The following is a 144,179-nucleotide window of genomic DNA, read 5'->3' on the forward strand; positions in this document are numbered from 1 at the left end:
CCCAAATAATATCTATAGCATCCCCCCCCCAGTATAAAATAATTATATCTCCAAATAATATCTATAGCATCCCCCCCAGTATAAAATAATTATAGCTCCAAATAATATCTATAGCACCCCCCCCAGTATAAAATAATTATAGCCCCAAATAATATCTATAGCATCCCCCCCCAGTATAAAATAATTATAGCCCCAAATAATATCTATAGCATCCCCCCCCCAGTATAAAATAATTATAGCTCCAAATAATATCTATAGCATCCCCCCCCAGTATAAAATAATTATAGCTCCAAATAATATCTATAGCATCCCCCCAGTATAAAATAATTATAGCCCCAAATAATATCTATAGCATCCCCCCCAGTATAAAATAATTATAGCCCCAAATAATATCTATAGCATCCCCCCCCAGTATAAAATAATTATAGCCCCAAATAATATCTATAGCATCCCCCCCAGTATAAAATAATTATAGCCCCAAATAATATCTATATAGCATCCCCCCCAGTATAAAATAATTATAGCCCCAAATAATATCTATAGCATCCCCCCCAGTATAAAATAATGATAGCCCCAAATAATATCTATAGCATCCCCCCCAGTATAAAATAATTATAGCCCCAAATAATATCTATAGCATCCCCCCCAGTATAAAATAATTATAGCCCCAAATAATATCTATATAGCATCCCCCCAGTATAAAATAATTATAGCCCCAAATAATATCTATAGCATCCCCCCCAGTATAAAATAATTATAGTCCCAAATAATATCTATAGCATCCCCCCCAGTATAAAATAATTATAGTCCCAAATAATATCTATAGCATCCCCCCCCCAGTATAAAATAATTATATCTCCAAATAATATCTATAGCATCCCCCCCAGTATAAAATAATTATAGCTCCAAATAATATCTATAGCATCCCCCCCCAGTATAAAATAATTATAGCCCCAAATAATATCTATAGCATCCCCCCCCCCAGTATAAAATAATTATATCTCCAAATAATATCTATAGCATCCCCCCCAGTATAAAATAATTATAGCTCCAAATAATATCTATAGCATCCCCCCCCCAGTATAAAATAATTATAGCCCCAAATAATATCTATAGCATCCCCCCCAGTATAAAATAATTATAGCCCCAAATAATATCTATAGCGCCCCCCCCAGTATAAAATAATTATAGCCCCAAATAATATCTATAGCATCCCCCCCCAGTATAAAATAATTATAGCCCCAAATAATATCTATAGCATCCCCCCCCAGTATAAAATAATTATAGCTCCAAATAATATCTATAGCATCCCCCCCCAGTATAAAATAATTATAGCTCCAAATAATATCTATAGCATCCCCCCCCCAGTATAAAATAATTATAGCCCCAAATAATATCTATATAGCATCCCCCCAGTATAAAATAATTATAGCCCCAAATAATATCTATAGCATCCCCCCCCAGTATAAAATAATTATAGCCCCAAATAATATCTATAGCATCCCCCCCAGTATAAAATAATTATAGCCCCAAATAATATCTATAGCATTCCCCCCCCAGTATAAAATAATTATAGCCCCAAATAATATCTATAGCATCCCCCCCAGTATAAAATAATTATAGCCCCAAATAATATCTATATAGCATCCCCCCCAGTATAAAATAATTATAGCCCCAAATAATATCTATAGCATCCCCCCCAGTATAAAATAATTATAGCCCCAAATAATATCTATATAGCATCCCCCCAGTATAAAATAATTATAGCCCCAAATAATATCTATAGCATCCCCCCCCAGTATAAAATAATTATAGCCCCAAATAATATCTATAGCATCCCCCCAGTATAAAATAATTATAGCCCCAAATAATATCTATAGCATCCCCCCCAGTATAAAATAATTATAGCCCCAAATAATATCTATAGCGCCCCCCCCAGTATAAAATAATTATAGCCCCAAATAATATCTATAGCATCCCCCCCCAGTATAAAATAATTATAGCCCCAAATAATATATATATAGCATCCCCCCCAGTATATAATAATTATAGCCCCAAATAATATATATAGCATCCCCCCCCAGTATAAAATAATTATAGCCCCAAATAATATATATTGCATCCCCCCCCCCAGTATAAAATAATTATATCTCCAAATAATATCTATAGCATCCCCCCCCAGTATAAAATAATTATATCTCCAAATAATATCTATAGCATCCCCCCCAGTATAAAATAATTATAGCTCCAAATAATATCTATAGCACCCCCCCCCCAGTATAAAATAATTATAGCCCCAAATAATATCTATAGCGCCCCCCCCAGTATAAAATAATTATAGCCCCAAATAATATCTATAGCATCCCCCCAGTATAAAATAATTATAGCCCCTAATAAAATCTATAGCACCCCCCCCAGTATAAAATAATTATAGCCCCAAATAATATCTATAGCACCCCCCCAGTATAAAATAATTATAGCCCCAAATAATATCTATAGCACCCCCCCCCCAGTATAAAATAATTATAGCCCCAAATAATATATATATAGCACCCCCCCCCAGTATAAAATAATTATAGCCCCAAATAATATCTATAGCATCCCCCCCAGTATAAAATAATTATAGCCCCAAATAATATCTATAGCATCCCCCCCCAGTATAAAATAATTATAGCCCCAAATAATATCTATAGCATCCCCCCCAGTATAAAATAATTATAGCCCCAAATAATATATATATAGCATCCCCCCCAGTATATAATAATTATAGCCCCAAATAATATATATAGCATCCCCCCCCAGTATAAAATAATTATAGCCCCAAATAATATATATTGCATCCCCCCCCAGTATAAAATAATTATATCTCCAAATAATATCTATAGCATCCCCCCCAGTATAAAATAATTATATCTCCAAATAATATCTATAGCATCCCCCCCAGTATAAAATAATTATAGCTCCAAATAATATCTATAGCACCCCCCCCCAGTATAAAATAATTATAGCCCCAAATAATATCTATAGCGCCCCCCCCAGTATAAAATAATTATAGCCCCAAATAATATCTATAGCATCCCCCCCAGTATAAAATAATTATAGCCCCTAATAAAATCTATAGCACCCCCCCCAGTATAAAATAATTATAGCCCCAAATAATATCTATAGCACCCCCCCAGTATAAAATAATTATAGCCCCAAATAATATCTATAGCACCCCCCCAGTATAAAATAATTATAGCTCCAAATAATATCTATAGCATCCCCCCCAGTATAAAATAATTATAGCCCCAAATAATATATATATAGCACCCCCCCCCAGTATAAAATAATTATAGCCCCAAATAATATCTATAGCATCCCCCCCAGTATAAAATAATTATAGCCCCAAATAATATCTATAGCATCCCCCCCCAGTATAAAATAATTATAGCCCCAAATAATATCTATAGCATCCCCCCCAGTATAAAATAATTATAGCCCCAAATAATATCTATAGCATCCCCCCCCAGTATAAAATAATTATAGCCCCAAATAATATCTATAGCATCCCCCCCCCAGTATAAAATAATTATAGCCCCAAATAATATCTATAGCACCCCCCCCAGTATAAAATAATTATAGCCCCAAATAATATCTATAGCATCCCCCCCAGTATAAAATAATTATAGCTCCAAATAATATCTATAGCATCCCCCCCAGTATAAAATAATTATAGCCCCAAATAATATCTATAGCATCCCCCCCAGTATAAAATAATTATAGCCCCAAATAATATCTATAGCATCCCCCCCAGTATAAAATAATTATAGCCCCAAATAATATCTATAGCACCCCCCCCAGTATAAAATAATTATAGCCCCAAATAATATCTATATAGCATCCCCCCAGTATAAAATAATTATAGCTCCAAATAATATCTATAGCACCCCCCCCCAGTATAAAATAATTATATCTCCAAATAATATCTATAGCACCCCCCCCCCCAGTATAAAATAATTATAGCCCCAAATAATATCTATAGCATCCCCCCCAGTATAAAATAATTATAGCCCCAAATAATATCTATAGCACCCCCCCCCAGTATAAAATAATTATAGCCCCAAATAATATATATAGCATCCCCCCCAGTATAAAATAATTATAGCCCCAAATAATATCTATAGCATCCCCCCCCAGTATAAAATAATTATAGCCCCAAATAATATGTATAGCATCCCCCCCCAGTATAAAATAATTATAGCCCCAAATAATATATATATAGCATCCCCCCCAGTATAAAATAATTATAGCCCCAAATAATATCTATAGCATCCCCCCCAGTATAAAATAATTATAGCCCCAAATAATATATATAGCACCCCCCCCCCCAGTATAAAATAATTATAGCCCCAAATAATATCTATAGCATCCCCCCCCAGTATAAAATAATTATAGCCCCAAATAATATCTATAGCCCCCCCCCCCCAGTATAAAATAATTATAGCCCCAAATAATATCTATAGCGCCCCCCCCAGTATAAAATAATTATAGCCCCAAATAATATCTATAGCACCCCCCCCCTAGTATAAAATAATTATAGCCCCAAATAATATCTATAGCATCCCCCCCAGTATAAAATAATTATACCCCCAAATAATATCTATAGCATCCCCCCCCAGTATAAAATAATTATAGCCCCAAATAATATCTATAGCATCCCCCCCCAGTATAAAATAATTATAGCCCCAAATAATATCTATAGCGCCCCCCCCAGTATAAAATAATTATAGCTCCAAATAATATCTATAGCATCCCCCCCAGTATAAAATAATTATAGCCCCAAATAATATCTATAGCATCCCCCCCCCAGTATAAAATAATTATAGCCCCAAATAATATCTATAGCCCCCCCCCCCCAGTATAAAATAATTATAGCCCCAAATAATATCTATAGCGCCCCCCCCAGTATAAAATAATTATAGCTCCAAATAATATCTATAGCATCCCCCCCAGTATAAAATAATTATAGCCCCAAATAATATCTATAGCATCCCCCCCCCAGTATAAAATAATTATAGCCCCAAATAATATCTATAGCATCCCCCCCCAGTATAAAATAATTATAGCCCCAAATAATATCTATAGCATCCCCCCCCAGTATAAAATAATTATAGCTCCAAATAATATCTATAGCATCCCCCCCAGTATAAAATAATTTTAGCCCCAAATAATATCTATAGCATCCCCCCCAGTATAAAATAATTATAGTCCCAAATAATATCTATAGCATCCCCCCCAGTATAAAATAATTATAGTCCCAAATAATATCTATAGCTTCCCCCCCCCCAGTATAAAATAATTATAGCCCCAAATAATATCTATAGCGCCCCCCCCCAGTATAAAATAATTATATCTCCAAATAATATCTATAGCATCCCCCCCAGTATAAAATAATTATAGCTCCAAATAATATCTATAGCATCCCCCCCCAGTATAAAATAATTATAGCCCCAAATAATATCTATAGCATCCCCCCCCCCAGTATAAAATAATTATATCTCCAAATAATATCTATAGCATCCCCCCCAGTATAAAATAATTATAGCCCCAAATAATATCTATAGCATCCCCCCCCCAGTATAAAATAATTATATCTCCAAATAATATCTATAGCACCCCCCCCAGTATAAAATAATTATAGCCCCAAATAATATCTATAGCATCCCCCCCAGTATAAAATAATTATAGCTCCAAATAATATCTATAGCATCCCCCCCCAGTATAAAATAATTATAGCCCCAAATAATATCTATAGCATCCCCCCCCAGTATAAAATAATTATATCTCCAAATAATATCTATAGCATCCCCCCCAGTATAAAATAATTATAGCCCCAAATAATATCTATAGCATCCCCCCCCAGTATAAAATAATTATATCTCCAAATAATATCTATAGCACCCCCCCCAGTATAAAATAATTATAGCCCCAAATAATATCTATAGCATCCCCCCCAGTATAAAATAATTATAGCTCCAAATAATATCTATAGCATCCCCCCCCAGTATAAAATAATTATAGCCCCAAATAATATCTATAGCATCCCCCCCCCAGTATAAAATAATTATATCTCCAAATAATATCTATAGCATCCCCCCCAGTATAAAATAATTATAGCCCCAAATAATATCTATAGCATCCCCCCCCAGTATAAAATAATTATAGCTCCAAATAATATCTATAGCACCCCCCCCAGTATAAAATAATTATAGCCCCAAATAATATCTATAGCATCCCCCCCCAGTATAAAATAATTATAGCCCCAAATAATATATATAGCATCCCCCCCAGTATAAAATAATTATAGCCCCAAATAATATCTATAGCGCCCCCCCCAGTATAAAATAATTATAGCTCCAAATAATATCTATAGCATCCCCCCCAGTATAAAATAATTATAGCCCCAAATAATATCTATAGCATCCCCCCCCCAGTATAAAATAATTATAGCCCCAAATAATATCTATAGCCCCCCCCCCAGTATAAAATAATTATAGCCCCAAATAATATCTATAGCATCCCCCCCAGTATAAAATAATTATAGCCCCAAATAATATATATATATAGCATCCCCCCAGTATAAAATAATTATAGCCCCAAATAATATCTATAGCATCCCCCCCAGTATAAAATAATTATAGCCCAAAATAATATCTATAGCATCCCCCCCAGTATAAAATAATTATAGCCCCAAATAATATCTATAGCATCCCCCCAGTATAAAATAATTATAGCCCCAAATAATATCTATAGCATCCCCCCCCTAGTATAAAATAATTATAGCCCCAAATAATATCTATAGCATCCCCCCCCCCCAGAATAAAATAATTATAGCTCCAAATAATATCTATAGCACCCCCCCCAGTATAAAATAATTATAGCCCCAAATAATATCTATAGCATCCCCCCCAGTATAAAATAATTATAGCCCCAAATAATATCTATAGCATCCCCCCCCGGTATAAAATAATTATAGCCCCAAATAATATCTATAGCATCCCCCCCCCAGTATAAAATAATTATAGCTCCAAATAATATCTGTAGCACCCCCCCCTAGTATAAAATAATTATAGCCCCAAATAATATCTATAGCATCCCCCCAGTATAAAATAATTATAGCTCCAAATAATATCTATAGAATCCCCCCCAGTATAAAATAATTATAGCCCCAAATAATATCTATAGCATCCCCCCAGTATAAAATAATTATAGCTCCAAATAATATCTGTAGCACCCCCCCCTAGTATAAAATAATTATAGCCCCAAATAATATCTATAGCACCCCCCCAGTATAAAATAATTATAGCTCCAAATAATATCTATAGCATCCCCCCCCAGTATAAAATAATTATAGCCCCAAATAATATATATATAGCATCACCCCCCCAGTATAAAATAATTATAGCCCCAAATAATATCTATAGCATCACCCCCCCAGTATAAAATAATTATAGCCCCAAATAATATATATAGCATCCCCCCCCAGTATAAAATAATTATAGCCCCAAATAATATCTATAGCATCCCCCCCCAGTATAAAATAATTATAGCCCCAAATAATATCTATAGCATCCCCCCCCAGTATAAAATAATTATAGCCCCAAATAATATATATATAGCATCACCCCCCCAGTATAAAATAATTATAGCCCAAAATAATATCTATAGCATCCCCCCCCAGTATAAAATAATTATAGCCCCAAATAATATATATATAGCATCCCCCCCAGTATAAAATAATTATAGCCCCAAATAATATCTATAGCCCCCCCCAGTATAAAATAATTATAGCCCCAAATAATATCTATAGCATCCCCCCCAGTATAAAATAATTATAGCCCCAAATAATATCTATAGCCCCCCCCAGTATAAAATAATTATAGCCCCAAATAATATCTATAGCATCCCCCCCAGTATAAAATAATTATAGCCCCAAATAATATCTATAGCCCCCCCCAGTATAAAATAATTATAGCCCCAAATAATATCTATAGCATCCCCCCCCAGTATAAAATAATTATAGCCCCAAATAATATCTATAGCATCCCCCCAGTATAAAATAATTATAGCCCCAAATAATATCTATAGCACCCCCCAGTATAAAATAATTATAGCCCCAAATAATATCTATAGCATCCCCCCCAGTATAAAATAATTATAGCCCCAAATAATATATATATAGCATCCCCCCCCAGTATAAAATAATTATAGCCCCAAATAATATATATATAGCATCCCCCCAGTATAAAATAATTATAGCCCCAAATAATATATATAGCACCCCCCCCCAGTATAAAATAATTATAGCCCCAAATAATATCTATAGCATCCCCCCCAGTATAAAATAATTATAGCCCCAAATAATATCTATAGCACCCCCCCCCCAGTATAAAATAATTATAGCCCCAAATAATATCTATAGCATCCCCCCCAGTATAAAATAATTATAGCCCCAAATAATATCTATAGCATCCCCCCCAGTATAAAATAATTATAGCCCCAAATAATATCTATAGCATCCCCCCCCAGTATAAAATAATTATAGCCCCAAATAATATCTATAGCATCCCCCCCAGTATAAAATAATTATAGCCCCAAATAATATCTATAGCACCCCCCAGTATAAAATAATTATAGCCCCAAATAATATCTATAGCATCCCCCCCAGTATAAAATAATTATAGCCCCAAATAATATCTATAGCATCCCCCCCCAGTATAAAATAATTATAGCCCCAAATAATATCTATAGCATCCCCCCCCAGTATAAAATAATTATAGCCCCAAATAATATCTATAGCACCCCCCAGTATAAAATAATTATAGCCCCAAATAATATCTATAGCATCCCCCCCAGTATAAAATAATTATAGCCCCAAATAATATCTATAGCATCCCCCCCCAGTATAAAATAATTATAGCCCCAAATAATATCTATAGCATCCCCCCCCAGTATAAAATAATTATAGCCCCAAATAATATCTATAGCACCCCCCCCCCAGTATAAAATAATTATAGCCCCAAATAATATATATAGCATCCCCCCAGTATAAAATAATTATAGCCCCAAATAATATCTATAGCATCCCCCCCCCAGTATAAAATAATTATAGCCCCAAATAATATCTATAGCACCCCCCCCCCAGTATAAAATAATTATAGCCCCAAATAATATATATATAGCACCCCCCCCCAGTATAAAATAATTATAGCCCCAAATAATATCTATAGCATCCCCCCCAGTATAAAATAATTATAGCCCCAAATAATATCTATAGCACCCCCCCCAGTATAAAATAATTATAGCTCCAAATAATATCTATAGCATCCCCCCCCAGTATAAAATAATTATAGCCCCAAATAATATCTATAGCATCCCCCCCCAGTATAAAATAATTATAGCCCCAAATAATATCTATAGCATCCCCCCCAGTATAAAATAATTATAGCCCCAAATAATATCTATAGCATCCCCCCCAGTATAAAATAATTATAGCCCCAAATAATATCTATAGCATCACCCCCCAGTATAAAATAATTATAGCCCCAAATAATATCTATAGCATCCCCCCCAGTATAAAATAATTATAGCTCCAAATAATATCTATAGCATCCCCCCCCAGTATAAAATAATTATAGCCCCAAATAATATCTATAGCACCCCCCCAGTATAAAATAATTATAGCCCCAAATAATATCTATAGCATCCCCCCCAGTATAAAATAATTATAGCCCCAAATAATATCTATAGCATCCCCCCCCAGTATAAAATAATTATAGCCCCAAATAATATCTATAGCATCCCCCCCCAGTATAAAATAATTATAGCTCCAAATAATATCTATAGCATCCCCCCCAGTATAAAATAATTATAGCCCCAAATAATATCTATAGCGTCCCCCCCAGTATAAAATAATTATAGCTCCAAATAATATCTATAGCACCCCCCCAGTATAAAATAATTATAGCCCCAAATAATATATATATAGCATCCCCCCCCCCAGTATAAAATAATTATAGCCCCAAATAATATCTATAGCATCCCCCCCAGTATAAAATAATTATAGCTCCAAATAATATCTATAGCATCCCCCCCAGTATAAAATAATTATAGTCCCAAATAATATCTATAGCATCCCCCCCCCCAGTATAAAATAATTATATCTCCAAATAATATCTATAGCATCCCCCCCAGTATAAAATAATTATAGCTCCAAATAATATCTATAGCACCCCCCCAGTATAAAATAATTATAGCCCCAAATAATATCTATAGCATCCCCCCCCAGTATAAAATAATTATAGCCCCAAATAATATCTATAGCATCCCCCCCCCAGTATAAAATAATTATAGCTCCAAATAATATCTATAGCATCCCCCCCCAGTATAAAATAATTATAGCTCCAAATAATATCTATAGCATCCCCCCCAGTATAAAATAATTATAGCTCCAAATAATATCTATAGCATCCCCCCCCAGTATAAAATAATTATAGCCCCAAATAATATCTATAGCATCCCCCCCAGTATAAAATAATTATAGCCCCAAATAATATCTATAGCATCCCCCCCCAGTATAAAATAATTATAGCCCCAAATAATATCTATAGCATCCCCCCCAGTATAAAATAATTATAGCCCCAAATAATATCTATAGCATCCCCCCCAGTATAAAATAATTATAGCCCCAAATAATATCTATAGCATCCCCCCCAGTATAAAATAATTATAGCCCCAAATAATATCTATAGCATCCCCCCCAGTATAAAATAATTATAGCCCCAAATAATATATATAGCATCCCCCCCAGTATAAAATAATTATAGCCCCAAATAATATCTATAGCGCCCCCCCCAGTATAAAATAATTATAGCCCCAAATAATATCTATAGCATCCCCCCCCCAGTATAAAATAATTATAGCCCCAAATAATATCTATAGCATCCCCCCCAGTATAAAATAATTATAGCCCCAAATAATATCTATAGCATCCCCCCAGTATAAAATAATTATAGCTCCAAATAATATATATAGCATCCCCCCCCCCAGTATAAAATAATTATATCTCCAAATAATATCTATAGCCCCCCCCCCCAGTATAAAATAATTATAGCCCCAAATAATATCTATAGCATCCCCCCCAGTATAAAATAATTATAGCCCCAAATAATATCTATAGCATCCCCCCAGTATAAAATAATTATAGCCCCAAATAATATCTATAGCATCCCCCCCAGTATAAAATAATTATAGCCCCAAATAATATATATATAGCATCCCCCCCCCCCAGTATAAAATAATTATAGCCCCAAATAATATCTATATAGCATCCCCCCAGTATAAAATAATTATAGCCCCAAATAATATCTATATAGCATCCCCCCCAGTATAAAATAATTATAGCCCCAAATAATATATATATAGCACCCCCCCCCCAGTATAAAATAATTATAGCCCCAAATAATATCTATAGCATCCCCCCAGTATAAAATAATTATAGCCCCAAATAATATCTATATAGCATCCCCCCAGTATAAAATAATTATAGCCCCAAATAATATCTATAGCATCCCCCCCAGTATAAAATAATTATAGTCCCAAATAATATCTATAGCATCCCCCCCAGTATAAAATAATTATAGTCCCAAATAATATCTATAGCATCGCCCCCCAGTATAAAATAATTATAGCCCCAAATAATATCTATAGCATCCCCCCCAGTATAAAATAATTATAGCCCCAAATAATATCTATAGCATCCCCCCCAGTATAAAATAATTATAGCCCCAAATAATATCTATAGCATCCCCCCCCCAGTATAAAATAATTATATCTCCAAATAATATCTATAGCATCCCCCCCAGTATAAAATAATTATAGCTCCAAATAATATCTATAGCATCCCCCCCCAGTATAAAATAATTATAGCCCCAAATAATATCTATAGCATCCCCCCCCAGTATAAAATAATTATATCTCCAAATAATATCTATAGCATCCCCCCCAGTATAAAATAATTATAGCTCCAAATAATATCTATAGCATCCCCCCCAGTATAAAATAATTATAGCTCCAAATAATATCTATAGCACCCCCCCCCCCCAGTATAAAATAATTATAGCCCCAAATAATATCTATAGCATCCCCCCAGTATAAAATAATTATAGCCCCAAATAATATCTATAGCATCCCCCCCCAGTATAAAATAATTATAGCCCCAAATAATATCTATAGCATCCCCCCCAGTATAAAATAATTATAGCCCCAAATAATATCTATAGCATCCCCCCCCAGTATAAAATAATTATAGCCCCAAATAATATCTATAGCATCCCCCCCCAGTATAAAATAATTATAGCTCCAAATAATATCTATAGCATCCCCCCCAGTATAAAATAATTATAGCCCCAAATAATATCTATAGCATCCCCCCCAGTATAAAATAATTATAGCCCCAAATAATATCTATAGCATTCCCCCCCAGTATAAAATAATTATAGCCCCAAATAATATCTATAGCATCCCCCCCAGTATAAAATAATTATAGCCCCAAATAATATCTATATAGCATCCCCCCCAGTATAAAATAATTATAGCCCCAAATAATATCTATAGCATCCCCCCCAGTATAAAATAATTATAGCCCCAAATAATATCTATATAGCATCCCCCCAGTATAAAATAATTATAGCCCCAAATAATATCTATAGCATCCCCCCCCAGTATAAAATAATTATAGCCCCAAATAATATCTATAGCATCCCCCCCCAGTATAAAATAATTATAGCCCCAAATAATATATATATAGCATCCCCCCCAGTATATAATAATTATAGCCCCAAATAATATATATAGCATCCCCCCCCAGTATAAAATAATTATAGCCCCAAATAATATATATTGCATCCCCCCCCCCAGTATAAAATAATTATATCTCCAAATAATATCTATAGCATCCCCCCCCAGTATAAAATAATTATATCTCCAAATAATATCTATAGCATCCCCCCCAGTATAAAATAATTATAGCCCCAAATAATATCTATAGCATCCCCCCCCAGTATAAAATAATTATATCCCCAAATAATATCTATAGCACCCCCCCAGTATAAAATAATTATAGCCCCAAATAATATCTATAGCATCCCCCCCCCCAGTATAAAATAATTATAGCCCCAAATAATATCTATAGCCCCCCCCAGTATAAAATAATTATAGCTCCAAATAATATCTATAGCATCCCCCCCCCAGTATAAAATAATTATAGCCCCAAATAATATCTATAGCATCCCCCCCAGTATAAAATAATTATATCTCCAAATAATATCTATAGCATCCCCCCCCAGTATAAAATAATTATAGCCCCAAATAATATCTATAGCATCCCCCCCAGTATAAAATAATTATATCTCCAAATAATATCTATAGCATCCCCCCCAGTATAAAATAATTATATCTCCAAATAATATCTATAGCATCCCCCCCAGTATAAAATAATTATAGCCCCAAATAATATCTATAGCGCCCCCCCCAGTATAAAATAATTATAGCTCCAAATAATATCTATAGCACCCCCCCCCAGTATAAAATAATTATAGCCCCAAATAATATCTATAGCGCCCCCCCCAGTATAAAATAATTATAGCCCCAAATAATATATATATAGCATCCCCCCCAGTATAAAATAATTATAGCTCCAAATAATATCTATAGCATCCCCCCCAGTATAAAATAATTATAGCCCCTAATAAAATCTATAGCACCCCCCCCAGTATAAAATAATTATAGCCCCAAATAATATCTATAGCACCCCCCCAGTATAAAATAATTATAGCCCCAAATAATATCTATAGCACCCCCCCCCCCAGTATAAAATAATTATAGCCCCAAATAATATATATATAGCACCCCCCCCCAGTATAAAATAATTATAGCCCCAAATAATATCTATAGCATCCCCCCCAGTATAAAATAATTATAGCCCCAAATAATATCTATAGCATCCCCCCCCAGTATAAAATAATTATAGCCCCAAATAATATCTATAGCATCCCCCCCAGTATAAAATAATTATAGCCCCAAATAATATCTATAGCATCCCCCCCCAGTATAAAATAATTATAGCCCCAAATAATATCTATAGCATCCCCCCCCAGTATAAAATAATTATAGCCCCAAATAATATCTATAGCATCCCCCCCAGTATAAAATAATTATAGCCCCAAATAATATCTATAGCATCCCCCCCCAGTATAAAATAATTATAGCCCCAAATAATATCTATATAGCATCCCCCCAGTATAAAATAATTATAGTCCCAAATAATATCTATAGCATCCCCCCCCCAGTATAAAATAATTATAGCTCCAAATAATATCTATAGCACCCCCCCCCAGTATAAAATAATTATATCTCCAAATAATATCTATAGCACCCCCCCCCAGTATAAAATAATTATAGCCCCAAATAATATCTATAGCATCCCCCCCAGTATAAAATAATTATAGCCCCAAATAATATCTATAGCACCCCCCCCAGTATAAAATAATTATAGCCCCAAATAATATCTATAGCATCCCCCCCCCAGTATAAAATAATTATAGCCCCAAATAATATATAAAGCATCCCCCCCAGTATAAAATAATTATAGCCCCAAATAATATCTATAGCATCCCCCCCCAGTATAAAATAATTATAGCCCCAAATAATATCTATAGCACCCCCCCCCCAGTATAAAATAATTATAGCCCCAAATAATATCTATAGCACCCCCCCAGTATAAAATAATTATAGCCCCAAATAATATCTATAGCATCTCCCCCAGTATAAAATAATTATAGCCCCAAATAATATCTATAGCATCCCCCCCCAGTATAAAATAATTATAGCCCCAAATAATATATATAGCATCCCCCCCAGTATAAAATAATTATAGCCCAAAATAATATATATAGCACCCCCCAGTATAAAATAATTATAGCCCAAAATAATATCTATAGCATCCCCCCCAGTATAAAATAATTATAGCTCCAAATAATATCTATAGCATCCCCCCCAGTATAAAATAATTATAGCCCCAAATAATATCTATAGCATCCCCCCCAGTATAAAATAATTATAGCCCCAAATAATATCTATAGCACCCCCCCCAGTATAAAATAATTATATCTCCAAATAATATCTATAGCATCCCCCCCAGTATAAAATAATTATAGCCCCAAATAATATCTATAGCACCCCCCCCAGTATAAAATAATTATAGCCCCAAATAATATCTATAGCATCCCCCCCCAGTATAAAATAATTATAGCCCCAAATAATATATATAGCATCCCCCCCAGTATAAAATAATTATAGCCCAAAATAATATATATAGCACCCCCCAGTATAAAATAATTATAGCCCAAAATAATATCTATAGCATCCCCCCCAGTATAAAATAATTATAGCCCCAAATAATATATATATAGCATCCCCCCCCCAGTATAAAATAATTATAGCCCCAAATAATATCTATAGCACCCCCCCAGTATAAAATAATTATAGCCCCAAATAATATATATAGCATCCCCCCCCAGTATAAAATAATTATAGCCCCAAATAATATATATATAGCATCCCCCCCAGTATATAATAATTATAGCCCCAAATAATATATATAGCATCCCCCCCCAGTATAAAATAATTATAGCCCCAAATAATATATATTGCATCCCCCCCCAGTATAAAATAATTATATCTCCAAATAATATCTATAGCATCCCCCCCCAGTATAAAATAATTATATCTCCAAATAATATCTATAGCATCCCCCCCAGTATAAAATAATTATAGCTCCAAATAATATCTATAGCACCCCCCCCCAGTATAAAATAATTATAGCCCCAAATAATATCTATAGCGCCCCCCCCAGTATAAAATAATTATAGCCCCAAATAATATCTATAGCATCCCCCCCAGTATAAAATAATTATAGCCCCTAATAAAATCTATAGCACCCCCCCCAGTATAAAATAATTATAGCCCCAAATAATATCTATAGCACCCCCCCAGTATAAAATAATTATAGCCCCAAATAATATCTATAGCACCCCCCCCCCAGTATAAAATAATTATAGCCCCAAATAATATATATATAGCACCCCCCCCCCAGTATAAAATAATTATAGCCCCAAATAATATCTATAGCATCCCCCCCAGTATAAAATAATTATAGCCCCAAATAATATCTATAGCATCCCCCCCCAGTATAAAATAATTATAGCCCCAAATAATATCTATAGCATCCCCCCCAGTATAAAATAATTATAGCCCCAAATAATATCTATAGCATCCCCCCCCAGTATAAAATAATTATAGCCCCAAATAATATCTATAGCATCCCCCCCCCAGTATAAAATAATTATAGCCCCAAATAATATCTATATAGCATCCCCCCAGTATAAAATAATTATAGTCCCAAATAATATCTATAGCATCCCCCCCCAGTATAAAATAATTATAGCTCCAAATAATATCTATAGCACCCCCCCCCCAGTATAAAATAATTATATCTCCAAATAATATCTATAGCACCCCCCCCCCAGTATAAAATAATTATAGCCCCAAATAATATCTATAGCACCCCCCCCCCAGTATAAAATAATTATAGCCCCAAATAATATCTATAGCATCCCCCCCAGTATAAAATAATTATAGCCCCAAATAATATCTATAGCACCCCCCCCAGTATAAAATAATTATAGCCCCAAATAATATCTATAGCATCCCCCCCAGTATAAAATAATTATAGCCCCAAATAATATCTATAGCGCCCCCCCCAGTATAAAATAATTATAGCCCCAAATAATATCTATAGCATCCCCCCCAGTATAAAATAATTATATCCCCAAATAATATCTATAGCATCCCCCCCAGTATAAAATAATTATAGCCCCAAATAATATCTATAGCATCCCCCCCAGTATAAAATAATTATAGCCCCAAATAATATCTATAGCATCCCCCCCCAGTATAAAATAATTATAGCCCCAAATAATATCTATAGCATCCCCCCCAGTATAAAATAATTATAGCCCAAAATAATATATATAGCACCCCCCCCAGTATAAAATAATTATAGCCCCAAATAATATCTATAGCATCCCCCCCCAGTATAAAATAATTATAGCTCCAAATAATATCTATAGCATCCCCCCCAGTATAAAATAATTATAGCCCCAAATAATATCTATAGCATCCCCCCCAGTATAAAATAATTATAGTCCCAAATAATATCTATAGCACCCCCCCCAGTATAAAATAATTATAGTCCCAAATAATATCTATAGCATCCCCCCCCCAGTATAAAATAATTATATCTCCAAATAATATCTATATAGCATCCCCCCCAGTATAAAATAATTATATCCCCAAATAATATCTATAGCATCCCCCCCCCCAGTATAAAATAATTATAGCTCCAAATAATATCTATAGCATCCCCCCCAGTATAAAATAATTATAGTCCCAAATAATATCTATAGCATCCCCCCCAGTATAAAATAATTATAGTCCCAAATAATATCTATAGCATCCCCCCCAGTATAAAATAATTATAGTCCCAAATAATATCTATAGCATCCCCCCCCCAGTATAAAATAATTATATCTCCAAATAATATCTATAGCATCCCCCCCAGTATAAAATAATTATAGCTCCAAATAATATCTATAGCATCCCCCCCCAGTATAAAATAATTATAGCCCCAAATAATATATATAGCATCCCCCCCAGTATAAAATAATTATAGCCCCAAATAATATCTATAGCATCCCCCCCAGTATAAAATAATTATAGCCCCAAATAATATCTATAGCATCCCCCCCAGTATAAAATAATTATAGCCCCAAATAATATCTATAGCATCCCCCCCCAGTATAAAATAATTATAGCCCCAAATAATATCTATAGCATCCCCCCCAGTATAAAATAATTATAGCCCCAAATAATATCTATAGCATCCCCCCCAGTATAAAATAATTATATCCCCAAATAATATCTATAGCATCCCCCCCCCCAGTATAAAATAATTATAGCTCCAAATAATATCTATAGCATCCCCCCCAGTATAAAATAATTATAGCTCCAAATAATATCTATAGCATCCCCCCCAGTATAAAATAATTATAGCCCAAAATAATATATATAGCATCCCCCCCAGTATAAAATAATTATATCTCCAAATAATATCTATAGCATCCCCCCCAGTATAAAATAATTATAGCTCCAAATAATATCTATAGCATCCCCCCAGTATAAAATAATTATAGCCCCAAATAATATCTATAGCATCCCCCCCAGTATAAAATAATTATAGCCCCAAATAATATCTATAGCATCCCCCCTAGTATAAAATAATTATAGCTCCAAATAATATCTATAGCATCCCCCCCCCAGTATAAAATAATTATATCTCCAAATAATATCTATAGCATCCCCCCCAGTATAAAATAATTATAGCTCCAAATAATATCTATAGCACCCCCCCAGTATAAAATAATTATAGCTCCAAATAATATCTATAGCACCCCCCCAGTATAAAATAATTATAGCCCCAAATAATATCTATATAGCATCCCCCCCAGTATAAAATAATTATAGCCCCAAATAATATCTATAGCATCCCCCCCCAGTATAAAATAATTATAGCCCCAAATAATATCTATAGCATCCCCCCCAGTATAAAATAATTATAGCCCCAAATAATATCTATAGCATCCCCCCCAGTATAAAATAATTATAGCTCCAAATAATATATATAGCATCCCCCCCAGTATAAAATAATTATAGCCCCAAATAATATCTATAGCATCCCCCCCCAGTATAAAATAATTATGGCTCCAAATAATATCTATAGCATCCCCCCCAGTATAAAATAATTATAGCCCCAAATAATATCTATAGCATCCCCCCCCAGTATAAAATAATTATAGCCCCAAATAATATCTATAGCATCCCCCCCCAGTATAAAATAATTATAGCTCCAAATAATATCTATAGCATCCCCCCCCAGTATAAAATAATTATAGCCCCAAATAATATATATATAGCATCCCCCCCCCCCAGTATAAAATAATTATAGCCCCAAATAATATCTATATAGCATCCCCCCAGTATAAAATAATTATAGCCCCAAATAATATCTATAGCATCCCCCCCAGTATAAAATAATTATAGCCCCAAATAATATCTATAGCATCCCCCCAGTATAAAATAATTATAGCCCCAAATAATATCTATAGCACCCCCCCAGTATAAAATAATTATAGCCCCAATAATATCTATAGCATCCCCCCCAGTATAAAATAATTATAGCTCCAAATAATATCTATAGCATCCCCCCCCAGTATAAAATAATTATAGCTCCAAATAATATCTATAGCATCCCCCCCCCCAGTATAAAATAATTATAGCTCCAAATAATATCTATAGCATCCCCCCCCAGTATAAAATAATTATAGCTCCAAATAATATCTATAGCATCCCCCCCCCAGTATAAAATAATTATATCTCCAAATAATATCTATAGCATCCCCCCCAGTATAAAATAATTATAGCTCCAAATAATATCTATAGCACCCCCCCCAGTATAAAATAATTATAGCCCCAAATAATATCTATAGCATCCCCCCCCAGTATAAAATAATTATAGCCCCAAATAATATCTATAGCATCCCCCCCCCCCAGTATAAAATAATTATAGCCCCAAATAATATCTATAGCATCCCCCCCAGTATAAAATAATTATAGCTCCAAATAATATATATAGCATCCCCCCCAGTATAAAATAATTATAGCCCCAAATAATATCTATAGCATCCCCCCCCAGTATAAAATAATTATAGCCCCAAATAATATCTATAGCATCCCCCCCCAGTATAAAATAATTATAGCTCCAAATAATATCTATAGCATCCCCCCCCAGTATAAAATAATTATAGCCCCAAATAATATCTATAGCATCCCCCCCCAGTATAAAATAATTATAGCCCCAAATAATATCTATAGCATCCCCCCCAGTATAAAATAATTATAGCTCCAAATAATATCTATAGCATCCCCCCAGTATAAAATAATTATAGCTCCAAATAATATCTATATAGCATCCCCCCCAGTATAAAATAATTATAGCCCCAAATAATATCTATAGCATCCCCCCCAGTATAAAATAATTATAGCCCCAAATAATATCTATAGCATCCCCCCAGTATAAAATAATTATAGCCCCAAATAATATCTATAGCACCCCCCCAGTATAAAATAATTATAGCCCCAAATAATATATATATAGCATCCCCCCCCCCCAGTATAAAATAATTATAGCCCCAAATAATATCTATATAGCATCCCCCCAGTATAAAATAATTATAGCCCCAAATAATATCTATAGCATCCCCCCCAGTATAAAATAATTATAGCCCCAAATAATATCTATAGCATCCCCCCAGTATAAAATAATTATAGCCCCAAATAATATCTATAGCACCCCCCCAGTATAAAATAATTATAGCCCCAAATAATATCTATAGCATCCCCCCCAGTATAAAATAATTATAGCCCCAAATAATATCTATAGCATCCCCCCCAGTATAAAATAATTATAGCTCCAAATAATATCTATAGCATCCCCCCCAGTATAAAATAATTATAGCTCCAAATAATATCTATAGCATCCCCCCCAGTATAAAATAATTATAGCCCCAAATAATATATATATAGCACCCCCCCCCCAGTATAAAATAATTATAGCCCCAAATAATATCTATAGCATCCCCCCCCAGTATAAAATAATTATAGCTCCAAATAATATCTATAGCATCCCCCCCAGTATAAAATAATTATAGCCCCAAATAATATCTATAGCATCCCCCCCCAGTATAAAATAATTATAGCCCCAAATAATATCTATAGCATCCCCCCCCAGTATAAAATAATTATAGCCCCAAATAATATCTATAGCATCCCCCCCCAGTATAAAATAATTATAGCCCCAAATAATATCTATATAGCATCCCCCCCAGTATAAAATAATTATAGCCCCAAATAATATCTATAGCATCCCCCCCCAGTATAAAATAATTATAGCCCCAAATAATATCTATAGCATCCCCCCCAGTATAAAATAATTATAGCCCCAAATAATATCTATAGCATCCCCCCCAGTATAAAATAATTATAGCCCCAAATAATATATATAGCACCCCCCCCCAGTATAAAATAATTATAGCCCCAAATAATATCTATAGCATCCCCCCAGTATAAAATAATTATAGCCCCAAATAATATCTATAGCATCCCCCCCCAGTATAAAATAATTATAGCCCCAAATAATATCTATAGCATCCCCCCCAGTATAAAATAATTATAGCCCCAAATAATATCTATAGCACCCCCCCCAGTATAAAATAATTATATCTCCAAATAATATCTATAGCATCCCCCCCAGTATAAAATAATTATAGCCCCAAATAATATCTATAGCATCCCCCCCCCAGTATAAAATAATTATAGCTCCAAATAATATATATATAGCATCCCCCCCCCCAGTATAAAATAATTATATCTCCAAATAATATCTATAGCCCCCCCCCCCAGTATAAAATAATTATAGCCCCAAATAATATCTATATAGCATCCCCCCCAGTATAAAATAATTATAGCCCCAAATAATATCTATAGCATCCCCCCAGTATAAAATAATTATAGCCCCAAATAATATCTATAGCATCCCCCCCAGTATAAAATAATTATAGCCCCAAATAATATCTATAGCATCCCCCCCAGTATAAAATAATTATACCCCCAAATAATATATATAGCATCCCCCCCCCAGTATAAAATAATTATAGCCCCAAATAATATCTATAGCATCCCCCCCAGTATAAAATAATTATAGCCCCAAATAATATCTATAGCATCCCCCCCAGTATAAAATAATTATAGCCCCAAATAATATATATAGCATCCCCCCAGTATAAAATAATTATAGCCCCAAATAATATCTATAGCATCCCCCCCCAGTATAAAATAATTATAGCCCCAAATAATATCTATAGCATCCCCCCCCCCAGTATAAAATAATTATAGCCCCAAATAATATCTATAGCATCCCCCCCAGTATAAAATAATTATAGCCCCAAATAATATCTATAGCATCCCCCCAGTATAAAATAATTATAGCCCCAAATAATATCTATAGCATCCCCCCCCAGTATAAAATAATTATAGCCCCAAATAATATCTATAGCATCCCCCCCCAGTATAAAATAATTATAGCCCCAAATAATATATATATAGCATCCCCCCCCCCCAGTATAAAATAATTATAGCCCCAAATAATATCTATATAGCATCCCCCCAGTATAAAATAATTATAGCCCCAAATAATATCTATAGCATCCCCCCCAGTATAAAATAATTATAGCCCCAAATAATATCTATAGCACCCCCCCCAGTATAAAATAATTATAGCCCCAAATAATATCTATAGCATCCCCCCCCAGTATAAAATAATTATAGCCCCAAATAATATCTATAGCATCCCCCCCCCAGTATAAAATAATTATAGCCCCAAATAATATCTATAGCATCCCCCCCCCCCAGTATAAAATAATTATAGCCCCAAATAATATATATAGCATCCCCCCCCAGTATAAAATAATTATAGCCCCATATAATATATATATAGCATCCCCCCCAGTATATAATAATTATAGCCCCAAATAATATATATAGCATCCCCCCCCAGTATAAAATAATTATAGCCCCAAATAATATATATTGCATCCCCCCCCCCAGTATAAAATAATTATATCTCCAAATAATATCTATAGCATCCCCCCCCAGTATAAAATAATTATATCTCCAAATAATATCTATAGCACCCCCCCCCAGTATAAAATAATTATAGCCCCAAATAATATCTATAGCATCCCCCCCAGTATAAAATAATTATAGCCCCTAATAAAATCTATAGCACCCCCCCCAGTATAAAATAATTATAGCCCCAAATAATATCTATAGCACCCCCCCAGTATAAAATAATTATAGCCCCAAATAATATCTATAGCACCCCCCCCAGTATAAAATAATTATAGCCCCAAATAATATATATATAGCACCCCCCCCCAGTATAAAATAATTATAGCCCCAAATAATATCTATAGCATCCCCCCCCAGTATAAAATAATTATAGCCCCAAATAATATCTATAGCATCCCCCCCAGTATAAAATAATTATAGCCCCAAATAATATCTATAGCATCCCCCCCAGTATAAAATAATTATAGCCCCAAATAATATCTATAGCATCCCCCCCCAGTATAAAATAATTATAGCCCCAAATAATATCTATAGCATCCCCCCCCCAGTATAAAATAATTATAGCCCCAAATAATATCTATATAGCATCCCCCCCAGTATAAAATAATTATAGCCCCAAATAATATCTATAGCATCCCCCCCAGTATAAAATAATTATAGCCCCAAATAATATCTATAGCACCCCCCCCAGTATAAAATAATTATAGCCCCAAATAATATCTATAGCACCCCCCCCAGTATAAAATAATTACAGCTCCAAATAATATCTATAGCATCCCCCCCAGTATAAAATAATTATAGCCCCAAATAATATCTATAGCACCCCCCCAGTATAAAATAATTATAGCCCCAAATAATATCTATAGCATCCCCCCCAGTATAAAATAATTATAGCCCCAAATAATATCTATAGCATCCCCCCCCAGTATAAAATAATTATAGCCCCAAATAATATCTATAGCATCCCCCCCAGTATAAAATAATTATAGCCCCAAATAATATCTATAGCATCCCCCCCAGTATAAAATAATTATAGCCCCAAATAATATCTATAGCATCCCCCCCAGTATAAAATAATTATAGCCCCAAATAATATCTATAGCATCCCCCCCCAGTATAAAATAATTATAGCCCCAAATAATATCTATAGCATCCCCCCCAGTATAAAATAATTATAGCCCCAAATAATATCTATAGCATCCCCCCCCAGTATAAAATAATTATAGCCCCAAATAATATCTATAGCATCCCCCCCAGTATAAAATAATTATAGCCCCAAATAATATCTATAGCACCCCCCCCAGTATAAAATAATTATAGCCCCAAATAATATCTATAGCATCCCCCCCAGTATAAAATAATTATAGCCCCAAATAATATCTATAGCACCCCCCCCAGTATAAAATAATTATAGCCCCAAATAATATCTATAGCATCCCCCCCAGTATAAAATAATTATAGCCCCAAATAATATCTATAGCACCCCCCCAGTATAAAATAATTATAGCCCCAAATAATATCTATAGCACCCCCCCCAGTATAAAATAATTATAGCCCCAAATAATATCTATAGCATCCCCCCCCCCAGTATAAAATAATTATAGCCCCAAATAATATATATAGCATCCCCCCCAGTATAAAATAATTATAGCCCCAAATAATATCTATAGCCCCCCCAGTATAAAATAATTATAGCCCCAAATAATATCTATAGCAGCCCCCCCAGTAATAAAGAAATAATTATAGCCCCAAATAAAATAGCATTCCATGATACCTCCCCCCCCCCCCCAGTTTGAAATAATTCTGGCCCCATATGATATATATCACCCCCCCCCCCGCAGTATTAATTATTAGCCACAATTAATTAAATACATGAAAAATAATAAAAATCCCACTCACCTGCAGGCAGCTGCTCCCTCGGCGCGGCTCCGGTGTTCACGCGGCTCTCCTGTGAGACGCGGCTCCGCACAGTGACACAGGCGGCGTGAGGTCGTGCCGCCTGTGTCACTGCTTAGAACGGAGCGACGCAGCTGCCGGAAAGGCGCTGCGTCGCTCCGCATATAAATCGCGCCTGTGTCTTAAAGAGACAGGTGCGATTTATTTAGCTGGTGGGCGATTCGGGCGTTAATGGACGCCCGAATCGCCCGAATTTCGCCGCCCTTTACAGGGACTCGCATTCTGCCGCCTGAAGCGAGATTTTCATCTCGCCTCATGGCAGATGCGGCCCTGTATGTACAGTAGTATTACTTGCACTGTGTATGTTCTGTGTTCTCCAGGTTATTGTCTTGTATGTCAGACATGTGACACTTCTGGGGAACAACCAAAAGACTGCAAGGGGCTCAGCTTCCGGTGCGCTGACAACCAACGGTGCCTCACGCTACATACCAACGTATTACATGGTGAGTACTGCTTGACGCTGATGTCCCAGAGCGCCCCCTCTGCACCATGTAGCAGTGTTATCTGTGCACCATGTAGCAGTGTTACCTCTGCACCATGTAGCAGTGTTACCTGTGCACCATATAGCGGTGTTATCTGTGCACCATGTAGCAGTGTTACCTGTGCACCATGTAGCAGTGTTACCTGTGCACCATGTAGCAGTGTTATCTGTGCACCATGTAGCAGTGTTATCTGTGCACCATGTAGCAGTGTTACCTGTGCACCATGTAGCGGTGTTATCTGTGCACCATGTAGCAGTGTTATCTGTGCACCATGTAGCAGTGTTACCTGTGCACCATGTAGCGGTGTTATCTGTGCACCATGTAGCAGTGTTACCTGTGCACCATGTAGCAGTGTTACCTGTGCACCATGTAGCAGTGTTATCTGTGCACCATGTAGCAGTGTTATCTGTGCACCATGTAGCGGTGTTACCTGTGCACCATGTAGCGGTGTTACCTGTGCACCATGTAGCGGTGTTATCTGTGCACCATGTAGCAGTGTTACCTGTGCACCATGTAGCAGTGTTATCTGTGCACCATGTAGCAGTGTTACCTGTGCACCATGTAGCAGTGTTACCTGTGCACCATGTAGCAGTGTTACGTGTGCACCATGTAGCAGTGTTATCTGTGCACCATGTAGCAGTGTTATCTGTGCACCATGTAGCAGTGTTACCTGTGCACCATGTAGCGGTGTTATCTGTGCACCATGTAGCAGTGTTACCTGTGCACCATGTAGCAGTGTTACCTGTGCACCATGTAGCAGTGTTATCTGTGCACCATGTAGCAGTGTTACCTGTGCACCATGTAGCAGTGTTACCTGTGCACCATGTAGCAGTGTTACCTGTGCACCATGTAGCAGTGTTACCTGTGCACCATGTAGCAGTGTTACCTGTGCACCATGTAGCAGTGTTACCTGTGCACCATGTAGCAGTGTTACCTGTGCACCATGTAGCAGTGTTATCTGTGCACCATGTAGCAGTGTTACCTGTGCACCATGTAGCGGTGTTACCTGTGCACCATGTAGCGGTGTTACCTGTGCACCATGTAGCAGTGTTATCTGTGCACCATGTAGCAGTGTTACCTGTGCACCATGTAGCGGTGTTACCTGTGCACCATGTAGCAGTGTTATCTGTGCACCATGTAGCGGTGTTACCTGTGCACCATGTAGCAGTGTTACCTGTGCACCATGTAGCGGTGTTATCTGTGCACCATGTAGCAGTGTTACCTGTGCACCATGTAGCAGTGTTATCTGTGCACCATGTAGCAGTGTTATCTGTGCACCATGTAGCAGTGTTATTTGGACTACATATAGAAATCTTTGAGGGCTTCTGTGGTCCAGGACAGAACCTCAGATATGAATGACACCTGATCTTCTGTTTTGCTTTCCCTATAGTACAAAGCGGAGAGAACGTGCACTATGTCCAGAGACAATGCTGGAACTACAAGAGCTGCAAACGCAGCGGTAGAACGTCGTCCCCTTCCTATAAGATCCGATTCAGCAGCGACTGCTGCGCTGAAGACAACTGCCTGACGCCCATCCCCGCCTGTAGGTGTTATGGGGGTCCCATCTCTATCTGTTATACAGGTGGATTAATGACATCTGTGACCCCCTACAATCACTCATACAGGGGTCCTGTTCAGCCCAAGTAATGGCCATCCAGACGCTGCTCAGTGGATCAGATCTCTGCTGCTCTAGGGAATCCCCAGCGCAGTTCACAGAAGATGGAGAGGGGGGGGGGGGAATTCCCTAGAGCAGCAAGTCATCAGGGAGATCCCATCTGCATCTCTATAACAAAATTATTAGACATTGGGCCACATTGATCACTCATTTTTTTCTGTTATTTTTGAGCCTTTTCATTCAGGCGCACCGTTTTTCCACCATTTTTGCGATTAAACGCCAAACTAGCCGCGCAGCAAAAAAAACTGCTTTCCCTCATCTATCCTACAAATCCAGATGTTTTGCTATATAATACAGACACTACATACACTGCAGACACTAGTACAGATAATACAGACATTACATACACTGCAGAGACTAGTACAGATAATACAGACATTACATACACTGCAGACACTAGTACAGATAATATAGACACTGCAGACACCAGTACAGATAATACAGACATTACATACACTGCAGACACTAGTACAGATAATACAGACATTACATACACTACAGACACTAGTACAGATAATACAGACATTACATACACTGCAGACACTAGAACAGATAATACAGACATTACATACACTGCAGACACTAGTACAGATAATACAGACATTACATACACTACAGACACTAGTACAGATAATACAGACATTACATACACTGCAGACACTAGTACAGATAATACAGACATTACATACACTGCAGACACTAGTACAGATAATACAGACATTACATACACTGCAGACACTAGTACAGATAATACAGACATTACATACACTGCAGACACTAGTACAGATAATACAGACATTACATACACTGCAGACACTAGTACAGATAATACAGACATTACATACACTGCAGACACTAGTACAGATAATACAGACATTACATACACTGCAGACACTAGTACAGATAATACAGACATTACATACACTGCAGACACTAGTACAGATAATACAGACATTACATACACTGCAGACACTAGTACAGATAATACAGACATTACATACACTGCAGACACTAGAACAGATAATACAGACATTACATACACTGCAGACACTAGTACAGACAATACAGACACCACAGACACTAGTACAGACATTACAGACACTACATACACTGCAGACACTAGTACAGATAATACACACATTACATACACTGCAGACACTAGTACAGATAATACAGACACTACATACACTGCAGACACTAGTACAGATAATACAGACATTACATACACTGCAGACACTAGTACTGATAATACAGACATTACATACATACAGACACCAGTACAGATAATACAGACATTACATACACTGCAGACACTAGTACAGATAATACAGACATTACATACACTGCAGACACTAGTACTGATAATACAGACACTACATACACTGCAGACACTAGTACTGATAATACAGACATTACATACATACAGACACCAGTACAGATAATACAGACATTACATACACTGCAGACACTAGTACAGATAATACAGACACTACATACACTGCAGACAATAGTACAGATAATACAGACACTACATACACTGCAGACAATAGTACAGATAATACAGACATTACATACACTGCAGACACTAGTACAGATAATACACACACTACATACACTGCAGACCCTAGTACAGATAATACAGACATTACATACACTGCAGACACTAGTACAGATAATACAGGCATTACATACACTGCAGACACTAGTACAGATAATACACGCATTATATACACTGCAGACACTAGTACAGATAATACAGACATTACATACACTGAAGACACTAGTACAGATAATACGCGGACATTACATACACTACAGACACTAGTACAGATAATACAGACATTACATACACTGCAGACACTAGTACAGATAATACAGACATTACATACACTGCAGACACTAGTACAGATAATACAGACATTACATACACTGCAGACACTAATACAGATAATACAGACATTACATACACTGCAGACACTAGTACAGATAATACACACATTATATACACTGCAGACACTAGTACAGATAATACAGACATTACATACACAGAAGACACTAGTACAGATAATACAGACATTACATACACAGAAGACACTAGTACAGATAATACGCGGACATTACATACACTACAGACACTAGTACAGATAATACAGACATTACAGACACTAGTACAGATAATACAGACATTACATACACTGCAGACACTAGTACAGATAATACACACACTACATACACTGCAGACACTAGTACAGATAATACAGACATTACAGACACTAGTACAGATAATACAGACATTACATACACTGCAGACACTAGTACAGATAATACACACACTACATACACTGCAGACACTAGTACAGATAATACAGACATTACAGACACTACAGACACTAGTACAGATAATACAGACATGACATACACTGCAGACACTAGTACAGATGATACACACACTACATACACTGCAGACCCTAGTACAGATAATACAGACATTACATACACTGCAGACACTAGTACAGATAATACAGATATTACATACACTGCAGACACTAGTACAGATAATACAGACATTACATACACTGAAGACACTAGTACAGATAATACGCGGACATTACATACACTACAGACACTAGTACAGATAATACAGACATTACAGACACTCCAGACACTAGTACAGATAATACAGACACTACATACACTGCAGACACTAGTACAGATAATACAGACATTACAGACACTAGTACAGATAATACAGACATTACATACACTGCAGACACTAGTACAGATAATACACACACTACATACACTGCAGACACTAGTACAGATAATACAGACATTACAGACACTGCAGACACTAGTACAGATAATACAGACATTACATACACTGCAGACACTAGTACAGATAATACAGATATTACATACACTGCAGACACTAGTACAGATAATACAGACATTACATACACTACAGACACTAGTACAGATAATACAGACATTACATACACTGCAGACACTAGTACAGATAATACAGACATTACATACACTGCAGACACTAGTACAGATAATACAGACACTACATACACTGCAGACACTAGTACATATAATACAGACATTACATACACTGCAGACACTAGTACAGATAATACAGACATTACATACACTGCAGACACTAGTACAGATAATACAGACATTACATACACTGCAGACACTAGTACAGATAATACAGACACTACATATACTGCAGACACTAGTACAGATAATACAGACATTACATACACTGCAGACACTAGTATAGATAATACAGACACTACATACACTGCAGACACTAGTACAGATAATACAGACATTACATACACTACAGACACTAGTACAGATAATACAGACACTACATACACTGCAGACACTAGTACAGATAATATAGACATTACATACACTGCAGACACTAGTACATATAATACAGACATTACATACATTGCAGACACTAGTACAGATAATACAGACATTACATACACTGCAGACACTAGTACAGATAATACAGACACTACATACACTGCAGACACTAGTACAGATAATACAGACATTACATACACTGCAGACACTAGTACATGTAATACAGACATTACATACATTGCAGACACTAGTACAGATAATACAGACATTACATACACTGCAGACACTAGTACAGATAATACAGACACTACATACACTGCAGGAACTAGTACAGATAATACAGACATTACATACACTGCAGACACTAGTACAGATAATACAGACATTACATACACTGCAGGAACTAGTACAGATAATACAGACATTACATACACTGCAGACACTAGTACAGATAATACAGACATTACATACACTGCAGACACTAGTACATATAATACAGACATTACATACACTGCAGACACTAGTACAGATAATACAGACATTACATACACTGCAGGAACTAGTACAGATAATACAGACATTACATACACTGCAGACACTAGTACAGATAATACAGACATTACATTACACTGCAGACACTAGTACAGATAATACAGACATTACATACACTGCAGACACTAGTACAGATAATACAGACATTACATTACACTGCAGACACTAGTACAGATAATACAGACATTACATTACACTGCAGACACTAGTACAGATAATACAGACATTACAGACACTGCAGACACTAGTACAGATAATACAGACATTACATACACTGCAGACACTAGTACAGATAATACAGATATTACATACACTGCAGACACTAGTACAGATAATACAGACATTACATACACTACAGACACTAGTACAGATAATACAGACATTACATACACTGCAGACACTAGTACAGATAATACAGACATTACATACACTGCAGACACTAGTACAGATAATACAGACACTACATACACTGCAGACACTAGTACATATAATACAGACATTACATACACTACAGACACTAGTACAGATAATACAGACATTACATACACTGCAGACACTAGTACAGATAATACAGACATTACATACACTGCAGACACTAGTACAGATAATACAGACACTACATATACTGCAGACACTAGTACAGATAATACAGACATTACATACACTGCAGACACTAGTATAGATAATACAGACACTACATACACTGCAGACACTAGTACAGATAATACAGACATTACATACACTACAGACACTAGTACAGATAATACAGACACTACATACACTGCAGACACTAGTACAGATAATATAGACATTACATACACTGCAGACACTAGTACATATAATACAGACATTACATACATTGCAGACACTAGTACAGATAATACAGACATTACATACACTGCAGACACTAGTACATGTAATACAGACATTACATACATTGCAGACACTAGTACAGATAATACAGACATTACATACACTGCAGACACTAGTACAGATAATACAGACACTACATACACTGCAGGAACTAGTACAGATAATACAGACATTACATACACTGCAGACACTAGTACAGATAATACAGACATTACATACACTGCAGGAACTAGTACAGATAATACAGACATTACATACACTGCAGACACTAGTACAGATAATACAGACATTACATACACTGCAGACACTAGTACATATAATACAGACATTACATACACTGCAGACACTAGTACAGATAATACAGACATTACATACACTGCAGGAACTAGTACAGATAATACAGACATTACATACACTGCAGACACTAGTACAGATAATACAGACATTACATTACACTGCAGACACTAGTACAGATAATACAGACATTACATACACTGCAGACACTAGTACAGATAATACAGACATTACATACACTGCAGACACTAGTACAGATAATACAGACATTACATACACTGCAGACACTAGTACAGATAATACAGACATTACATACACTGCAGACACTAGTACAGATAATACAGACATTACATACACTGCAGACACTAGTACAGATAATACAGACATTACATACACTGCAGACACTAGAATAGATAATACAGACATTACATACACTGCAGATACTAGTACAGATAATACAGACATTACATACACTGCAGACACCAGTACAGATAATACAGACATTAGATACATTACAGACAGGAGCTGCAGACTCTATTTACAGTTCATCACCTTCTATTTACAAAACATTCTGCAAACTCCTGAGCTCAGAGCAAGAGAAGTTTGCAGAATGTTGCAGATACTACAGACAAGTGTCCCCCATGTAATTCTGCACAGAATCCCCCTCAGACACCAGTGTTTCTGAGGGGGATACTGTGCAGAATTACAGGGGTGCAGCAGGAGACCAGCACTGGGGGATCCCCTCCAGGAGAAGCCCCTGCTGAGGAGGTCACAGGGTGCTGGGTGTCACACACCTGGGTGCTGCTGAGGAGGTCACTGGGTGCAGGGTGTCACACACCTGGGTGCTGCGGAGGAGGTCACTGGGTGCAGGGTGTCACACACCTGGGTGCTGCTGAGGAGGTCACTGGGTGCAGGGTGTCACACACCTGGGTGCTGCTGAGGAGGTCACTGGGTGCTGGGTGTCACACACCTGGGTGCTGCTGAGGAGGTCACTGGGTGCAGGGTGTCACACACCTGGGTGCTGCTGAGGAGGTCACTGGGTGCAGGGTGTCACACACCTGGGTGCTGCTGAGGAGGTCACTGGGTGCAGGGTGTCACACACCTGGGTGCTGCTGAGGAGGTCACTGGGTGCTGGGTGTCACACACCTGGGTGCTGCTGTGAGTGTTATCTTCATTCTGGGCTGTGGGAGAAGCAGAGAGGAGCTTGTAGCAGGATCACATGTAAGTGCCCGAATCTAACATTGCGCCGAAACTGTGTTAAAGTAAAGTGATTAATAAGAGGCAGAAAATTACCTTATCACTGATGGTTGTAGCTTGTGATAATTCTGGAAAACAGTGCGACACAATATAGGCGCAACTACTACACTTAGGCGCACAAAAGTGATAAATGTGGCCCAATGTTCAATGTTGTTTTAAACAAAGAATCAAACATTTCCTGGAAAGGAGAAACATTACACAGACTCCTCTGTGTCTATGGGAGGATCCAATACCTATAATGTTATGGCTCATTACAATGTAGCGGAGTATAGAGAGGTAAAGTGCGTAGGTAAGTATTCAGCCCCCGGTGATGAGTATTCTTCCCCCGGTGATAAGTATTCAGTCTCCGGTGATAAGTATTCAGCCCCCGGTGATAAGTATTCAGCCCCGGTGATAAGTATACAGCCCCCGGTGATAGGTATTCAGCCCCTGGTGATAAGTATTCAGCCCCCGGTGATAAGTATTCAGCCCCCGGTGATAAGTATTCAGCCCCCCGTGATAAGTATTCAGTCCCTGGTGATAAGTATTCGGCCCCTGGTGATAAGTATTCAGCCCCTGGTGATAAGTATTCAGCCCCCGGTGATAAGTATTCAGCCCCCGGTGATAAGTATTCAGCCCCCGGTGATAAGTATTCAGCCCCCCGTGATAAGTATTCAGCCCCTGGTGATAAGTATTCAGCCCCCGGTGATGAGTATTCAGCCCCCGGTGATAAGTATTCATCCCCCGGTGATTAGTATTCAGCCCCTGGTGATAAGTATTCAGCCCCCGGTGATAAGTATTCAGCCCCCGGTGATAAGTATTCAGTCCATGGTGGTTAGTATTCAGCCCCTGGTGATAAGTATTCAGTCTCCGGTGATAAGTATTCAGCCCCCGGTGATGAGTATTCAGCCCCCGGTGATAAGTATTCAGTCTCCGGTGATAAGTATTCAGCCCCCGGTGATGAGTATTCAGCCCCCGGTGATGAGTATTCAGCCCGCGGTGATAAGTATTCAGCCCCCGGTGATAAGTATTCAGTCCATGGTGGTTAGTATTCAGCCCCTGGTGATAAGTATTCAGTCTCCGGTGATAAGTATTCAGCCCCCGGTGATGAGTATTCAGCCCCCGGTGATAAGTATTCAGTCTCCGGTGATAAGTATTCAGCCCCCGGTGATGAGTATTCAGCCCCCGGTGATGAGTATTCAGCCCGCGGTGATAAGTATTCAGCCCCCGGTGATAAGTATTCAGTCCCTGGTGATAAGTATTCAGCCCCGATGATAAGTATTCATCCCCCAGTGATAAGTATTCAGCCCCCAGTGATAAGTATTGAGCCCCCGGTGATTAGTATTCAGCCCCTGGTGATAAGTATTCAGCCCCCGGTGATAAGTATTCAGCCCCTGGTGATAAGTATTCAGCCCCTGGTGATAAGTATTCAGCCCCCGGTGATAAGTATTCAGCCCCCGGTGATATGTATTCAACCCCCGGTGATAAGTATTCAGTCCCCGGTGATAAGTATTCAGCCCCCGGTGATAAGTATTCAGCCCCCGGTGATAAGTATTCAGCCCCCGGTGATAAGTATTCAGCCCCCGGTGATGAGTATTCAGCCCCCGGTGATAAGTATTCAGCCCCCGGTGATAAGTATTCAGCCCCCGGTGATAAGTATTCTGCCCCCGGTGATAAGTATTCAGCCCCCGGTGATGAGTATTCAGCCCCCGGTGATGAGTATTCTGTCCCCGGTGATAAGTATTCAGTCCCTGGTGATAAGTATTCAGTCCCTGGTGATAAGTATTCAGTCCCCGATGATAAGTATTCAGCCCCGATGATAAGTATTCAGCCCCCAGTGATAAGTATTCAGCCCCCAGTGATAAGTATTGAGCCCCCGGTGATGAGTATTCAGCCCCCGGTGATTAGTATTCAGCCCCTGGTGATAAGTATTAAGCCCCCGGTGATAAGTATTCAGCCCCTGGTGATAAGTATTCAGCCCCCGGTGATAAGTATTCAGCCCCCGGTGATAAGTATTCAGCCCCCGGTGATATGTATTCAGCCCCCGGTGATAAGTATTCAGCCCCCGGTGATAAGTATTCAGCCCCCGATGATAAGTATTCAGCCCTCGGTGATAAGTATTCAGCCCCCGGTGATAAGTATTCAGCCCCCGGTGATAAGTATTCAGCCCCCGGTGATGAGTATTCAGCCCCCGGTGATAAGTATTAAGCCCCCGGTGATAAGTATTCAGCCCCTGGTGATAAGTATTCAGCCCCTGGTGATAAGTATTCAGCCCCCGGTGATAAGTATTCAGTCCCTGGTGATAAGTATTCAGCCCCCGGTGATAAGTATTCAGCCCCCGGTGATAAGTATTCAGCCCCCGGTGATAAGTATTCAGCCCCCGGTGATAAGTATTAAGCCCCCGGTGATAAGTATTAAGCCCCCGGTGATAAGTATTCAGCCCCTGGTGATAAGTATTCAGCCCCCGGTGATAAGTATTCAGTCCCTGGTGATAAGTATTCAGCCCCCGGTGATAAGTATTCAGCCCCCGGTGATAAGTATTCAGCCCCCGGTGATAAGTATTCAGCCCCCGGTGATATGTATTCAGCCCCCGATGATAAGTATTCAGTCCCCGGTGATAAGTATTCAGCCCCCGGTGATAAGTATTCAGCCCCCGATGATAAGTATTCAGCCCTCGTGATAAGTATTCAGCCCCCGGTGATAAGTATTCAGCCCCCGGTGATAAGTATTCAGCCCCCGGTGATGAGTATTTAGGCCCCGGTGATAAGTATTCATCCCCCGGTGATAAGTATTCAGCTCCCGGTGATAACTATTCAGCCCCCGGTGATAAGTATTCAGCCCCCGGTGATAAGTATTCTGCCCCCGGTGATGAGTATTCAGCCCTTGGTGATAAGTATTCAGCTACAGGTGATAAGTATTCAGTCCCCGGTTATAAGTATTCAGCCCCCAGTGATAAGTATTGAGCCCCCGGTGATGAGAATTCAGCCCCCGGTGATGAGAATTCAGCCCCCGGTGATGAGTATTCAGCCCCCGGTGATGAGTATTCAGCCCCTGGTGATAAGTATTCAGCCCCTGGTGATAAGTATTCAGTCCCCGGTGATAAGTATTCATCCCCCGGTGATAAGTATTCAGCCCCCGGTGATAAGTATTCAGCTCCCGGTGATAAGTATTCAGCCCCCGGTGATGAGTATTCAGCCCCCGGTGATAAGTATTCAGCCCCCGGTGATAAGTATTCAGCCCCCGGTGATAAGTATTCAGCCCCCGGTGATGAGTATTTAGGCCCCGGTGATAAGTATTCCTTCCCCGGTGATAAGTATTCATCCCCCGGTGATAAGTATTCAGCTCCCGGTGATAACTATTCAGCCCCCGGTGATAACTATTCAGCCCCCGGTGATAAGTATTCAGCCCTTGGTGATAAGTATTCAGCCCCTAGTGATAAGTATTCAGCCCCTGGTGATAAGTATTCAGCCCCTGGTGATAAGTATTCAGCCCCTAGTGATAAGTATTCAGCTACAGGTGATAAGTATTCAGTCCCCGGTTATAAGTATTCAGCCCCCAGTGATAAGTATTCAGCCCCCAGTGATAAGTATTCAGCCCCCGGTGATGAGAATTCAGCCCCCGGTGATGAGTATTCAGCCCCCGGTGATGAGTTTTCAGCCCCCGGTGATGAGTATTCAGCCCCCGGTGATAAGTATTCCGCCCTGGTAATAAGAGGGCACATTACTGGGGGGCAGAGTACTCATTACTCAGGGAGCAGGCAGAGTGCATATTGCTGGGGGCGGGGCAGAGGGCACATTACTGGGGGGGGGGGCAGAGGGCATATTACTGAGGGGGGCAGAGTGCATATTACTGGGGGGGGGCAGAGGGCACATTACTGGGTGGGGGGCAGAGGGCACATTACTGGGGGGGAGGGCAGAGGGCACATTACTGGGGGGAGGGCAGACGGCACTTTACTGGGGGGAGGGCAGAGGGCACATTACTGGGGGGAGGGCAGAGGGCACATTACTGGGTGGAGGGCAGAGGGCACATTACTTGGGGGAGGGCAGAGGGCACATTACTGGGGGGAGGGCAGAGGGCACATTACTGGGGGGAGGGCAGAGGGCACATTACTGGGGGGAGGGCAGAGGGCACATTACTAGGGGGGAGCAGAGGGCACATTACTTGGGGGGGAGCAGAGGGAACATTACTGGGGGCAGAGGGAACATTGCTGGGGAGCAGAGGGAACATTACTGGGGGCAGAGGGAACATTGCTGGGGAGCAGAGGGAACATTAATGAACAGAAATAAGAACCATATTGATCTTACCAATTGTAATTAAATATATTTTGACTTTTTGCTTTTAGTGCCACCAGAAACCGCCCCCTGGAATGGTCTGGTCTGCCCGGCCTTCTCCTCCTTCCTGGGGGATGAGCAGGAGCCGCGCTCCGCCATGAGATGCTCCGGAGACGAGGAGCGATGCTTCCACTTTACCATCAGTAATACTCAGACTAATCCTGGATATTTTATTTTTTTAGGCTTTTTATAAAGATTTTTCATTTATATTTTCGCTTTCTATTGCACCTGAATGTTTCACCTTTGTTACATTTTATATTATATTTATTTTATTTGTATATTATATTGACATTCTATGTTTATATCTTATCTGATATTTCATATTTATATTCTACTCTGGGTGTCACTAGAATTGATTAGGCCACATAGCAAACTTTTGGATGGGGGTTGGGGCACTCATCGATCCCCCCCTCCCCCTCCCCCCACTGTGGTGCCCGAACTCAACACCCAGCAAATGTGCCCACAAAATTTACTAGCCCTCACAGTGGCCCACACATATATACACACATGCACAGTATAATGCTCAGATTGCTCTAGGCCTCACTCATAGCGCCCCATTTTTTGGAGTCCTCTAACATCTATAATCCCCGACTCCCCCCCCCCCCCACACCACCATTTAAGCCCTTGTCAGCCACTGTTTTTTCCACTTTTTTCACTCCCCTCCTTTCAAAACTTTATTATTGCATTCTAGGGAAAGAGGATGATTTGAACTTTTTGTTATTTTTGTTAGTTTGTCCCTGAACCCTAGGGGGTCTGATTGCTCATACAATATACTGGAATACTACTGAGGCGTCTCCCTCCCTCATAGGTGCAGACCCCACAGCGAGGGAGAGCCAAGGCCCCTTAGCTTCTTTATATCCCCCCCACATTTTTTTTACATACGCACCCAATACAAACCAAGTACCCCAGATGTGAGGGCCCCCTGACACTGAGGGCCCCATAGCTGCTGCTATGGTTGCAACCCCTTTAGTTATGCCCTTGCCCTCTGGCATATGCGAGGGCTGTAGTTCCGCCTGTGATATTTTATATTTTTATCTTTTTGTTTCACATTTATGTTTATCTGTATATTTTACATTTATACTTCACATTCTTTTGTCATTTATATTTTACATTGTAATTTTACACTTCTTTGAGCTCCTGGTTACCTCAATTCTCTCTTTTTTTTCACCCCAATCAGACAGGAGTTCTAAAAAGAACATAACCGGCTGTGCGTCTCTTTGGTTTTGCAATCTGCCGGATTTAGTCGGTGAATTTTATCGGAATGAGCTCCAGGCGCCATTTACACAAACCTCCTGCAGTAAGGCGGAGAGGACAACGTCTCTGCCAGTAGGTGAGCACGGGTTTTATTACGTTCTAGATAAGAAGAGACTCACATATCTACATCTCTTGTAATACCCTGGCTCTCTATACCGATCATTATGTGATGCCCCCCCGCGCCCCTGGCAGTAGGAGTCTAGTAGGAGGCTCCAGCAAAAAAAGTCAAACTCAGTCATTTGCTTCTGCGCTTCTATCTCTTCCTCAGTTGCGCTGATGTCTATGATTCCCCAATAACAAAACTGATGTGTCAATGTACACATCAACTTTAAATCAGCCCCTTTCCCTAGAACACATAGAAAAATAAAAAGTAAATATTTTACTTTTATTTCCGGCCCCCTAGGCTACTTTAACCCTGGGGGTTTTGATCAGTCAAACAGTATACTGTAATACTACTGCAATATGGACCAGGCTGTGCGATCACCAGGACGAGAATGCTTGTCCTCCAATACCTACTAATTAGGACGAGCATTCTCGTCCTTGATCCTTAACCTGTTAATAGGTTGAAAATCTGTTCCGTAAGGATTGCTGGATACTGCTTATTGTAGCTATAAAATTCCATTATATTTTCACAAACCTCAACTACGCAGGTCATATGTTCATAAAGAAGGAGGGACTCCTCCACAGATCGGGTTTATACTAGACAGTAAACTTATGTTATTACGTGCTAATTGTATTTTCAGTCTATCTTCGCCACCAATAGGTGGGCACCACCAGGGGTGCCAGGCTTGGCCCCAGTTATGTCTATTTATTATATTGGGGCACATTTACTTACCCGGCCCATTCGCGATCCAGCGGCGCGTTCTCTGCACAGGATTCGGGTCCGGCTGGGATTTAAGATGGTAGTTCCTCCGCCGTCCACCAGGTGGCGCTGCAGCGCCGAAAATAATCTTAACCCCCCGGAATGCACCATCCCATAGAAGGTGAAGGTGAGCGCTCCCCAAGCGACACATTTTCGGTTTTTAAATGCGGCGGTTTTTCCGAATACGTCGGGTTTTCGTTCGGCCACGCCCCCCCGATTTCTGTCGCGCGCATGCCGGCCCCGATGCGCCACAATCCGATCGCGTGCGCCAAAAACCCGGGGCAATTCATGTACAAGCGGCGCAAATCGGAAATATTCGGGTAACACGTCGGGAAAACGCGAATCGGGCCCTTAGTAAATGACCCCCATTGTGTTGGGATATCTCACTATTGTGCTACAACTGCTGGTAATTTGTTATCTAATTTACACTTGTTTGAAATAAGACACAAAGAATTGCCGAAAACTTGTAAAAATAGGAAAAATAATATTACAGACCATTTCTAAAGCCAAGATATATTTCTTGTTTTATATTACAGTAAACATATTACTATGCAAGAAGTGCAGAGGATCTGTTAATGAGAATTGTGAAATGTTTGAAAGTTGTGCCCCAGACAATGATGCCTGCGTGACAAAAATTACAAAGACGACTTACGGTATGTACAATCTGTCAGCTCTCCTGTGTGGTGTAGTATATAGAGGATGTGTCAGCTCTCCTGTGTGGTGTAGTATATAGAGGATGTGTCAGCTCTCCTGTGTGGTGTAGTATATAGAGGATGTGTCAGCTCTCCTGTGTGGTGTAGTATATAGAGGATGTGTCAGCTCTCCTGTGTGGTGTAGTATATAGAGGATGTGTCAGCTCTCCTGTGTGGTGTAGTATATAGAGGATGTGTCAGCTCTCCTGTGTGGTGTAGTATACAGAGGATGTGTCAGCTCTCCTGTGTGGTGTAGTATACAGAGGATGTGTCAGCTTTCTTGTGTGGTGTAGTATATGGAGGATGTGTCAGCTCTCCTGTGTGGTGTAGTATATGGAGGATGTGTCAGCTCTCCTGTGTGGTATAGTATATAGAGGATGTGTCAGCTCTCCTGTGTGGTGTAGTATATAGAGGGTGTGTCATCTCTCCTGTGTGGTGTAGTGTATAGAGGATGTGTCTCCTGTGTTTTGTAGTATATAGAGGATGTGTCGGTTCCCCGGTGTGGGGTAGTATATAGAGGATGTGTCAGCTCTCCTGTGTGGTGTAGTATATAGAGGATGTGTCATCTCTCCTGTGTGGTGTAGTATATAGGGGATGTGTCAGCTCTCCTGTGTGGTGTAGTATATAGAGGATGTGTCAGCTCTCCTGTGTGGTGTAGTATATAGAGGATGTGTAAGCTCTCCTGTGTGGTGTAGCATATAGAAGATGTATCGGCTCTCCTGTGTGGTGTAGTATATAGAGGATGTGTCAGCTCTCCTGTGTGGTGTAGTATATAGAGGATGTGCCAGCTCTCCTATGTGGTGTAGTATATAGAGGGTGTGTTAGCTCTCCTGTGTGGTGTAGTATATAGAGGATGTGTAAGCTCTCCTGTGTGGTGTAGTATATAGAGGATGTGTAAGCTCTCCTGTGTGGTGTAGTATATAGAGGATGTGTCAGCTCTCCTGTGTGGTGTAGTATATAGAGGATGTTTCAGCTCTACTGTGTGGTGTAGTATACAGAGGATGTGTCAGCTCTCCTGTGTGGTGTAGTATACAGAGGATGTGTCAGCTTTCTTGTGTGGTGTAGTATATGGAGGATGTGTCAGCTCTCCTGTTTGGTGTAGTATATAGGGGGTGTGTCAGCTCTCCTGTGTGGTGTAGTATATAGAGGATGTGTCAGCTCTCCTGTTTGGTGTAGTATATAGGGGGTGTGTCAGCTCTCCTGTGTGGTGTAGTATATGGAGGATGTGTCAGGTCTCCTGTGTGGTATAGTATATAGAGGATGTGTCAGCTCTCCTGTGTGGTGTAGTATATAGATGATGTGTCAGCTCTCCTGTGTGGTGTAGTATACAGAGGATTTGTCAGCTTTCTTGTGTGGTGTAGTATATGGAGGATGTGTCAGCTCTCCTGTGTGGTGTAGTATATGGAGGATGTGTCAGCTCTCCTGTGTGGTGTAGTAAATAGAGGAGGTGTCAGCTCTCCTGTGTGGTGTAGTAAATAGAGGAGGTGTCAGCTCTCCTGTGTGGTATAGTATATAGAGGATGTGTCAGCTCTCCTGTGTGGTGTAGTATATAGATGATGTGTCAGCTCTCCTGTGTGGTGTAGTATACAGAGGATTTGTCAGCTTTCTTGTGTGGTGTAGTATATGGAGGATGTGTCAGCTCTCCTGTGTGGTGTAGTATATGGAGGATGTGTCAGCTCTCCTGTGTGGTGTAGTAAATAGAGGAGGTGTCAGCTCTCCTGTGTGGTGTAGTAAATAGAGGAGGTGTCAGCTCTCCTGTGTGGTGTAGTATATAGAGGATGTGTCTCCTGTGTGGTGTAGTATATGGAGGATGTGTCATCTCCCCTGTGTGGTGTAGTATATAGAGTATGTGTCAGCTCTTCTGTGTGGTGTAGTATATAGAGGATGTGTCAGCTCTCCTGTGTGGTGTAGTATATAGAGGATATGTCAGCTCTCCTGTGTGGTGTAGCATATAGAGGGTGTATCATCTCTCCTGTGTGGTGTAGTATATAGAGGATGTGTCAGCTCTCCTGTGTGGTGTAGTATATAGAGGATGTGTCAGCTCTCCTGTTTGGTGTAGTATATAGAGGAGGTGTCAGCTCTCCAGTGTAGTGTAGTATATAGAGGATGTGTCTCCTGTGTGGTGTAGTATATAGAGGATGTGTCAGCTCTCCAGTGTAGTGTAGTATATAGAGGATGTGTCTCCTGTGTGGTGTAGTATATAGAGGATGTGTCTCCTGTGTGGTGTAGTATATAGAGGATGTGTCAGCTCTCCTGTGTGGTGTAGTATATAGAGGATGTGTCTCCTGTGTGGTGTAGTATATAGAGGATGTGTCAGCTCTCCTGTGTGGTGTAGTATATAGAGGTTATACATCCCCTTAAAGGAATCCAATGTTACTACATTACCTCCTTTATTTTATAAGGTATAACAATTGTCTAATGACTCAATGTTCTAGGAGACAGGAGGTCTATACAACTAACAAAAAGATGCGGCTTCTCCTCGGAGTGTGAGGCTGCGGGGACCATGACCTCCGCTCAGAAGAGCATTTCCCGAAACACCTCCTGCTGCTACACGGACAACTGTGTCTCCCCAATACCGGAGGGTAACTATGTTCATTTCTTAAAAGCTACGAAGGACTGATAAAAACCCTAATATTAATAAGTAGAAGTATGAAAATGTTTCTGTTATTTCCTTAACTTCGCCCAAATGTCACTGGTTACAGGTCACAGGTCACAGGTGAACACAATGTAGATAAGTCTTTTATATTAGAGGATATAAACATTGATGACTTGTGAGGCTGCAGAATGTCTGCTGTTATATCAAGAAGGAAAGGTTGGGGGGGGGGGTCACTGCTCAATGTACGTAAGGCCCTGCTGTGGTCATTTAATTAAAAGGGGCTCTGCTGTGGCCATTTCTGTGTAGGGGGCACCTGCTGTGTACATTTCTGTATGGGGGACATCTGCTGTGGCCATTTCTGTATACGGGGCACCTGCTGTGTACATTTCTGTATGGGGGACATCTGCTTTGGCCATTTCTGTATACGGGGCATCTGCTGTGGACATTTCTGTATATGGGACATCTGCTGTGGCCATTTCTGTATGGGGGGCATCTGCTGTGGACATTTCTGTATAGGAAGCATCTGCTGTGGACATTTCTGTATGGGGGGCATCTGCTCTGGACATTTCTGTAAAGGGGGCATCTGCTCTGGACATTTCTGTATGGGGGGCATCTGCTGTGGACATTTCTGTATGGGGGGCATCTGCTGTGGACATTTCTGTATGGGGGGCATCTGCTGTGGACATTTCTGTATATGGGACATCTGCTGTGGCCATTTCTGTATGGGGGGCATCTGCTGTGGACATTTCTGTATACGGGGCATCTGCTGTGGACATTTCTGTATGGGGGGCATCTGCTCTGGACATTTCTGTATAGGGGGCATCTGCTGTGGACATTTCTGTATGGGGGGGCATCTGCTGTGGACATTTCTGTATAGGGGGCATCTGCTGTGGACATTTCTGTATAGGAAGCATCTGCTGTGGACATTTCTGTATGGGGGGCATCTGCTGTGGACATTTCTGTATAGGGGGCATCTGCTCTGGACATTTCTGTAAAGGGGGCATCTGCTCTGGACATTTCTGTATGGGGGGCATCTGCTGTGGACATTTCTGTATAGGGGGCATCTGCTGTGGACATTTATGTATAGGGGGAATCTGCTGTGTACATTTCTGTATGGGGGGCATCTGCTGTGGACATTTCTGTATATGGGACATCTGCTGTGGCCATTTCTGTATGGGGGGCATCTGCTGTGGACATTTCTGTAAAGGGGGCATCTGCTCTGGACATTTCTGTATTGGGGGCATCTGCTGTGGACATTTCTGTATAGGGAGCATCTGCTGTGGACATTTCTGTATAGGGGGAATCTGCTGTGGACATTTATGTATAGGGGGAATCTGCTGTGGACATTTCTGTATGGGGGGCATCTGCTGTGGCCATTTCTGTATGGGGGGCATCTGCTGTGGACATTTCTGTATGGGGGGCATCTGCTCTGGACATTTCTGTATAGGGGGCATCTGCTGTGGCCATTTATGTATAGGGGGCATCTGCTCTGGACATTTCTGTATAGGGGACATCTGCTGTGGCCATTTCTGTATGGGGGGCATCTGCTGTGGACATTTCTGTATAGGGGGCATCTGCTCTGGACATTTCTGTAAAGGGGGCATCTGCTCTGGACATTTCTGTATGGGGGGCTCTGCTGTGGACATTTCTGTATAGGGGCATCTGCTCTGGACATTTCTGTATGGGGGGCATCTGCTGTGGACATTTCTGTACAGGGAGCATCTGCTGTGGATATTTCTGTATAGGGGGCATCTGCTGTGGACATTTATGTATAGGGGGAATCTGCTGTGGCCATTTCTGTATGGGGGGCATCTGCTGTGGACATTTATGTATAGGGGGAATCTGCTGTGGCCATTTCTGTATGGGGGGCATCTGCTGTGGACATTTCTGTATGGGGGGCATCTGCTGTGGACATTTCTGTATAGGGGGCATCTGCTCTGGACATTTCTGTAAAGGGGGCATCTGCTCTGGACATTTCTGTATGGGGGGCATCTGCTGTGGACATTTCTGTACAGGGAGCATCTGCTCTGGACATTTCTGTATAGGGGGCATCTGCTGTGGACATTTATGTATAGGGGGAATCTGCTGTGTACATTTCTGTATGGGGGGCATCTGCTGTGGACATTTCTGTATGGGGGTCATCTGCTGTGGAGATTTCTGTATGTGGGGCATCTGCTGTGGACATTTCTGAATGGGAGGCATCCGCTGTGGACATTTCTGTATAGTGGGCATCTGCTGTGGACATTTTTGTATGGGGGGGGCATCTGCTGTGGACATTTCTGTATAGGGGGCTCTGCTGTGGACATTTATGTATGGGAGGCATCTGCTGTGGACATTTCTGTATGGGGGGCATCTGCTGTGGACATTTCTGTATGGGGGGCATCTGCTGTGGACATTTCTGTATGTGGTGCATCTGCTGTGGACATTTCTGTATGTGGTGCATCCAGGGCCGATTCTAGCATATTTGCTGCCTGAGGCGAATATTAAAATGCTGCCCCCCCCCACTCCCTGTTAAGTAAATCCTTAAACTTTACTAACAATTAACAATCCTACAGACAGCTCCCTGACACTGTGTGACTGACTACAGGATCTGAGAGGCATTAGTGGTATCTAGTACCTTATAGATGACAATCTCTTCCATCAGGAGAACTTTATTCCGGGTTCTCCAATCCATGACGTATCACTGCTGAATTCACGTCCGGATATCTTCAGCTCCGTGCAGCATCTCCACCCGGCGCCCCTAAAAATACCACAGTCACTTACAGTATAAAGTCTCCTGGATAACAACACTGCGCTGCTAAATATTATATACCCATCACAACACAACTGACCACATGCTCCCACACATATAACACATCCCTTCATTATATAGGGATAAAATCTATATACATATAATATACTGTACCCCATATACAGCCCCCCCCAGCTTAGTAATATACTGTATCCCATATACATCCCCCCAGCTTAGTAATATACTGTATCCCATATACAGCCCCCCAGCTTAGTAATATACTGTATCCCATATACATCCCCCCAGCTTAGTAATATACTGTATCCCATATACAGCCCCCCAGCTTAGTAATATACTGTATCCCATATACATCCCCCCAGCTTAGTAATATACTGTATCCCATATACAGCCCCCTCCCAGCTTAGTAATATACTGTATCCCATATACAGCCCCCTCCCAGCTTAGTAATATACTGTATCCCATATACAGCCCCCAGCTTAGTAATATACTGTATCCCATATACATCCCCCCAGCTTAGTAATATACTGTATCCCATATACAGCCCCCAGCTTAGTAATATACTGTATCCCATATACATCCCCCCAGCTTAGTAATATACTGTACCCGATATACAGCCCCCCCAGCTTAGTAATATACTGTACCCCATATACATCCCCCCAGCTTAGTAATATACTGTATCCCATATACAGCCCCCCAGCTTAGTAATATACTGTATCCTATATACAGCCCCCAGCTTAGTAATATACTGTATCCCATATACAGCCTCCCAGCTTAGTAATATACTGTACCCCATATACAGCCCCCAGCTTAGTAATATACTGTATCCCATATACCTCCCCCCAGCTTAGTAATATACTGTATCCCATATACAGCCCCCAGCTTAGTAATATACTGTACCCCATATACAGCCCCCTCCCAGCTTAGTAATATACTGTATCCCATATACAGCCCCCTCCCAGCTTAGTAATATACTGTACCCCATATACAGCCCCCTCCCAGCTTAGTAATATACTGTACCCCATATACAGCCCCCTCCCAGCTTAGTAATATACTGTATCCCATATACAGCCCCCTCCCAGCTTAGTAATATACTGTATCCCATATACATCCCCCCAGCTTAGTAATATACTGTACTCCATATACAGCCCCCTCCCAGCTTAGTAATATACTGTACCCCATATACAGCCCCCCCCCCAGCTTAGTAATATACTGTATCCCATATACAGCCCCCCCCAGCTTAGTAATATACTGTATCCCATATACATCCCCCCAGCTTAGTAATATACTGTATCCCATATACAGCCCCCCAGCTTAGTAATATACTGTATCCCATATACAGCCCCCCAGCTTAGTAATATACTGTATCCCATATACAGCCCCCCAGCTTAGTAATATACTGTATCCCATATACAGCCCCCCAGCTTAGTAATATACTGTATCCCATATACAGCCCCCCAGCTTAGTAATATACTGTACCCCATATACAGCCCCCCAGCTTAGTAATATACTGTATCCCATATACAGCCCCCCAGCTTAGTAATATACTGTATCCCATTTACATCCCCAGCTTAGTAATATACTGTATCCCATATACAGCCCCCAGCTTAGTAATATACTGTATCCCATATACAGCCCCCCCAGCTTAGTAATATACTGTATCCCATATACATCCCCCCCCAGCTTAGTAATATACTGTATCCCATATACATCCCCCCAGCTTAGTAATATACTGTATCCCATATACATCCCCCCAGCTTAGTAATATACTGTATCCCATATACAGCCTCCCAGCTTAGTAATATACTGTATCCTATATACAGCCCCCCAGCTTAGTAATATACTGTACCCCATATACATCCCCCCAGCTTAGTAATATACTGTATCCCATATACACCCCCCCCAGCTTAGTAATATACTGTATCCCATATACATCCCCCAGCTTAGTAATATACTGTATCCCATATACATCCCCCTCCCAGCTTAGTAATATACTGTATCCCATATACACCCCCCCCAGCTTAGTAATATACTGTATCCCATATACATCCCCCAGCTTAGTAATATACTATATCCCATATACATCCCCCCAGCTTAGTAATATACTGTATCCCATATACATCCCCCCAGCTTAGTAATATACTGTACCCCATACACAGCCCCCCAGCTTAGTAATATACTGTATCCCATATACATCCCCCCAGCTTAGTAATATACTGTATCCCATATACAGCCTCCCAGCTTAGTAATATACTGTATCCCATATACATCCCCCCAGCTTAGTAATATACTGTATCCCATATACAGCCTCCCAGCTTAGTAATATACTGTACCCCATATACAGCCCCCCAGCTTAGTAATATACCGTATCCCATATACAGCCCCCCCCCAGCTTAGTAATATACTGTACCCCATATACATCCCCCCAGCTTAGTAATATAATGTATCCCATATACAGCCTCCCAGCTTAGTAATATACTGTATCCATATACATCCCCCAGCTTAGTAATATACTGTATCCCATATATAGCCCCCGCAGCTTAGTAATATACTGTATCCATATACATCCCCCAGCTTAATAATATACTGTACCCCATATACAGCCCCCCAGCTTAGTAATATACTGTATCCCATATACAGCCTCCCAGCTTAGTAATATACTGTATCCTATATACATCCCCCCAGCTTAGTAATATACTGTATCCCATATACAGCCCCCCAGCTTAGTAATATACTGTATCCCATATACATCCCCCCAGCTTAGTAATATACTGTATCCCATATACAGCCCACCAGCTTAGTAATATACTGTATCCCATATACAGCCCCCCCCCAGCTTAGTAATATACTGTATCCCATATACAGCCCCCCAGCTTAGTAATATACTGTATCCCATATACAGCCCCCCAGCTTAGTAATATACTGTATCCCATATACAGCCCCCCAGCTTAGTAATATACTGTATCCCATATACAGCCCCCCAGCTTAGTAATATACTGAACCCCATATACAGCCCCCCAGCTTAGTAATATACTGTATCCCATATACATCCCCAGCTTAGTAATATACTGTATCCCATATACATCCCCCAGCTTAGTAATATACTGTATCCTATATACAGCCTCCCAGCTTAGTAATATACTGTATCCCATATACATCCCCAGCTTAGTAATATACTGTATCCCATATACATCCCCCCAGCTTAGTAATATACTGTATCCCATATACAGCCCCCCCAGCTTAGTGATATACTGTATCCCATATACAGCCCCCAGCTTAGTAATATACTGTATCCCATATACAGCCCCCAGCTTAGTAATATACTGTACCCCATATACAGCCCCCCCAGCTTAGTGATATACTGTATCCCATATACATCCCCCCAGCTTAGTAATATACTGTACCCCATATACATCCCCCAGCTTAGTAATATACTGTATCCCATATACAGCCCCCCAGCTTAGTAATATACTGTATCCCATATACATCCCCCCAGCTTAGTAATATACTGTATCCCATATACATCCCCCAGCTTAGTAATATACTGTATCCCATATACAGCCCCCAGCTTAGTAATATACTGTATCCCATATACAGCCCCCAGCTTAGTAATATACTGTATCCCATATACAGCCCCCAGCTTAGTAATATACTGTATCCCATATACAGCCCCCCAGCTTAGTAATATACTGTATCCCATATACAGCCCCCAGCTTAGTAATATACTGTACCCCATATACAGCCCCCCCAGCTTAGTAATATACTGTATCCCATATACAGCCCCCAGCTTAGTAATATACTGTATCCCATATACAGCCCCCAGCTTAGTAATATACTGTACCCCATATACAGCCCCCCAGCTTAGTAATATACTGTACCCCATATACAGCCCCCCAGCTTAGTAATATACTGTACCCCATATACAGCCCCCCCCAGCTTAGTAATATACTGTACCCCATATACAGCCCCCCAGCTTAGTAATATACTGTACCCCATATACAGCCCCCCCCCCAGCTTAGTAATATACTGTATCCCATATACAGCCCCCCCCAGCTTAGTAATATACTGTATCCCATATACATCCCCCCAGCTTAGTAATATACTGTATCCCATATACAGCCTCCCAGCTTAGTAATATACTGTATCCCATATACAGCCTCCCAGCTTAGTAATATACTGTATCCCATATACATCCCCCCAGCTTAGTAATATACTGTATCCCATATACAGCCTCCCAGCTTAGTAATATACTGTATCCCATATACAGCCCCCCCCAGCTTAGTAATATACTGTACCCCATATACATCCCCAAGCTTAGTAATATACTGTACCCCATATACAGCCCCCAGCTTAGTAATATACTGTATCCCATATACAGCCCCCCAGCTTAGTAATATACTGTATCCCATATACAGCCCCCCAGCTTAGTAATATACTGTATCCCATATACAGCCCCCCAGCTTAGTAATATACTGTACCCCATATACAGCCCCCCAGCTTAGTAATATACCGTATCCCATATACAGCCCCCCCCCAGCTTAGTAATATACTGTACCCCATATACATCCCCCCAGCTTAGTAATATACTGTACCCCATATACATCCCCCCAGCTTAGTAATATACTGTATCCCATATACAGCTCCCCAGCTTAGTAATATACTGTATCCCATATACATCCCCCCAGCTTAGTAATATACTGTATCCCATATACAGCCTCCCAGCTTAGTAATATACTGTATCCCATATACAGCCCCCCAGCTTAGTAATATACTGTACCCCATATACAGCCCCCCAGCTTAGTAATATACTGTATCCCATATACAGCCCCCAGCTTAGTAATATACTGTACCCCATATACAGCCCCCCAGCTTAGTAATATACTGTACCCCATATACATCCCCCCCAGCTTAGTAATATACTGTATCCCATATACATCCCCCCAGCTTAGTAATATACTGTATCCCATATACATCCCCCCAGCTTAGTAATATACTGTATCCCATATACAGCCCCCCAGCTTAGTAATATACTGTATCCCATATACATCCCCCCAGCTTAGTAATATACTGTATCCCATATACACCCCCCAGCTTAGTAATATACTGTATCCCATATACATCCCCCAGCTTAGTAATATACTGTATCCCATATACATCCCCCCAGCTTAGTAATATACTGTATCCTATATACAGCCCCCCAGCTTAGTAATATACTGTATCCCATATACATCCCCCCAGCTTAGTAATATACTGTATCCCATATACATCCCCCCAGCTTAGTAATATACTGTATCCCATATACACCCCCCAGCTTAGTAATATACTGTATCCCATATACATCCCCCCAGCTTAGTAATATACTGTATCCCATATACAGCCCCCCAGCTTAGTAATATACTGTATCCCATATACATCCCCCAGCTTAGTAATATACTGTATCCCATATACAGCCCCCCAGCTTAGTAATATACTGTATCCCATATACATCCCCCAGCTTAGTAATATACTGTATCCCATATACATCCTCCCAGCTTAGTAATATACTGTATCCCATATACATCCCTCCAGCTTAGTAATATACTGTATCCCATATACAGCCCCCCAGCTTAGTAATATACTGTATCCCATATACAGCCCCCCAGCTTAGTAATATACTGTATCCCATATACATCCCCCAGCTTAGTAATATACTGTATCCCATATACAGCCCCCCAGCTTAGTAATATACTGTATCCCATATACATCCCCCAGCTTAGTAATATACTGTATCCCATATACATCCTCCCAGCTTAGTAATATACTGTATCCCATATACAGCCCCCCAGCTTAGTAATATACTGTATCCCATATACAGCCCCCCAGCTTAGTAATATACTGTATCCCATATACATCCCCCCAGCTTAGTAATATACTGTATCCCATATACCTCCCCCCAGCTTAGTAATATACTGTATCCCATATACATCCCCCCAGCTTAGTAATATACTGTATCCCATATACATCCCCCCAGCTTAGTAATATACTGTATCCCATATACAGCCCCCCAGCTTAGTAATATACTGTACTCCATATACAGCCCCAGCTTAGTAATATACTGTATCCCATATACAGCTCCCCAGCTTAGTAATATACTGTACCCCATATACAGCCCCAGCTTAGTAATATACTGTATCCCATATACAGCCCCCCAGCTTAGTAATATACTGTACTCCATATACAGCCCCAGCTTAGTAATATACTGTATCCCATATACAGCTCCCCAGCTTAGTAATATACTGTACCCCATATACATCCCCCAGCTTAGTAATATACTGTACCCCATATACATCCCCCAGCTTAGTAATATACTGTACCCCATATACATCCCCCAGCTTAGTAATATACTGTATCCCATATACATCCCCCAGCTTAGTAATATACTGTACCCCATATACAGCCCCCCAGCTTAGTAATATACTGTATCCCATATACATCCTCCCAGCTTAGTAATATACTGTATCCCATATACATCCCCCAGCTTAGTAATATACTGTATCCCATATACATCCCCCCAGCTTAGTAATATACTGTATCCCATATACATCCCCCAGCTTAGTAATATACTGTATCCCATATACATCCCCCAGCTTAGTAATATACTGTATCCCATATACAGCCCCCCAGCTTAGTAATATACTGTATCCCATATACAGCCCCCAGCTTAGTGTTATACTGTACCCGATATACAGCCCCTCCCCAGCTTAGTAATATACTGTACCCCATATACATCCCCCAGCTTAGTAATATACTGTACCCCATATACATCCCCAAGCTTAGTAATATACTGTACCCCATATACAGCCCCCCAGCTTAGTAATATACTGTATCCCATATACAGCCCCCAGCTTAGTAATATATTGTATCCCATATACTGCCCCCCAGCTTAGTAATATACTGTACCCCATATACAGCCCCCCAGCTTAGTAATATACTGTATCCCATATACATCCCCCCAGCTTAGTAATATACTGAACCCCATATACATCCCCCCAGATTAGTAATATACTGTATCCCATATACATCCCCAAGCTTAGTAATATACTGTACCCCATATACATCCCCAAGCTTAGTAATATACTGTATCCCATATACAGCCTCCCAGCTTAGTAATATACTGTATCCCATATACATCCCCCAGCTTAGTAATATACTGTACCCCATATACATCCCCCCAGCTTAGTAATATACTGTATCCCATATACAGCCCCCAGCTTAGTGTTATACTGTACCCGATATACAGCCCCTCCCAGCTTAGTAATATACTGTACCCCATATACATCCCCCAGCTTAGTAATATACTGTACCCCATATACATCCCCAAGCTTAGTAATATACTGTACCCCATATACAGCCCCCCAGCTTAGTAATATACTGTATCCCATATACAGCCCCCAGCTTAGTAATATATTGTATCCCATATACTGCCCCCCAGCTTAGTAATATACTGTACCCCATATACAGCCCCCCAGCTTAGTAATATACTGTATCCCATATACATCCCCCCAGCTTAGTAATATACTGAACCCCATATACATCCCCCCAGATTAGTAATATACTGTACCCCATATACATCCCCAAGCTTAGTAATATACTGTATCCCATATACAGCCTCCCAGCTTAGTAATATACTGTATCCCATATACATCCCCCCAGCTTAGTAATATACTGAACCCCATATACATCCCCCCAGATTAGTAATATACTGTACCCCATATACATCCCCAAGCTTAGTAATATACTGTATCCCATATACAGCCTCCCAGCTTAGTAATATACTGTACCCCATATACATCCCCCCAGCTTAGTAATATACTGTATCCCATATACAGCCCCCCAGCTTAGTAATATACTGTATCCCATATACATCCCCCAGCTTAGTAATATACTGTACCCCATATACATCCCCCCAGCTTAGTAATATACTGTATCCCATATACAGCCCCCCAGCTTAGTAATATACTGTATCCCATATACAGCCTCCCAGCTTAGTAATATACTGTATCCCATATACATCCCCAGCTTAGTAATATACTGTATCCCATATACAGCCCCCCAGCTTAGTAATATACTGTATCCCATATACATCCCCCAGCTTAGTAATATACTGTACCCCATATACATCCCCCCAGCTTAGTAATATACTGTATCCCATATACAGCCCCCCAGCTTAGTAATATACTGTATCCCATATACAGCCTCCCAGCTTAGTAATATACTGTATCCCATATACATCCCCAGCTTAGTAATATACTGTACCCCATATACATCCCCCCAGCTTAGTAATATACTGTATCCCATATACAGCCCCCCAGCTTAGTAATATACTGTATCCCATATACAGCCTCCCAGCTTAGTAATATACTGTATCCCATATACATCCCCAGCTTAGTAATATACTGTATCTCATATACAGCCCCTCTCCCAGCTAAGTAATATACTGTATCCCATATACAGCCTCCCAGCTTAGTAATATACTGTATCCCATATACATCCCCAGCTTAGTAATATACTGTATCTCATATACAGCCCCTCTCCCAGCTTAGTAATATACTGTATCCCATATACAGCCCCCCAGCTTAGTAATATACTGTATCCCATATACAGCCCCCAGCTTAGTAATATACTGTATCCCATATACATCCCCCCAGCTTAGTAATATACTGAACCCCATATACATCCCCCCAGCTTAGTAATATACTGTATCCCATATACATCCCCCAGCTTAGTAATATACTGTATCCCATATACAGCCCCCCAGCTTAGTAATATACTGTATCCCATATACATCCTCCCAGCTTAGTAATATACTGTATCCCATATACAGCCCCAAGCTTAGTAATATACTGTATCCCATATACAGCCTCCCAGCTTAGTAATATACTGTATCCCATATACATCCCCCCAGCTTAGTAATATACTGTATCCCATATACAGCCTCCCAGCTTAGTAATATACTGTACCCCATATACAGCCCCCCAGCTTAGTAATATACTGTATCCCATATACATCCCCAAGCTTAGTAATATACTGTACCCCATATACATCCCCCCAGCTTAGTAATATACTGTATCCCATATACAGCCTCCCAGCTTAGTAATATACTGTACCCTATATACAGCCCCCCAGCTTAGTAATATACTGTATCCCATATACATCCCCCCAGCTTAGTAATATACTGTATCCCATATACATCCCCCCAGCTTAGTAATATACTGTATCCCATATACATCCCCCAGCTTAGTAATATACTGTACCCCATATACAGCCCCCAGCTTAGTAATATACTGTATCCCATATACAGCCCCCCAGCTTAGTAATATACTGTATCCCATATACATCCCCCCAGCTTAGTAATATACTGTATCCCATATACAGCCCCCAGCTTAGTAATATACTGTACCCCATATACATCCTCCCAGCTTAGTAATATACTGTATCCCATATACATCCCCCCAGCTTAGTAATATACTGAACCCCATATACATCCCCCCAGCTTAGTAATATACTGTATCCCATATACAGCCCCCCAGCTTAGTAATATACTGTACCCCATATACAGCCCCCCAGCTTAGTAATATACTGTATCCCATATACAGCCCCCCAGCTTAGTAATATACTGTATCCCATATACATCCCCAAGCTTAGTAATATACTGTACCCCATATACAGCCCCCCAGCTTAGTAATATACTGTACCCCATATACAGCCCCCCAGCTTAGTAATATACTGTATCCCATATACATCCCCAAGCTTAGTAATATACTGTATCCCATATACAGCCTCCCAGCTTAGTAATATACTGTACCCTATATACAGCCCCCCCAGCTTAGTAATATACTGTATCCCATATACATCCCCCCAGCTTAGTAATATACTGTATCCCATATACAGCCCCCCAGCTTAGTAATATACTGTACCCCATATACAGCCCCCCAGCTTAGTAATATACTGTATCCCATATACATCCCCCCAGCTTAGTAATATACTGTATCCCATATACATCCCCCAGCTTAGTAATATACTGTACCCCATATACATCCCCCAGCTTAGTAATATACTGTATCCCATATACATCCCCCCAGCTTAGTAATATACTGTATCCCATATACATCCCCCCAGCTTAGTAATATACTGTATCCCATATACAGCCCCCAGCTTAGTAATATACTGTACCCCATATACAGCCCCCAGCTTAGTAATATACTGTATCCCATATACATCCCCCAGCTTAGTAATATACTGTACCCCATATACATCCCCCAGCTTAGTAATATACTGTATCCCATATACAGCCCCCCAGCTTAGTAATATACTGTACCCCATATACAGCCCCCAGCTTAGTAATATACTGTATCCCATATACATCCCCAGCTTAGTAATATACTATATCCCATATACATCCCCCCAGCTTAGTAATATACTGTATCCCATATACATCCCCCAGCTTAGTAATATACTGTATCCTATATACATCCCCCCAGCTTAGTAATATACTGTATCCCATATACATCCCCCCAGCTTAGTAATATACTGTACCCCATATACAGCCCCCCAGCTTAGTAATATACTGTACCCCATATACAGCCCCCCAGCTTAGTAATATACTGTATCCCATATACATCCCCCCAGCTTAGTAATATACTGTATCCCATATACAGCCCCCAGCTTAGTAATATACTGTATCCCATATACATCCCCCCAGCTTAGTAATATACTGTATCCCATATACAGCCCCCCAGCTTAGTAATATACTGTATCCCATATACCTCCCCCCAGCTTAGTAATATACTGTATCCCATATACAGCCCCCAGCTTAGTAATATACTGTATCCCATATACAGCCCCCCAGCTTAGTAATATACTGTACCCCATATACAGCCCCCAGCTTAGTAATATACTGTACCCCATATACATCCCCAGCTTAGTAATATACTGTATCCTATATACATCCCCCCAGCTTAGTAATATACTGTATCCCATATACAGCCCCCCAGCTTAGTAATATACTGTATCCCATATACATCCCCCCAGCTTAGTAATATACTGTATCCCATATACATCCTCCCAGCTTAGTAATATACTGTATCCCATATACAGCCCCCCAGCTTAGTAATATACTGTACCCCATATACATCCCCAAGCTTAGTAATATACTGTATCCTATATACACCCCCCCCAGCTTAGTAATATACTGTATCCCATATACAGCCCCCCAGCTTAGTAATATACTGTATCCCATATACATCCCCCCAGCTTAGTAATATACTGTATCCCATATACATCCTCCCAGCTTAGTAATATACTGTACCCCATATACATCCTCCCAGCTTAGTAATATAGTGATATATAATATATACAGCCCACCCCAGTATAAAATGATTATAGCCCCAAATCCCCAAATAAAATATACAGAACCCCCCCGCCCCTAGTATAAAATAATTCTGGCCCCATATAATATCTATAGCATCCCCCTAGTATTAAACAATCATAGCCTCAAATAATATATATATAGCATTCCCCCCAGTATAAAATAATTACGGTATAGCCCCAAATAATATAAATATATATTGCATCCCCCCTAGTAATAAAGAAATAATTATAGCCCCAAATAAAATAGCATTCCATGATCCCCCCCCCCCCCAGTTTAAAATAATTCTGGCCCCATATGATATATATAGCCCCCCCCCCCCCCCCCCCCGCAGTATTAATTATTAGCCACAATTAATTAAATACAAGGAAAATAATAAAATCACACTCACCTGCAGGCAGCTGCTCCCTCGGCGCGGCTCCGGTGTTCACGCGGCTCTCCTGTGAGCCGCGGCTCCGCACAGTGACACAGGCGGCGTGAGGTCGTGCCGCCTGTGTCACTGCTTAGAACGGAGCGACGCAGCTGCCGGAAAGGCGCTGCGTGGCTCCGCATATAAATCGCGCCTGTGTCTTAAAGAGACAGGCGCGATTTATTTAGCTGGTGGGCGATTCGGGCGTTAATGGACTCCCGAATCGCCCACTTTAGAGCGGCGAATTTCGCCGCCCTTTACAGGGACCCGCATTCTGCCGCCTGAAGCGAGATTTTCATCTCGCCTCATGGCAGATGCGGCCCTGGGTGCATCTGCTGTGGACATTTCTGTATAGGGGGCATCTGCTGTGGACATTTCTGTATAGGGTGCATCTGCTGTGGACATTTCTGTATAGGGGACATCTGCTGTGGCCATTTCTGTATGGGGGGCATCTGCTGTGGCCATTTCTGTATGGGGGTCAACTGCTGTGGACATTTCTGTATAGGGGACATCTGCTGTGGACATTTCTGTATAGGGGGCATCTGCTGTGGACATTTCTGTATAGGGGGCATCTGCTGTGGACATTTCTGTATAGGGGGCATCTGCTGTGGACATTTCTGTATGGGGGGCATCTGCTCTGGACATTTCTGTATGGGGGGCATCTGCTGTGGACATTTATGTATGGGAGGCATCTGCTGTGGACATTTCTGTAAAGGGGGGCATCTGCTGTGGACATTTCTGTATGGGGGGCATCTGCTGTGGACATTTCTGTATAGGGGGCATCTGCTGTGGACATTTCTGTATGGGGGGCATCTGCTGTGGACATTTCTGTATAGGGGGCATCTGCTGTGGACATTTCTGTATAGGGGGCATCTGCTGTGGACATTTCTGTATAGGGGGCATCTGCTGTGGACATTTCTGTATGGGGGGCATCTGCTGTGGACATTTCTGTATAGGGGACATCTGCTGTGGACATTTCTGTATAGGGGGCATTTGCTGTGGCCATTTCTGTATGGGGGACATCTGCTGTGGACATTTCTGTATAGGGGGCATCTGCTGTGGCCATTTCTGTATGGGGGGCATCTGCTGTGGACATTTCTGTATAGGGGACATCTGCTGTGGACATTTCTGTATAGGGGGCATCTGCTGTGGACATTTCTGTATAGGGGGCATTTGCTGTGGCCATTTCTGTATAGGGGGCTCTGCTGTGGAGATTTTTGTATGTGGGGCATCTGCTGTGGACATTTCAGTATAGGGGGCATCTGCTGTGGACATTTCAGTAAAGGCGGTCCAGTACACATCTATAAGATGTGCAGGCAATCGATTCTAAGGTCGGCGCTGAGGTATAATACATAAGACTTTTTAAGACACAGCAGCATGGTGACGTCACTGCACGGTCACCGCGCTCCTACGGGTCATCTGGAAGCTGCGTGGGAGAGCGCCACGCCATATGGCCCAATAACGGTCTATGGGACAGTGAACTGACCCCTTGTGTAAAAAGTTTGGGCACCCCTGGCTGATGGTCACATTGTCCCACTTTCCCCCGCTACCTCTATTTGGGTAAATGGCTTCAGGCTCATGAGACATATGGCCTTAGACAAGTAGATGGCACTAATGTAAGAAACCAATATGTGTAGTCATGGGACAAGAAGATTGTGCTGGGAATGATACAATGGGGGGGTCCAGATGATGATGGAAGCGTTCAGCCTGGGATCAGTGATGATTGTGTATTTTCCTTTCTAGTGCCCTCAGAAAGCACCAAAACCAATGGACACATCTGTGAGTCTTGTTATATTAAAGACATTGGTAGCTGCACTGGAGACGATCACATTGTTTGTAGCGGGAATGCAACCAAATGTATTTCCTACACACGCAAAGAGATTGAAGGTAACAACAAATTCACTTCTAGAGTGACAGAACACTACTGCTGCTTCTTATATTTGGACCTAGCACAGTACTGCTGCTCCTAATATATGGACCTAGCACAGTACTGCTGCTCCTAATATATGGACCTAGCACAGTACTGCTGCTCTTAATATATGGACCTAGCACAGTACTGCTGCTCCTATCCTTACTATATGACCATAGTACAGCACTGCTGCTCCTTTCCTGACTATATGGACCTAGCACAGTACTGCTACTCCTATCCTGAATATATAGACATAGCACAATACTGCTGCTCCTAATATATGGACATAGCACAGTACTGCTGCTCCTATCCTGAATATATGGACCTAGCACAGTACTGCTGCTCCTATCCTTACTATATGACCATAGTACAGCACTGCTGCTCCTTTCCTGACTATATGGACCTAGCACAGTACTGCTACTCCTATCCTGAATATATAGACATAGCACAATACTGCTGCTCCTAATATATGGACATAGCACAGTACTGCTGCTCCTATCCTGAATATATGGACATAACACAGTACTGCTGCTCCTATCCTGAATATATGGACCTAGCACAGTACTGCTGCTCCTATCCTGACTATATAGGCACAGCACAGTACTGCTGCTCCTATCCTGAATATATGGACATAACACAGTACTGCTGCTCCTTTCCTGCATTTATGGACCTAGCAGAGTACTGCTGCTCTTATCCTGAATATATGGACATAGCACAGTACTACTACTCCTATCCTGTATATATGGACATAACACAGTACTGCTGCTCCTATCCTGAATATATGGACATAACACAGTACTGCTGCTCCTATCCTGAATATATGGACCTAGCAGAGTATTGCTGCTCCTATCCTGAATACATGGACACAGCACAGTACTTCTGCTCCTATCCTGAATATATGGACACAGCACAGTACTTCTGCTCCTATCCTGAATATATGGACCTAGCACAGTACTGTTGTTCCTATCCTGAATATATGGACCTAACACAGTACTGCTACTCCTATCCTGAATATATGGACCTAGCACAGTACTGCTGCTCCTATCCTGAATATATGGACCTAGCACAGTACTGCTGCTCCTATCCTGAATATATGGACACAGCACAGTACTGTTGTTCCTATCCTGAATATATGGACCTAGCACAGTACTGTTGTTCCTATCCTGAATATGTGGACCTAGCACAGTACTGCTGCTCCTATCCTGTATATATGGACCTAGCACAGTACTTCTGCTCCTATCCTGAATATATGGACCTAGCACAGTACTGTTGTTCCTATCCTGAATATATGGGCCTAGCAAAGTACTTCTGCTCCTATCCTGAATATATGGACCTAGCACAGTACTGTTGCAACTATCCTGAATATATGGACATAGCACAGTACTGCTGCTCCTATCCTGAATATATGGACCTAGCACAGTACTGCTGCTCCTATCCTGAATATATGGACATAGCACAGTACTGCTGCTTCTATTCTTAATATATGGACATAGCACAGTACTGCTATTAATATCCTGAATATATGGACATAGCACAGTACTGCTGCTCCTATTCTAAATTTATGGACCTAGCACAGTACTGCTGCTCCTATTCTAAATATTTAGACACAGTACAGCACTACTACTCCTATCTTACATGTGTGGGCCCAGCACAGTACTACTATTCCTCTCATCCGGTAACAGCTGGGTTACATGACAATTATCTGTACAGACTGTGGGGATACAAAGTGTAAATGGGTCTTTTTACTAGTGTCATTTTCTCTCTCCAGGACCTCACACAAGCACCGAAATCTTACGAGGCTGCACTGACCCCGGAATATGTGATGGTGTAAATACAATCATGACCTACGAGCAGAAAACTACACAGGAAACAAAGATCTGTAGTATCCCAGCAACGAGCCGCAACAATAATCCCCAAATATTATGTGTTCTATTCATGTTATACTTGTGTAATAATGTGTGTAACTGACAATAGATGATGTCACAGCTTAACTCCTCCCCCTCCCTGTACAATGACCTCTATATAGATAACACTGACCCATCATTACATCACTCCTGACAATAGATGATGTCACAGCTTATCTCTTCCCCCGTTCCTGTACAATGTCCTCTATATACATAACACTGACCCATCATTACATCACTACTGACAATAGATGATGTCACAGCTTATCTCCTCCCCCTCCCTGTACAATGACCTCTATATAGATAACACTGACCCATCATTACATCACTACTGACAATAGATGATGTCACAGCTTATCTCCTCCCCCTCCCTGTACAATGACCTTTATATAGATAACACTGACTCATCATTACATCACTACTGACAATAGATGATGTCACAGCTTATCTCCTCCTCCCTGTACAATGACCTCTATATAGATAACACTGACTCATCATTACATCACTACTGACAATAGATGATGTCACAGCTTATCTCCTCCTCCTCCCTGTACAATGACCTCTATATAGATAACACTGACCCATCATTACATCACTACTGACAATAGATGATGTCACAGCTTATCTCCTCCCCCTCCCTGTACAATGGCCTCTATATAGATAACACTGACCCATCATTACATCACTACTGACAATAGATGATGTCACAGCTTATCTCCTCCCCCTCCCTGTACAATGACCTCTATATAGATAACACTGACCCATCATTACATCACTACTGACAATAGATGATGTCACAGCTTATCTCCTCCCCCTCCTCCCTGTATAATGACCTCTATATAGATAACACTGACCCATCATTACATCACTACTGACAATAGATGATGTCACAGCTTATCTCCTCCCCCTCCCTGTACAATGACCTTTATATAGATAACACTGACCCATCATTACATCACTACTGATAATAGATGATGTCACAGCTTATCTCCTCCCCCTCCCTGTACAATGTCCTCTATATAGATAACACTGACCCATCATTACATCACTACTGACAATAGATGATGTCACAGCTTATCTCCTCCCCCTCCCTGTACAATGACCTCTATATAGATAACACTGACCCCTCATTACATCACTACTGACAATAGATGATGTCACAGATTATCCCCTCCCCCTCACTGTACAATGATCTATATATAGATACGACTGACCCATCATTACATCACTACTGACAATAGATGATGTCACAGCTTATCTCCTCCCCTCCCTGTACAATGACCTCTATATAGATAACACTGACCCATCATTACATCACTACTGACAATAGATGATGTCACAGCTTATCTCCTCCTCCCTGTACAATGACCTCTATATAGATAACACTGACTCATCATTACATCACTACTGACAATAGATGATGTCACAGCTTATCTCCTCCCCCTCCCTGTACAATGACCTTTATATAGATAACACTGACTCATCATTACATCACTACTGACAATAGATGATGTCACAGCTTATCTCCTCCTCCCTGTACAATGACCTCTATATAGATAACACTGACTCATCATTACATCACTACTGACAATAGATGATGTCACAGCTTATCTCCTCCTCCTCCCTGTACAATGACCTCTATATAGATAACACTGACCCATCATTACATCACTACTGACAATAGATGATGTCACAGCTTATCTCCTCCCCCTCCCTGTACAATGGCCTCTATATAGATAACACTGACCCATCATTACATCACTACTGACAATAGATGATGTCACAGCTTATCTCCTCCCCCTCCCTGTACAATGACCTCTATATAGATAACACTGACCCATCATTACATCACTACTGACAATAGATGATGTCACAGCTTATCTCCTCCCCCTCCCTGTACAATGGCCTCTATATAGATAACACTGACCCATCATTACATCACTACTGACAATAGATGATGTCACAGCTTATCTCCTCCCCCTCCCTGTACAATGACCTCTATATAGATAACACTGACACATCATTACATCACTACTGACAATAGATGATGTCACAGCTTATCTCCTCCCCCTCCCTGTACAATGACCTTTATATAGATAACACTGACCCATCATTACAGCACTACTGACAATAGATGATGTCACAGCTTATCTCCTCCCCCTCCTCCCTGTATAATGACCTCTATATAGATAACACTGACCCATCATTACATCACTACTGACAATAGATGATGTCACAGCTTATCTCCTCCCCCTCCCTGTACAATGACCTTTATATAGATAACACTGACCCATCATTACATCACTACTGACAATAGATGATGTCACAGCTTATCTCCTCCCCCTCCCTGTACAATGACCTCTATATAGATAACACTGACCCATCATTACATCACTACTGACAATAGATGATGTCACAGATTATCTTCTCCCCCTCCCTGTACAATGACCTCTATATAGATAACACTGACCCATCATTACATCACTACTGATAATAGATGATGTCACAGCTTATCTCCTCCCCCTCCCTGTACAATGTCCTCTATATAGATAACACTGACCCATCATTACATCACTACTGACAATAGATGATGTCACAGCTTATCTCCTCCCCCTCCCTGTACAATGACCTCTATATAGATAACACTGACCCCTCATTACATCACTACTGACAATAGATGATGTCACAGATTATCCCCTCCCCCTCACTGTACAATGATCTATATATAGATACCACTGACCCATCATTACATCACTACTGACAATAGATGATGTCACAGCTTATCTCCTCCCCTCCCTGTACAATGACCTCTATATAGATAACACTGACCCATCATTACATCACTACTGACAATAGATGATGTCACAGCTTATCTCCTCCTCCCTGTACAATGACCTCTATATAGATAACACTGACCCATCATTACATCACTACTGACAATAGATGATGTCACAGCTTATCTCCTCCTCCCTGTACAATGACCTGTATATAGATAACACTGACCCATCATTACATCACTACTGACAATAGATGATGTCACAGCTTATCTCCTCCTCCCTGTACAATGACCTGTATATAGATAACACTGACCCCTCTTTACATCACTACTGACAATAGATGATGTCACACCTTATCTCCTCCCCCTCCCTGTACAATGACCTCTATATAGATAACACTGACCCATCATTACATCACTACTGACACTAGATGATGTCACAGCTTATCTCCTCCTCCTCCCTGTACAATGACCTCTATATAGATAACGCTGACCAATCATTACATCACTACTGACACTAGATGATGTCACAGCTTATCTCCTCCCCCTCCCTGTACAATGACCTCTATATAGATAACACTGACCCATCATTACATCACTACTGACAATAGATGATGTCACAGCTTATCTCCTCCCCCTCCTCCCTGTATAATGACCTCTATATAGATAACACTGACCCATCATTACATCACTACTGACAATAGATGATGTCACAGCTTATCTCCTCCCCCTCCCTGTACAATGACCTTTATATAGATAACACTGACCCATCATTACATCACTACTGATAATAGATGATGTCACAGCTTATCTCCTCCCCCTCCCTGTACAATGTCCTCTATATAGATAACACTGACCCATCATTACATCACTACTGACAATAGATGATGTCACAGCTTATCTCCTCCCCCTCCCTGTACAATGACCTCTATATAGATAACACTGACCCCTCATTACATCACTACTGACAATAGATGATGTCACAGATTATCCCCTCCCCCTCACTGTACAATGATCTATATATAGATACGACTGACCCATCATTACATCACTACTGACAATAGATGATGTCACAGCTTATCTCCTCCCCTCCCTGTACAATGACCTCTATATAGATAACACTGACCCATCATTACATCACTACTGACAATAGATGATGTCACAGCTTATCTCCTCCTCCCTGTACAATGACCTCTATATAGATAACACTGACTCATCATTACATCACTACTGACAATAGATGATGTCACAGCTTATCTCCTCCCCCCTCCCTATACAATGACCTCTATATAGATAACACTGACCCATCATTACATCACTACTGACAATAGATGATGTCACAGCTTATCTCCTCCCCCTCCCTGTACAATGGCCTCTATATAGATAACACTGACCCATCATTACATCACTACTGACAATAGATGATGTCACAGCTTATCTCCTCCCCCTCCCTGTACAATGACCTCTATATAGATAACACTGACACATCATTACATCACTACTGACAATAGATGATGTCACAGCTTATCTCCTCCCCCTCCCTGTACAATGACCTTTATATAGATAACACTGACCCATCATTACAGCACTACTGACAATAGATGATGTCACAGCTTATCTCCTCCCCCTCCTCCCTGTATAATGACCTCTATATAGATAACACTGACCCATCATTACATCACTACTGACAATAGATGATGTCACAGCTTATCTCCTCCCCCTCCCTGTACAATGACCTTTATATAGATAACACTGACCCATCATTACATCACTACTGACAATAGATGATGTCACAGCTTATCTCCTCCCCCTCCCTGTACAATGACCTCTATATAGATAACACTGACCCATCATTACATCACTACTGACAATAGATGATGTCACAGATTATCTTCTCCCCCTCCCTGTACAATGACCTCTATATAGATAACACTGACCCATCATTACATCACTACTGATAATAGATGATGTCACAGCTTATCTCCTCCCCCTCCCTGTACAATGTCCTCTATATAGATAACACTGACCCATCATTACATCACTACTGACAATAGATGATGTCACAGCTTATCTCCTCCCCCTCCCTGTACAATGACCTCTATATAGATAACACTGACCCCTCATTACATCACTACTGACAATAGATGATGTCACAGATTATCCCCTCCCCCTCACTGTACAATGATCTATATATAGATACCACTGACCCATCATTACATCACTACTGACAATAGATGATGTCACAGCTTATCTCCTCCCCTCCCTGTACAATGACCTCTATATAGATAACACTGACCCATCATTACATCACTACTGACAATAGATGATGTCACAGCTTATCTCCTCCTCCCTGTACAATGACCTCTATATAGATAACACTGACCCATCATTACATCACTACTGACAATAGATGATGTCACAGCTTATCTCCTCCTCCCTGTACAATGACCTGTATATAGATAACACTGACCCATCATTACATCACTACTGACAATAGATGATGTCACAGCTTATCTCCTCCTCCCTGTACAATGACCTGTATATAGATAACACTGACCCCTCTTTACATCACTACTGACAATAGATGATGTCACACCTTATCTCCTCCCCCTCCCTGTACAATGACCTCTATATAGATAACACTGACCCATCATTACATCACTACTGACACTAGATGATGTCACAGCTTATCTCCTCCTCCTCCCTGTACAATGACCTCTATATAGATAACGCTGACCAATCATTACATCACTACTGACACTAGATGATGTCACAGCTTATCTCCTCCTCCTCCCTGTACAATGACCTCTATATAGATAACGCTGACCCATCATTACATCACTACTGACAATAGATGATGTCACAGCTTATCTCCTCCTCCTCCTTGTACAATGACCTCTATATAGATAACACTGACCCATCATTACATCACTACTGACAATAGATGATGTCACAGCTTATCTTCTCCCCTCCCTGTACAATGACCTCTATATAGATAACACTGACCCATCATTACATCACTACTGACAATAGATGATGTCACAGCTTATCTCCGTATTTTGTATTATTGTTGTTTGGACGCATTTTGTATCAAGATTCTATGTGTACATGTAATGTCCAGGAGTTGCGCCATTACTAAATCTTCTTGTTGTTTATTCAAGTGAACCTAGAGGGGATTAATTACCCAAATGCTCCAAGCAACTGAGGTGTCAAAAATACGACTTTCCTAGATAAGCTACATTGCAATTCTAATTTCCCACTTTATTGTATCCTGGGTGATGTCATGAACTGCTGCACCCCATGTGTGATACAATAATACCACCAAGTGGTAGAAGTCAGTACAGTTCCTTCTAGATACCTGTATATTAGCTAATACTCTGTAAGGGTTAAATTATCTTCTATTGACAAAATGGAGCAGATTTACTTACCCACTCCTGTTGCGATCCCGCAGTGCATTGTCCAACAAGGATTCAGGTCTGCCGTGCATGTAAGTCCGTGTATAATGCGCTGTGCGGGGAGTCACTAAGATCCTGCGCCCGATATCCTGCATGTGTCGCTTCCCCACTCAGGTCCCTGGAGTTCACCTTCTTCTTCCTGGTGCATGTAAGTGCATTGTCCGTGTATAATGCGCTGTGCGGGGAGTCACTAAGATCCTGCACCCGATATCCTGCATGTGTCCCTTCCCTGCTCAGGTCCCTGGAGTTCACCTTCTTCTTCCTGGTGCATGTAAGTGCATTGTCCGTGTATAATGCGCTGTGCGGGGAGTCACTAAGATCCTGCACCCGATATCCTGCATGTGTCGCTTCCCCGCTCAGGTCCCCGGAGTTCTCCTTCTTCCTGGTGCATGTAAGTGCATTGTCCGTGTATAATGCGCTGTGCGGGGAGTCACTAAGATCCTGCGCCCGATATCCTGCATGTGTCGCTTCCCCGCTCAGGTCCCCGGAGTTCACCTTCTTCTTCCTGGCGCATGTAAGTGCATTGTCTGTGTATAATGCGCTGTGCAAGGAGTTACTAAGATCATGCGCCTAATATCCTGCATGTGTCGCGTGTCAGAGGCGTAACGGCATGACGTAGCACGCAGCACGTGCACGTCGCGCTGCACCGCCGTCCTCCCTACCCCCGCTCCCCACGCTGACCTGACTCGAGCCGCGGGTCCCGGTCCTGGTCCGAGGAGGAGAACGGAGGATTCGGGCGCAGGTCCGGGCTCCCTATTCAGCGGCTGTAGCGGAGCCCCCGCTCACTGTGGAAGGAGGCCTGCCGTTTCAGGCGCATTTGTGGCGCAATTGTGGCGCAAGTGTGGCGCACGGGCGCTTAGGCGCTGAAAATTGGACTGTCCTGAGGTGAGCTGGCAACGTGATGAAGACGATCGGGGGAGTAGACGATACGATGATGCCTGGTGCCGGAAACGCGCTGACCTGGAGGGGTGCATTCTGAGATCGCTGCCGAGGCGGCGGGGTTGGAGAGCTTTCCTGGATGACGGCGCGACCGGAGATAAAGGCTGTAAGCAGTTCATCGTGTTTGGTCCCTGGGCGGCAAGTCGGTGACGAATCCGTGTGGATGCAATTGCCGAGGATGGGTGAGAGGTGCCTGTACCTGGCCTGACGCGCCAGCTGCGCGTAGCGGTTCGTCAAGATGGGTGAGATGTACCTGGCCTTAATTTTCCTTACCCATGTACTAATTCATCTGCATATGGCGCTAACTCTGACTTATTGCTAATCGTGCTAACATCGGCTCGACATTTGCTTGCATACGTTACTAACTCTGATTTGTTACTAATTATATTAACATTCGCTTGACAACTGCCTGCTACCTGTATGTGATCTGACTGTTCGATTTTAACTATCTGCATCTATTACGTAACCGTTTGAACTTTGTTAGGGCAATTTGGACTTTTATAATCCGGTGTCCACGGGGACAACATATCCTCAAGATTATAGGAGAGCTACAACGGAATATTTGTGATATATTATCTCTGGACATAAAACTGTCTTACTTCCTTTAGGGTGATCGGTTCCGGTTCTGTCTATGTCACTGTTTTAGTATCAGCCCTTGCGGCTTACAGAATAGTTGGCGGTTATTGTGTCAATCCTCGACCTGTCCTCTTATTGTCTAAGGGATTTGTTTACTGTAATAAGTTAACTTTGCTCACTGTCAATTGGGTAGCATATTTGGTCCGATTGATAGGCTGCTCAATTTGGGCATATGAACGTTTACCTAGCTTTGTAACATTGTGACTTAGGGTATATTCACTGTAGCAGGGATGCCTCCTAAAAATGCTGCAAGGAAGTCCGTGGGGACATCTTCCCCCAAGGAGAAAGAGAAAGGAGGGGCTAAAGGAGAGAACTCCGCAAAGCTGGATAAATTATGGAAATCCCCCCCAGTTAAAACACGGACAGGATTATCGATTCAGAAAAACTTGGAAAATGAAACTGTAGATCCTAAACCGCAGGGATCGAGATCGGGCCCTGTAGAGGGGGAGGATCGGGACGGGGGTGAGGTAAACATGGGAGGAGAAAATGAAATGTTAAAAGAGATCTTAGACTCCATAAAAACCTGTAACTCAGCGATACTGGGGCTGACAGACCAGGTTGGGGCCTTGAGAGGAGATGTCTCCATTATGAGAGAAGAGCTGAACAGGTTAAGAGATAAACAAAAAACGGCAGAAGATAAAATTACTAATATTGAGAAGGAGGTGTGCACCCTCAAAAAAGTCACCTCACGTTTGGAGGTAGAGAATAAGGCCCTGAAAGGGAAAATTGCGGATATGGAGGACCGCTCAAGAAGAGCGAATCTAAGATTAATAGGGGTCCCAGAAAAAGCTGAGGGGGATAACCCCGTAAGCTACATTAAAGAATGGTTTTTGAAGGAAATAGGGAAGGAGCATCTCTCCCCGCACTTTGATATTGAGCGGGCCCACAGAATCCCGGCAGGCCCCTATATTCCGGGGAATACTCCCCGTACCCTTATATGCAAAACATTACTCTCGAGAGATCGGGATATGATACTGAAACGAGCACGTGATTTAAAAGATCTAACAATCCAAGGGGCTAAAGTAGCAATATACCCGGACTTTTCTAAGGACACTCTCCAGAGGAGGAAGAGTTTTCTGGAGGTAAAAAAAAGGTTGAGAGACAAGGGTATTATTTATTCATTAATGTTTCCGGCCAAACTAAAAATTATCTTTCAAGGCCAGTCCCAGTTTTTCAGCACTCCAGAACAAGTTTCAGACTGGTTGGATCGAAAAGGTCTTTGAATATGAATATTTAGGCCATTATACCTATTTCGGGTCAGCAATGGGGGGTAGGTGGGGAGGGGGGGCGGGAAAGTGGCTGAAGTAGGAAGAGTTGTACTATGGTAGAACAGGTGGTGGGATTTGGGGGTGGGATTTGGGGGGGTGGGATGAGCCGATGCTGGGGATGTTGTTTGGTTAGAGCATGTCGTTGTGTCTCTTTTCGTGTCTTTTGTCCAGATATAAATGGGTACTAGGTTTATAGTATGGAATATAAGAGGGCTTAAAGATCGCCTGAAACGCTGCATTATTTTTGATTACATTGTTAAACAACTTCCTGCGATTGTTATCTTATTGGAGACACATCTTGATAGGGAATCTTTGGCTCTTGTAGAAAGGAGGTGGGCCAGCCAGGTATACAACTCTGTTTTTTCATCATTCTCTAGAGGGGTCTCTATCTTGATTCACAGATCTGTTGCCTTTCAAGCCTTAGATGTAAGTTGTGACCCAGATGGAAGATATGTATTCCTGTCAGGTATACTAGACGGCAATAAATGCGTTCTTGCAGGAGTCTATATACCTCCCCCCTTTAGATACGAGGTCCTGATAAAGCTACTGCGGTTTATTGAAGGGGTGGGTGAATGCCCGGTTTTGATCCTGGGCGATTTTAATGCTGTAATGTCTGATGAGAAAGATCGCACAGGTGGGAAAAAAAATCCGGGAAGTATAGAGAAGGGAGATACCCCCTTTTCTAGGTTCTGCCAGGAAGTGGGCTGGAGAGATGTATGGAGAAGCTTAAAGGGGGAACATCAGATCTTCTCATGTTACAACCGTTCCCATAACACCTTTTCCCGGATTGACCTAGTATTGGCTAATGATTTGGCCATCGACTGGGTAGGGAAAATGCGGTATGATAACCGTTCTATCTCCGATCATTCCCCAATGGTTCTCGAGTTGATCGGATCAAGGAATGCGCCCGTTAAGTTTTGGAAGCTCAACGCGCATTGGTTAGTGTTATTGTCAGATGAGGATAAAATCAAGGAAGAGCTTCATAGATTTATTGTGTCAAACAGAGCCGGGGTTAACCCTGGGTTAATGTGGGATGCCCTGAAATCCTGTCTTAGAGGGATATTAAATTCAGAAATCATTTATTTGCGTAAGCAATGGGCTAGTAAGGAGAGGCTCTTAAATAAGGAGCTGAAAGAAAAAGAAAGGGCCTGTTTGGAGTGTGGTTCGAGGGAGCGACGCAATAGCTTTGTTGGGGCACAAGAGGAATATAATAGATTTATGGCAGAGAAGGCGACACAGAAATTATTTTTTTTGGACCAAAGGGCACATTGTGAGAGTGGTGTGCCTTCAAAGGGGCTCTTGCAGAAAGTTAAAAAACAACAAGAGGATAATAGAATAACAGCCATTAAAAACAACTTTGGGGATACAACCACTAAGGCCGAGGAGATTAGAGATACCTTCTTAAAATTTTTCCAGGGCATATATACCTCAGATTTGGAGGTATCAATAGACGATATAAGATCCTTTTTAGGCAAGGTTCAAATACCCGCCATTTCGAGGGAAGGGGTAGAGACGCTATCGCGCCCGATAACGATCGAAGAGCTTGAGGAGGCTCTTGCTTCCTCTAGACGTAAATCCGCTCCGGGTTTGGATGGGCTTCCTTTAGAAATTTATAGTAGATTTGGGGCTATTCTTTTACCCGTTTTGGTGGAGACCTGGGAATCCTCGCAAAGGGAGGGTAGGTTGCCTGACTCATGGTATGAAGCCAGTATAGTCTTGATTCGGAAAAAAAATAAAGACCCTTTGGAGGCGGAATCCTATAGGCCGATTTCGCTTATCAACGCAGATGCCAAGTTGATGGCCAAGTTAATTTCAAATAGACTCAAAGAATGTGCTCCACTACTGATACATGAAGACCAATGTGGCTTTCTGATTGGGCGACAGAGTAAGACTAATATAAGAAGGCTCTTTGCGGGTCTCCAGATGGGCCGGGGGGGGTCTCGCTCCATCCTGTCTTTGGATGCCTCTAAGGCCTTCGACAGGGTGGAGTGGGACTTCCTCTGGGAGGTACTGTCTAGATTTGGGTTGGGCGACCAGTTTCTGAACTGGGTTAAACTATTTTATAAATCCCCGAGGGTCTGCATCAGGGTTAATAGTGATTTCTCCCCTTTCTTTACATTGTCTAGAGGTACAAGGCAGGGTTGCCCCCTGTCCCCGCTTCTATTTGCGTTCTTTATAGAGCCCCTAGCAATAAAACTGAGGGCAGACAGTGTAATAAAGGGGGGAGGAATAGCTGGTGTTGAGGATAAGATAATGTTATATGCTGATGATGTCCTTCTCTTCCTCAAAGATTCTGATATATCGGCTCCAAAGGCCCTGAAGGTTATTCAGGAGTACGGTAGGTTTTCGGGTTTTGAGATAAATACCCACAAGTCGATCATGGTGCCTTTGGATGAGGACCCTCATCCTAATTATTCGCTGCTTGGCCTTAAGGTCTCCTCTTTATGTGAATATCTTGGCCTAAAGATCACGGCCAAGGTTGACGACTACATCACTTTGAATCTAGTGCCCTTATTAATAAAAATTAAAAATAAGGTGAATACTTGGAATACGCTACCATTAAATCGGGCTGAGAGAGTTATACTGATAAAGAGCGTTTTGCTTCCCCAAATTCTATATGTAATATCTAATGCTCCATGTTGGATAGGCAAGAAATGGTTTGGGTTTATTCGTGCTATTATAAATAAGTTACTGTGGGGGAGGAAAAGGGTTCGCATTAAGCAAGAAACTTTAATGCTTAATAAGGAAAGGGGCGGGCTGTCGCTTCCCTCCTTCTATCACTATTTTTTGGCAGCCCAGACCCAGTTTATTTTGGAAAATAGACAGTCTAATATATTTTTTGCGCTCACTTCGCTGGTGGAGCGTAGATTTGATTCAATGCTGGCACTATTAGAGTCAGGCCAACTGAAGCGTTTGAACGCTAAGAGATTCCCTCTGGCTCGGCTATTGTTGTATATCTGGAGAGATCTTAGGAGGATATTTGGTATTACTGGAGGTTTTAAATTTACTCCGCTGTGGAGTAATCTCAACTTTTCGGAACTAGCCAAGATGGATGATGTTGGGTTCTGGGAAAGAAAGGGAATTACGTCCTTGGAACAGTTGGAAGAAGATGGGACCTTGCCCTCCTTTCAAGATTGGTGTCTGAGGGATACGCTTGTGGAAAGGGATTTTTTTAGGTACCGTCAAATCGAGCACGCTTATAGGAAAGAGGCACAGCACGAGAGGTTTAGGATACACATAGGGGGTAAATTTATGGATCTATTAGATTTAGATCCAACACGAATTAATTTATCAATTATTTATAGGCTTCTTAGGTATACAATAGACCAGAAGTTTAGTCACGTATCTCAATTGAAATGGGCAAACCAGGTCGGTTTTATCACTGGGGCACAGTGGCGTGATATTTATAAGAATGTGGTAAGAGCAACAATTAATCTAAATCACAGATGCACACAACTATACATTTTATATAGAATTTATTTTTCACCAGATTTAATGTTTAAAATTGGTTTAAGGGAAAATGCGAATTGTAGGAGGTGTAATTATTCACAAGCAGATATTCTACATGTTCTATGGGATTGTCCTAAGATCAACCCTTATTGGGAGGAGATATTTATGAGATTAGAGGCCCAGCTCCAATGCTCTTTCCCGCGAGTTGCCACCTTTGGGCTCCTGGGCTTGATACCGATCTCGTTAGACGACAGATTAAAAAGTGATTTGGCCCTGAAGACCATTTTTCTTGCAAGATTAGTATTAGTTAGACATTGGCTTGAGGAGAAGCCTCCAGATGTGAATGAATGGAGCAATTTAGTTAAGCGTATAAAAGCATACGAATGTGCGTTCGAGAAACGATATAGGAAGGGCAACAGACTTAAAGAGATATGGAAACAGTGGAGGCTATAGAGGGTTCTCTGTAACCCACTGTGTATAGATTGTTTCCATTCAGCGTCTCCAGCATCGGTAGAGGGTGGGGAGGGAGGGGGGTTTGGGGGGGGATTATCCGTATTAAGATTTGGACATTCTGTGTTTCGCAATAGGATGGATGTTTTTTGTAGATGGAGTTTATGTATAGGATGTTATTAACAACATGACATGTAATGTTTTAATGTTTCATGGATTCTGTTGCAAACGATGTCTTGTATCATTATATGGAATAAAAAAAAAAAAAAAATAAAAAAAAAAAAATAAAAAAAAATAAATATCCTGCATGTGTCGCTTCCCCGCTCGGGTCCCAGGAGTTCACCTTCTTCTTCCTGGTGCATGTAAGTGCATTGTCCGTGTATAATGTGCTGTGCGGGGAGTCACTAAGATCCTGCACCCGATATCCTGCATGTGTCCCTTCCCTGCTCAGGTCCCTGGAGTTCACCTTCTTCTTCCTGGTGCATGTAAGTGCATTGTCTGTGTATAATGCGCTGTGCGGGGAGTCACTAGGATCCTGCACCCGATATCCTGCATGTGTCGCTTCCCCGCTCAGGTCCCCGGAGTTCTCCTTCTTCCTGGTGCATGTAAGTGCATTGTCCGTGTATAATGCGCTGTGCGGGGAGTCACTAAGGTCGTGCCCCGATATCCTGCATGTGTCGCTTCCCCGCTCAGGTCCCCGGAGTTCACCTTCTTCTTCCTGGCGCATGTAAGTGCATTGTCTGTGTATAATGCGCTGTGCAAGGAGTCACTAAGATCATGCGCCTAATATCCTGCATGTGTCGCTTCCCCGCTCGGGTCCCAGGAGTTCACCTTCTTCTTCCTGGTGCATGTAAGTGCATTGTCCGTGTATAATGCGCTGTGCGGGGAGTCACTAAGATCCTGCACCCGATATCCTGCATGTGTCGCTTCCCCGCTCAGGTCCCAGGAGTTCACCTTCTTCTTCCTGGTGCATGTAAGTGCATTGTCCGTGTATAATGCGCTGTGCGGGGAGTCACTAAGATCCTGCACCCGATATCCTGCATGTGTCCCTTCCCTGCTCAGGTCCCTGGAGTTCACCTTCTTCTTCCTGGTGCATGTAAGTGCATTGTCTGTGTATAATGCGCTGTGCGGGGAGTCACTAGGATCCTGCACCCGATATCCTGCATGTGTCGCTTCCCCGCTCAGGTCCCCGGAGTTCTCCTTCTTCCTGGTGCATGTAAGTGCATTGTCCGTGTATAATGCGCTGTGCGGGGAGTCACTAAGGTCGTGCCCCGATATCCTGCATGTGTCGCTTCCCCGCTCAGGTCCCCGGAGTTCACCTTCTTCTTCCTGGCGCATGTAAGTGCATTGTCTGTGTATAATGCGCTGTGCAAGGAGTCACTAAGATCATGCGCCTAATATCCTGCATGTGTAGCTTCCCCGCTCGGGTCCCAGGAGTTCACCTTCTTCTTCCTGGTGCATGTAAGTGCATTGTCCGTGTATAATGCGCTGTGCGGGGAGTCACTAAGGTCGTGCCCCGATATCCTGCATGTGTCGCTTCCCCGCTCAGGTCCCCGGAGTTCACCTTCTTCTTCCTGGCGCATGTAAGTGCATTGTCTGTGTATAATGCGCTGTGCAAGGAGTCACTAAGATCATGCGCCTAATATCCTGCATGTGTCGCTTCCCCTCTCAGGTCCCAGGAGTTCACCTTCTTCCTGGTGCATGTAAGTGCATTGTCCATGTATAATGCGCTGTGCGGGGAGTCCCTAAGATCCTGCGCCCGATATCCTGCATGTGTCACTTCTCCGCTCAGGTCCCCGGAGTTCACCTTCTTCTTCCTGGTGCATGTAAGTGCATTGTCCGTGTATAATGTGCTGTGTGGGGAGTCACTAAGATCCTGCACCCGATATCCTGCATGTGTCGCTTGCCCACTCAGGTCCCTGGAGTTCACCTTCTTCTTCCTGGTGCATGTAAGTGCATTGTCCGTGTATAATGCGCTGTGCGGGGAGTCACTAAGATCGTGCGCCCGATATCCTGCATGTGTCGCTTCCCCACTCAGGTCCCTGGAGTTCACCTTCTTCTTCCTGGTGCATGTAAGTGCATTGTCCGTGTATAATGTGCTGTGTGGGGAGTCACTAAGATCCTGCGCCCGATATCCTGCATGTGTGGCTTCCCCGCTCAGGTCCCCGGAGTTCACCTTCTTCTTCCTGGTGCATGTAAGTGCATTGTCCGTGTATAATGCGCTGTGCGGGGAGTCACTAAGATCGTGCGCCCGATATCCTGTATGTGTCACTTTCCCGCTCAGGTCCCCGGAGTTCACCTTCTTCTTCCTGGTGCATGTAAGTGCATTGTCCGTGTATAATGTGCTGTGCGGGGATCACTAGGATCCTGCGCCCGATATCCTGCATGTGTCACTTCCCCGCTCAGGTCCCAGGAGTTCAACTTCTTCTTCCTGGTGCATGTAAGTGCATTGTCTGTGTAGAATGCGCTGTGCGGGGAGTCACTAAGATCCTGCACCCGATATCCTGCATGTGTCGCTTCCCCTCTCAGGTCTCAGGAGTTCACCTTCTTCCTGGTGCATGTAAGTGCATTGTCCGTGTATAATGCGCTGTGCGGGGAGTCACTAAGATCCTGCGCCTGATATCCTGCATGTGTCGCTTCCCCGCTCAGGTCCCCGGAGTTCTCCTTCTTCTTCCTGCTGCATGTAAGTGCATTGTCCGTGTATAATGTGCTGTGAGGGGAGTCACTAAGATCCTGCGCCCGATATCCTGCATGTGTCACTTCCCCGCTCAGGTCCCCGGAGTTCACCAACTTCTTCCTGGTGCATGTAAGTGCATTGTCCGTGTATAATGCGCTGTGCGGGGAGTCACTAAGATCATGCGCCCGATATCCTGCATGTGTCGCTTCCCCCCTCAGGTCCCCGGAGTTCAACTTCTTCTTCCTGGTGCATGTAAGTGCATTGTCCGTGTATAATGCGCTGTGCGGGGAGTCACTAAGATCGTGCACCTGATATCCTGCACGTGCCGCTTCCCCGCTCAGGTCCCCGGAGTTCACCTTCTTCTTCCTGGTGCATGTAAGTGCATTGTCCGTGTATAATGTGCTGTGCGGGGAGTCACTAAGATCGTGCACCTGATATCCTGCACGTGCCGCTTCCCCGCTCAGGTCCCCGGAGTTCACCTTGTTCATGGTGCATGTAAGTGCATTGTCCGCGTATAATGCGCTGTGTGGGGAGTCACTAAGATCCTGCCCTCGATATCCTGCATGTGTCACTTCCCCGCTCAGGTCCTCGGAGTTCACCTTCTTCTTCCTGGTGCATATAAGTGCATTGTCCGTGTATAATGCGCTGTGCGGGGAGTCACTAAGATCCTGCACCTGATATCCTGCATGTGTCACTTCCCCGCTCAGGTCCTCGGAGTTCACCTTCTTCTTCCTGGTGCATATAAGTGCATTGTCCGTGTATAATGCGCTGTGCGGGGAGTCACTAAGATCCTGCACCTGATATCCTGCATGTGTCGCTTCCCCGCTCAGGTCCTCGGAGTTCACCTTCTTCTGCCTGGTGCATGTAAGTGCATTGTCTGTGTATAATGCGCTGTGCGGGGAGTCACTAAGATCGTGCACCCGATATCCTGCACGTGCCGCTTCCCCGCTCAGGTCCCCGAAGTTCACCTTCTTCATGGTGCATGTAAGTGCATTGTCCGTGTATAATGTGCTGTGTGGGGAGTCACTAAGATCCTGCCCTCGATATCCTGCATGTGTCACTTCCCGGCTCAGGTCCCCGGGGTTCACCTTCTTCTGCCTGGTGCATGTAAGTGCATTGTCCATGTATAATGCGCTGTGCGGGGAGTCACTAAGATCCTGCCCTCGATATCCTGCATGTGTCACTTCCCGGCTCAGGTCCCCGGAGTTCACCTTCTTCTTCCTGGTGCATGTAAGTGCATTGTCCGTGTATAATGCGCTGTGCGGGGAGTCACTAAGATCGTGCCCCAATATCCTGCATGTGTAACTTCCCCGCTCAGGTCCCCGGAGTTCACCTTCTTCTTCCTGGTGCATGTAAGTGCATTGTCCGTGTATAATGCGCTGTGCGGGGATCACTAAGATCCTGCGCCCGATATCCTGCATGTGTCACTTCCCCGCTCAGGTCCCCGGAGTTCACCTTCTTCTGCCTGGTGCATGTAAGTGCATTGTCCGTGTATAATGCGCTGTGCGGGGAGTTACTAAGATCCTGCACCCGATATCCTGCATGTGTCGCTTCCCCGCTCAGGTCCCCGGAGTTCACCTTCTTCTTGGGGCATAAAAGTGCATTGTCCGTGTATAATGCGATGTGCGGGGAGTCACTAAGATCGTGCGCCCGATATCCTGCATGTGTCACTTCCCCGCTCAGGTCCCCGGAGTTCACCTTCTTCTTCCTGGTGCATGTAAGTGCATTGTCCGTGTACAATGCGCTGTGTGGGGAGTCACTAAGATCCTGCACCGGATATCCTGCATGTGTCGCTTCCCCGCTCAGGTCCCTGGAGTTCACCTTCTTCTTCCTGGTGCATGTAAGTGCATTGTCCGTGTATAATGCGCTGTGCAGGGAGTCACTAAGATCCTGCGCCTGATATCCTGCATGTGTCACTTCACCGCTCAGGTCCACGGAGTTCACCTTCTTCTTCCTGGTGCATGTAAGTGCATTGTCCGTGTATTATGCGCTGTGCGGGGATCACTAAGATCCTGCACCCGATATCCTGCATGTGTCACTTCCCGGCTCAGGTCCCCGGAGTTCACCTTCTTCTTCCTGGTGCATGTAAGTGCATTGTCCGTGTATAATGCGCTGTGCGGGGAGTCACTAAGATCCTGCCCCCGATATCCTGCATGTGTCGCTTCCCCCGCTCAGGTCCCCGGAGTTCACCTTCTTCTTCCTGGTGTATGTAAGTGCATTGTCCGTGTATAATGCGCTGTGCGTTGAGTCATTAAGATCCTGCCCCCGATATCCTGCATGTGTCGCTTCCCCGCTCAGGTCCACGGAGTTCACCTTCTTCTTCCTGGTGCATGTAAGTGCATTGTCCGTGTATAATGCGCTGTGCGGGGAGTCACTAAGATCCTGCCCCCGATATCCTGCATGTGTCGCTTCCCCCGCTCAGGTCCCCGGAGTTCACCTTCTTCTGCCTGGTGCATGTAAGTGCATTGTCCGTGTATAATGCGCTGTGCGGGGAGTCACTAAGATCCTACCCCCGATATCCTGCATGTGTCGCTTCCCCCGCACAGGTCCCCGGAGTTCACCTTCTTCTTCCTGGTGTATGTAAGTGCATTGTCCGTGTATAATGCGCTGTGCGGGGAGTCATTAAGATCCTGCCCCCGATATCCTGCATGTGTCGCTTCCCCGCTCAGGTCCCCGGAGTTCACCTTCTTCTTCCTGGTGCATGTAAGTGCATTGTCCGTGTATAATGCGCTGTGCGGGGAGTCATTAAGATCCTGCCCCCGATATCCTGCATGTGTCGCTTCCCCGCTCAGGTCCACGGAGTTCACCTTCTTCTTCCTGGTGCATGTAAGTGCATTGTCCGTGTATAATGCGCTGTGCGGGGAGTTACTAAGATCCTGCACCCGATATCCTGCATGTGTCACTTCCCCGCTCAGGTCCCTGGAGTTCACCTTCTTCTTCCTGGTGCATGTAAGTGCATTGTCCGTGTATAATGCGCTGTGCGGGGAGTCACTAAGATCGTGCGCCCGATATCCTGCATGTGTCGCTTCTCCGCTCAGGTCCCCGGAGTTCACCTACTTCTTCCTGGTGCATGTAAGTGCATTGTCTGTGTATAATGCGCTGTGCGGGGAGTCACTAAGATCCTGCACCCGATATCCTACATGTGTCGCTTCCCCGCTCAGGTCCCCGGAGTTCACCTTCTTCTTCCTGTTGCATGTAATTGCATTGTCCGTGTATAATGCGCTGTGCGGGGAGTCACTAAGATCGTGCATCCGATATCCTGCATGTGTCACTTCCCCGCTCAGGTCCCCGGAGTTCACCTTCTTCTTCCTGGTGCATGTAAGTGCATTGTCCGTGTATAATGCGCTGTGCGGGGAGTCACTAAGATCCTGCCCTCGATATCCTGCATGTGTCACTTCCCTGCTCAGGTCCCGGAGTTCACCTTCTTCTTCCTGGTGCATGTAAGTGCATTGTCCGTGTATAATGCGCTGTGCGGGGAGTCACTAAGATCGTGCATCCGATATCCTGCATGTGTCACTTCCCCGCTCAGGTCCCCGGAGTTCACCTTCTTCTTCCTGGTGCATGTAATTGCATTGTCCGTGTATAATGCGCTGTGCGGGGAGTCACTAAGATCGTGCATCCGATATCCTGCATGTGTCACTTCCCCGCTCAGGTCCCCGGAGTTCACCTTCTTCTTCCTGGTGCATGTAAGTGCATTGTCCGTGTATAATGCGCTGTGCGGGGAGTCACTAAGATCCTGCCCTCGATATCCTGCATGTGTCACTTCCCTGCTCAGGTCCCGGAGTTCACCTTCTTCTTCCTGGTGCATGTAAGTGCATTGTCCGTGTATAATGCGCTGTGCGGGGATCACTAAGATCCTGCGCCCAATATCCTGCATGTGTCGCTTCCCCGCTCAGGTCCCCGGAGTTCACCTTCTTCTTCCTGGTGCATGTAAGTGCATTGTCCGTGTATAATGCGCTGTGCGGGGAGTCACTAAGATCCTGCCCTCGATATCCTGCATGTGTCACTTCCCTGCTCAGGTCCCGGAGTTCACCTTCTTCTTCCTGGTGCATGTAAGTGCATTGTCCGTGTATAATGCGCTGTGCGGGGAGTCACTAAGATCCTGCGCCCGATATCCTGCGTGTGTCGCTTCCCCGCTCAGGTCCCAGGAGTTCACCTTCTTCTTCCTGGTGCATGTAAGTGCATTGTCCGTGTATAATGCGCTGTGCGGGGAGTCACTAAGATCCTGTGTCCGATATCCTGCATGTGTCGCTTCCCCGCTCAGGTCCCCGGAGTTCACCTTCTTCTTCCTGGTGCATGTAAGTGCATTGTCCGTGTATAATGCGCTGTGCGGGGAGTCACTAAGATCCTGCACCCGATATCTTGCATGTGTCGCTTCCCCGCTCAGGTCCGACAGAGTTCACCTTCTTCTTCCTGGTGCATGTAAGTGCATTGTCCGTGTATAATGCGCTGTGCGGGGAGTCACTAAGATCCTGCGCCCGATATCCTGCATGTGTCACTTCCCGGCTCAGGTCCCCGGAGTTCACCTTCTTCTGCCTGGTGCATGTAAGTGCATTGTCCGTGTATAATGCGCTGTGCGGGGAGTCACTAAGATCCTGCCCCCGATATCCTGCATGTGTCGCTTCCCCGCTCAGGTCCCAGGAGTTCACCTTCTTCTTCCTGGTGCATGTAAGTGCATTGTCCGTGTATAATGCGCTGTGCGGGGAGTCACTAAGATCCTGCCCCCGATATCCTGCATGTGTCACTTCCCCGCTCAGGTCCCTGGAGTTCACCTTCTTCTTCCTGGTGCATGTAAGTGCATTGTCCGTGTATAATGCGCTGTGCGGGGAGTCACTAAGATCCTGCCCCCGATATCCTGCATGTGTCGCTTCCCCGCTCAGGTCCCAGGAGTTCACCTTCTTCTTCCTGGTGCATGTAAGTGCATTGTCCGTGTATAATGCGCTGTGCGGGGAGTCACTAAGATCCTGCGCCTGATATCCTGCATGTGTCGCTTCCCCGCTCAGGTCCCAGGAGTTCACCTTCTTCTTCCTGGTGCATGTCAGTGCATTGTCTGTGTATAATGCGCTGTGCGGGGAGTCACTAAGATCCTGCCCCCGATATCCTGCATGTGTCGCTTCCCCGCTCAGGTGCATAGCTGTCATTGACTGGTTCACCCAAAATGTATCCACAGACGATTGGTATAGAAGTAAAGCCCTGTCTCTGGGGAAGTCTGTTAGTCTGATTGGTCGGTCCATTCACTCCCTGTCTGGAGAAAGTTTGGGTTAGAGTGCAAGGATAAGTCCCAAATCTTTAGGATCCGCTCAATAAGAAGAGCCGGCTCTTCTGGCTACTCCACTCTACTTTTATCCTGATTTTCTTGGGTCAAAGGGGTCGTGGCAAGTAGTTTAGTGCCGGAGCTATCAACTCCCGACGTTCGCGTGAAAGAGCCGTCTCTTTGCACCGGCTCGTTCGCAAACAACCCGTTACTAACACAGAGAGGCCTCTGGTCCTGGGCTGAAGATATTAATACCAGAGCCGGACAACTGACCTGCCGCTCTCAAGGATTTATGGATGATGTTACCTGCCCGATACATTGTTGCTGCTGTTGGAGTTACTTTACTAACGCTCTAGTTTTCTGTGCTTCAACCTTCTGGTCCATGACAAGGGTGGCTGAGGCCTTCTGTAGGACATAGTGCTACCAGGACACAAGCTTTGGGCCACAACCAAGCCACTTGGGTCCTATGCTACAAGCTGGGACTCCTCCACCACCATCTACATACCGGACCTGCCTGCCCCGTGGCCGGTGTTGGATGCACAGCATGTGAGAATGTAATTGGTGAGGGTACAGGGGGTCGTAATGTAAATGCAACTCCTGAGAGATTTACACACATGGAGATTTCTTTTAAGTGTTTCTAATGTATAAGTAATAACCATGAACTATTATTAGTAGTATTTTTGGCCACGTGTTACCTCTCCAGTCTTCTCATCATTTACTAAGTTTGTCTTTTTTCCTGGTGTGTGCCCGAATATTTGGGGTCTGTTTAGGTATCTGCCCCCCTGGAGGCCACAGATATCTACAATGTGTAAAACGTAACCTATACAGCAAAATACAAGTCTACGTGTTGTTAAAAAACAAAAATAATAAAGTCTAGTGAAATTTCAGGATGAGAAGTTAGAAATATTGGGGGTCATTTACTAAGGGCCTGATTCGCGTTTCCCTGACGTGTTACCCGAATATTTCCGATTTGCGCCGATTTTCCCTGAATTGCCCTGGGATTTTTGCGCACGCGATCGGATTTTGGCGCATCAGCGCCGGCATGCACGCGACGGAAATCGGGGGGCGTGGCCGAGCGAAAACCCGGCGGATTCAGAAAAACTGCCGCATTTAAAAAAAAAAAAGTGTCGCGGAGCTTGCACTTACCTTCACTTGGTTGGTGAACTTGAGTGCATTTCGGCGGACTTCAGTGCAGCAGCGCCACCTGGTGGATGGCGGAGGAACTGCCTTAGTGAATCCCAGCCGGACCCGAATCCACCGCAGAGAATGCGCCGCTGGATCGCGAACGGACTGGGTAAGTAAATCTGCCCCAATGTATATGATGAGGCTCGAGCCCCAGGAGCCCCTCCTTTAATCCGGCCCTGCTATAGGGTATGATCGGTGTGGGATAGGAGGGGATTTCAGCAGGGAGAACCATCGTACAAATCCAACGACCAACATGGATCATGATGCATATAATATAATAACAGAACAAGGGAAGTTTCTGTGAAGTTGTTAGTTTCTTCTTCCAGACTTTGTCTGACACTGACAATTTACTCAAATTCTTTGAACAAGACTTGGGGGGGGGGGGGGAAGATATCACAATCCAGATTTAGATAAAAGTGTAGATTTTCATTTACAGTGTAAACCTCACACTGTACAGGGAACTTGTGGGACGCTGCACTGGAGTTGCTACATTTAACCTTTGCTTTGCCCCAGCCTTGCGCGTTCCGGGATGCAGCTCTCAGGTCAATGAACAGGATCTCAGGATTGGCCAGTATTTGCTCACACATGAGCATTCCAGTTATTGTGGAAGGTTGTGACATCCCTGATCTGATTGGTAGTAGATGGTCTATTTGTGGTTGAAGTGCCTGATTTCCCAATGTCCTTTTTGCTGTTTTATGCTTTATTAATCCATCGATTGCAGTCTTGGAAACCTTGTTGAAGGTCGGCAGCTTCACCATAAAAGTGATCATCAGTTGAACACATTGGGGCAGATTTACTTAGCTGGTCCATTCGCGATCCAGCGGCGCGTTATCTGCGGAGGATTCGGGTCCGGCAGGGATTTATTAAGGTAGTTCCTCCGCAGCGCTGCGCTGAAGTTCCCTGGAACGCACTGGAATACACCGAGCTGGGTTGAGTGAAGGTAAGTGCAAGCTCCGCGACACTTTTTTTTTTTAAAATGCGGCGGTTTTTCCGAATACATCGGGTTTTCGTTCGGCCACGCCCCCCGATGCATGCCGGCGCCGATGCGCCACAATCCGATCGTGTGCGCCAAAACCCCGGAGCAATTCAGGGAAAATCAGCGCAAATCGGAAATATTCAGGTAACACGTCGAGAAAACCGCGAATCGGGCCCTTAGTAAATGACCCCCATTCTCTTAATATGCTCTGATGGTACCGAGGGTGGTGGGGGTGAGAAGAAGTAGGTAATAGATAGAAGTCTACTGAAGTATCTTTTTGAGGTTTCCCTCCTGATCCTTTTTAATCTCAATATCTGAGAACTCAATTTTGCTGATGTTTGCTTTCCACGTTATCCTGATGTTAAGGAGATTCTTATCTTAAATAGTCCCAAATCATCACATGTACCCTGCCAGATCATAAAGATGTCATCGATGAACCGCGCCCAAAAGAGGACATGGCTCACCCACGACAGCCAATCCAACAGGAACGGGTCCCTCTCCCAAAGCCCCAGCAATAAATTAGCATATGAGGGCGCGCATGTGGCCCCTATTGCGGTCCCCTGGAGCTGTAGGTAGAAGGATTCGTTAAATGTCCGTACTCCCCATGTTCATAAAGCATGATGTTGCCCGCAGACCATCTTCACTTCTAATGCTTGTATGAAGCGATCAACATCTGCGGTGACTAGCTCTAGTCTCAATAAGAGGTCAGCTGATATGATGATACCTCAGATATGATGGTAAGAATTCAACCATCGGTTTCAAACCATGATCAATAAAATTACAAATATTGTCAGTCAGGTTCCCATGAAATTATCGGTCTACCTGGTAGACAGGATTTGTTTTTATGTATCTTCATTAGAAGATATAGGGGTCATTTACTAAGGGCCCAAATCGCGTTTTTCCGAAGGGTTATCCGAAAATTTCCGATTTGCACCGATTTTCCCTGAATTGCCCCGGTATTTTGCTGCACGCGAACGGATAGTGGCGTATCGGCGCCGGCATGCACGCAACGGAACTTCAGTGCAGCAGCGACACCTGGTGGACGTTGGAGGAACTACCTTAGTGAATCCCGGCAGAACCCGAATCCTCCGCAGGAGGGCGGTTTTTCTGGCGGTTTTTCCGAATCCGTCAGGTTTTCTAACGGCCACGCCCCCCGATTTCCGTCGCGTGCATGCCAGCGCCGATGCGCCACAATCCGATCGTGTACGCCAAAAACCCAGGGCAATTCAGGTAAAATTGTCGCAAGGCGGAAATTTCCGGTTAACCTGTCGGAAAAACGCGACTCGGGCCCTTAGTTAAAGTGCCCCTATGCCTCTGCATCTAGCAGATACTTGTTTCCAGAATAAATGTACGACAAGGGCGCATCTTCACAAAGGAGACTCGGAGACGCAGGGGACATCTTTACAAAGGGCAAAACTTGTCCAGGATCAGTAAGTGCAACCCAAATTTAAAAAGCAAAATGGGGGTCATTTATTAAGGGCCCGATTCGCGTTTTCCCGACGTGTTACCCGAATATTTCCGTTTTGCGCCGCTTGTACTTAAATTGCCCCGGGATTTTGGCGCACGCGATCGGATTGTGGCGCATCGGCGCTGGCATGCGCGCGACGGAAATCGGGGGGCGTGGCCGAACGAAAACCCGACGTATTCGGAAAAACCGCCGCATTTAAAAACCGAAAATGTGTCGCATAAGGACCGCTTACCTTCACCTGGTCCAGCTCGGTGCATTCCGGCGCGATGAGTTTACTTTCAGCGCAGCAGCGCCACCTGGTGGACGGCGGAAGAACTACCTTATTAAATCCCGGCCGGACCCGAATCCAGAGCGGAGAAGCCGCCGCTGGAACGCGAATGGACCGGGTAAGTAAATTTGCCCCATTGTGTCCCAAGGCAATGCACTGACATGCACCAGGACGAAGAAGGTGAACTCCGGGGACCTCAGCGGGGAAGCGACACCTGCAGGAAATTAGACGCACGATCTTAGTGAATCGCGGCAGACCCGAATCCTCGTCGGACAACGCACCGCGGGATCACACAGGGACCAGGTAAGTAAATGTGCCCTAATGTGCGTCAGGGATCAAGTAGATCCTCTTTAGATCACCAGAAATTCCTTTGATCCTGTAAAACTGGTCACAAAAGGAAACAATACAAAACACTTCCCCCTCTCTGTATTCTGGCTGCAGAAACCCGTGAAGGATCCATATGATAAACGTAATGCAGAACAAACCGAATATTATGTGATCCAGGAATTACTACACACTAGTCACTGACCGGAACATTTTTCTGATCAATACACTAGTCTCACTGAGCACGCTTCTCTACTCAAGGAAGAAAAACGATATATAAGATTGTTAAGATCTCGCTGGATGATGCAGTAAATACTAATAATCAGGTCTGCTCTTTGCAAGTATTGCTGTATAAAGAATATCCTAGCAATGATGCAATTCTTCACAGTGCCCTTATAAGGGCAATTACTGTCTGTAGCTAATAACAGGAGCCTCTTTGATACACCTAAGTGCCCTGTGATGTGAACAATCATAATAATCTTTTACAGATAAGCAACATAATATAATAACATGACTAATATGTGATCGAATGGGGAGAAGTAGGTCATCAATATAAGCTGCTCAATAGAAGACCTGAAGATGACGAATACACAGCAAGAACATGACCAGAACATGAACCCTATGTGCTCAGGGCATGACCACTATGTGGCCAGGGCATGACCCCTATGTGACCAGAGCATGACCCCTACGTGACCAGAGCGTGACAACTTTGTGACCAGAACATGATCCCCTATGTGACCAGAACATGACCCCTATGTGACCAGAACATGACCACTATGAACAGAGCATAACACCTATGTGACCAGAGCATGACCACTATGTGACCAGAGCATGACCACTATGTGACCAGAGCAGGACCCGTATGTGACCAGAACATGACCCCTATGTGACCAGAACATTACCACTATGTGACCAGAGCATGACCACTATGTGACCAGAACATGAGTAATATGTGACCAGAGCATGCCCTCTTTGTGACCAGAGCATGACCCCTATGTGACCAGAACATGACCGCTATGTGACCAGAGCATGACCACTATGTGACCAGAACATGAGTAATATGTGACCAGAGCATGCCCTCTTTGTGACCAGAGCATGACCCCTATGTGACCAGAGCATGACCACTATGTGACCAGAATATGAGTAATATGTGACCAGAACATGACCCCTATGTGACCAGAGCATGACCACTATGTGACCAGAACATGACCCCTATGTGACCAGAGCATGACAACTATGTGACCAGAGCATGACCCCTATGTGACCAGAGCATGACCACTATGTGACCAGAGCATAACCACTATGTGACCAGAGCATGACTAATATGTGACCAGAGCATGACCACTATGTGACCAGAGCATGACCCGTATGTGACCAGAACAGGACCCCTATGTGACCAGAATATGACCACTATGTGACCAGAGCATAACCCCTACGTGACCAGATCATGACCCCTATGTGACCAGAGCATGACCACTATGTGACCAGAGCATGAGTAATATGTGACCAGAGCATGACCCCTATGTGACCAGAGCATGACCCCTACATCACCAGAACATGACCCCCTATGTGACCAGAACATGACCCCTATGTGACCAGAGCATGACCACTATGTGACCAGAATATGACCACTATGTGACCAGAACATGACCACTATGTGACCAAAGCATAGCCACTATGTGACCAGAGCATGACCACTATGTGATAAGCATGACCACTATGTGACCAGAACATGACCACTATGTGACCAGAGCATGACCAATATGTGACCAGAACATGACCCCTAAGTGACCAGAGCATGACCACTATGTGACGAGAGCATGAAAACTATGTGACCATAATATGACCACTATGTGACGAGAGCATGAAAACTATGTGACCATAATATGACCACTATGTGACGAGAGCATGAAAACTATGTGACCATAATATGACCACTATGTGACCAGAGCATGACCACTATGTGACCAGAGCATTACCACTATGTGACAAGAACATGACCACTATGTGACCAGAACATGACCTCTATGTGACCAGAGAATGACCACTATGTGACAAGAACATGACCACTATGTGACCAGAACATGACCACTATGTGACCAAAGCATGACCCCTACGTGACCAGAACATGACCCCTATGTGCCCAGAACATGCCACTATGTGACCAGAGCATGACCCCTAAGTGACCAGAACATGACCCCTATGTGACCAGAGCATAACCACTATGTGACCATAGCATGACTAATATGTGACCAGAGCATGACCTCTTTGTGACCAGAGCATGACCACTATGTGACCAGAGCATGACCACTATGTGACCAGAGCATGACCACTATGTGACCAGAACATGAGTAATATGTGACCAGAGCATGACCCCTACATCACCAGAACATGACCCCTACGTGACCAGAACATGACCCCTATGTGCCCAGAACATGCCACTATGTGACCAGAGCATGACCCCTAAGTGACCAGAACATGACCCCTATGTTACCAGAGCATAACCACTATGTGACCAGAGCATGACTAATATGTGACCAGAGCATGACCTCTTTGTGACCAGAGCATGACCACTATGTGACCAGAGCATGACCACTATGTGACCAGAGCATGCCCCGTATGTGACCAGAACATGACCCCTATGTGACCAGAATATGACTAATATGTGACCAGAGCATGACCCCTATGTGACCAGAACATGACCCCTATGTGACCAGAGCATAATACCTACGTGATCAGAACATGACCACTATGTGACCAGAGCATGACCTCTATATGACCAGAACATGACCCCTATGTGACCAGAGCATGACCACTATGTGACCAGAACATGAGTAATATGTGACCAGAGCATGCCCTCTTTGTGACCAGAGCATGACCCCTACATCACCAGAACATGACCCCTATGTGACCAGAACATGACCCCTATGTGACCAAAATATGACTACTATGTGACCAGAACATGATCACTATGTGACCAAAGCATAACCACTATGTGACCAGAGCATGACCACTATGTGATGAGCATGACCACTATGTGCCCAAAATATGACTACTATGTGACCAGAACATGACCGCTATGTGACCAGGGCATGACCACTATGTGATGAGCATGACCACTATGTGACCAGAACATGACCCCTATGTGACCAGAGCATGACGCCAATGTGCCCAAAATATGCCACTATGTGACCAGAGAATGACCATTATGTGACCAGAACATGACCCCTAAGTGACCAAAACATGACCCCTATGTGACCAGAGCATGACAACTATGTGACCATAATATGACCACTATGTGACCAGAACATAACCACTATGTGACCGGAGCATGACCACTATGTGACCAGAACATAACCACTATGTGACCGGAGCATGACCACTATGTGACCAGAACATGACCACTATGTGCCCAGGACATTACCACTATGTGACTAGAGCATGACCACTATGTGACCAGAACATAACCACTATGTGACCGGAGCATGACCATTATGTGACCAGAACATGACCACTATGTGCCCAGGACATGACCACTTTGTGACTAGAGCATGACCACTATGTGACCAGAGCATGACCACTATGTGACCAGAACATGACCTGAGCATGACCAGTATGTGACCAGAGAATGACCACTATATGATCAGAATATGACCAATATGTGACCAAAGCATGACCACTATGTGACCAGAGCATGACCACTATGTGACCACTACATGACCACTATGTGACCAGAGCATGACCACTATGTGACCAGAGCATGACCACTATGTGACCAGAGCATGACCACTATGTGACCACTACATGACCACTATGTGACCAGAACATGACCACTATGTGACCAGAGCATGACCACTATGTGACCACTACATGACCACTATGAGACCAGAACATGACCACTATGTGACAAGAACATGACCACTATATGACCAGAATATGACCAATATGTGACCAAAGCATGACCACTATTTGACCAGAGCATGACCACTATGTGACCACTACATGACCACTATGTGACCAGAACATGACCATTATGTGACGAGAACATGACCGCTATGTGACCTGAACATGACCATTATGTGACGAGAACATGACCGCTATGTGACCAGAACATGACCACTATGTGACCAGAACATGACCGCTATGTGACCAGAACATGACCACTATGTGACCAGAACATGACCACTATGTGACCAGAGCATGACCACTATATGACCACAGCATGACAGCTATGTGACCAGAGCACGACCACTATGTGACCAGAACATGACCACTATGTGACCAGAACATGACCACTATGTGCCCAGAACATGACCACTTTGTGACTAGAGCATGACCACTATGTGACCAGAACATGACCACTATGTGACCAGAGCATGACCACTATGTGACCAGAACATGACACTATGTGACCAAAGCATGACCACTATTTGACCAGAGCATGACCACTATGTGACCACTACATGACCATTATGTGACCAGAGCATGACCATTATGTGACGAGAACATGACCGCTATGTGACCAGAACATGACCACTATGTGACCAGAACATGACCGCTATGTGACCAGAACATGACCACTATGTGACCAGAACATGACCACTATGTGACTAGAGCATGACCACTATATGACCACAGCATGACCGCTATGTGACCAGAGCACGACCACTATGTGACCAGAGCATGACCACTATATGCCCAGAACATGACCAATATGTGACCAGAGCATGACCACTATGTGACCAGAGCATGACCACTATGTGACCAGAGCATGACCACTATGTGACCAGAACATGACCCCTATGTGCTCAGAACATGACCTCTATGTGACCAGAACATGACCACTATGTGACCAGAACATGTCCACTATATGCCCAGAGCATGACCTCTATGTGCCCAGAACATGACCACTATGTGACCACAGCATGGCCACTATGTGCCCAGAACTTGACCACTATGTGACTAGAGCATGACCTCTATGTGACCAGAACATGACCACTATGTGACCAGAACATGACCACTATGTGACTAGAGCATGACCACTATGTGACCAGAACATGACCACTATGTGCCCAGAACATGACCACTATGTGACTAGAGCATGACCACTATGTGACTAGAACATGACCACTATGTGCCCAGAGCATGACCACTATGTGATCAGAACATGACCCCTATGTGACCAGAGCATGACCACTGTGTGACCAGAACATGACCACTATGTGACCAGAAGATGACCACTATGTGACCAGAACATGACCACTATGTGCCCAGAACATGACCACTATGTGACCAGAACATGACCACTATGTGCCCAGAACATGACCACTTTGTGACTAGAGTATAACCAATATGTGACCAGAACATGACCACTATGTGACCAGAGCATGACCACTATGTGACCAGAACATGACCACTATGTGACCAGAGCATGACCACTGTGTGACCAGAACATGACCACTATGTGACCAGAGCATGACCCCTATGTGACCAGAACATGGCCCCTATGTGCCCAGAATATGACCACTATGTGACCAGAGCATGACCACTATGTGACCAGAACATGACCACTATGTGACGAGAACATGACCGCTATGTGACCATAACATGACCACTATGTGACCAAAGCATGACCACTATTTGACCAGAGCATGACCACTATGTGACCACTACATGACCACTATGTGACCAGAGCATGACCATTATGTGACGAGAACATGACCACTATGTGACCAGAACATGACCGCTATGTGACCAGAACATGACCACTATGTGACCAGAACATGACCACTATGTGACTAGAGCATGACCACTATATGACCACAGCATGACCGCTATGTGACCAGAGCACGACCACTATGTGACCAGAGCATGACCACTATGTGACCAGAACATGACCGCTATGTGACCAGAACATGACCACTATGTGACCAGAACATGACCACTATGTGACTAGAGCATGACCACTATATGACCACAGCATGACCGCTATGTGACCAGAGCACGACCACTATGTGACCAGAGCATGACCACTATATGCCCAGAACATGACCAATATGTGACCAGAGCATGACCACTATGTGACCAGAGCATGACCACTATGTGACCAGAGCATGACCACTATGTGACCAGAACATGACCCCTATGTGCTCAGAACATGACCTCTATGTGACCAGAACATGACCACTATGTGACCAGAACATGTCCACTATATGCCCAGAGCATGACCTCTATGTGCCCAGAACATGACCACTATGTGACCACAGCATGGCCACTATGTGCCCAGAACTTGACCACTATGTGACTAGAGCATGACCTCTATGTGACCAGAACATGACCACTATGTGACCAGAACATGACCACTATGTGACTAGAGCATGACCACTATGTGACCAGAACATGACCACTATGTGCCCAGAACATGACCACTATGTGACTAGAGCATGACCACTATGTGACTAGAACATGACCACTATGTGCCCAGAGCATGACCACTATGTGATCAGAACATGACCCCTATGTGACCAGAGCATGACCACTGTGTGACCAGAACATGACCACTATGTGACCAGAAGATGACCACTATGTGACCAGAACATGACCACTATGTGCCCAGAACATGACCACTATGTGACCAGAACATGACCACTATGTGCCCAGAACATGACCACTTTGTGACTAGAGTATAACCAATATGTGACCAGAACATGACCACTATGTGACCAGAGCATGACCACTATGTGACCAGAACATGACCACTATGTGACCAGAGCATGACCACTGTGTGACCAGAACATGACCACTATGTGACCAGAGCATGACCCCTATGTGACCAGAACATGGCCCCTATGTGCCCAGAATATGACCACTATGTGACCAGAGCATGACCACTATGTGACCAGAACATGACCACTATGTGACGAGAACATGACCGCTATGTGACCATAACATGACCACTATGTGACCAAAGCATGACCACTATTTGACCAGAGCATGACCACTATGTGACCACTACATGACCACTATGTGACCAGAGCATGACCATTATGTGACGAGAACATGACCACTATGTGACCAGAACATGACCGCTATGTGACCAGAACATGACCACTATGTGACCAGAACATGACCACTATGTGACTAGAGCATGACCACTATATGACCACAGCATGACCGCTATGTGACCAGAGCACGACCACTATGTGACCAGAGCATGACCACTATATGCCCAGAACATGACCAATATGTGACCAGAGCATGACCACTATGTGACCAGAGCATGACCACTATGTGACCAGAGCATGACCACTATGTGACCAGAACATGACCCCTATGTGCTCAGAACATGACCTCTATGTGACCAGAACATGACCACTATGTGACCAGAACATGACCACTATATGCCCAGAGCATGACCTCTATGTGCCCAGAACATGACCACTATGTGACTAGAGCATGACCACTATGTGACCAGAGCATGACCACTATGTGACCAGAGCATGACCACTATGTGACCAGAGCATGACCACTATGTGATCAGAGCATGACCACTATGTGACCAGAACATGACCCCTATGTGCTCAGAACATGACCTCTATGTGGCCAGAAGATGACCACTATGTGACCAGAACATGACCACTATTTGCCCAGAGCATGACCACTATGTGCCCAGAACATGACCACTTTGTGACTAGAGCATGACCCCTATGTGACCAGAACATGACCACTATGTGACCAGAGCATGACCCCTATGTGACCAGAACATGACCACTATGTGCCCAGAACATGACCACAATGAGACGATAGCATGACCCCTATGTGACCAGATCATGACCCCTATGTGCCCAGAACATGACCACTATGTGACCAGAGCATGACCACTATGTGACCAGAACATGGCCACTATGTGATCAGTACATGACCACTATGTGATCAGTACATGACCCCTATGTGCCCAGGACATGACCACTATGTGACCAGAGCATGACCACTATGTGACCAGAGCATGACCACTATGTAATCAGAGCATGACCACTATGTGACCAGAACATGACCCCTATGTGCTCAGAACATGACCTCTATGTGACAAGAAGATGACCACTATGTGACCAGAACATGACCACTATTTGCCCAGAGCATGACCACTATGTTTCCAGAACATGACCACTATGTGACTAGAGCATGACCCCTATGTGACCAGAACATGACCACTATGTGACCAGAGCATGACCCCTATGTGACCAGAACATGACCACTATGTGCCCAGAACATAACCACTATGTGACCAGAGCATGACCACTATGTGACCAGAACATGGCCACTATGTGATCAGTACATGACCACTATGTGATCAGTACATGACCACTATGTGATCAGTACATGACCCCTATGTGCCCAGGACATGACCACTATGTGACCAGAGCATGACCACTATGTGACCAGAACATGACCCCTATGTGACTAGAGCATGACCACTATGTGACCAGAGCAAGACCACTATGTTACCAGAGCATGACCACTATGTGACCAGAACATGACTAATATGTGACCAGAGCATGACCACTGTGTGACCAGAACATGACCACTATGTGACCAGAGCATGACCACTATGTGACCAGAGCATGACCACTATGTGACCAGAGCATGACCACTATGTGATCAGAGCATGACCACTATTTGACCAGAACATGACCCCTATGTGCTCAGAACATGACCTCTATGTGACCAGAACATGACCACTATTTGCCCAGAGCATGACCACTATGTGCCCAGAACATGACCACTATGTGACTAGAGCATGACCCCTATGTGACCAGAACATGACCACTATGTGACCAGAGCATGATCCCTATGTGACCAGAACATGACCACTATGTGCCCAGAACATGACCACTATGTGACCAGAGCATGACCACTATGTGACTAGAACTTGACCACTATGTGACCAGAACATGACCACTATGTGACTAGAACATGACCACTATGTGACCAGAGCATGACCACTATGTGACCAGAACATGACTAATATGTGACCAGAACATGACCGCTATGTGACCAGAACATGACCACTATGTGACCAGAACATGACAACTATGTGACCAGAGCATGACCACTATATGCCCAGAACATGACCACTATGTGACCAGAGCATGACCACTATGTGATCAGAGCATGACCACTATGTGACCAGAACATGACCCCTATGTGCTCAGAACATGACCTCTATGTTACCAGAACATGACCACTATGTGACCAGAACATGACCACTATTTGCCCAGAGCATGACCACTATGTGCCCAGAACATGACCACTATGTGACTAGAGCATGACCCCTATGTGACCAGAACATGACCACTATGTGACCAGAGCATGATCCCTATGTGACCAGAACATGACCACTATGTGCCCAGAACATGACCACTATGTGACGAGAGCATGACCACTATGTGACTAGAACATGACCACTATGTGACCAGAGCATGACCACTATGTGACCAGAACATGACCACTATGTGACCAGAGCATGACCACTATGTGACCAGAACATGACCACTATGTGATCAGTACATGACCACTATGTGATCAGTACATGACCCCTATGTGCCCAGAACATGACCACTATGTGACCAGAGCATGACCACTATGTGACCAGAACATGACCCCTATGTGACCAGAGCATGACCACTATGTGACCAGAACATGACCCCTATGTGACCAGAGCATGACCACTATGTGACCAGAGCATGACCACTATGTGACCAGAACATGACCCCTATGTGACCAGAACATGACCACTATGTGACCAGAGCATGACCACTATGTGACTAGAACATGACCACTATGTGACCAGAGCATGACCACTATGTGCCCAGAACATGACCACTATGTGACCAGAACATGATTAATATGTGACCAGAACATGACCACTATGTGACCAGAACATGATTAATATGTGACCAGAGCATGACCACTATATGCCCAGAACGTGACCCCTATGTGACCAGAACATGACCACTATGTGATCAGAGCATGACCTCTATGTGACCAGAACATGACCACTATGTGCCCAGAACATGACCCCTATGTGCTCAGAACATGACCTCTATGTGACCAGAACATGACCACTATGTGACCAGAACATGACCACTATGTGACCAGAGCATGACCACTATGTGACCAGAGCATGACCACTATGTGACCAGAGCATGACCCCTATGTTACCAGAGCATGACCCCTATATGACCAGAACATGACCCCTATGTGACCAGAACATGACCTCTATGTGACCAGAACATGACCACTATGTGACCAGAACATGACCACTATGTGACCAGAACATGACCCCTATGTGCTCAGAACATGACCTCTATGTGACCATAACATGACCACTATGTGACCAGAGCATGACCACTATGTGACCAGAACATGACCACTATGTGACCAGAACATGACCACTATGTGCCCAGAACATGACCCCTATGTGCTCAGAACATGACCTCTATGTGACCATAACATGACCACTATGTGACCAGAACATGACCACTATGTGACCAGAACATGACCACTATGTGACCAGAACATGACCACTATGTGACCAGAACATGACCACTATGTGACCAGAACATGACCCCTATGTGCTCAGAACATGACCTCTATGTGACCAGAACATGACCACTATTTGCCCAGAGCATGACCACTATGTGACCAGAACATGACCCCTATGTGCTCAGAACATGACCTCTATGTGACCAGAACATGACCACTATGTGACCAGAACATGACCACTATTTGCCCAGAGCATGACCACTATGTGCCTAGAACATGACCACTATGTGACCAGAGCATGACCACTATGTGACTAGAGCATGACCCCTATGTGACCAGAACATGACCCCTATGTTACCAGAGCATGACCCCTATATGACCAGAACATGACCCCTATGTGACCAGAGCATGACCACTATGTGACCAGAGCATGACCACTATGTGACCAGTGGAACCTTATGTTGGATCTATATTCTGTTCTCTCTGGGACTGTGTGGTTTGCTCCTCTGTGACGGGTGAAGACACCTGGGTGCTGCTGTGACCTCCCCGGGGACCTCCGCCTGATGTTACTGTGAGCGAAGGGAGTCCCGAAAGTTTACTAGGAAAATGTTCTATTTCTGTCCATTATCAGGAGTCATAATCTGCAGGTTATTTATTTACACCTTACAAAAACTTTGCTCTGAGAGAATCACAGGAGGAGAAGCCGAAACACCTCCGGACCTGCTCCAGCATGAGACTGGTCCTGCTCCTCTCCACCCAGAGCCTCCTGATGGCTGCAGGTAGGTTCTTACTATCTATTATCTATCGCTCTTTCTAGACAGAATGAAAAATCAAAAGCTTAAGAAAGGCTTCACACATGTAGGACTTAAAAAGGACCTGTCACCCATAAAAAAGGAAGCAGCTCCTAGCGCTACCCCAATTTTAGCAGTGATAAACTACTTGCTATATATGAACCCTCGGCTAACGCTAGCAGACACTTCCGCGTTGTACAATAGGAACGCCGCACCAGACCACCTCCTAGTCCCGCCTCCTAATAATATCTACCCCAACGCTTTGAGCGCGGTCTGACGTTCCACTTGTACAGCATTCCCTTTGTCCTGACGAAGCATTGGTGCGAAACACACATTGGGGTGCATCTTTTGGCCTCCCCCCTGATTGCCTTTCACCATGCCTGTGGGTAAGTGTGACATAGATTTCTGGAACCTATAATACCGGAAGGTACCTCCGGCTTATTGAACTATCGGTTTCTACCGCACTGTTGTCACTTTACCCCTATTTTTTATCCTATTGTTGGACATATTATTTTTGACAATTAAAATTGGCACATCCTGACCTCGGGGCATACGGAACAGGGTTCTTTGGTTCTTTGTGGTGGTCCCACGTTCCATCTGGGACCTCCTGTTTCCCCCATATACCAAGTTTTCCCAGTCTTTTGGGAGATATATGTGTACTTATCTGTATGGATTGTTAATAAAGGAGATGTATACTTTTCTAAATATTTTGCAGCTCTCTTTTTTGGTGTTGTTAGTTGTTTTTGTTTGAGAGTTGGTGGAATATCTAACATTGGGGCAATTTTGGTTTTTAGGCATAATCTACACCTAGAGGAGAGGAGATTCTACAATCAAAATAGACAGGGGCATCCTCTACACCTAGAGGAGAGGAGGTTCTACCATCACCATAGACAGGGGGTATCCTCTACACCTAGAGGAGAGGAGGTTCTACCATCACCATAGACAGGGGGCATCCTCTACACCTAGAGGAGAGGAGCTTCTACCATCACCATAGACAGGGGGCATCCTCTACACCTAGAGGAGAAGGGGTTCTACCATCATCATAGACAGGGGGCATCCTCTACACCTAGAGGAGAGGAGGTTCTACCATCACCATAGACAGGGGGCATCCTCTACACCTAGAGGAGAGGAGGTTCTATCATCACCATAGACAGGGGGCATACTCTACACCTAGAGTAGAGGGGGTTCTAGCATCACCATAAACAGGGCGCATCCTCTACACCTAGAGGAGAGGAGGTTCTAGCATCACCATAAACAGGGCGCATCCTCTACACCTAGAGGAGAGGAGGTTCTACCATTACCATAGACAGGGGGCATCCTCTACACCTAGAGGAGAAGGGGTTCTACCATCATAAATATTTTGCAGCTCTCTTTTTTGGTGTTGTTAGTTGTTTTTGTTTGAGAGTTGGTGGAATATCTAACATTGGGGCAATTTTGGTTTTTAGGCATAATCTACACCTAGAGGAGAGGAGATTCTACAATCAAAATAGACAGGGGCATCCTCTACACCTAGAGGAGAGGCGGTTCTACCATCACCATAGACAGGGGGCATCCTCTACACCTAGAGGAGAGGAGGTTCTACCATCACCATAGACAGGGAGCACACTCTTCACATAGATGAGAGGAGGTTCTATCATCACCATAGACAGGGGACATCCTCTACACCTAGAGGAGAGGAGGTTCTACCATCACCATAGACAGGGGTCATCCTCTACACCTAGAGGAGAAGGGGTTCTAGCATCACCATAAACAGGGCGCATCCTCTACACCTAGAGGAGAGTAGGTTCTATCATCATCATAGAAAGGGGACATCCTCTACACCTAGAGGAGAGGAAGTTCTACCATCACCATAGACAGGGGGCATCCTCTACACCTGGAGGAGAGGAGATTCTACCATCACCATAGACAGGGGGCATCCTCTAAACCTAGAGGAGAGGTGGATCTACCATTGCCATAGACAGGGGGCATCCTGTACACCTAGAGGAGAGGAGGTTCTACCATCACCATAGACAGGGGACATCCTCTACACCTAGAGGAGAGGCGGTTCTACCATCACCATAGACATGGGGCATCTTCTACATCTAGAGGAGATGTGGATCTACCATTGCCATAGGCAGGAGGCATCCTCTACACCTAGAATAGAGAAAGGTTCACCTATTGTCACGGATGCCCCCCGTGATCCATGTCTTGGATCGCGGGCACATCCATGTCCTCCGGTGTGGCGCCATCCCCCCGGGCCCGTACTCACCTCTGGCTCCAGATTCTGCCACGGTCCGGTCCAGGTCCCATGCCGGTTTCCTCTGTAGGCCGCGATCCTGCTGCTTGCCAAGGCTGCGCACTCCCACTGCTAGGGCGCGCGCGTCGACTTAAAGGGCCAGCATCCTCCTAATTGGCACTGGCATTCCCGGCTCTGCTACATAATCTGGCGGCTCTCAGCATTCCATGCCAGATCTTCAAGTCATTCTATTGCAGTGATAGCCTCCTGAGCTTTTCCAGATCCCTACGTGTTTCCTGTGGTTATGTGTTCCTGTGGCGTTCCTGCGGCGTTCCTGTGTTCCTGTGGCGGTCCTGTACTCCTATGGTGGTCCTGTGTTCCTGTTGTGGTCCTGTATCCTGATAGCCATCCTGAGGTCCTGTCATCCTGAGGTCCTACCATTCCGAGGTTCTGCCATCCTGAATTCCTGCCATCCTGAATTCCTGCCATCCTGAGTTCCTGCCATCCCGTGGTCCTGCCTTCCCGAGGTCCTGCCTTCCCGAAGTCCTGCCTTCCCAAGGTCCTGCCGTCCCTGTGTCCTTACCTTGGCTGCCACCACGGGCCTGTGGAACGACCTGGTGGCTTCTTGCCGCAGCAAGACCATCCCGCTTTGCTGCGGGCTCTGGTAAACAGCAGGGGCCTCTTACATTCTGGTCCCTGGTTGCGGCTAGTACCATCTTTGTCCGCGGTGGTCCAGGGAGTCCACAGACTTTTAGTCCCAAGAGACTCTCCCACACCCCCGTGTGTGACACTTATCACCATATATAGGGGTATTATCTACATCTAGAGAAGAGGTGGTTCTATCATCAACATAGACAGGGGGCATCCTCTACACCTAGAGGAGAGGAGGTTCTACCATCACCATAGACAGGGGGCATTCTCTACATCTAGAGGAGAGGAGGTTCTACCATCACCATAGACAGGGGGCATCCTCTACACCTAGAGGAGAGGAGGTTCTACCATCACCATAGACAGGGGGCATTCTCTACATCTAGAGGAGAGGAGGTTCTACCATCACCATAGACAGGGGGAATCCTCTACACCTAGAGGAGAGGAGGTTCTACCATCACCATAGACAGGGGGCATCCACTACACCTAGAGGAGAGGAGGTTCTACCATCACCATAGACAGGGGGCATCCTCTACACCTAGAGGAGAGGTGGTTCTACCATCACCATAGACAGGGGGCATCCTCTACACCAAGAGGAGAGGAGGTTCTACCATCACCAAAGACAGGCAGCATCCTCTACACCTAGAGGAGAGGAGGTTCTACCATCACCATAGACAGGGGGCATCCTCTACTCCTAGAGGAGAGGAGGATCTACCATCACCATAGACAGGGGGTATCCTCTACACCTAGAGGAGAGGAGGTTCTACCATCACCATAGACAGGGGACATCCTCTACGCCTAGAGGAGAGGAGGTTCTACCATCACCATAGACAGGGGGCATCCTCTACACCTAGAGGAGAGGAGGTTCTACCATCACCATAGACAGCTGGCATCCTCTACACCTAGAGGAGAGGAGGATCTACCATCACCATAGACAGGGGACATCCTCTACACCAAGAGGAGAGGAGGTTCTACCATCACCAAAGACAGGCAGCATCCTCTACACCTAGAGGAGAGGAGGTTCTACCATCACCATAGACAGGGGACATCCTCTACACCTAGAGGAGAGGAGGTTCTACCATCACCATAGACAGGGGGCATCCTCTAATCCTAGAGGAGAGGAGGATCTACCATCACCATAGACAGGGGGTATCCTCTACACCTAGAGGAGAGGAGGTTCTACCATCACCATAGACAGGGGGCATCCACTACACCTAGAGGAGAGGAGGTTCTACCATCACCATAGACAGCTGGCATCCTCTACACCTAGAGGAGAGGAGGATCTACCATCACCATAGACAGGGGGTATCCTCTACACCTAGAGGAGAGGAGGTTCTACCATCACCATAGACAGGGGACATCCTCTATGCCTAGAGGAGAGGAGGTTCTACCATCACCATAGACAGGGGGCATCCTCTACACCTAGAGGAGAGGAGGTTCTACCATCACCATAGACAGGGGGCATTCTCTACATCTAGAGGAGAGGAGGTTCTACCATCACCATAGACAGGGGGCATCCTCTACACCTAGAGGAGAGGAGGTTCTACCATCACCATAGACAGGGGGCATCCACTACACCTAGAGGAGAGGAGGTTCTACCATCACCATAGACAGGGGGCATCCTCTACACCTAGAGGAGAGGTGGTTCTACCATCACCATAGACAGGGGGCATCCTCTACACCAAGAGGAGAGGAGGTTCTACCATCACCAAAGACAGGCAGCATCCTCTACACCTAGAGGAGAGGAGGATCTACCATCACCATAGACAGGGGGTATCCTCTACACCTAGAGGAGAGGAGGTTCTACCATCACCAGAGACAGGGGACATCCTCTACGCCTAGAGGAGAGGAGGTTCTACCATCACCATAGACAGGGGGCATCCTCTACACCTAGAGGAGAGGAGGTTCTACCATCACCATAGACAGCTGGCATCCTCTACACCTAGAGGAGAGGAGGATCTACCATCACCATAGACAGGGGGTATCCTCCTCTCCTAGAGGAGAGGAGGTTCTACCATCACCATAGACAGGGGGCATCCTCTACACCTAGAGGAGAGGAGGTTCTATCATCACCATAGACAGGGGACATCCTCTACACCTAGAGGAGAGGAGGTTCTACCATCACCATAGACAGGGGACATCCTCTACACCTAGAGGAGAGGAGGTTCTATCATCACCATAGACAGGGGACATCCTCTACACCTAGAGGAGAGGAGGTTCTACCATCACCATAGACAGGGGGCATCCTCTACACCTAGAGGAGAGGAGGTTCTATCATCACCATAGACAGGGGACATCCTCTACACCTAGAGGAGAGGAGGTTCTACCATCATCATAGACAGGTGGCATCCTCTACACCTAGAGGAGAAGGGGTTCTACCATCACCATAGACAGGGGCATCCTCTACACCTAGAGGAGAGGAGGTTCCACCATCACCATAGACAGGGGGAATCCTCTACACCTAGAGGAGAGGAGGTTCTACCATCACCATAGACAGGGGGCATCCTCTACACCTAGAGGAGAGGAGGTTCTACCATCTTCATAGACAGGGGACATCCTCTACACCTAGAGGAGAGGAGGTTCTACCATCACCATAGACAGGGGGCATCCTCTACACCTAGAGGAGAGGAGATTCTACCATCACCATAGACAGGGGGCATCCTCTACACCTAGAGGAGAGGAGATTCTACCATCACCATAGACAGGGGGCATCCTCTACACCTAGAGGAGAGGAGGTTCTACCATCACCATAGACAGGGGGCATCCACCACAACTAGAGGAGAGGAGGTTCTACCATCACCAGAAAGATAGATGCGTTACACTTTTTTGGAGAGCCAGGTCGATATTACACAATGCTTGGGGTGGGACAATGGGCGGATCGATGGGTGTTGGTCAGGGCAAAGCATTTTGTAGCGTGCTGGTGCTTCTCTCTTTTTGTTACCCAAATGTTGGAAGCTATGGTGTCCCATGCTGTACCGCTGGGCCTCCTGCTACAAATACCACTACGACTGCCATTATCACTACTACTCCTACCTTGTCTGACATGTTCCCTACTGTTCTGCTGTGGCTACTACTGTTATTACTTCTCCCACGTCTCCTTAATAATCTCTGATTTCCAGGTAATTGTCTGGAATGTATAACATGTCTCAGGACTGGTCCTCGCCCCATGAACTGCACCGGTCTCAGCCTCCCGTGTACCTATTCCCAGGTGTGCCTGACGCTCTACATCAGGACATTATTCAGTGAGTATTGTATAAACCCAATGCCCCGGACTATCCTGCAGGTGACACATTATAACATAATATTACGACCTATCGCAAAACTGATCCCTCCAATGTGATCCTGGTGAAAGGTTTTACACCAGAAATCTAGTTTTTTAATACTTTCTGGTTGTTCGGTGGCCACATGATGTCACCTACAGCATGGACACTAGCAGAGGGGACATCACTGCTCCCGAATCTTATGCAGCCGTCCAGGACATTACCAGCTGGGACCATTATTAAAAGGAAATCTATCATCAAAATCCATCAGGGTCGTTACTTAGAGATCCAGGCAGCAGCCTCTCCTTATTAATAAAATGTCCAGTCGCAGCCTCCCCTTATTAATAAAATGTCCAGCCGCAGCCTCCACTCAATGAAATGTCCAGCAGCAACATCTCCTCTATAAAATGACCAGCAGGGGCCTCCCCTTCATAAGATGACAACAGCCACCTCCACTAAATGAAATATATAGTAGCAGCCTTCACTCAATAAAAAGTATTTACCTCCCATGCTCCGGCTGCCTCTCATCCCCATGGCATCCCGTCTATTGGCGCAAGCAGAGACATGTCTGTGTGCTCTGCCTGTGCACACTGTATGATGTCACGCAGACACGCCCCGGCCCGTGCAATGATAATCAATTGTCTTACAAACACACAATTGATTATCTGCTTCACCTGTCATGGACCAGCAGTCTCCCAAGATCGTTACACTGCGGCACCTAGGGGCAGTGTTATTAAGGCACCAAGTTGCAGTGTTATTTACATGTGCCTTATGCCAGGGGTGCAACATCCATGGAGCCAACAAGAGGCAGTGTTATTTATACACATTGGGGCAGTGTTATTTATACACATTAGGGCAGTGTTATTTATACACATTAGGGCAGTGTTATTTATACACATTGGGGCAGTGTTATTTATACACATTGGAGCATTGTTATTTATACACATTGGGGCAGTGTTATTTATACACATTGGGGCAGTGCTATTTATGCACATCGGGGCAGTGTTATTTATACAGATTGGGGCAGTGCTATTTATGCACATTGGGGCAGTGCTATTTATGCACATTGGGGCAGTGTTATTTATGCACATTGGGGCAGTGTTATTTATACACATTGGGGTAGTGTTATTTATACAGATTGGGGCAGTGCTATTTATGCACATTGGGGCAGTGTTATTTATGCACATTGGGGCAGTGTTATTTATACACATTGGGGTAGTGTTATTTATACACACTGGGGCAGTGTTATTTATGCACATTGGGGCAGTGTTATTTATGCACATTGGGGCAGTGTTATTTATACACATTGGGGCAGTGTTATTTATGTACATTGGAGCATTGTTATTTATACACATTGGGGCAGTGTTATTTATACACATTGGGGCAGTGTTATTTATACACATTGGGGCAGTGCTATTTATGCACATCGGGGCAGTGTTATTTATACACATTGGGGTAGTGTTATTTATACAGACTGGTGTAGTGTTATTTATGCACATTGGGGCAATGTTATTTATACACATTTGGGCAGTGTTATTTATAAACTTTGGGCAGTGTTATTTATACACATTGGGGCAGTGTTATTTATACACATTGGCGCAGTGTTATTTATATACATTGGGGCAGTGTTATTTATACACATTGGGGCAGTGTTATTTATACACATTGGCGCAGTGTTATTTATATACATTGGGGCAGTGTTATTTATACACATTGGGGCAGTGTTATTTATGCACATTGGGGCAGTGTTATTTATGCACATTGGGGCAGTGTTATTTATACGCATTGGGGTAGTGTTATTTATACACATTGGGGCAGTGTTATTTATATACATTGGGGCAGTGTTATTTATGCACATTGGGGCAGTGTTATTTATGCACATTGGGGCAGTGTTATTTATACACATTGGGGTAGTGTTATTTATACACATTGGGGCAGTGTTATTTATGCACATTGGAGCAGTGTTATTTATGCACATTGGGGCAGTGTTATTTATACACATTGGGGAAGTGTTATTTATGTACATTGGAGCATTGTTATTTATACACATTGGGGCAGTGTTATTTATACACATTGGGGCAGTGTTATTTATACACATTGGTGCAGTGTTATTTATGCACATCGGGGCGGTGTTATTTATACACATTGGGGTAGTGTTATTTATACAGACTGGGGCAGTGTTAATTATACACAATGGGGCAGTGTTATTTATACACATACGGGCAGTGTTATTTATACACATAGGGCGGTGTTATTTATACACATTGGGGCAGTGTTATTTATACACATGGGTGCAGTGTTATTTATGCACATTTGGGCAGTGTTATTTATACACATTGGGGCAGTGTTATTTATACACTTTGGGGCAGTGTTATTTATACGCATTGGGGAAGTGTTATTTATGCACATTGGGGCAGTGTTATTTATACACAATGGGGCAGTGTTAATTATACACATTGGGACAGTGTTATTTATACACATTGGGGCAGTGTTATTTATACACATTGGAGCAGTGTTATTTATACACATAGGGCGGTGTTATTTATACACATTGGGGCAGTGTTATTTAGACACATTGGGGCAGTGTTATTTATACACATTGGGGCAGTGTTATTTATACACATTGGCGCAGTGTTATTTATATACATTGGGGCAGTGTTATTTATACACATTGGGACAGTGTTATTTATACACATTGGGGCAGTGTTATTTATACACATTGGGGAAGTGTTATTTATGCACATTGGGGCAGTGTTATTTTTACACAATGGGGCAGTGTTAATTATACACAATGGGGCAGTGTTATTTATACACATAGGGGCAGTGTTATTTATACACATAGGGCGGTGTTATTTATACAGATTGGGACAGTGTTATTTATACACATTGGGGCAGTGTTATTTATACACATTGGGGCAGTGTTATTTATACACATTGGGGCAGTGTTATTTATACACATTGAGGCAGTGTTATTTATACAGATTGGGGCAGTGTTATTTATACACATTGGGGCAGTGTTATTTATACACATTGGGGCAGTGTTATTTATACACATTAGGGCAGTGTTAATTATACACATTGGCGCAGTGTTATTTATACACATTGGGGCAGTGTTATTTATACACATTAGTGCAGTGTTATTTATACACATTAGTGCAGTGTTATTTATACACATTAGGGCAGTGTTATTTAGACACATTTGGGCAGTGTTATTTATACACATTAGTGCAGTGTTATTTATACACAATGGTGCAGTGTTATTTATGCACATTTGGGCAGTGTTATTTATAAACATTGGGGCAGTGTTATTTATACGCATTGGGGCAGTGTTATTTATACGCATTGGGGAAGTGTTATTTATACGCATTGGGGAAGTGTTATTTATGCACATTTGGGCAGTGTTATTTATAAACATTGGGGCAGTGTTATTTATACGCATTGGGGCAGTGTTATTTATACGCATTGGGGAAGTGTTATTTATGCACATAGGGGCAGTGTTATTTATACACATTGGGGCAGTGTTATTTATACACATTGGGGTAGTGTTATTTATACACATTGGGGCAGTGTTAATTATACACCATGGGGCAGTGTTATTTATACACATAGGGGCAGTGTTATTTATACACATAGGGCGGTGTTATTTATACACATTGGGGCAGTGTTATTTAGACACATTGGGGCAGTGTTTTTTATACACATTGGGGCAGTGTTATTTATACACATTGGCGCAGTGTTATTTATATACTTTGGGGCAGTGTTATTTATACACATTGGGGCAGTGTTATTTATACACATTGGGGCAGTGTTATTTATACACATTAGGGCAGTGTTATTTATACACATTGGGCCAGTGTTATTTAGACACATTGGGGCAGTGTTATTTAGACACATTGGCGCAGTGTTATTTATACACATTGGCGCAGTGTTATTTATACACATTAGTGCAGTGTTATTTATACACATTGGCGCAGTGTTATTTATACACATTGGCGCAGTGTTATTTATACACATTGGCGCAGTGTTATTTATACACATTGGGGCAGTGTTATTTATACACATTGGGGCAGTGTTATTTATACACATTGGGGCAGTGTTATTTATACACATTAGTGCAGTGTTATTTATACACATTGGGGCAGTGTTATTTATACACATTGGCGCAGTGTTATTTATACACATTGGCGCAGTGTTATTTATACACATTGGGGCAGTGTTATTTATACACATTGGGGCAGTGTTATTTATACACATTGGGGCAGTGTTATTTATACACATTGGGGCAGTGTTATTTATACACATTGGGGCAGTGTTATTTATACACATTAGTGCAGTGTTATTTATACACATTTGGGCAGTGTTATTTATACACATTAGTACAGTGTTATTTATACACATTCGTGCAGTGTTATTTATACACATTGGGGCAGTGTTATTTATACACATTGGGGCAGTGTTATTTATACACATTGGGGCAGTGTTATTTATACACATTAGTGCAGTGTTATTTATACACATTGGGGCAGTGTTATTTATACACATTGGCGCAGTGTTATTTATACACATTGGCGCAGTGTTATTTATACACATTGGGGCAGTGTTATTTATACACATTGGGGCAGTGTTATTTATACACATTGGGGCAGTGTTATTTATACACATTGGGGCAGTGTTATTTATACACATTGGGGCAGTGTTATTTATACACATTAGTGCAGTGTTATTTATACACATTTGGGCAGTGTTATTTATACACATTAGTACAGTGTTATTTATACACATTCGTGCAGTGTTATTTATACACATTGGGGCAGTGTTATTTATAGACATTTGGGCAGTGTTATTTATACACATTGGGGCAGTGTTATTTATACACATTGGGGCAGTGTTATTTATATACATTAGGACAATGTTATATATACACATCGGGGCAGTGTTATTTATACACATTGGGGCAGTGTTATTTATACACATCGGGGCAGTGTTATTTATACACATTGGGGCAGTGTTATTTATACACATTGGGGCAGTATTATTTATAAACAATGGGGCAGAGTTATTTATACACATAGGTGCGGTGTTATTTATACACATTGGGGCAGTGTTATTTATACACATTGGGGCAGTGTTTTTTATATACATTGGGGCAGTGTTATTTATAAACAATGGGGCAGAGTTATTTATACACATAGGTGCGGTGTTATTTATACACATTGGGGCAGTGTTATTTATACACATTGGGGCAGTGTTTTTTATATACATCGGGGCAGTGATATTTATACACATTGTGGGGAGTGTTATTTATACACATTGGGGAAGTGTTATTTATACACAATGGGCGGTGTTATTTATACACATTGGGGCGGTGTTATTTATACACATCGGGGCAGTGTTATTTATACACATTAGTGCAGTGTTATTTATAAACAATGGGGCAGTGTTATTTATACACATTGGGGCAGTGTTATTTATACACATTGGGGCAGTGTTTTTTATATACATTGGAGCAGTGTTATTTATACACATTGGGGCAGTGTTATTTATATACATTGGAGCAGTGGTATTTATACACATTGGGGTATTGTTATTTATACACATTGGGGCAATGTTATTTAAAAACATTGGGGCAGTGTTATTTATACACATTAGGGCAGTGTTATTTATATACATCGGGGCAGTGTTATTTTTACACATTGGGGCAGTGTTATTTATACCATTAGGGCAGTGTTATTTATACACATTGGGGCAGTGTTATTTATATACATTGGGGCAGTGTTATTTATACACATTGGGGCAGTGTTATTTATACACATTGGGGAAGTGTTATTTATACACATTGGGGCAGTGTTATTTATACACATTGGGGCAGTGTTATTTTTATACATCGGGGCAGTGTTATTTATACACATTGGGGCAGTGTTATTTAGACACTTTGGGGCAGTGTTATTTAGACACATTGGGGCAGTGTTATTTAGACACATTAGGGCAGTGTTATTTATACACATTGGGGCAGTGTTATTTAGACACATTGGGGCAGTGTTATTTATACACATTGGCGCAGTGTTATTTATACACATTGGTGCAGTGTTATTTATACACATTGGGGCATTGTTATTAATACACATCGGGGCAGTGTTATTTATACACATTGGGGCAGTGTTATTTATACACATTGGCGCAGTGTTATTTATACACATTGGGGCAGTGTTACTTATACACATTGGGGCAGTGTTATTTATACACATTGGCGCAGTGTTATTTATACACATTGGTGCAGTGTTATTTATACACATTGGGGCATTGTTATTAATACACATCGGGGCAGTGTTATTTATACACATTGGGGCAGTGTTATTTATACACATTGGCGCAGTGTTATTTATACACATTGGGGCAGTGTTATTTATACACATTCGGGCAGTGTTATTTATACACATTGGGGCAGTTTTATTTATACACATTGGGGCATTGTTATTTATACACATTGGGGCAGTTTTATTTATACACATCGGGGCAGTATTATTTATACACATTGGGGCAGTGTTATTTATATACATCGGGGCAGTGTTATTTATACACATTGGGGCAGTGCTATTTATGCACATTGGGGCAGTGTTATTTATACACATTGGGGCAGTGTTATTCATATACATTGTGGCAGTGTTATTTATACACATTGGGGCAGTGTTATTTATACACATTGGGGCAGTGTTATTTATACACATTGGGGCCTTGTTATTTATACACATTGGGGCAGTGTTATTTATACACATTGGGGCAGTGTTATTTATACACATTGGGGCAGTGTTATTTATACACATTGGGGCAGTGTTATTTATACACATTAGTGCAGTGTTATTTATACACATTGGGGCAGTGTTATTTATACACATTGGGGCAGTGTTATTTATACACATTGGGGCAGTGTTATTTATACACATTGGGGCAGTGTTAGTTATACACATTAGAGCAGTGTTATTTATACACATTAGAGCAGTGTTATTTATACACTCTGGGGCAGTGTTATTTATACACATTAGGGAAGTGTTATTTATACACATTGGGGCAGTGTTACTTATACACATTGGGGCAGTGTTATTTATACAAATTGAGGCAGTGTTATTTTGGCACCACTGAGCGACATAATGGGGCACATTTACAAACGGTCTGCCGGCCGCAATTCCATTGGGTTTTCCTGAATATTTCCATTTTGCACCATTTTGCACCACATTGCCCCGGGTTTTTGGCGCACGCCATCGGATTGTGGCGCAGAAATAACGCAGGATTTGCAAAAACAAAATGCGTCGCAAGATTACGCACTCACATGCACCAGGAAGAAGAGGGTGATCTCCGGTGGACCTCGGTGCGGAAGCGACACCTGCAGGAAATTGGACGCAGTACCTTAGTGAATCCGGGCAGACCCGAATCCTCGTCAGACAACGCACCGCGGGATCGTGACAGGACCGGATAAGTCAATGTGCCCCTATGAGTTTATTTTTCCTCCTATTATTAGCCCATATTTTCTTTCTCCATTACACTTTATACAATAATATATCACAATATTTTGTTCTTGTGTCTGAATTTTTTCTTTCTTTCTCAGCTGTGAATGGAGTAACCTTTCATTTTGTCAGAAGACAGTGTATGGATTCTTTTGCTTGTGAATTAAGGGGCAGTTTATCATCTGAATCACATAAAATGAAGTTCAGCACCGGATGCTGCTCCACAGATAACTGCAGTGTGGCGATCCCAATGTGTAGGTATAATGGGGGGAACCTTCGACCCGATTCTGTGTGTAACGTCTCATCAATCATTATTAGTACAGCTGAGAGTGGCACCATTGCTTGGTGCTTATGGGGAACCAAGTAACATTAAATATATAAAATGACTAATAAATATTTCCAGGTTCAGGTTGTCCTTTAAGCCTTTCCAAAAGCCAACAATAGATCACAATTGATTACAGTGTTAAGGTAATGTGAACACAGCAGCTTCTCTGACACTTTCTTCTGACACTTTGGACAGTGTCAGAGAAGATTAGCATATCCCATGCCCTCCTTCTCCATTCTACCACTCCTCTCTGATAGTGAAGTGGATTACTCCCGGACTCCCGGGACGATTGTCAGAATGCTCTTAATGGACTCAGGCTGCTGAGTTCAGAGTTTGAGAGCAACACCTAGGGCCGCCTTGCTGGGTGCTGATACACAGCTTCCTTGCAGTACCTGTACCCTTTCATGCTGGAGCTCACTGTTAATCTCAGCTTTGGGTTGACTCAGGGGCTCGTCAGTCAGCCGCTGGGGGCTGCATCCAGGAACTAGATAAAGAGCTAATCCTCAGTGCACACTGGGCTGTTATTTATTTATTCTGTGACCTCTGACACTCCGGCCTGTTTTCCTGTTACCCATTTCTGTCTCTGTATACCTCGGCCCGACCGGGTACTTCTGGTCCCGCCTGATCTGGAAACCTGTATCCTCTCAGATTTGGTATCCTGCGAACCCCCAGCCTATGTCGGTGCCTTAAATTCTAGTGCTTACTTGATTCAGTATTCTGCCTAATTAAGAACCCCAAGCTGATCTGGAACCCTGTACCTGTACTATGAACCCTGTTTCAGAGCCTGCACCCTATTCCTGAGCTTGTCCCCCAATCTCGCGCCATTTCCCTTTTACGCTTATATCTGCATATTTCTCTGACTATGGCACTGATATCTCAGCAGCCATTGGAGAATATTCAAAGTGCCCCTAAATGGGTAGCAGCCTCTTCACTATGTGATGTTCATCTCCTCCGCATAGGCGGGGAGGTAAAAGCTTCTCTTTGATTTTCTCCTAACCCGGGGTCTTGTCTAGAGAATAAAACCAAAATTAGCAGCAAACCCCTCATACACTGCACCGATGCATAACTATGACACAGTCACTTTTACTTCTAGTGCCACCAGACAACACCACCTTTAATGGACTTTCCTGCCCGGCCTCTTCCTATATCTTGGATGACATCTATGAGCCGCGTCGCGCCATGAAGTGTTCTGGAGATGAGGATCAATGTTTTCAGTTAAAGAGCACAATACCCGACGAATCAGGTCGATATTCAACCAGAATTGTTTTAGTGCTACATTTTATATAACAGATTTCTTACTTTATTCATTTACTTTTTGGAAACAGACAGGATCCCCAGTGAGTTCCTACACGGCTGCTCATCCTCCCAATACTGTGTTTTGTGCAAATTCATAGGCAAATTTTATATTAATGAGCCTGAATCATCTTTAATAGATGTTGGATGTCACATGGCACCGGGAAAAAGCTTCCTGCCGGTGGGTGAGTGATCTGCATCGTGTATTGGGAATAATTATAATCACATATCTACATGTATATTCCAGGGAGGAGCCTGACCTGTGTACAGCCCATGATTTCCAGGCTGCCCATGACTTCTCCAGGGAATATCCCCCACATACATCACATGGAGCCGAGAGAACAGCGTTAGGTGCCAGGATATAGAGTTGTAGGAAATACTAGTTGTAGCCCAACACAATGGGGCAGATTTACTTACCCGGTCCATTTGCGATCCAGCGGTGCGTTCTCTGTGGAGGATTCGGTTCTTCCGGCGATTCACTAAGGTAGTTCCTCTGACGTCCACAAGGTGTCGCTGCTGCGCTGAAGTTCATCGGAATGCACTGAAGTTCACCAAGCCAGGCTGGGTGCAGGTAAGTGCGTGTCAAGCGACACTTTTTTTTTAAAAAATGCGCCGTTTTTTCCGAATCCGTCGGGTTTTCATACGGCCACGCCCCCCGATTTCCGTCGCGTGCACACCGGTGCAGATGCGCCACAATCCGATCGCGTGCGCCAAAATCCCGGGGCAATTCAGGGAAAATCGACGCAAAACAGAAAAATTCGGGTACCCACCGTAAAAACGCGATTCGGGCCCTTAGTAAATGACCCCATATGTCTACAATCCCCACAATTTTATAAAAACCAAAACATTTCCTGACCACATTCATATCCACATTGGAAAAAAAACATTTGGAAACAAATCTAAATATCTGTGTTTTATTGAAGTCAACATGCTACTGTGCAAAGAATGTCATGGATCTACTGACCAGCAATGCGAACATTATGCAAAATGTGGCCCGGAACATGACGCCTGCCTGACTGTAGTAATAAAGACAACGATAGGTTTGTATCATAATATGTGAATTAACTCAATGTGTGCTAATAATGCATAGAAAAATTACATATGATTCATGTGTGGTGTAATATACAGAGGATGTCAATCAAACAGGAGACCACACAGGAGAGCTGACACATCTTCTATATACTACACCACACAGGAGAGCCGACACCTCCTCTATATACTACACCACACAGGAGAGCTGACACATCCTCTATATACTACACCACACTGGAGAGACAACACATCCTCTACATCCTACACCACAGAGGAGAGCTGACACATCCTCTATATACTACACCACACAGGAGAGCTGACACCTCCACTATATACTACACCACACAGGAGAGCTGTCACATCTTCTATATACTACACCACACAGGAGAGCTGTCACATCTTCTATATACTACACCACACAGGAGAGCCGACACCTCCTCCATAAACTACACCACACTGGAGAGCCGACACCTCCTCTATAAACTACACCACACTGGAGAGCTGACACATCCTCTATATACTACACCACACAGGAGAGCTGACACATCCTCCATATACTACACCACACAGGAGAGCTGACAAATACTTTATATAGTACACCACACAGGAGAGCTGACACATCCTCTAAATACTACACCACACAGGAGGGCTGACACATCCTCTATATATTAAACCACACAGGAGACACATCCTCTATCTACTACACCACACAGGAGAGCTATCACATCCTCTATATACTACACCACACAGGAGAGCTGACACATCCTCTATATACTACACCACACAGGAGAGCTGACACATCCTCTATATATTACAACACACAGGAGAGCTGACACATGCTCTATATACTACACCACACAGGAGAGGTGACACATCCTCTATATACTACACCACACAGGAGAGCCGACACATCCTCTATATACTACACCACACAGGAGAGCTGACACATCCTCTATATCCTACACCACAGAGGAGAGCTGACACATCCTCTATATACTACACCACACAGGAGAGCTGACACATCCTCTATATCGTACACCACACAGGAGAGCTGTCACATCCTCTATATACTACACCACACAGGAGAGCTGACACATCCACTATATACTACACCACACAGGAGAGCCGGCACATCCTCTATATCCTACACCACAGAGGAGAGCTGACACATCCTCTATATACTACACCACACAGGAGAGGACACACTCTCTATATACTACACTACACAGGAGAGCTGACACATCCTCTATATCCTACACCACACAGGAGAGCTGACGCATCTTCTATATACTGCACCACACAGGAGAGCTGGCACATCCTCTATATACTACACCACACAGAAGAGCTGACACATCCTCTATATACTACACCACACAGGAGAGCCGACACATCCTCTTAATACTACACCACACAGGAGAGCTGACACATCCTCTATATCCTACACCACACAGGAGAGCTGACACATCCTCTATATACTACACCACACAGGAGAGCTGACACATCCTCTATATCGTACACCACACAGGAGAGCTGTCACATCCTCTATATACTACACCACACAGGAGAGCTGACACATCCTCTATATACTACACCACACAGGAGAGCCGACACATCCTCTTAATACTACACCACACAGGAGAGCTGACACATCCTCTATATCCTACACCACAGAGGAGAGCTGACACATCCTTTATATACTACACCACACAGGAGAGCTGACACATCCTCTATATCCTACACCACACAGGAGAGCTGACACATCCTCTATATACTACACCACACAGGAGAGCCGACACATCCTCTTAATACTACACCACACAGGAGAGCTGACACATCCTCTATATCCTACACCACAGAGGAGAGCTGACACACCCTCTATATACTACACCACACAGGAGAGCTGACACATCCTCTATATCCTACACCACATAGGAGAGCTGTCACATCCTCTATATACTACACCACACATGAGCTGACACATCCTCTATATACTACACCACACAGGAGAGCTGACACATCCTCTATATATTACACCACACAGGAGAGCTGACACATGCTCTATATACTACACCACACAGGAGAGGTGACACATTCTCTATATACTACACCACACAGGAGAGCCGACACATCCTCTATATACTACACCACACAGGAGAGCTGACACATCCTCTATATCCTACACCACAGAGGAGAGCTGACACATCCTCTATATACTACACCACACAGGAGAGGACACACCCTCTATATACTACACCACACAGGAGAGCTGACACATCCTCTATATCCTACACCACACAGGAGAGCTGACACATCTTCTATATACTGCACCACACAGGAGAGCTGACACATCCTCTATATACTACACCACACAGGAGAGCTTACACATCCTCTATATACTACACCACTCAGGAGAGCCGACACATACTCTTAATACTACACCACACAGGAGAGCTGACACATCCTCTATATCCTACACCACAGAGGAGAGCTGACACATCCTCTATATACTACACCACACAGGAGAGCTGACACATCCTCTATATCCTACACCACACAGGAGAGCTGTCACACCCTCTATATACTACACCACACAGGAGAGCTGACACATCCTCTATATCCTAGAACCACAGAGGAGAGCTGTCACATCCTCTATATACTACACCACACATGAGCTGACACATCCTCTATATACTACACCACACAGGAGAGCTGACACATCCTCTATATATTACACCACACAGGAGAGCTGACACATCCTCTATATCCTACACCACAGAGGAGAGCTGACACACCCTCTATATACTACACCACACAGGAGAGCTGACACATCCTCTATATCCTACACCACAGAGGAGAGCTGACACATCCTCTATTTACTACACCACACAGGAGAGGACACACCCTCTACGCATCTGTGTGGTGTAGTATACAGAGGATGTGTCAGCTATCCTGTGTGATGTAGTATATAGAGGATGTGTCAGCTCTCCTCTGCGGTGCAGTATATAGAGTTAGTGTCTCCTGTGTGGTGTATTCTATAGAGGATGTGTCAGCTCTCCTGTGACGTGTAGTATAAACAGGATGTTTCAGTTCTCCTGTGTGGTGTAGTATATAGAGGATGTGTCAGCTCTCCTGTGTGGTGTGTATATAGAGGATGTGTCAGCTCTACTGTGTGGTGTAGTATATAGAGGAAGTGTCTCCTGTGTGGTGTAGTATATAGATGATGTGTCAGCTCTCCTGTGAGGTGTAGTATATAGAGGATGTGTCAGTTCCCCTGTGTGGTATAGTATATAGAGGATGTGTCAGCTCTTCTGTGAGGTTTAGTATAAAAAGGATGTGTCAGCTCTCCTGTGTGTTGTAGTATATAGAGGATGTGTCATCTCTCCTGTGAGGTGTAGTATATAGAGGATGTATGAGCTCTCCTCCTGTGTGGTGTAGTATATAGAGGATGTGTCTCCTGTGTGGTGTAGTATATAGAGGATGTGTCAGCTCTCCTCCTGTGTGCTGTAGTATATAGAGCATATGTTAGCTCTCCTGTGTGGTGTGGTATATAGAGGATGTGTCAGCTCTCCTGTGTGGTGTAGTATATAGAGGATGTGTTAGCTCTCCTGTGTGGTGTAGTATATGGAGGATGTGTCTTCTCTCCTCTGTGGTGTAGTATATAGAGGATGTGTCAGCTCTCCTGTGTGGTGCAGTATATAGAGGATGGTTCAGCTCTCCTGTGTGGTGTAGTATATAGAGGATGTGTTAGCTCTCCTGTGTGGTGCAGTATATAGAGGATGTGTCAGCTTTCCTGTGTGGTGTAGTATATAGAGGATGTGTCAGCTCTCCTCCTTTGTGGTGTAGTATATAGAGTATGTGTCAGCTCTCCTGTGTGGTATAATATATAGAGGATGTGTCAGCTCTCCTGTGTGGTGTAGTATATAGAGGATGTGTCAGCTCTCCTCCTGTGTGGTATAGTATATAGATGATGTGTCAGCTCTCCTGTGAGGTTTAGTATAAAAAGGATGTGTCATCTCTCCTGTGTGTTGTAGTATATAGAGGATGTGTCAGCTCTCCTGTGTTGTGTAGTATATAGAGGGTGTGTCAGCTCTCCTGTGTGTTGTAGTATATAGAGGATGTGTCAGCTCTTCTGTGTAGTGTAGAATATAGAGGATGTGTCAGCTCTCCTCCTGTGTGGTGTAGTATATAGAGGATGTGTTAGCTCTCCTCCTGTGTGGTGTAGTATATCGATGATGTGTCATCTCTCCTGTGTGGTGTAGTATATAGAGGATGTGTCGGCTCTCCTCCTGTGTGGTGTAGTATATAGAGGATGTGTCAGCTCTCCTGTGTGGTGTAGTATATAGAGGATGTGTCAGCTCTCCTGTGTGGTGTAGTAAATAAAGGATGTGTCATCTCTCCTGTGAGGTGTAGTATATAGAGGATGTGTCAGCTCTCCTGTGTGGTGTAGTATATAGAGGATGTGTCAGCTATCCTGTGTGGTGTAGTATATAGAGGATGTGTCAGCTCTCCTGTGTTGTGTAGTATATAGAGGATGTGTTAGCTCTCCTGTGTGGTGCAGTATATAGAGGATGTGTCAGCTTTCCTGTGTGGTGTAGTATATAAAGGATGTGTCAGCTCTCCTCCTTTGTGGTGTAGTATATAGAGGATGTGTCAGCTCTCCTGTGTGGTATAATATATAGAGGATGTGTCAGCTCTCCTGTGTGGTGTAGTATACAGAGGATGTGTCAGCTCTCCTCCTGTGTGGTATAGTATATAGAGGATGTGTCAGCTCTCCTGTGTGGTGTAGTATATAGAGGATGTGTCAGCTCTCCTGTGTTGTGTAGTATATAGAGGATGTGTCAGCTCTCCTGTGTGTTGTAGTATATAGAGGATGTGTCAGCTCTTCTGTGTGTTGTAGTATATAGAGGATGTGTCAGCTCTCCTGTGAGGTGTAGTATATAGAGGATGTATGAGCTCTCCTCCTGTGTGGCGTAGTATATAGAGGATGTGTCAGCTCTCCTCCTGTGTGCTGTAGTATATAGAGCATGTGTTAGCTCTCCTGTGTGGTGTGGTATATAGAGGATGTGTCAGCTCTCCTGTGTGGTGTAGTATATAGAGGATGTGTTAGCTCTCCTGTGTGGTGTAGTATATGGAGGATGTGTCTTCTCTCCTGTGTGTTGCAGTATATAGAGGATGTGTCAGCTCTCCTGTGTGGTGTAGTAAGTAAAGGATGTGTCATCTCTTCTGTGAGGTGTAGAATATAGAGGATGTGTCAGCTCTCCTGTGTGGTGTGGTATATAGAGGATGTGTCAGCTCTCCTGTGTGGTGTAGTATATAGAGGATGTGTTAGCTCTCCTGTGTGGTGTAGTATATGGAGGATGTGTCTTCTCTCCTGTGTGTTGCAGTATATAGAGGATGTGTCAGCTCTCCTGTGTGGTGTAGTAAGTAAAGGATGTGTCATCTCTTCTGTGAGGTGTAGAATATAGAGGATGTGTCAGCTCTCCTGTGTGCTGTAGTATATAGAGCATGTGTTAGCTCTCCTGTGTGGTGTGGTATATAGAGGATGTGTCAGCTCTCCTGTGTGGTGTAGTATATAGAGGATGTGTTAGCTCTCCTGTGTGGTGTAGTATATGGAGGATGTGTCTTTTCTCCTGTGTGGTGCAGTATATAGAGGATGTGTCAGCTCTCCTGTGTGGTGTAGTAATTAAAGGATGTGTCATCTCTCCTGTGAGGTGTAGTATATAAAGGATGTGTCAGCTCTCCTGTGTGGTGTAGTATATAGAGGATGTGTCAGCTATCCTGTGTGGTGTAGTATATAGAGGATGTGTTAGCTCTCCTGTGTGGTGTAGTATATGGAGGATGTGTCTTCTCTCCTGTGTGGTGCAGTATATAGAGGATGTGTCAGCTCTCCTGTGTGGTGTAGTAAATAAAAGAAGTGTCATCTCTTCTGTGAGGTGTAGTATATAGAGGATGTGTCAGCTCTCCTGTGTGGTGTAGTATATAGAGGATGTGTTAGCTCTCCTGTGTGGTGCAGTATATAGAGGATGTGTCAGCTTTCCTGTGTGGTGTAGTATATAGAGGATGTGTCAGCTCTCCTCCTTTGTGGTGTAGTATATAGAGGATGTATCAGTTCTCCTGTGTGGTATAATATATAGAGGATGTGTCAGCTCTCCTGTGTGGTGTAGTATATAGAGGATGTGTCAGCTCTCCTCCTGTGTGGTATAGTATATAGATGATGTGTCAGCTCTCCTGTGAGGTTTAGTATAAAAAGGATGTGTCATCTCTCCTGTGTGTTGTAGTATATAGAGGATGTGTCAGCTCTCCTGTGTTGTGTAGTATATAGAGGGTGTGTCAGCTCTCCTGTGTGTTGTAGTATATAGAGGATGTGTCAGCTCTTCTGTGTAGTGTAGAATATAGAGGATGTGTCAGCTCTCCTCCTGTGTGGTGTAGTATATAGAGGATGTGTTAGCTCTCCTCCTGTGTGGTGTAGTATATCGATGATGTGTCATCTCTCCTGTGTGGTGTAGTATATAGAGGATGTGTCGGCTCTCCTCCTGTGTGGTGTAGTATATAGAGGATGTGTCAGCTCTCCTGTGTGGTGTAGTATATAGAGGATGTGTCAGCTCTCCTGTGTGGTGTAGTAAATAAAGGATGTGTCATCTCTCCTGTGAGGTGTAGTATATAGAGGATGTGTCAGCTCTCCTGGGTGGTGTAGTATATAGAGGATGTGTCAGCTATCCTGTGTGGTGTAGTATATAGAGGATGTGTCAGCTCTCCTGTGTGGTGTAGTATATAGAGGATGTTTTAGCTCTCCTGTGTGGTGCAGTATATAGAGGATGTGTCAGCTTTCCTGTGTGGTGCAGTATATAGAGGATGTGCCAGCTTTCCTGTGTGGTGTAGTAAATAGAGGATGTGTCAGCTCTCCTCCTTTGTGGTGTAGTATATAGAGGATGTGTCAGCTCTCCTGTGTGGTATAATATATAGAGGATGTGTCAGATCTCCTGTGTGGTGTAGTATACAGAGGATGTGTCAGCTCTCCTCCTGTGTGGTATAGTATATAGAGGATGTGTCAGCTCTCCTGTGTGGTGTAGTATATAGAGGATGTGTCAGCTCTCCTGTGTTGTGTAGTATATAGAGGATGTGTCAGCTCTCCTGTGTGTTGTAGTATATAGAGGATGTGTCAGCTCTTCTGTGTGTTGTAGTATATAGAGGATGTGTCAGCTCTCCTGTGAGGTGTAGTATATAGAGGATGTATGAGCTCTCCTCCTGTGTGGCGTAGTATATAGAGGATGTGTCAGCTCTCCTCCTGTGTGCTGTAGTATATAGAGCATGTGTTAGCTCTCCTGTGTGGTGTAGTATATAGAGTATGTATCAGCTCACCTGTGTGGTGTAGTATATAGAGGATGTGTCAGCTCTCCTGTGTGGTGTAGTATATAGAGGATGTGTTAGCTCTCCTGTGTGGTGTAGTATATGGAGGATGTGTCTTCTCTCCTGTGTGTTGCAGTATATAGAGGATGTGTCAGCTCTCCTGTGTGATGTAGTATATACAGGATGTGTCAGATCTCCTGTGTGGTGTAGTATATAGAGGATGTGTCAGCTCTCCTGTGTGGTGTAGTATATAGAGGATGTGTCATCTCTTCTGTGAGGTGTAGTATATAGAGGATGTGTCAGCTCTGCTGTGTGGTGCAGTATATAGAGGATGTGTCAGCTTTCCTGTGTGGTGTAGTATATAGAGGATGTGTCAGCTCTCCTCCTTTGTGGTGTAGTATATAGAGGATGTGTCAGCTCTCCTGTGTGGTGTAGTATATAGAGGATATGTCAGCTCTCCTCCTGTGTGGTATAGCATATACAGGATGTGTCAGCTCTCCTGTGAGGTTTAGTATAAAAAGGATGTGTCATCTCTCCTATGTGTTGTAGTATATAGAGGATGTGTCAGCTCTCCTGTGTTGTGTAGTATATAGAGGATGTGTCAGCTCTCCTGTGTGTTGTAGTATATAGAGGATGTGTCAGCTCTTCTGTGTAGTGTAGTATATAGAGGATGTGTCAGCTCTCCTCCTGTGTGGTATAGTATATAGAGGATGAGTCAACTCTCCTGTGTGGTGTAGTATATAGAAGATGTGTCAGCTCTCCTGTGTGGTGTAGTATATAGAGGATGTGTCAGCTCTCCTGTGTGGTGTAGTATATAGAGGATGTGTCAGCTCTCCTGTGTGGTGTAGTATATAGAAGATGTGTCAGCTCTCCTGTGTAGTGTAGTATATAGAGGAAGTGTCAGCTCTCCTGTGTGGTGTACTATATAGAGGATGTGTCAGCTCTTCAATTCCTAGCAAGGTTAGTGAAATAATAGGACAGCACCTAGAAGATAAGGTTTTGGGTGCGTAATTAAAAAAATTAGAGAAATTAATACATTTTCACCAGTATTTACATACCCTTGTCCCTTGCTATAAGGGCACACTATAGGGTTTTTAGTATTTTAAACACATAGGGCAGTTTAGGAAAATATATTTACTGTGATTAAATTGGTACATGATTTACAATGAAGCACTTTATTTAACATATTTATCACTTCTTGCACAACCCTGTCATTGCAGGGATAGCACGTTATAGCACTGTTAGGATCAGTGGATCCTCTGGACCACCGTGGGAGATGTAACTAGCCAACACCCGGAACCGGAGCCCAGCGGCACCTGGTTTTCACCAGAGCCCGCCGCAAAGCGGGTTGGACTTGCTGCGGCAGGATACCACTAGGTCGTTCCCAGGTGTGACTAGCCCACGGTGGCAGCCGAGGTCGAGGTACCTTAGCGGATGACAAATAGTAAATAGAGGATGTGTCAGCTCTCCTGTGTGGTGTAGTATATAGAGTATGAGTCAGCTCTCCTGTGTGGTGTAGTATATAGAGGATGTGTCAGCTCTCCTGTGTGGTGTAGTATATAGAGGATGTGTCAGCTCTCCTGTGTGGTGTAGTATATAGAGGATGTGTCAGCTCTCTTGTGTGGTGTAGTATATAGAGGATGTGTCAGCTCTCCTCCTGTGTGATGTAGAATATAGAGGATGTGTCAGCTCTCCTCCTGTGTGGTGTAGTATATAGAGGATGTGTCAGCTCTCCTCCTGTTTGTTGTAGTATATAGATGATGTGTCAGTTCTCCTGTGTGGTGTAGTATATAGAAGATGTGTTATCTCTCCTGTGTGGTGTAGTATAGAGAGGATGTGTCAGCTCTCCTGTGAGGTGTAGTATATAGAGGATGTGTCAGCTCTCCTGTGTGGTGTAGTGTATAGAGGATGTGTCAGCTCTCATGTGTGGTGTAGTATATAGAGGATGTACCAGCTCTCTTGTGTGGTGTAGTATATAGAGGATGTTTCCGTTCTCCTGTGTGGTGTAGTATATAGAGGATGTGTCAGCTCTCCTGTGTGGTGTAGTATATAGAGGATGTGCCAGCTCCTTTGTGTGATGTAGTATATAGAGGATATGTCAGCTCTCCTGTGTGGTGTAGTATATAGAGGATGTGCCAGCTCTCTTGTGTGATGTAGTATATAGAGGATGTGTCAGCTCTCCTCGTGTGTGGTGTAGTATATAGCGGATGTTTCCGTTCTCCTGTATGGTGTATTATATAGAGGAGGTGTCAGCTCTCCTGTGTGGTGTAGTATATAGAGGATGTGTCATCTCTCCTGTGTGGTGTAGTATATATAGGATGTGTCAGCTCTCCAGTGTGGTGTAGTATATAGAGGATGTGTCAGCTCTCCTGTGTGGTGTAGTATATAGAGAATGTGTCGGCTCTCCTGTGTGGTGTAGTATATAGAGGATGTGTCGGCTCTCCTGTGTGGTGTAGTATATAGAGGATGTGTCAGCTCTCCTGTGTGGTGTAGTATATAGAGTATGAGTCAGCTCTCCTGTGTGGTGTAGTATATAGAGGATGTGTCAGCTCTCCTGTGTGGTGTAGTATATAGAGGATGTGTCAGCTCTCCTGTGTGGTGTAGTATATAGAGGATGTGTCAGCTCTCCTGTGTGGTGTAGTATATAGAGTATGAGTCAGCTCTCCTGTGTGGTGTAGTATATAGAGAATGTGTCAGCTCTCCTGTGTGGTGTAGTATATAGAGGATGTGTCAGCTCTCCTGTGTGGTGTAGTATATAGAGGATGTGTCAGCTCTCTTGTGTGGTGTAGTATATAGAGGATGTGTCAGCTCTCCTCCTGTGTGATGTAGAATATAGAGGATGTGTCAGCTCTCCTCCTGTGTGGTGTAGTATATAGAGGATGTGTCAGCTCTCCTCCTGTTTGTTGTAGTATATAGATGATGTGTCAGTTCTCCTGTGTGGTGTAGTATATAGAAGATGTGTTATCTCTCCTTTGTGGTGTAGTATAGAGAGGATGTGTCAGCTCTCCTGTGAGGTTTAGTATATAGAGGATGTGTCAGCTCTCCTGTGTGGTGTAGTATATAGAGGATGTGTCAGCTCTCCTGTGTGGTGTAGTATATAGAGGATGTACCAGCTCTCTTGTGTGGTGTAGTATATAGAGGATGTTTCCGTTCTCCTGTGTGGTGTAGTATAAAGAGGATGTGTCAGCTCTCCTGTGTGGTGTAGTATATAGAGGATGTCTCAGCTCTCCTTTGTGGTGTAGTATATAGAGGATGTGTCGGCTCTCCTGTGTGGTGTAGTATATAGAGGATGTGTCAGCTCTCCTCGTGTGTGGTGTAGTATATAGCGGATGTTTCCGTTCTCCTGTATGGTGTATTATATAGAGGAGGTGTCAGCTCTCCTGTGTGGTGTAGTATATAGAGGATGTGTCATCTCTCCTGTGTGGTGTAGTATATATAGGATGTGTCAGCTCTCCAGTGTGGTGTAGTATATAGAGGATGTGTCAGCTCTCCTGTGTGGTGTAGTATATAGAGAATGTGTCGGCTCTCCTGTGTGGTGTAGTATATAGAGGATGTGTCAGCTCTCCTGTGTGGTGTAGTATACAGAGGATGTGTCGGCTCTCTGCCTGTGTGGTGTAGTATATAGAGGATGTGTCGGCTCTCTGCCTGTGTGGTGTAGTATATAGAGGATGTGTCGGCTCTCCTTTGTGGTGTAGTATATATAGGATGTGTCAGCTCTCCTGTGTGGTGTAGTATATAGAGGATGTGTCAGCTCTCTCCGCCTGTGTGGTGTAGTATATAGATGATGTGTCAGCTCCTTTTTGTGATGTAGTATATAGAGGATATGTCAGCTCTCCTGTGTGGTGTAGTATATAGAGGATGTGCCAGCTCTTTGTGTGATGTAGTATATAGAGGATGTGTCAGCTCTCCTGTGTGGTGTAGTATATAGATGATGTGTCAGCTCCTTTTTGTGATGTAGTATATAGAGGATATGTCAGCTCTCCTGTGTGGTGTAGTATATAGAGGATGTGCCAGCTCTTTGTGTGATGTAGTATATAGAGGATTTGACAAAATGGAATGGAAGGAGGGCTACAGTTGGGCATCTTGTGATGTTGTCGCCCTTTATTCCTCGATTCCTCACGATCTGGCATTGATTTATCTCTCTAAACATCTAGATGATTACAGCACTTATTCCCCACAGTTAAAAGAATTTATCATCATGACCACACATTTCCTTCTCCAAAACAATTTTTTTATGTTTGACTCCCAGTTTTATTTGCAAGTGGAGGGGGCCCCCATGGGGGCCAAGTTCTCCCCCTCCCTTGCTAATATCTTTATGACACAATGGGAAATTAATCACATTTTTACAGAATCCAACCCCTTCAAATCATGCATTAAATGGTTTGGACGCTTTATAGACGACCTGTTGTGGTTGTGGCAAGGCTCACACACGGAGTTTGACAATTTTGCCAAATATATCAATGATAACAACATGAACCTTAAATTCACACATTTTTACGGTGGTGATCATATTGATTATTTAGACATAACAATTCAAGGTCACAACAGCATTATCAATGTGTCTCCCTTCCGAAAATCTACAGCAGGAAATAGTGTATTATTAGCCACCTCTTGCCATCCTAGGCATGTCATTGACAATATACCCTATGGCGAATTAATCCGCCTCCGTCGAAATAGCTCTTCCGACCAAATCTTCAACACACAAATGCTAGAATGGGAAAAGAGATTCAGAGCAAGGGAGTACAAACCAGATGTCCTATCTTCACAAGGTAGATAGAAATACACTCCTCATAGATAGGAAACATCATCACAACAAATCATTTGCTAATAAATCCAAACCAAAACCAATCTCTTTTGTAACCACTTACAGCAATCAGTTTCATCTTGTGAAGAGAGTCATAACTAAATACTTACCTATCTTAGAGCAAAATGCAGAACTCAAGGAATGTTTGTCGGACGGTGTGAGAATCATATCCAAAAAAGCACCCACTGTGGGCTCAATTGTTTCCCCGAGTGTTTTCAAAAGTCACACGGTAGAAAGTAACAAAAAATATTCATGGTTACACCATCCTGGCAACCATAAATGTGGGCACCTAAGATGCACCACTTGTGAGCATCTCTTAACCATTGACAACTTTACTTCCTGTACCACCAAGAAAAAATATAATATTGCCACATATATGAACTGCAACACCACTTGTGTTGTTTACTTAATAACATGTGTGGAGTGCAGTCTACAATATGTAGGCTATACTACCAACTCTTTGAAAGTCTGCATTAGAAAGCATCTGTCAGACATAAAAAATTCCAATTTAACTAATATGTCAGCAGCCTCTAAGCATTTTCGTGACATGCATAATGGGGACAATAGTTATTTTAAATGGCAGGGCATCGAAAAAGTGAAAAAACCAGAGAGAGGGGGAGACCACAGGAGAAAACTTATGAATAGAGAAACATATTGGATGTTTACTTTACAAACAACACAACCTCTAGGTCTGAACCTTAGACAGGATTTAATTCTCTGCTATGAATGAGCATGTATCTATTACTGTTAGTTCGTTGTATTTTAATTCGATGCTTTGTCACCATTGTTTAACCAGCAAGTGCTTTGTATTGTTCCTGGTTAAGTATTTACCCCCAATTTAAGCACCTATGCCAGTGTCCGTATATTTGTTTACACTTTTATATAGCTTGTTTACTTAGAGGCATAATGCAACAAGATAGAACTCTATTCCATTTTTTCCCCATTTTTTCTCCTTTCTTATAGGCTTTTGTGTAACTTTACTCTAAGTCTTCATCCATCCATCTTACCTTTGTCTGTGTTTTTATATTTGAATCAGTTTTTTATTGCATTTGAAATCTTACCGTTCCGGAGGGGGTGTGGCTTAGCCCAATCACGTGATTCACATCACGTGACTGTGACGTCACACGCCATCCTAGGAGCGGGGGGTATTTAAATCGGAATACTACACACTGTTTGTTATAGACCATGACTAAGCCCGCTTAAGGGCGAAACGCGTAGGTCGCTATGCTTGGACCCTCACACCTATGCTAACTGCCCATTCTGGATTTTAATGGCATACAATAAAGAATTTGGATTTTACTTGCAACTTCCCTGAAAGCGCAGACTTCGTTTGTTCGTCTAGTATATAGAGGATGTATCAGCTCTCCTGTGTGGTGTAGTATATAGGGGATGTGCCAGCTCTCTGGTGTGATGTAGTATATAGAGGTTGTGTCAGCTCTTTAGTGTGGTGTAGTATATAGAGGATGTGTCAGCTCTCCTGTGTGGTGTAGTATATAGAGGATGTGCCAGCTCCTTTGTGTGATGTAGTATATAGAGGATATGTCAGCTCTCCTGTGTGGTGTAGTATATAGAGGATGTGCCAGCTCTCTTGTGTGATGTAGTATATAGAGGATGTGTCAGCTCTCCTGTGTGGTGTAATATATAGAGGATGTGCCAGCTCTCCTGTGTGATGTAGTATATAGAGGATGTGTCAGCTCTCCTGTGTGGTGTAGTATATAGAGGATGTGTTAGCTCTCCTGTGTGGTGTAGTATATGGAGGATGTGTCTTCTCTCCTGTGTGTTGCAGTATATAGAGGATGTGTCAGCTCTCCTGTGTGGTGTAGTAAGTAAAGGATGTGTCATCTCTTCTGTGAGGTGTAGTATATAGAGGATGTGTCAGCTCTCCTGTGTGGTGTAGTATATAGAGGATGTGTTAGCTCTCCTGTGTGGTGCAGTATATAGAGGATGTGTCAGCTTTCCTGTGTGGTGTAGTATATAGAGGATGTGTCAGCTCTCCTCCTTTGTGGTGTAGTATATAGAGGATGTGTTAGCTCTCCTGTGTCGTGCAGTATATAGAGGATGTGTCAGCTCTCCTGTGTGGTGCAGTATATAGAGGATGTGTCTCCTGTGTGGTGTAGTATATAGAGGATGTGTCAGCTCTCCTGTGTGGTGTAGTATATAGAGGATATGTCAGCTCTCCTCCTGTGTGGTATAGTATATACAGGATGTGTCAGCTCTCCTGTGAGGTTTAGTATAAAAAGGATGTGTCATCTCTCCTATGTGTTGTAGTATATAGAGGATGTGTCAGCTCTCCTGTGTTGTGTAGTATATAGAGGATGTGTCAGCTCTCCTGTGTGTTGTAGTATATAGAGGATGTGTCAGCTCTTCTGTGTAGTGTAGTATATAGAGGATGTGTTAGCTCTCCTGTGTGGTGTAGTATATAGAGGATATGTCAGCTCTCCTGTGTGGTGTAGTATATAGAGGATGTGCCAGCTCTCTTGTGTGATGTAGTATATAGAGGATGTGTCAGCTCTCCTGTGTGGTGTAATATATAGAGGATGTGCCAGCTCTCTTGTGTGATGTAGTATATAGAGGATGTGTCAGCTCTCCTGTGTGGTGTAGTATATAGAGGATGTGTTAGCTCTCCTGTGTGGTGTAGTATATGGAGGATGTGTCTTCTCTCCTGTGTGTTGCAGTATATAGAGGATGTGTCAGCTCTCCTGTGTGGTGTAGTAAGTAAAGGATGTGTCATCTCTTCTGTGAGGTGTAGTATATAGAGGATGTGTCAGCTCTCCTGTGTGGTGTAGTATATAGAGGATGTGTTAGCTCTCCTGTGTGGTGCAGTATATAGAGGATGTGTCAGCTTTCCTGTGTGGTGTAGTATATAGAGGATGTGTCAGCTCTCCTCCTTTGTGGTGTAGTATATAGAGGATGTGTTAGCTCTCCTGTGTGGTGCAGTATATAGAGGATGTGTCAGCTCTCCTGTGTGGTGCAGTATATAGAGGATGTGTCTCCTGTGTGGTGTAGTATATAGAGGATGTGTCAGCTCTCCTGTGTGGTGTAGTATATAGAGGATATGTCAGCTCTCCTCCTGTGTGGTATAGTATATACAGGATGTGTCAGCTGTCCTGTGAGGTTTAGTATAAAAAGGATGTGTCATCTCTCCTATGTGTTGTAGTATATAGAGGATGTGTCAGCTCTCCTGTGTTGTGTAGTATATAGAGGATGTGTCAGCTCTCCTGTGTGTTGTAGTATATAGAGGATGTGTCAGCTCTTCTGTGTAGTGTAGTATATAGAGGATGTGTCAGCTCTCCTCCTGTGTGGTATAGTATATAGAGGATGAGTCAACTCTCCTGTGTGGTGTAGTATATAGAAGATGTGTCAGCTCTCCTGTGTGGTGTAGTATATAGAGGATGTGTCAGCTCTCCTGTGTGGTGTAGTATATAGAGGATGTGTCAGCTCTCCTGTGTGGTGTAGTATATAGAAGATGTGTCAGCTCTCCTGTGTAGTGTAGTATATAGAGGAAGTGTCAGCTCTCCTGTGTGGTGTAGTATATAGAGGATGTGTCAGCTCTCCTGTGTGGTGTAGTATATAGAGGATGTGTCAGCTCTCCTGTGTGGTGTAGTATATAGAAGATGTGTCAGCTCTTCTGTGTGGTGTAGTATATAGAGGAAGTGTCAGCTCTCCTGTGTGGTGTAGTATATAGAGGATGTGTCAGCTCTCCTCCTGTGTGGTATAGTATATAGAGGATGTGTCAGCTCTCCTGTGTGGTGTAGTATATAGAAGATGTGTCAGCTCTTCTGTGTGGTGTAGTATATAGAGGAAGTGTCAGCTCTCCTGTGTGGTGTACTATATAGAGGATGTGTCAGCTCTCCTGTGTGGTGTACTATATAGAGGATGTGTCAGCTCTTCAATTCCTAGCAAGGTTAGTGAAATAATAGGACAGCACCTAGAAGATAAGGTTTTGGGTGCGTAATTTAAAAAATTAGAGAAATTAATACATTTTCACCAGTATTTACATACCCTTGTCCCTTGCTATAAGGGCACACTATAGGGTTTTTAGTATTTTAAACACATAGGGCAGTTTAGCAAAATATATTTACTGTGATAAATTAGTACATGATTCACAATGAAGCACTTTATTTAACATATTTATCACTTCTTGCACAACCCTGTCATTGCAGGGATAGCACCTTATAGCACTGTTAGGATCAGTGGATCCTCTGGACCACCGTGGGAGATGTAACTAGCCAACACCCGGAACCGGAGCCCAGCGGCACCTGGTTTTCACCAGAGCCCGCCGCAAAGCGGGTTGGACTTGCTGCGGCAGGATACCACTAGGTCGTTCCCAGGTGTGACTAGCCCACGGTGGCAGCCGAGGTCGAGGTACCTTAGCGGATGACAAATAGTAAATAGAGGATGTGTCAGCTCTCCTTTTTGGTGTAGGATATAGAGAATGTGTCAGCTCTCCTGTGTGGTATAATATATAGAGGATGTGTTAGCTCTCCTGAGAGGTTTAGTATAAAAAGGATGTGTCATCTCTCCTGTGTGTTGTAGTATATAGAGGATGCGTCAGCTCTCCTGTGTGGTGTAGTATATAGAGGATGTGTCAGCTCTCCTGTGTGGTGTAGTATTAAGAGGAAGTGTCGGCTCTCCTGTGTGGTGTAGTATATAGAGGATGTGTCAGCTCTCCTGTGTGGTGTAGGATATAGAGGATGTGTCAGCTCTCCTGTGTGGTGTAGTATATAAAGGGTGTGTCAGCTCTCCTCTGTGGTGTAGGATATAGAGGATGTGTCAGCTCTCCTGTGTGGTGTAGTATATAAAGGGTGTGTCAGCTCTCCTCTGTGGTGTAGTATATAGAGGATGTGTCAGCTCTCCTGTGTGGTGTAGTATTAAGAGGATGTGTCGGCTCTCCTGTGTGGTGTAGTATATAGAGGATGTGTCAGCTCTCCTCCTTTGTGGTGTAGAATATAGAGGATGTGTCAGCTCTCCTGTGTGGTATAATATATAGAGGATGTGTCAGCTCTCCTGAGAGGTTTAGTATAAAAAGGATGTGTCATCTCTCCTGTGTGTTGTAGTATATAGAGGATGCGTCAGCTCTCCTGTGTTGTGTAGTATATAGAGGATGTGTCAGCTCTCCTGTGTGTTGTAGTATATAGAGGATGTGTCAGCTCTCCTGTGTGGTGTAGTATATAGAGGATGTGTCAGCTCTTCTGTGTAGTGTAGAATATAGAGGATGTGTCAGCTCTCCTCCTGTGTGGTATAGTATATAGAGGATGAGTCAACTCTCCTGTGTGGTGTAGTATATAGAGGATGTGTCAGCTCTCCTGTGTGGTGTAGTATATAGAGGATGTGTCAGCTCTCCTGTGTGGTGTAGTATTAAAAGGATGTGTCGGCTCTCCTGTGTGGTGTAGTATATAGAGGATGTGTCAGCTCTCCTGTGTGGTGTAGGATATAGAGGATGTGTCAGCTCTCCTGTGTGGTGTAGTATATAAAGGGTGTGTCAGCTCTCCTCTGTGGTGTAGGATATAGAGGATGTGTCAGCTCTCCTGTGTGGTGTAGTATATAAAGGGTGTGTCAGCTCTCCTCTGTGGTGTAGTATATAGAGGATGTGTCAGCTCTCCTGTGTGGTGTAGTATTAAGAGGATGTGTCGGCTCTCCTGTGTGGTGTAGTATATAGAGGATGTGTCAGCTCTCCTCCTTTGTGGTGTAGAATATAGAGGATGTGTCAGCTCTCCTGTGTGGTATAATATATAGAGGATGTGTTAGCTCTCCTGAGAGGTTTAGTATAAAAAGGATGTGTCATCTCTCCTGTGTGTTGTAGTATATAGAGGATGCGTCAGCTCTCCTGTGTGGTGTAGTATATAGAGGATGTGTCAGCTCTCCTGTGTTGTGTAGTATATAGACGATGTGTCAGCTCTCCTGTGTGTTGTAGTATATAGAGGATGTGTCAGCTCTCCTGTGTGTTGTAGTATATAGAGGATGTGTCAGCTCTTCTGTGTAGTGTAGAATATAGAGGATGTGTCAGCTCTCCTCCTGTGTGGTATAGTATATAGAGGATGAGTCAACTCTCCTGTGTGGTGTAGTATATAGAGGATGTGTCAGCTCTCCTGTGTGGTGTAGTATATAGAGGATGTGTCGGCTCTCCTGTGTGGTGTAGTATATAGAGGATGTGTCAGCTCTCCTGTGTGGTGTAGTATATAGAGTATGAGTCAGCTCTCCTGTGTGGTGTAGTATATAGAGGATGTGTCAGCTCTCCTGTGTGGTGTAGTATATAGAGGATGTGTCAGCTCTCCTGTGTGGTGTAGTATATAGAGGATGTGTCAGCTCTCTTGTGTGGTGTAGTATATAGAGGATGTGTCAGCTCTCCTCCTGTGTGATGTAGAATATAGAGGATGTGTCAGCTCTCCTCCTGTGTGGTGTAGTATATAGAGGATGTGTCAGCTCTCCTCCTGTTTGTTGTAGTATATAGATGATGTGTCAGTTCTCCTGTGTGGTGTAGTATATAGAAGATGTGTTATCTCTCCTGTGTGGTGTAGTATAGAGAGGATGTGTCAGCTCTCCTGTGAGGTGTAGTATATAGAGGATGTGTCAGCTCTCCTGTGTGGTGTAGTATATAGAGGATGTGTCAGCTCTCATGTGTGGTGTAGTATATAGAGGATGTACCAGCTCTCTTGTGTGGTGTAGTATATAGAGGATGTTTCCGTTCTCCTGTGTGGTGTAGTATATAGAGGATGTGTCAGCTCTCCTGTGTGGTGTAGTATATAGAGGATGTCTCAGCTCTCCTGTGTGGTGTAGTATATAGAGGATGTGTCGGCTCTCCTGTGTGGTGTAGTATATAGAGGATGTGTCAGCTCTCCTCGTGTGTGGTGTAGTATATAGCGGATGTTTCCGTTCTCCTGTATGGTGTATTATATAGAGGAGGTGTCAGCTCTCCTGTGTGGTGTAGTATATAGAGGATGTGTCATCTCTCCTGTGTGGTGTAGTATATATAGGATGTGTCAGCTCTCCAGTATGGTGTAGTATATAGAGGATGTGTCAGCTCTCCTGTGTGGTGTAGTATATAGAGAATGTGTCGGCTCTCCTGTGTGGTGTAGTATATAGAGGATGTGTCGGCTCTCCTGTGTGGTGTAGTATATAGAGGATGTGTCAGCTCTCCTGTGTGGTGTAGTATATAGAGTATGAGTCAGCTCTCCTGTGTGGTGTAGTATATAGAGGATGTGTCAGCTCTCCTGTGTGGTGTAGTATATAGAGGATGTGTCAGCTCTCCTGTGTGGTGTAGTATATAGAGGATGTGTCAGCTCTCCTGTGTGTTGTAGTATATAGAGTATGAGTCAGCTCTCCTGTGTGGTGTAGTATATAGAGGATGTGTCAGCTCTCCTGTGTGGTGTAGTATATAGAGGATGTGTCAGCTCTCCTGTGTGGTGTAGTATATAGAGGATGTGTCAGCTCTCTTGTGTGGTGTAGTATATAGAGGATGTGTCAGCTCTCCTCCTGTGTGATGTAGAATATAGAGGATGTGTCAGCTCTCCTCCTGTGTGGTGTAGTATATAGAGGATGTGTCAGCTCTCCTCCTGTTTGTTGTAGTATATAGATGATGTGTCAGTTCTCCTGTGTGGTGTAGTATATAGAAGATGTGTTATCTCTCCTGTGTGGTGTAGTATAGAGAGGATGTGTCAGCTCTCCTGTGAGGTGTAGTATATAGAGGATGTGTCAGCTCTCCTGTGTGGTGTAGTATATAGAGGATGTGTCAGCTCTCATGTGTGGTGTAGTATAGAGAGGATGTGTCAGCTCTCCTGTGAGGTGTAGTATATAGAGGATGTGTCAGCTCTCCTGTGTGGTGTAGTATATAGAGGATGTGTCAGCTCTCCTGTGTGGTGTAGTATATAGAGGATGTCTCAGCTCTCCTGTGTGGTGTAGTATATAGAGGATGTGTCGGCTCTCCTGTGTGGTGTAGTATATAGAGGATGTGTCAGCTCTCCTCGTGTGTGGTGTAGTATATAGCGGATGTTTCCGTTCTCCTGTATGGTGTATTATATAGAGGAGGTGTCAGCTCTCCTGTGTGGTGTAGTATATAGAGGATGTGTCATCTCTCCTGTGTGGTGTAGTATATATAGGATGTGTCAGCTCTCCAGTGTGGTGTAGTATATAGAGGATGTGTCAGCTCTCCTGTGTGGTGTAGTATATAGAGAATGTGTCGGCTCTCCTGTGTGGTGTAGTATATAGAGGATGTTTCAGCTCTCCTGTGTGGTGTAGTATACAGAGGATGTGTCGGCTCTCTGCCTGTGTGGTGTAGTATATAGAGGATGTGTCGGCTCTCTGCCTGTGTGGTGTAGTATATAGAGGATGTGTCGGCTCTCCTTTGTGGTGTAGTATGTATAGGATGTGTCAGCTCTCCTGTGTGGTGTAGTATATAGAGGATGTGTCAGCTCTCTCCGCCTGTGTGGTGTAGTATATAGATGATGTGTCAGCTCCTTTTTGTGATGTAGTATATAGAGGATATGTCAGCTCTCCTGTGTGGTGTAGTATATAGAGGATGTGCCAGCTCTTTGTGTGATGTAGTATATAGAGGATGTGTCAGCTCTCCTGTGTGGTGTAGTATATAGATGATGTGTCAGCTCCTTTTTGTGATGTAGTATATAGAGGATATGTCAGCTCTCCTGTGTGGTGTAGTATATAGAGGATGTGCCAGCTCTTTGTGTGATGTAGTATATAGAGGATGTATTAGCTCTCCTGTGTGGTGTAGTATATAGAGGATGTGCCAGCTCTCTGGTGTGATGTAGTATATAGAGGTTGTGTCAGCTCTTTAATGTGGTGTAGTATATAGAGGATGTGTCAGCTCTCCTGTGTGCTGTAGTATATAGAGGATGTGCCAGCTCCTTTGTGTGATGTAGTATATAGAGGATATGTCAGCTCTCCTGTGTGGTGTAGTATATAGAGGATGTGCCAGCTCTCTTGTGTGATGTAGTATATAGAGGATGTGTCAGCTCTCCTGTGTGGTGTAGTATATAGAGGATGTGCCAGCTCTCTTGTGTGATGTAGTATATAGAGGATGTGTCAGCTCTCCAGTGTGGTGTAGTATATAGAGGATGTGTCAGCTCTCCTCCTGTGTGTTGTAGTATGTAGATGATGTGTCAGTTCTCCTGTGTGGTGTAGTATATATAGGATGTGTCAGCTCTCCAGTGTGGTGTAGTATATAGAGGATGTGTCAGCTCTCTCCGCCTATGTGGTGTAGTATATAGAGGATTTGTCAGCTCTCTCCGCCTGTGTGGTGTAGTATATAGAGGAGGTGTCTCCTGTGTGGTGTAGTATATAGAGGATGTGCCAGCTCTTTTGTGTTATGTAGTATATAGACGATATGTCAGCTCTCCTCTGTGGTGTAGTATATAGAGTATGTGTCAGCTCTCCTGTGTGGTATAGTATATAGAGGATGTGTCAGATCTCCTGTGTGGTGTAGTATATAGAGGATGTGACAGCTCTCCTGTGTGGTGTAGTATATAGAGGATGTGTCAGCTCTCCTGTGTGGTGTAGTATATAGAGGATATGGCCGCTCTCCTGTGTGGTGTAGTATATAGAGGATGTGTCTCATGTGTGTTGTAGTATATAGAGGATGTGTTAGCTCTCCTGTGTGATGTAGTATATAGAGGATGTGTCTCCTGTGTGGTGTAGTATATAGACGATGTGTCAGCTCTCCTGTGTGGTATAGTATATAGAGGATGTGTCAGCTCTCCTGTGTGGTGTAGTATATAGAGCAGGGGTCCCCAAACTTTTTACATAGAGGGCCGTTCACGGTCCCTCTCAGACCGTTGAAGGGCCGGACTAAAGTTAAAAAATAAAAAAAAATAAGAAATTCCTCTGTACACTGCACATATCCTATACTGCTCCTTCATCATTAATTATTTCCTATGCTTCCCCCCGCCACTTATTATTTCCTATGCTGCCCATCTATCATTAATTATTTTCTGTACTGCACCTCCATCATTATTTCCTATATTGCTTCTCCATCATTAATTATTCCCTATACTGCCCCTCCATCATTAATTATTCCCTATACTGCCCCTCCATCATGAATTATTCCCTATACTGCCCCTCCATCATTAATTATTCCCTATACTGCCCCTCCATCATTAATTATTCCTTATACTGCCCCCCATCATTAATTATTCCCTATACTGCCCCTCCATCATGAATTATTCCCTATACTGCCCCCCATCATTAATTATTCCCTATACTGCCCCTCCATCATTATTTCTCATACTGCCCCTCCATCATTAATTATTCCCTATACTGCCCCTCCATCATTAATTATTCCCTATACTGCCCCTCCATCATTAATTATTCCCTATACTGCCCCTCCATCATTAATTATTCCCTATACTGCCCCTCCACCATTAATTATTCCCTATACTGCTCCTCTATTATTAATTAATCCCTATACTGCTCCTCCATCATTAATTATTCCCTATACTGCCCCCCCACCATTAATTATTCCCTACACTGCTCCTCCATCATTAATTATTCCCTATACTGCTCCTCCATCATTAATTTTTCCCTATACTGCCCCTCCATCATTAATTATTCCCTATACTGCTCCTCCATCATTAATTATTCCCTATACTGCCCCCCACCATTAATTATTCCCTATACTGCCCCTCCATCATTAATTATTCCCTATACTGCCCCCCATCATTAATTATTCCCTATACTGCCCCTCCATCATTAATTATTCCCTATACTGCCCCTCCATCATTAATTATTCCCTATACTGCCCCCCATCATTAATTATTCCCTATACTGCCCCCCATCATTAATTATTCCCTATACTGCCCCCCATCATTAATTATTCCCTATACTGCCCCTCCATCATTAATTATTCCCTATACTGCTCCTCCATCATTAATTATTCCCTATACTGCCCCTCCATCATTAATTATTCCCTATACTGCCCCTCCATCATTAATTATTCCCTATACTGCCCCTCCATCATTAATTATTCCCTATACTGCCCCTCCATCATTAATTATTCCCTATACTGCCCCCCATCATTAATTATTCCCTATACTGCCCCTCCATCATTAATTATTCCCTATACTGCTCCTCCATTATTAAATATTCCCTATACTGCCCTATACTATATTTAAGGCCCCCATAATTAATTATTTTTTTTTATATCCGGGCCCCCCGGAAATATATTTGCTGCTGGTTAAAAAAAAAAAATCCTATACTCACCTCTGGCAGTGGCTCCCGTGTCTTCTGTCTTCGGGCTGCTGTCGGCCGGGAAGGGGTGCGCGGCCGCGTGATGACGTCATCACGCGGCCGCACACTCAGGTTCACGGAGCGATGTGCGCCGGGGTCGTCTTCCGGCCACATTGCTCCACCTGTAATAATAGTGCTCGAGCGGCCGTATCGGCCGCGTCGAGCACTATTCAGTGGCGGGCAGGAGCTTCCTGTCCGGACGGACGGAGGCTCCTGCCTGACTACCGCGACTTGCCGGGGGCCTCAGCAGGAGCCGCTGGCGCTCCAAGGGGCCGGATAAAAACGGTCCGCGGGCCGCATGTGGCCCGCGGGCCGTAGTTTGGGGACCACTGATATAGAGGATGTGTCTCCTGTGTGGTGTATTCTATAGGGGATGTTTCATCTCTCCTGAGTGAGGCCTATTTTTTAAAAACTTCTTTTTGTAGTTTTTACTGATAACATTTCCATCTTAGTAATTTTATAATGCAGGAGGCAGCATCTATTTGGATATGGTAAAGAGATGCGGCTTCTCCTATGAGTGTAGCTATGCGGGGACCCTCAGCACTAATTTGATGATCACTAGTGGAAACAACTCCTGCTGTTATACTGACAACTGTATCTCTCCAATACCGGATGGTAAGATTTTTAATTTCCTTTACCCTAGTTAAAGCTCAGTAATGTGATTACCCTAATTTTTTTTCTGCATTGTATTTCTAATTGCATTCGCATTGCAAATTTAATGTTTGAAATATGAATAATAAACAGCGAAGTATCTCTATGAGGTCAGCCCATATTTTACCCAGTGACTAGTGCATGAGGGATGACTTTATTTTTAGATAAATTAAGATATTTTACCTCTCAAACAGTGCTTAATAACCCCAAAACATAGCTTTTACCAACTCAGGTATTGTTTCTTCGAAGACAGTATAGATCGCTAAATAACTTCCGAGAAAGAAAAACGGGTTGTCCAGCATCCAGGCAATGAGAGTGGCTTGTGAATAGATTAAAATTCCACTTTTATTGAATATTCTTTAAAATCATAAAGACGTCTAAAACATAATCAAACTGACGCGTTTCGGACTAATATCCACCCCTCTCTACCTAGAATGGCAGCACCTAAGTGTTGTGAGCCCTCCGAACCCACGAGCCCCACAGAAGTGTCGTGGTCTGCCACCATCTGCCCTCTCTTCCTCATAGTTCTTTTGCATTCTTACACTAAATTTCTCTGAAAATTTTCAAAAGGTTTAACCTCTGAAACTTACTAAAGCCATTCCTTGCCTCTGAAATGCTTTGCCTCCACATTTAAGGTCACATCACAAAACCTCAGTTTACAGCATAAATTCTGCCCACCCGAGTTTGCATAATTACTCTAAATCCACTACCCCACCCATATTATTGTATGCAATTGTCTCGGCCACAGGTGCTCTTGCGACCCATATCCTGGGTTGCAGACGCACTCGTATGCCTTACTCAACGGGCCTGATCACGGAACTGTTTGATTGTCTACATGGTGCCAAGGTTTTCACCAAGTTGGACTTGCGAGTGGCATATAACCTCATCCGCTTACGTGAAAATGATGAATTGAGAATGTTATGCCCTTTGGTCTCTGTAATGCACCGGCTGTGTTCTAGGACTTTGTCAACAACATATTCAGAGACTTACTTTATACCTGTATCCTGGTCTACCTGGACGACATCCTGGTGTTCTTCGAGGACATTGATTCCCCTCGGGACCATGTATGGCAAGTTCTCAGGCACCTAAGGGCCAATCACCTATATGCTAAGCTTGAGAAGTGCCATTTCCATCAGCAGAGTCTCCCATTCCTTGGATATATTATTTCAGACAAGGGCCTACAGATGGATCCTGCCAAAGTGTCTGCAGTACTTCAGTGGCCAGGTCCAGTGGGACTACGAGCTATCCAGAGATTCCTGGGCTTTCACCAATTACTACCAGCAGTTTATCCTACATTCTTCCTCCCTGGTATCTCCCATTGTGGTGTTGACCAAGAAGAACACCAATCCTAGGCACTGGCCTCCGGTGGCTGAAGACACTATCACAAAGCTAAAATATGCCTTTTCATCTGCTCCCGTTCTCAGCCGCCTGACTCTGAGAAACCGTTCCTGCTAGAGGTTGACACCTCATCCATTGGTGCTGAAGCCGTTCTCACACAGAAGGACCAAACTATCCCCTGTGGGTTCTTCTCCAAGACCTTTTCAGACGCAGAACAGAACTACTCTATTGGTGATTGGGAGCTTCTGGCTATGAAACTTGCTTTGGAAGAATGGCGTTATCTTCTCGAGGGAGCTCATCATCTAGTCAGTATCTATACTGATCATAAAAACCTGCTGTACCTCCAGACTGCCCAGTGTCTCAATCCAAGACAGGCTCGTTGGTCTCTCTTCTTCTCCTGTTTCAACTTTCTGATACATTCCCGTCCTGCAGAGGAGAATGTTAAGGTCGATGCTCTCTCTCGTGCCTCGGATGTTGTTGGGGAGGATCCTGCTCCTAGACATATTGTTCCTCCTGAACGGCTGGTTCTTGCTGCTCCCGTGGACCTTCAGTAACTTGCTCCTGAGACTCCTGGCAAGATACATGTCCGACCTGCCCTTCGGAAAAGGATACTGACTTGGGGACATTACTCTTGTGTTGCTGGTCACCCTGGGGTGCAGCACTCTGTCGACTTAATTTCCCTGACAATATTGGTGGCCTTATATGTTCAAGGATATATGGGATTTTGTGGGCTCTTGCACTTCCTGTGCCCGAAACAAGCCATCTCCTCTTAAACCTGCTGGTTTTCTGTTGCCGTTACAGATACCCAGCTGCCCGTGGACTCATGTGGCAATGGACTTTATCACAGATGTTCCATCTTCCTCGGGTAATACCATCATCTGGGTGGTAACCGACCACTTCTCCAAGATGTTTGTTTGTTCCTCTGCCAGGCCTGCCATCGGCTCCACGTCCTGCCAGCCTGTTCTTCCAGCACATCTTACGGCTACATGGACGTCCTCTACACATTGTCCAGTTTGTTTCTCTTATCTGGTGGTCCCCGTCAACTACATCGATTCTCCTGGCAAGTACATCCTCTTGCTCCTGAGGCTGATGCTTCTGATGTCTTCAAGGTAAAAGATCTCTTTGATATGAAGACAGTCAGAGGGAAACAATTCTATCTTGTTGACTGGAAGGGGTTTGGTCCAGAGGAGAGGATATGGGAACCCGAGGAGAACATCCTGGATTGTGCTCTTCTACAGAGGTTCTTCCAGTCCAAGAAGAGGAGGAGGCCGAAGGGGGGGAATACTGTCACGTCCACGGGTGCCCCTGAGACCCATAACCCAACTTACCTGTACTGGCTCCCGTGGTGCTCCCTGCGCTGAAAATTGGCGCCTGGCCAGCTAATTTATCTGTAAGATTCCAGCACCTTCCTGTTTCACCTTCCAGATCTTTATGCCTCACAGCCTTAGAAAAAGCTCCCTAGCGATGCTCCTGTGTTCCTATATCTCCAGCACTCCTTTGTGTTCCTGTGTATCCTGAGTTTCTGCTCCCCTGTGTTCCTGCTCCTGAGATACGGTGTCCTGTGTTCCCATTCCCCTCAGCCTGGACCTACTGTTGCTGACCCCGGATTGGACGTTGCATCTCTGCCACCTGCCCTGACCTTGTGCCTGGACCTGACCACGAGTCTCCTGCTAAGGTACCTCAACCTCGGGTGCCACCATTGGCTAGTCGCACCTGTGGAACAACCTGGTGCTACCCTGCCGCAGCAAGTCCATCCTACGTTGCGGAGGGCTCTGGTGTAGACCAGGTGCCACTTAGACTCCGGGCCCAGGTGTCGGCTAGTACAACCTCCCGCGATGGTCTAGTGGATCCATGCATCCCGAATCCCTAAAGCAACTATACCAGATATGCAGCCACCACCCATTTTTTAAAGGAATTTAGGAAATATGGGCTCATAATGAACATAGGATAATTGGATATACTATTTCCTACATTCACTCTGGTAATGTAATCTTCTCAGAAACACAGGAACTTTAAGGCAACAAGTAGAGGTGTATTAAGTTTTAAGACTTAATACACAAATGTGCAGTGCAAAATATAAAAATGATTGTCAATTATTAATAAATAAACAGAATTTAAAATAAAATGGATAAAAATGAATAAACTTCACTATTGCGATAGAATAATTATCTCTCTGTGGGACTTGGCAAAGAAAAATTGTACAGCCTGTCCAGATGATGTGGATCCCCAGTGACTGATTCAAGTGAGCAATAACAACAGATAATCTCAATGTAACTTGGATTATGTGAATGTCCTACAATAAAGTGCTTGTTTCTGAGCAAGACCATGGATTTAGCAGTTTGCATTGATAATTCATGGTTAGAATTGTTTTGCAGTTTTAGACTTTTTGTGATTGAGAACCCTCCGCCTGACAATCCCAGAGAAGACCTTTTATAATATTGATAATTTATTTATGGCTCTTAAATACTTATTCCTTTCGTTATCTAGTGCCCTCCGAAAGCAACATAACCAATGGACTCGTCTGTGAATCTTGTTACGTTAAAGACAATGGCAGCTGCATAGATGGAGAACGCATCGCTTGTACCGGGAACGCAACGCAGTGCATTTCCAACAAACTGAAAATTCTGAACGGTAACATACAGTTTTTTTTAGAAATCATTTTATTGAGTTTTTCAGTGGTCATAGGTAAGAGTAACCATAAACTGTATGTCAACTACAAGACATATGAGAACATAAGGTCATGGGTCAACATAGGACCCAAAGCCTGGTTGTACTGGCTGCCTACATATCAGCTCTATATACAGTCCTGAATCTGTGGCTCATGGAAAAACTTTGGTGAATAAAATATAAATATACATTTTTGTGATAATTTTCATTATTTTTTATCTACAGGACGTGAGTCGAGCACTGTATTTCAGCGCGGTTGTGCTGACCCCAGTCTATGTAACATCACTAATATAACAGTGACCTACAAACGGATCACCATGCAGGAGACAAGATTTTGTAGCGTTCCCGGAAAAAGCAGCTTCCACCCTCCGATTGTGCTGTTTTACAACTTTGTGTTAATGTCGCTGTTTACAGTAATGCAATAAGTATCAGACGCTCTGGATAATCCCTCAATATTACATCAGCTATTGGAGGAGTCACAGGACTGTGTATAGTATATAATGTAGTGGTTGCCCTTAGTATTCCAGCTCAGCTTTTGTAACATGAACAGGAGAGAAGTAGAAACAGACCACATGACCGTGAATGTGACATCACACGTCTGCCCAACCGAAGAAGCCACATCCGCTTCAGTGAAAAGCTGCACAGATCATCTTCAATATTTTTATTATGCAGAATTCTATAACTCAAGTGTAATCATAACTTTACATGTCATGGCATTTTAATAAAGGATGGCTATCCTCCATACAAGGGTTGTAGAAAGCACTGGTATGAAGACCATTTTGGTGTAGAAAAAGTTGGAAACACAGCTCCTGGGATTAGGGTCACTAACAGGACACTAACCTGGGTCCCGCGCACACTATTTGTCAGGCTTAGAGGTTGGGGATCCTCTGAACCACTGCGGACGATGACACAATCCACTACCTGCGACCCGAGTCAAAGTGGTAGAGTCCGCCGCAAAGCAGGTTGGACTTGCTGCGGCGTGGTACCACCAGGTTGTTCCACAGGCGTGACTTGTCCGCAGTGGCAGCCAAGGACGAGGTACATATACGGCAGGCAATCTCGTATTTGGGGACAGGCAGGAAGTCAGGACGGGCAGCAAAGGATCGGAGTCGGAGAGGGCAGGCAGCAAAAGAGCAAAGTCAGAAACAGAACTGGGGTCACAACGGAATTCACAGAAACAGCACAAGGCATAGACAAAGCTTTCTCTAGGGCAATAGGCACGAAGATCCGGGGTCACAGGAAGAGGCAGGGTTATATAGTTTCCTAGAATGGCCAGCACCAATTAGTGGCGCGCTGGCCCTATAAAAATCTGCAGAAGCAGGTGCGTGTGCCCTAGAAGTCGGGTATGCGTGCGCACGGCGGAGCGATGGAGCAGCAGCCGCGACCCGACGGGATGGAGCAGCAGCCAGGACCCAACGGTACAGAGTGGCAGCTGGGACCACACGGGACAGAGCAGGAGTCGGGACCCGTAAGTTGCAAGAGTCATGTACTGGGGAGGGGCGAGGGTCACTGGGGAGCCCAGGACCACCCGTGACACTATTTAGTTACCACTAGAGATAAGTGGACATGTACCACAATGCTAACTTCAGATCCAAACATTGTAAGTCCCAGTCCCCAAACCCAAATTTCAGCCAGATGGTACCCCAGCCAGTAACATCTGTGATCAGTGCTGGCACCAGTGTCAACTTTTTAAATGCAGCAGAAATCACAGGAAGCAAAAATCCTATGAGAAATGGTCGTATTTAAATCCCACCGTGAATGCCACTCCATCATTTAGAGACCACTTTCGTACTTGTCGATGTCGATCAGTGCCAGAACCAATTTCGGGTAATGCTGGCAGGTGTTTGGCTTCTGGGTAAACTTGGCAAACCTAGACCAGATTCAGGATCTGAAGGGAACAGTTGGCGTTTTTACTAATGAAAGGGTGGAAAAA

This window comes from Engystomops pustulosus, chromosome 6 (assembly GCF_040894005.1).
Source record: "Engystomops pustulosus chromosome 6, aEngPut4.maternal, whole genome shotgun sequence".
Lineage (NCBI taxonomy): Eukaryota > Metazoa > Chordata > Amphibia > Anura > Leptodactylidae > Engystomops > Engystomops pustulosus.